Raw genomic sequence first — 144179 nt, 5'->3', positions numbered from 1 at the left:
CAGGTACCTCTGCAGGTCTGAGCTGTGTGGACATGCACTTTTGGGTATTTGGGTGGTGCTAGCCTGCTGGAGTTTCTTGCCTTCCTTTGTGTGCTGACCATCTTTGTGTGCCTGCCTTCAGGAAGATCCATATCCATGCCTTGTGAAACTGTCTCAGAAACAGAGAGTGAGAAGGAAGATATGTTGTAATTATGTTTCCTGAGACCCAGCCTATGACACCCCTAGTTGTTCCCACAAAAACGAAGTTTCCCATCTTGCCCACATAGCTGCTGCACTGACATGAAGGCTAGTGCATGCTCTTTTGTTCTGGAGGAGATTTTGCTTTTCTTCAGCGCAGACAGATTTGCAGCTGCCCCATGCAAGGGCTGATGTATGTGTGTGTGAGCCCTAATCCTTTGTGCTTTTCAAAGCATTGTGGGCAACTTTGAAGCTGTTCCTCTCCTCGGGCTCCACTTCAGGGTATGCAGGCTTCCTTTTATCTCAGTGTCTTTTGCTCACTGTGGCTATCCTTCCAGATCTCCATGTGGATCAGAAAGATGCTGAAATACAAGAGGATCTCCTATAGCTGTTCCTTACCTATTCCAGTTTCTCGCCTTACCATTGACTTGACTTTCTGACCTAGCTTCTCTGTGAGTGTTTTCTAGCATGACTGGCATTTTCTTACCCACATCACACAACCCAGCATGTCTGCAGCCCAGGGTGCTAGACGTGTCTTTCCTCCCTTTCTGTAGGCACTGAAGTATTTGGAGTTTGATTGACTCACCAAGGCAGTCCAGAGGACTAAAGTAGCAACTGACACTTGTTAGAACTTGGGCTAACATTTTTGCAATATGCAATATCCTAGAGCAGTGTGTTTTAGAAGCTCAAAGTATTTGTGAATATATTAGTTTTAAAGATAAAAATTAATAACATTTGTTTGCATTATGAATGTTGTGCTTAGGAAATAGAGTGCAAATAGTGCCAAGTCCTGCCACATGTTTAGATCACGGTTTTATTACATGAAAGTTCGTACATCTCTCTTGTCTTTTAAAGTGTCTGTCACCTGATGGAGATTTTGAAGAATGCTGGCTTTTTTGCATGTTAGATACCTGATAAAGACCCAACTCCCAGCCAAAAGAAACTGAGGTGTGTAGGATCAGTGTGAACATGAAGGCGTCCAAACTGGCAGTCATGGAGGATATCCTATCATTGCAATTATTTCCAAGTAATTTAGCATATCTCTAATTATAATATGAGGTCATCTTGCTGCAAAATAATGTCTAATTAGACACAATCCCTTTTCAGATACTCATAATAGATTCCAGAGAAAAACCTTTTGGCTCCTCTTATTGTGAGCTTTTAATTCTTAATTTATGATTTTTTGGTAATTAATTTTTTGAGCAAACAGGGCAAATCAATCTATTTGAGTTAATTAGCATTTCTTCCTTGGTTTCCTAGTCACCCTCTCTGTTACATCTTTTCTTCTTCCCCTTATTTGGATATTACTGTAATTTATTCACATTTGTTTGCAACTAGTGCATAATGATTTCAAGCCATAGGTGAGCAAGAGACAGCAGCACAAGAAAGGTTGCAGCTCTAGGAAGGAAGGAAGGTAAGAAGGAAGGTCTGCAGAAAGTTTGTGTTGGTCACCTTCATTTAGTTGCAAACACCAGACTGCATCAGGGCTGATAAGGGCAGCAGCTGAGTTAAGCAGAACTCCGGGGCTGAGGTGGGACAGGGTAGCAGAGCAGTGGAAGGAATCATTGCAACCAGAGAAAGGGAAGATGATAAGCACCCAGGCAGGAAAACTGATTGATCTGCATTTGCTAAAACCCATTTTAAGCTGAACATTGTTTCACCTTGATACTTTTAAGAAAGTCCCTATGAGAGCAGTTTTACAGAGAATGCCTGGACTACATTCACAGAAACCTATCTCACCTTTACTAGACCTTTACTAGTCAGTGTTTGTACAGCTATTTGCTTTTTTCAGTGTTTCTACACATCTATTCTTTTACCTAATGCAGATGAACTCTGTGGTCTGCAGCAGGCAGATTTCTGCTCTAATGCATGCTCACCCTTTCTCCCCTTGGACCCATGAATCTCTTGAACTGTGAAAAGTAAGATTGTCCAGTGGTTTAAGCTGTAGGCTGAGTGCCAGCAATTCCTGATGTTGTCTTCTCCTAGTTCCTTTTGTTGCTGATTTTAGGAGCTCTCTAGACAGACAGAGTTTAGTTTAGAAAGGAAACACTTTGTTCTGTGCAGGATGAAAGGTGGTGGTTTCCACAAATCAAGCACACCAAGGGGTAAAAGTTACATCTTTTATATATTAAAATTTACATGAACCTTCCTATCTAACACATATTCTCCGACTACTTAGTGCATATCTATTTGTGTGACACAATCTTATGCAATGCTTGAAACACAAAGTATTTTTCTTATTAAGCAACTTCTATTGTAGAAGTTGTCTGATGACATTAGTTACATTTACAAAAGATGAGAAAATGACATCAATACCTTTTATAGAAGTTATCTGACAACATCAGTTATATTTACAAAAGGTAAGAAGATTCAGCCTGGGGGCAGGTAATTCAGATTGAAGACATCTGTTTCCTAGCCTGTTCTGTATTTTTTGCATGTGTCAAGCAGTGGAAACTTTTGTCAGGACAATGGTGTCATAGTGTCATGGAAAAGTGACAAGAAAGCCATGTTTTTCATGTGGCCTGTGATATAAGACACTTCAGTTTTGCTTGGAATGGAAGGGCTCAAAAAACCAAAGACATCCTAAATTAGCAGGTGATTTTGTCCTCTTGTTTACCACCTGTTTTCCTGCAAAAGATGCATAACAATGCTTACATATCTCATTCCCTTGGCTATTGTAAAAATTATTTCATGTTGGTAATGCTCTTTGAAAATTGAAATTGATAGGTAACATAACCTTAATCAGAAATTGTTTTTCTTTTAAACAGGATCCTTATCTTTCCTATAACTTGCCTCTGCTGATCTCAGCTTTTAGTTCATGTATTTGGAATTGAATCCCATAGGAGAAGCTTAGATTCGGGGGCAGAATGACCATGAGAGAGGAGGAGAGTTTTGTAAGGTAGAAGATTGCTGCTTGGAGATGTAATCTACAATTTCAGTTGGAGGGCCACATCAAGGTGAAATAGTGCTTTGGCCTAATAGATGCAGTCATGTAATTTTCTGGTCAATTAAAAATCAGCCCAGAAAATGCATGAAGTCTGAGGGGAGATTAAATAGACTACAGAAATATCTCGGGGAGCAAAAGAATAGAGAAAAGCTGAGTTTGCTGTGTTGGGGTGGTTGGCGCAGTCCTAGTAAGAGGCAGTTCCCATCCTGGCAAGTTCTCTGTGCTGAGTGAATTGTGGTATTCAAGATTGCTTCTACATTAGTGAATAAAATAGCCAGGGAGCTACTCACTGGCCACAAGGTCAGCTGGAGTGTCACTGCTTTTGAACATAAATTCTTCTTCTCTCCCACCCTAACAAGGTCGCCCATCCAAACTGTATGTTGGGAACGGTCCCCGGTTATTGCTGGAAGTGTCCAGGCATTGTGTGAGGGAGAGCTGGTTGCCTGGAACAAGTCTGTGCCAAGGACAGCACTGAGTTGAGCAACGGGTGATGCTGTGCCAGTGCTTGGGCCCATGCCCTGGCCCTCTTTGGTTGCCTGGTGCAGTAGCCCATATGCCTCTGACTCTTGGCCGCATCCTACTGTTCCTTCAGCCCTTCCTGGAATTCTTGGCTTGGACTTTTGTTTTATTTGTTTGTCTCAGAACAACACTGCCAGGATCTGAGCTGGCTTCTGGAGCGGGTCAGATCACCCGGCCCATCACCGTCTGCTCAATGAGCAGAGGGAGCAGCGCAGGCCTCGGGCGCTGCGTGAGGCGCGGGGCTGACTGCTTGGCTGGGCGGTGTGGGAAGGGTAAAAGGGTCAGTGCCCTGCCTCCACACACACACACACACACACACTTGTGCTGGTACAGACCATTGTGGGGATGCATTCACAGGGCAATTCTCTGAGCTGTCACTTCCCACTCATAGCCAGGCTCTTTGGCTGTAAGAACTTTGAAGCAAGGAAGTGGGTCTCAGCTAATAAAATACCTTCTGTATGCAGAAGGCAATAGGAGTTTGGTAATGATATAGCATTGAAAATTAGGATGGAAAGTGATTGTGAATCCTAAGTAAATTACTCTAGAAAAACTAATTTTTTTTTTAATTTACAAAATGAGACAGTGTCACGTAGATCATTTGTAGGTTTCTATGTGTAGTTACGCATACAAGCATATTTATTTGACAAAATGCGGAGATGGGATGATGAGCTAAAATAAGAGGCTGACTCAGATGACTGGAATTTAATTTGTCAGCAAGCAAAAGTAGTAGGAATGAATAGAAGACATAAAATTACTTTATTAAATTTCCTGCATAGATCTTTTACAGAAGCAACAATATACAGCAAATCAAACCAACTCAAAATATTATAATAGTGTAAAATGGTAGTCACATTTAGCATATGGCAGAGAGAAATTTAAAAAACAAACAAAATTCATTGCTTTCTGGAAAAGTGCAGATTGTGTCAGTCATGTTTAAGCTCTCCCAGTTCTCATGAAGTATGAGGAGAAGTCTGAGTGTACAACCTTCTTCTCTTCCTTGAAAGAAAAGCTTTTCAGTACTGCAGATTATCAAGTCACACTTGTAAGTGAGGCACATACTTAACAGATCTCCAGAACTTGGCTGCCTTTTGTCATAGAAGCCAAAGGCAAGTTTTGCATTATCCCAAACCAGCCTTCAAATAATGACACTTGTTGTATGGCAGCTGTAAAAAAAGGAAGGAATTTTTTAGTCTTTCTAGCTACTCAGAAAAGTTCTCTTCAGAAACATTTTAAAAATTTTGACAAGTTCTTTTCAAGCTTTGGGGGACTTCTAAACCATTGTGAAATGCAGACTCCTTCTCTTCTATCTGTGACTAAATGAATCAGGATGCAATCCATATTGATAATAGCAACTGAGAGAGATTACCAGAAGTCTAGCAGAAATCTAGCAATTTTTAATTCCTTGTATTTTTTTAATGAGAGAATAAATTTAAGGGGACAAATAAGAGGCTGAGATATTTATTAAATCTAAACTGAATTGGAAAGTATATGATTTGTCTTACGGAGACAAGTAAAAGGCAAAAACCTGTCTAGAAGCTAGGAACAAGGGTTGGGCTATGGAAAATAGAAACCAGCATTCCTTGGCCAAGAAAGCAGATGTTAATCATGAAATTATTGTAGACTCAAGAAGCATTATTCCTATGCAAGTGTATGACCTCTAATTCACCTTAAAGATTCTTATCTGTTTTCCCTCCTAAAGTGTGCATATATATCTAGATTACTCCTACAGATTATTTTGCTTTCTTTCATGCTTCTAAACCTATGTTTTGTTATTGTAAGGAGGCTTTTCACTTGTGGTTGCAAGTTGCTGTGGATCCTGTCCCAAAGTAGACCTGTTGGCTGTATCCACACTGAAGTTCAGGCATTGTTTTCATCATGTGGGAGACTCCAACCCAAGCTGAGGATAGCCAATGGCAAGCTGCTGTTACTGGGGGCAGCTGCTTTGTCTCGCGGGGGTACTTGTGTGACATCCTTGCAGCACTGTCTGAAGCCTTTGTGCTGCACTCCGTGTGGGATGAAGAAGAAGAAGGTGGCATTAAGTTGTGAACTATACAGTGCCCAAGGTCCAAGGCTTAACAACCCCTCTCCCTGTCCGGCCTCACTTCTACATGAGAAGTGTCTCCAGTTCCTTTATACTTGAAATTTTCATTGCTTAATTTGTATTTGCTTTGGACATCACAAAACCAGCCTAAAGCCTTGTCTGTGCTTTTCTATGGTGATCTTTTGAGTCTATCCCTTAGTGTTGTCTCTACCCCTCTGAAGCCAAAGATTGAGAAGGAAGGAGGGTGCCAGGAATCTGGCTGCCTGTAACTCTTCTTGAAAATGTTGGTTGAGTGATCCTTTGTCTGATCTTGTAAGATATTAAAGCTGGTGGTCCAGTAAGTACAAAGGAAATCTCTGATGATCACAGAAGAAAGGTTAAGGCAGACAGAGTGAAATTCTAAGGGACTGTTTGGGCCAGATGATGAGAGTAGGTAGCAAGCCAGGGGTCTTTCTGAGACTCACCCTGCTTCTCTGGCCTGAAGAACATGTGACTAAGGAAAGGAGCTGGAGAGGCAAAAGGCACAAAGGTCCTTTTCATCCTTGTCTGCCTTTTTTTCCTTTTGGATATACCTTGAGGGGACGGGGTCTTCTTCTCAAGAACATGTCATACATTTAACTGTTGTTGTATGTTGCTTAGGATGAGCAAAGACAGGAATGGTTTCTTCTGTTCAGAATCTGAGAGAAGTCCTGTTTTAAGAACATCTTTTTTAATTAAAGTGATGGAAAAATAGTCCTTTGATACAAATGGCTTAGACGCTCGTGTTATAGTCACTTTCTTATGACAGTACTGTGTGTGGTACAGTTTGAGTTTCACAGGGTTGCCAACCATTTTCCTTGCTTTTTAATGTTTTTAAAGCAATTTCAAGTCTGCTTAATTCCAAAAATATTAATACAAATGACATTAAAAGATGTTTCTGGTGCTCCTATTTAGACAGTTCTTGGCAGAAGGCTGGGGAGTTCAGCTAGAGCTGCCCAGGCTTGCCAAAGCCAGCTAAACAGCAGGTCCCCCCTCCTCCTCCCTCCACTACCAAGAAGGGGAAAAAAGTCTGTTGGGCCCTAGATAAGCTTTGAAAATGCTAACAGAAAGAAGTGGAGAATGGTCTAGAAGCCAGATGTGGTGGGGAGAGAGAGGAAAGGATCTGGACAGTTATGAAATGGTAGAGGGGAAGGGATTTATCACAGGATAGGAGGAAGGACTGTAGAGGGTATTAAAAACAGGCAAGTGAACATTACTGGAAGTTGATGATATTACAAGGGAAATAGCTACTTGCTGCTGGCTGTGTAGGAGGCCTGTCAGACTTGGGGAAGTAAAAGCATAGTGCTTACATCAACATGATTTTTTCTTCTTTTTTTTTCTTTTTTCCTTGATGGCATCTGGTCCTGTGTTGCATTTGGGCATGATATTTAGTGACCTACCTATATGTGACACATTTGCTGTAGGCAGTGTTGGTTGCTGCAGCTGGCAGGGACAGGAAAGCTTGCAGAGGGGAATTCTGGAGCACAGAGAGCCAGTACTGTCCAAGCCCTGAACAGCTCCAAGCTGGGTACATCAGTGTCAGCACCAGAGGTGTCCTACTGGTGATTTAAGCTGTGTTTTTCAATGTTCCAGCTTGAACTTTAGCTTTTGGGAACCACTGTACTAAAAAGAAAATGTGTATTTGATTATGGGTGGAAAGGAGTGCTTGGGCCATCTTCAACTGTTTGAAAAAAAGAGAAGAATTTGGTTTGCCTGTTTTGTTCCACAGAAAAGTGGGGCACAGGAAAGGAAGGAATTCCTGCCCTCTCCAGCCCTGTAGCAGCAAGCTGGGGACAACCTCAAATTGCTGTGCCCATGCAAATGCCACTACCTTAGCCTGGGCTTGGCCACATTCAGTGTTGGCTAATGGCTAAGTTTTTCCTTTATAAAGAACCTTGTCTAAAAGGCCACAAGTCATTTCAAAAGTGAGGGAAGAGACCTAAGTTGTGACTTTCTGGTTCAGAGAAAGGGGGAGAACTGAGTGGATCTGGGCTGGGATGTAACTGGAATCTAGCAAAGGTGTACCTGGGATGAAGCCCAGCTATGGTTCCCTGATTCTCTGCTTCATCCTCAGTTTGGGCTGGATCAGCTCTTGCACACCAGGACAGGTGGACAGCTGCCAAGGGAGAGCAGCCAGAGTGAGGTGTGGGGCAAACAGTGCCCTTCTACTGCCTACCTGAAACCACAGGAGGCTATACTGACTGCATGAGCTGTGGGGATCAGCCCCATTCCTGGACAATCCCTAGAAAGGAGTGAGCCAGCCCTAGACCCTCAACACTGCAAGAGCTAACCAAGATGTACATTCAGTGTCTGCTGGAGCAGCCAGTTCTGTAGAGCTTTTACTGTAATGTCTCATCAAGGTGCAACCCATATTTGGGATTGCTCAGATCCTTTCTATCCTTTCTTTGGCACTTGTGTGTTCTTTTCCTGGTAGTAACACTCTGCTCTTTTCTTTAGATCCCAGCTGGCATTTGCTTCATGTGGACAAAGCACAGCAAGTTTTCCAAATCCATTTCAGAATATCAGATGCCCTTAAAGGTTTGAAAGGACTTATCAGTCAGCAACTTTGGAAGAGCATTTCAAACCCACTGCCAAATTAATGGGTCAGCTAAATAGTAAGTGGACCTTTTTTACTGCTGTGCGTCACAGACCCCCTTCTGTTTCACTGGGCTAGTGTTTTATTGCATGAAAAGGGATTGGACTGGATAAACCAGCATTCTTTTCTGAGGACCCAGCAGAGCACGATAATCACACAGCATTGTAGGCAACAGAGTGAATAGGAGCAATTGTATCCAATACCTGAGTTATTGGAACATGCCTGCCTGCTCATGTGAGCCAGGAGAGAAAGATTGTTTTTCCTTTCTGAAGAGGGAAAATTGGAGGGAAGCTGTGCCAGAACCTTTCCAGGTTTAGAGAAGTGGAGGAAACACCTGCTACGCCATCAGCATTCTTGTTAACAGCGACTGCATGAGTGACAGAATCTGTCCTTTCCGGGGATGATTCAGACTCAGAAGACTCTTGGTAGTGATGACACGAACGCCTGGTAGCTCCTGAAAGCAGAACTAATGAGCAGTGCCACTCACTTAGCGTATGGTTTGACAACAGATGCACATGTTGGTAATTAAGTATTTGGCTGCATTACATTATTTTATTTTTGGATTTCTCAAACACACTCCCATTGCAATCTCTAGACCCATTAGCATGATTTAAAAGCCCTAAACTTCTAACAAACAGAAAAATCAGCATAGGGAAACTATACCCCACTTTTCAGATGGACTCAGTAGTACATGGGCCTTCCTGTGCACCCCAAGCCTACGAAATACAAGCTCTGTATGGCAAAACTGTACTCAGAGAATAATCCCAGGGATTTCTTCCATGTTGAGCAGAGCGGTGTCTGTGGTTTCAGTCAGTACAGATCAAATCAGTACACAAGTCTTGCATCAGGATTTTATTCTGCTGTATCATCACATCCATCACTTGTGACCCAGCAAAGCCTTGGAATGGCTTTGAACTTCATGAACTTCATAAATACCTGAATGCAATTTACCTTGCAGTGCTTAGGGAGCAGACTCAAATACTTCATCTTAGAAGAGATCTTCTGGAATGTCTTATTATGTTCTTGCGTGCTAGCAGTTATTTATGTCTACGTGTTAATGCTGACCTCAGCTACAAGTTGCAAAAGATGTACATAATGGTGCTTGCTGGAGCATCTTGCTCCCAAATTCTACACCTTTGCTAACTCAGCCTAGATATTTATTAACACTCTCCCTTGGAGCCCAGGCAACATTGTGCTGTATGTCAGATATACTGGAGGAACAGTTACCCAAGAAATTATGGAAATTATGCTCTCATTCCACTCTACCCAGGTTTCTGTCATGGATTGTTAAGGAGGAATTAGGGTGCATCATAAGGGCGTGATGGAGAAGCATATGACAGCTAGGGAGGTCACCTGGTCCAGGAAAAATGCATGGCATTAGGGTTTTTCCTGCACATTATCTTACAGGATAATAATTTCCTTTTGTGTGAAAGTTAGGATCTGGGCCAACTACAGTGAACTTGAGCTTGTTTTGAGATTCTGAAAGCAGCAGAACTAGTGAGAAGACCTGCTCTTTATCCTGACATTAGCAATGGTGTACAGCAGAGGTCCAAGATCTACTGCAACATCCTTGTAAAACCACCTGTAAAGTTGCTAAATATTTTGAGTCTTGCCTAGAAATTCTCAACCTTGTTTTACAATTCAAGGAAATTCCAAGAATTTGTGACTACTGCCTTCCAAAAGCATGGCTGGTCAAAGACTGTGCCATCTTTTCATGAAGAGATAAAGTCTCTTTGGTTTCCTCTCTATCTTTGTAAGTCTGGTTCTAGAGTTAAAATTGCAAGATGCTTGTGCAAAGACACTATTTGACTGACTGAGAGGTGTCTCAGGTGTATCTTTCTGTGTTCCTATTCACAGAAAGTCTGCCTGTGTAACCAGAAAATGATTACAGCTTAGGCTGATGTAGATGTTAGCTACGCTTAATGAAAAAAAGAATTTCAGTCGGTGCTGATGCTGAGAAGGGCATTTAGAATTTTGAAGGAAAAAGACAGAAATGAGAGTACTAAGAAAGATGTGACCAGGCAGCTCCACCTACAAACCATAGCCCTCCAGGGCAGTCTCCGGTTTCTGCTGTCTACTAGCATACAAAACAGATTACATGCAACCTAGACTGCAGGCATGAGAGTATTGGAAATCTGTTGCAGGTGTTTGATGGTAAACAGTGTTTATAGCTGCCAGGATGGAAACATTAATGCGTGTGAGTGAGTGCAAGTGGAGGGCAGGCCTGAAACTTTCACCCCATTACCTTCACATTTCGGTTTTGCTTTGTGGAGTACCAACTCCCTGTGAGTTCAGACTGCTAGTGGAGCTACTATATGATTTTACTTGAGCATGTCCTGTGTTCAAATTTGAAATGCCAGAATCACCTGAGAAGTAGTGGGCTAATTTACGACAGGAACAAAAATATACAACGGAGACTGAATGGAAGAGGATGAGTTCTGACAGGCATGCCTTTACTTTTTCAAGCAAGTATTTTTGCTTGGGTGGGTGGTGCATTAGTTATATATACAACTCATGCTTTTAGCTACAGCAAAATGTGAGAAGACATAATAATAGCTCTTCATGCTAAAGCTTCCTCTTTTTTCTTTTTTTTTTTTTTTCTTATTTCTTTTTCAGTTCAGTTAGTTTGAGCGTTTAGATTACCCTCTTTCTGAGAACAGAGGGAAGTATTTTTAATACTTCTCAGTGTGAGAGGTGGCTGGGCTGCCCTTAATCTAAGATGAAAATAGCAGTACATTTACTAGGGATTTGGGCCAGAAGATTGGACTTCTCATGCAAGGCTCCTGATTACTGCCTTGCAGTGGTTCCCAGACAGTGAGGAGATAAAAAACAAAACAAAACAAATCTATCCAAAATAAAAAGCAAATTCACCTTTGAAGAATAGATGAGTGTGAAGGGCTAAGTATGCTTCACTAGTATTTCTTTTTCCATAGGGAAAACAAGTAGTAGTAGTAGTAGTATAACCAAAAGAGAAATGTGTTTACTAAATTTTTTCTCTACCCACAAATAGTTGACAATTGCTCACAATGAAACTGCAGCATGAGAAGGATTCATGAGACTGTTGGTGTCCTTCATCAGGGCTGTCTGCAGGCTGGGGTGGACAGTGAGGGGGCAAGAGGTGTTTACCACAGCCCCAACACACCCACTGCTGCTGTGTTTTGTGGGTGGAGTGAGTGCTAAGGGACGAGTTGAATGATCTTGTTCGAGTGATCTTGTGCAAGAAAGTTAAGTGACAAGCCTGTCTCCTTGGGGTAAAATTTTACCCTGTGCTTTGTCTTTTGGAAAATGCAGTTCTCATTTTCCACCTGTGCCACTCTGAAGTAAAAAACCACAAGAACATAAAATGGCTGGTCTGGCATTGTCTTTTGACAATGGTCAATCTGATGCTTAGAGAAAGGTATGCAGCAGGAATATTTCCTTGTATATAAGGTATAAAGCAAGAATATTTCCTTATCAGTTTCCTGCCTTCCTAAGCCAATGAAGTCTATGTCTAGTACCCAAATGGATATCTGTCTTGTTCATTTGTGTAACTGCATCTTGAAACCATGCACTATTTACAGTGTCCTTTGGCAACAAACTCCTACATTTCACTACCAGTTCTGTTGAGAAGAACCTTGCTCTGGTTCTGTCTCCTCATTCCTGTTTTGTGTCTCTCATTCTCAGTGACAATTTCTTATTCCCCTTCCTATGTCACTTTTTGTAAGAATCCTACCCCTTCAGTTTCTATATGAGGAAATGGGAACATCATTACCTCCATCATGTGTGCATCTTTGCATGTTCCATGGAGGCTGTGATATGGGGCTGGAGAAGGTCTTTGCAGCTGGGGTTTCTTCAGTATAGGCTTAAGAAGTATAGGCAGAGCCGCCATGTAGGCACTTTTCTTCCTGATCTCTGAGGGAAATGGTTGGCTGAGGTATGTTTGACCTCAGGGAGAAGTGAAGAAGTCATCGTCCTCCTTTGCTTAATACATGAAAAAGAGGTGTAGGAATGAGGGAGAACAGAGTGGGAACCACGCATCCTGCTCACTTCAGAAGACTCAATAGGTCTGTAAAGTCATCCTATTAATAAAAATGCACCTTTTATTAAAGTCTGGAAAGGTACAAGCACTTTAAAAACCTAAAACAATTTAACCCCAACACCGCATAAAAAAATCTTGAAATGGAATGAATTAGAACTGATGAGAGTTCCTGGGGTCTGCAGAGCTTCATGCATGCACAGAGTCCTACCTCCTCTGAGCTGCCCCTGGATCTTCCTGGGGGCTGAGCTTGTTGAGGAGTGGAGGGTGCAAGCAGGCATTTCCACACTGCACAGTCTGAGAGCATTTGAAAATCAGAATGCTCAACTTTAGTTTTTTTCTCCTTAAAGAAAAAAGGCAGATGCTTTAAAAAGCAGATGCTTATTCTTTAATTTGTAGCTGTTAATTCATTTATAAACTACATGTGCTTCATGAGTGATTATGCTAATGTACTTAAGACTATTTAAACCCTTGCACTGATTAGCCTAACCATTCATTGTACAAATAAGATGTTATCTTCAGAATGTGTCTAGCAAAATTCCATAATCACAAACATGTTACTTTATTGAATGCAACTATTGGCATTACTGAATTCAGCCACTTACTCTTTATTTTTTAGCATTCTATTCTGCATTATATTCATGTATTCCATACTGATATGGTAGGGCTAGGCTGGTGGAACATATTTAATGGCAATAGTAGGCAGTTAAATTTATATTTCATCCTGTCTCCAAGCAAGAGAATTTGTGGGGTCACACTCATCTCATGCATGCAGAGGAGCAAGTGGACTGTGACCCCTCTGAGGCAGGTGGGATGCACTGGCTCTGTGCCATGAATTAGCACACCATAGCCCTAGCCTCAGTTCCTGCTCTGAGGTCTGCCAGGTGCTCTGGGGCTGCAGGCAAATCACTTAGCCTAGTGAATCTGGTTTTCCCCATCTGAACAGGGTAATGATGCTCAGCTACCTTCCACACTCGCTGCTAAGTGCTCTCTGAGTCATAGGCGTTGTTATTAAAGGTATCTGGAGAGAAGATTTCTTTGGGCAGCTTTGTGCTGAAGCTGTCTGAGGCCACTTCTGGGCACATTCCCTTGGGGCTGCCATCGTGTCGATGTCATCACTTAGTGTCATTTCATCATTAAATGATCCAGGGAGTTTAAAGAGAGATTAGGGTCTGTGCTCCCTCTGTAGTGCTCTGAAAGCAGCAAGGTGCTTTGGGTGATCTGCCTGATACAGAAAACTTGTTGCCAGCTTGCTGAAGGTCTTCTGCCTTCAGAGTCCCAGGATGGGATTCTGCTGGGGTGAGTCAAGGCTCTGGCCTTTTGGTCTGGAGAAGGATTAAACCTCTTTTGCTTTCTTTGAGGTAAAATGACAGAGCTCTGTGACATTTTTGTTGGTATATCTTTTTAAAATCTGTCTTAAGATGAACTTAAATTATAAAGGTTTTTGGTTTTGTGTTGCTATATGACCCTGGATTGCTGTGAAGTCAGGAGGGAAAGTTTGTTTGGGAGGGGGTACAGGGCAGAGTGGCTTGTTCCTTGACTGGCCTGCCAGCATCCCAGCCACATTGGTTATAGGACCAGGGCCACACATCCCCCAGGCCCTGGAGAAAGCTGAGAAGGACTGGTGGTAATGATGATGGGCACTTCTAATCCCTTGTGCCCTGGTGTTGGTTTGGGCTGGTTCTTCCTCCGTGAGTTGAGCACTCTGAACAGCAGCCATTAGAAACAGCTAACTGAGCTCTGGGCTTTGTGTGAAATAACTGCAAAGGTCAGATAGTGAAAGTGGAAAAAAAAGTCTGAGATAAATATCTATTTATCTAACATTGTAAAACTACTTAAAAAATGTTCTGTGGATGGAGCACATGGAAAAAGCTGTGCTATTTTGCTAAAACGTGATGTTCAGAGGCTAGTTTGCTCAAAGGGGCAGCTGCTTATACACATGTAGCCCCATCAAGCAGAACCTCTGCACCCGCCCGTTGGGAATAGTGACACCTGTGCAAGCGGGTGCTGACTTTTGCATACACAGAAGCTGCTTTTAGGGTGGATGAGTGCAGGCACTCCTCCCTGAACATCTGCAGGTGCGGCTGCATGCAAAGAGACAAAGGGAAGTTGAAAGGAGGCAATCGTATGTGCCCTTCATGGCAAAAAGTCATGAGTCACACTTAAAAATACTGTGAGATTCTGTGTTTTCAGGCTTTTCTCTGCAACCATGAAGGCCAGAGTTTCAAGGGCAGGCCTCCAGGAAAGAGGACAAGGAGCCCAGTGAAATGCGGGAGCTGACAACCCTGAAACTTTGCCGGCAAGTGTCTGAAAACAGCTGCAGCTGAACTGCCCACAGCATAGATTCAGTGTCATGCTCTGTGTCACCATTGAAGTGGAAACCAAGAGACCCTCTGGCTGTCCTTGTAAGAACAGTGAGAGAGGCAAAAAGCTGCATAACTTGTGGCAATGCAACTCTCACAAGAATGGCAGCACCAATGCAGGGATGTTGCACAACACTACAGCGTCCTCCGTACAGGTGTGTGAGTGCAGCCTAAAAACAAGTGTGTGCATGTTCTGCTTTGGCAGATAAGGCATATCAAGGTCATGCAAGCTAGATGCAAAAGGGGTTAAATACCAGCTGCAAAATGGTTAAAAGTTGCATTCTTGCATTTATGTATTCACTGTCGTAAGAGAGTGCTTTTTTCTGAAGTGTAGAGATGCAGAGAAGGTATGTTGGTTCTTAGGACAGATTCTAGCCCTAACCAGTGAAACCAACTAAACCATTAGCACAAAACCATGCTGCTTTTCCTTTCATGCCATTAATTAGGAGAGTTAAAAATCTTCCCTATTTTCTTGTTAAAAAAATAGTACCAAGATTTGCACTTGTATGGATTTCTCAGAAATTTTTTATGGTCCTAAGAGCAGTATTGCAGGGAAATTTACAACCAAAAATTAGATAGAGGCATCAAAAAAAGAAAGATGAGTAAGAAGAGGACCTAGTCTATGATTTAATTGGAATCAATGGGAATTGTGCCATTTGCCTTTGGTGGCAGCAGAATCAAAGCTGAAACACCAGCTGTAGTTTATTTTAGATTGCTGCCTGTCTGAGATTAGATTTCAGATATCTCCATGGGGTTCTTTTTCTTTTAACTACCTACAATTTATGGCAGCAATACTTATTCTACATGTCTTCCTCTACCAGGGGATCAGCTGAGCCTGTAAGGTCTGTAGGTGAAACAAGTCCTTTCCCTTTTTTTTTTCTGGGGGATGAGTCTGCCACGTGTGAATCTAAAGAAGTGAGTATTTCACTGCAGGGAGATGTGCCTTGGGACAAGGCCTCCAAAGCTGGGTGACTGCAAAAGTGAGAGGTTCGAGCAAGTTATGCTACTCAGCACTTCTCAAGCAGATATATGGGAGGAGTGAAAGTTGCAGCAGGCTGATGGCTGAGCTCTAGGTGTAAGGAACTCGTGGGAAAGATGGAGTAGAAGAGCCTGATGTTGCCAAATATATCCATAACCTCTTGGGAAGTGCTGTACTGTTGTGAAAATAGAGCACAGGGAGAAATATCCTCGTGTAGGGAAGAAGGAAAAATTAAAGCCTGAAGTCAAAGAAAGACTTGCAGAAGACAACAGAGAAATGTTCTCCATCTAGAATAGATGTAACAATCTGTGTAATGCTAGCACTAGTATTTATGTAGCAGTGCTCTTTTGGCTGTTAAATGAGTATAGTTGTCTTTGGGTGATGAATGAAAGATAGTAGTCACTCACACCTTGAGAACAAACAAAATAGTTGCTGAGGTGTCAGATCTTCTGCAGCCCCTACTTGCTCTTTAATAGTGGTTAGTGGGCAGAGATCTCTGCAGGAGGTTTAGAGAATCAGATAGGAAGAAACTAGTGGTGAGGCCTTGAGACACCAGGTGACCTAAAAAATAGATAGCTTTGATGTTGTAGGAAGAAGGAAAATTTTAGAAAACAAAATCCTGGAAAAAACTCATGAATGTTGGCTGAGGGGAAATATCTAAGGGGCCAGGACAGAAAAGTAACTGCATTCTTAAGAGGTATATATGGCAGCTATGAGCTTTGTAACAACTAGTCAGAAATCACAAAAAAAAAAAAAAAAGAGGTGAAGTGCATCTTAGAGAAAATGTTGTGGTTTTCACAGCTTTAAAGTTCCCTGGATTGCTCCTGCTATGGAGCACTAAATGCCCAAATGTGAGTCATTTTGCCTTACAGATTCACTGAGGTAAGCGTCATGACTGTGTTTTCTCCCTATTCTTTTTTATCTGGTCAGAGATTAGACAGAGAAATATTAGACATGAAATAGGCACTCAACTCTGCTTCAGTCTTTTCAATGCCTAGGGACAAGCCATTGATCAAGCCTTCCTACTTCAAAGGAATAACAAAAATCCCCAAACTCTTCCACTTATAAACTGTCTCCCACCCATGTGTGTTACTGAAGGTGCCCAGAGCAGACTCTGTCTGACTTTATAACAGAAAGCAACTGATAGGCAGTTCTCTCTGCTAGAGCAAGAAGACCTAAGAGCAGATACAACCTCCTACAAGCAAGGACAAATGATAATTGAGATGTTTCTACCCCAGTAAACTGTACAACACATGCTCTGCTGTCCTTGGGTCTGATTCTGTATTTCTTGAATGTTCTAATGTACAAAAGATGTTTAGAGGAGTTTTGAGCATGTCAGGAATGTAGCTGGGGCTTGAAGTGTAAAGGTGTTAGCAAATTATTGCCTGAAGCACAAAGGCCACCTGGACTTGTGACTGCAAAGTTTCCAGTGGCAGTAACCAAATGAGGTTTTGCTGAGTTACTCTGAGTAGGAAAGATATTTTTGCTTCACTAAAGAAACTAGAATTTGTGGAGCTAAATATTAATGAGACACTTCAAAACTAAAACAAGAGTAACCTATCTCTGCCAACAGTTTAGAGTTGTATCATACTGGAGTTAAAAAACCAAACTTGAACGAAACTCCAAACAAGCCAAAACAAAACACATTGTGTGAATTTTCAATTCATTACCACTATTTGAGTGTTACAGGTGTTCTGTAGCTCTTTGAGCCACAAATAAATAGATGGAGTCCATCCCTAAATTATCTTTCCTAGAGTCTTGTTCCTCGTTTTGGTGTTGATTGTAATGTATTAAAAAATGCTTTGGGTGTACATGTACATTTAGATACTCTTACTAAAACAAGAGAGCAATCAGCAGAATAGGTGACCAAACTAGTTACATTATCTGTTGTTCAGCTCAAAAAATCAGTTTCTTTTTAACAGGTTTTCTCTGCATGTTTTCATGAAAGATAATTTTTGGAGGAAAGCTTTTGAGAAGGGAAAATTGTTCAGGAGCAAGACAGATCTCTACAAAGTGAATTTTACCTGTTTATTGTGGACCCAGAGCCTGAGAGTAGATTCTGACATATGTATGAGCCCAGAAGTAAACACAAAGGAGTATATTAATGTGGGTGGCATGATTGGCATGAAATGGAAATAGTACCTAACATTTATAAAGTGTTGCTACTCTGATTAAATTGAACAATTTTAATGTAATGGTTCAAACAGGCAATATCCTTTTTAAAGGTAGGAAATGAGGCTTATTAAGGCTTAATGACACACACAGGGTCACACCATGAGTTTGAGGGATAAGCGGTTGAACTAGAAGACCTGACTTCCTTTATAATGCTCTACATTAGATGACAATGCATAACAGAAAGAATGAATGGAAATAAAATAAGACAGATGGTGAATGAAAGGAAACATGCATAAGTGTTTGAAATAAATATATGCACTGGGCAAGAATGAAACTGGTAATTGAAACCTTTGCTCACTTTAAAACACAATTAAATGTATTTGCTTGCAGTGCATTTTGAGTAACAGGCTACTGAAAGAGATGATATGGCCTATGAGAGAAAGTGAATGCATTTACTGAGGGTGTTGCTAAAAGCTATATTTTTGCCTCCATTTTCAGGAAAGAATAAGGGAACAGATGGCAGAAATTTCCCAAGGGAGAAAAGAGAATTACTAGAGAAGATCAGGATCAGACCTGCACAGGTGATTATGAAATCGAAATGCCTGGAAACTCAATTTCTCAAGGTCGATATAACCCATGCCTAGGTAACCAGTTTCTCTGAATTCTGAGGCAATTGGGAAAACATGAGAAAACTGGGAGGTGCTGGAGGACTAGCAAGAGTGTGAAATGTCAGTGATGACCTAGAGAGAATCCAAGTAGATCAGAGTCTTGTCTGCTGGGTGGTTTCTATTTAATTTCTGTTTCTGCATCACACTCATAGCTGGAGTATCTGAGCACCTTCAGTAAAAACAGCCATAGTGTCTTTGCTCTCTCAGCTTCTCCTCCCAGGAGAGCCGGTGTTTCTTGGAGGGCTCGTTTTAGTAGAATCTTTGTGTTGTTATTAGTGTGTGTGCTGTAGAATATTTGTTGCAACAGGATGAACTGAGAGAGGTGTCTTGTGCCTGAAGTGGAAAATAGCAGGTTAGGGAGGAGACTGCATTTCTCAGTAGCAGTTGCTCCTGGACTAGGCCTAGTTAGGCTAGAATTGCTAGAGATTTAACAAAATAAGGACAGGAATTCCTCCTCCCTTGCATAGCTGTTGATGTTATGTCTAGCTGATTTGTGCCTGCTTTCTCTCCTCTTTGGTGATAAAAGACTGTTTTCAAACATGACCATCTGACTCCAGCTGCACAGACCAATGCAGTTGTGTTCCAGTCTCACTCTAACAACCAGATTTTGTGAGATGTCCTGTTCCTAGTGCCAAGGGAGCTAAATGCCCAAACATCTTTAAAATCTTGTGTTGACTTTATTCCATGTTTGTCCAGTGTATCGCTTTGCTTTTGCATCATTCAGGTAAATACTGTAGTATGAGAAGAGGAAATATCCACTTGGAGGAGGCTGGAAAACCTGAAGAGGAATACAGTGAGAGAGCTTAAACAGTGGGATTTGATTATCCACAGTCAGCATGATTGCCTGAGAAATACTGTCTCTACCAAAGAGATTTTTTTTTTTTTGTTTGTTTTGCCTTCTCAGAGGAAATGGACTTTTGGTGGATTGATATTGGGCTTAAATTAAATTTACAAATCTTATGGAGTAAGTGGATATTATAAATGTAACACAGGATGATCAAGCTTATTCAGTGCTGAGGAGCAGGTTTCTAGTTTTAGGGAGCCTCTTCCAGACCAGCATCCAGAGTGTTATGTTCAGAACAGCTCCTTTTCCTCTCATCTTAGTGGGTGTCTTAGAGACTTGCCAAGGAAGGCTTGAGCTCCAGGAGTTGCTCAGAAAGTGCTTAATTTCCCATCTTGTGGGTGATGACTCTAACGATTATATCAAATCCTTTTGTCTGGTCACTACTGAACCAATGCTGGGCTTGACAATCATCTTTCTGGATCCTGGTTGCACCGCTCTGGAAGAGTTAATGGCAAAGTAAGGACAATTTTGGGACAACTAAAAAAAAGAAAGATGATATTTTGAGCTGGAACTCACAAATTACTAGCACTGATCAATGAAGTGTGTTAGAGACACGAAGACATTCCTAGGTTTCATATAGCTTCACTTCTGTTTCTCATAAATAGTGATTTTCTTTAACAAAGAACATTTTTTCTGGCATTAAGCAACCACTTGGAATTTCTGCTGTCCCTTAGTCTTACATTGTTTCTAAGTCTAGCTTGTAAATATTTGAGGTATAATATACAGCATGTTACTCTCATTTAAGAGGTGCAAGTACTGATGCAGAAAGTCACTTGCCCTGCAAACATGCCTGCAATAAATACCTTATAGAGGGAAAGAATAGATGGAGAAGAGGTCATGCATGGCTGATGCTGACTGAAGCTAAGTGTGTGCCTGGTACAGTAAAGATATGGTTCAGTACTTATCTTCCTTGTGAAAATATTGCTGTTGTAATAGTACCAACATATCCATGTGTGTTACTTGTCTCTCATTCCAGCACCAGCTGGGCTGGTTTGTTCTACCCTGTCACATGTTTTAAGTCATCCACCTGTATTCTGCACAGGTGTCAGCCCTCGCTGTGATCACACTGCCGATGCTTCTGACCTGATCTGCGTGCATTTCGCTAATGTGCCTCACTAGACAGTGCTTCTGGAGGAAGCTTTGCCCAGAGGCACTCCCACCCTCATGGCTAGGCGGGGGAATGGGGCCCAGCTGTGAGCAGGGCGACAGGGAAGGCTCGCAAGCCTGGGAGTGGCCCTTGCAAGTTTTGCCTTGCACTTGAGAAGCTCCTTCCTGCCACCACATTGCTCACCACGCGTAGTGGTTTAGTGCCACCATTTGCACAGGCCTCCCCCTTCCCGGCAGCGTGGGGTGGTAAATTTGTGCTCACACAGCGTCTCAGTCCAGATGAGGGGTGCAGCTTGCTGGTAGGATGCAGGTGGTTGGAGTGGGAGTGTGCAGCGCTCGCAGTCGCGCTGGGTGACACTAACCAAGGCGGCTTCCTCCTCCCACGCAGCGGGCCCAGCGCGGCGCGCTCTTCCTGTTCTCGCCGCTGACAAGATGTGCCGCGGGCTCTCGGTCGGAGTGGGTGGGATGAGGTCACGTCCTCTGCACCGTGTCAGAATGGGAGTGATGAGCATCTCCCACCTCAGCACATGAGGAGTCAGCTTCCAGAGAGGTTGGTGGCACTGGCAGTTCCTGGTGTGCCGTCATACTGATCAAAGTTATATGTTGGCCTACACCAGCAGCAAATTTGTCGCTGGGGCTTTTATCCTTCAGTTGTTTAAGCCATACTCTTGTGAATAATCAGTGTGGAGTGGGTTATAAAGAAGAAAACAAATTCTATCTCAGTTCAATGTTCAGTATTCTGTGTGCTTTATCATCAGATGTATATAAAATGGTCAGCCTCTTTCCCATCCCATGGCAGGACTTCAGTTTGTTCTTGAGTAGATATGGTGTCTGGCTTAATGTGGGCTGAGGCTGGGTGAGTAGACCTGGTTACTGTATTTACTTGTGTGGTAATTGAGATTGATACACACTGAAATTTCAGCAAGAGACAAATTAAATATAATTCTACTGCAGTCCAAGATGCTTCTTTGTATGCTGCCCAGAACAGTGGTTCATCATTAGGACTCCTCAGACTACTGGTAATAAAAGTAATAAAGCTACAGTTGATAATTAGTGAGGGTATGTTGTTTGAATTGGGGTTCACAAGAAAAGGTCCTTGCCACAACACCACGTCTTGCCTACCCTTTCAAGGAAATTTTAAACATTTTTCTTTTTACTCTTTCTTTTTTTTTCCTCTTAAGTTTCTGTCCTTTTTATACCTGTATCATTGTGTATGATGAGCATCAAGTGTGTAACTCTTTCCAAGCTGCAGACTTGTACTATGGATAGAGTACCAGAAGGGATAATAAATAGAAACTGATTTTTTTTTTTTTTTTTTGGGAAGCAATTTACATGTTATGCTTCTGGATCCTAAAGAAAAGGAAGCGTACTTGATGTTAAAATTGGCTTCATGGCTCCAGTTTTCTCAGCTCTGCACCACCTGCCTCTAATCAAACTGTCCAATTACAGGAAACAATTGTTTTCTTGCTTTCTGTTAAGTGCAGGAATTAATTTGCTAAAGGACTTTTTACCAAATGTTGCTTTTAACAAAACCAATTTCATAATCTGTTTGGAAATAATGTGCTGTTGATGTCCAGTATGCATGTTGGGATTCAAACATATGGTCACCAGGATCCTCAGAAGATCATTTACAAAATTGTAATATTTATCCTAACTGATTGCAGGGTCTGGAAATCTCTATTGTATTGGGAGAAACTCAGTGGACATTAATAGTTTCACGATTGTTGTGGTAAGCTGAGAATGAAGCCCTGACCTATAATTATCACTTACACGAAGAGCACTGATAACACAGAAGGGAAATTGGTCTCCCTAGATATGCTTCCTTAATGTGAGACAATGACTTCAGGCTGTTTCTGAGCTGCAAATCTCCCAGGTGAAATCTTGCTGAAGTAGAATAGAGTAGAATAAAAACGAAAGTAAGAGGATCCAACTTTGGTTAACAATACTTTCCTTGCAAAACTCCATCTCAAACCGAACTATACCCTTAGCACGCTCAGTCAGCCCTGCACAATTACATGAGATCACACGGAGAAAGCAAATACACAACATCCACTCTCATTTTAGCTATGATGTTTACATGTCTTCACCTAACAGCTGTTTTTTATCTGCAAGGAAACAGACTGATAAGGAAAATATTAACAATATACTCTACAATTTAGGAGTTTACTAATTATACTATAAATATTTGATTGCCTCAAAAACTTCATATGAAACAAAAAAGACTAAATAAGAGTGTGAAGATCTTGAGGTCTGTATGAAAAATAATATAGTACACTGTAAAATTTCCTTGAGAAGCATAAGGCAATTATTGGAAACTACTGAACAGAGGAAACATGAGGAGCTACTATTCACTGTCTCATAACAAGAGAAGGTGAGGGTTATTCTATAACATTGACAGTCAACAAATGCAAAACAGATAAATGAGTGACTCATCAGCATTAACCAGTAAGCCTTCAGCATGTGGAATTAATTTCCATAGGAAATCTATATTAAACTGCAGCACAATTGGCAGCATTGCTACAGCCATGTTGAGAGGAGTGATGTACTAAAAACTATCTTTTGTTTCCAAAATGTGTTTAATATGTGTCTGCGTACTTACATACAACTTTGTAGCTATGCTGACTGGGTCAATAGACTGCTATATCCTCTGTTGGTTGAATCAATGAGAAGGTATCTGGTATACACCAGAAAAAGCTTTGGAAATCTGATACAATGCCCTACATGAGAATTTATTTTTGTCCTTAAAACTGTACTTGTCTGTGCCTTTATTTTCCTCTCCTGCATTTTCCAATTTTTTTGCCTTTTAAATCAGGATCAAGAAGAGAACAATGCTGGAGATTTTCATGTTGGCTGGCTTGTACTGTTTAGCAACTTTTTGTTTGTGTACTGAAGGAAGGGTTAAGGGATATATTACTTTATTCCTGTTATTTCCAAGATTGCTTTAGTTGCACTTTTCTGGTTGATCTTGCTGCATTTATGTGGATAGTGGAGAGGTATATAAGAAAAGAAAAAAAAATTGGTAACTGTAGAACAAATCTCCATTGATTTGAAAGGAGAATAAAAGAGAAGGGTAACTTAACACAAAGCAAATGTAGCTTGCAGTACAGTAAAAGCCAGACAAAATCTGAAATGCTGCATAAATAGAGAGATAGCATGTTTACCAATTGTTATTCCCATGACATAGGTGATTGTTTTGTTTTATTGTGCAACCTGTAATATATTACAGTGCTCATCAACATGGTAACATCCATTCTTCATATGATAGTTGCATATATATTCATTATGTTAGCCAAACAGGTTGAACAAATACAGTCTGACCAAGCTAGTAGCCTGGCTGACAAGCACTCAGGTCTTGTGGAAAATAGGTATGGAGAGATGCAATTCCCAGGACTCTTAACACTGCAGTTTGTGTCTTTATCTGTTTTTAAAAGGAGATACCAGATTTTGTCCTAAATCTTGGGTAATGCAGAGAAAAGGGTTTGAAGAAAACAGAAGGTTCAAGGAATTGCATTGTTGCCTAAATATTCTTTATATGCCCAAAAATGAATATAGATATATATGTTCTGTATGGTCCAGGTATGTAGGTCTGTATGGAGTTTTGATAGCCATAAGAAGCTGGAGTGGTGGACATGAAGGTATTGGGAAAGAGTAAAGTTAGTAGGTTGGAATGCAAGGATGTAGGGTATGGGCATAGAAGATATCCTCACAGAGACAGTGGAAATTCTGGGAATTACCAGGAAAAAAAAAAGTACAGTGATAATTCCATCATTATAATACCTTGTTATAAGTTAACCCTGTTTCTCCTGCTGAAACAGGGAAAAGCTGTCCTCAAATTTCCGTGTTTCCTTTCATATATTGCACTTCAATTGTTGTCCACTGTTGGTGTCTTGCTTGAAATGTGGTCATCCTGACAGGTGTGTGCGTGCACAAGTGTGCATGCACAGAGGGACACTGCCAGCCCAGCCCTGCCCTGGTGCCTTGATGATCTCTGTGTGTTTGAGTGCACAGTCAAGATCAGAAAACAAAAAAGAAATTGTATGCTTAAAGAAAGAAGGAGGGATGAAAGCAGAATTTTAAAGCACTGGAGATTCTGCAGGTCCCATGGTGACGCTGCCCACCTGGAAACATGTGCTGCAAATCCTGTGTGTCTGTTGGCCATCAGCCCTTCCCTTGTCATGGTGGGCAGTGGGCAATCTGCAAGCTGAGGCAGAGAACAGTGATAGCCTCAGACTGCTGTCAGGACTCCCTGAAGAGGAAGGAAAACTCTTCACATCAGAAAAAGCTTTTCTCTAGGATTTCTGCTATTTCCAGGTGTTTCAGGTCCTGGTCCCTAAACCCTCCTGTGTGCTGCACTGGAAGGATCTAACACAAGTCTACCTAGGCAGAAGGAATGTACATATTGTCATGATTTCACACCAGCTTACTCTGGGATTGTCCCTGGGCAATACATTTTTTTATTTTTTGATTGGAAGACAAAGGCACACATGAATCACCCAGATACCATCTTTGCTTCCTGCCCTTCACACCCTATCTTACTGTGTATTTCCCGCATTTGTCACTAACCATAATCATATTTTGGTGTGGGTCTTGCAACTCATTTAGCCCTATGCATTTTAAATATGCTTGTCTAACTCTCCATATAGGAAGAAAATTGTTAAAAAGGAAAGACTTTTAATATACATGTATCACATTATTTAGTTGTATAAGAATGTCCATCATCCTGCAAAAGTGGCCCGGAGTCCAGCAAGTCCAACAGCCAACAGGTGCCCCCAGATGGCTTCAGAAAAAGATGCAAGAAACATGACCTTTGAGGCAGTGCAGAGCATGGGCTGGGTTATCACTATGTTACCAAAGTTTGGCTGGTGATTTTAGTGGGTAATGGCCATGCTGCCAATTACACCACCTGGGAAGAGGCTGTTAAAGAAACCAGAGAGCCTCCTTTGGAACTAAAAGCGAGAACAATTGGCCAGCCATCCCTGTAGCAATTCCCTTGTGGGTCAGGATGTTATTTGGGTTTGTATTTAAATGTATTGGTTAAAAATGCAATGAACAAATTTAGCTTTTTTATTCTGGACACTGTGCAAGCAGTTTCTAGAAAGAGACAGAGCCTGCAAGATTACGATAGTGCTCACGTGGCTTTTTGAGTGGGCAGCTGAAACATTTTAAGTAACCAAAAATAATAGTAGGGGACATATGATAGCTTTTTGTTATGTTTTCTATTCCGTAGGACTGTCTTTAGATAGTTATTCATGCTGAAATTCATTACTTTCACGACTCAAATACATTTTATGACTATCTAACAGCTTGTCTGCATATTGGAACACAACCTTACAAATATCAGCACACAAGCATTTGCAAAATTAATTTAATTAGTATTCTATCAGCTCTGGAGCTTAACTGCTGTGAATAGGTGTTGCACAGGCAGTATAGTTTAATGGTTCCTGAAGTATTTTGACTCAGGACTCCATTACATACTTCTTCAGCTTGCATGCTTGTGGAAAGAGGGTCACAAAATCTTTCAAGCTGCCCAGCTGTTAAATGGTATGCTTATATTTAGGTAGCTTAGCTAAAATTGGTAGGATGCATTGAAGTATTTGGATGAAAGCTGCTCTACAGTGTAAGCATAAAGTATTATTATTAGAAACATTATTACATTATCAGCAGTGTGACTTACAATGAAAACTCAGGAACTTCTGCCTTTAGGAGATGTGGTTTTTTTCTTTAACAGAAGTATTCAAGAAATATAAAACAGACAAAATAAGGACATAAGTGTAAAACAAATAACAGCGATGTTAACTTTATTAAAAAGCTTCATTGTGGTATCAGGCAGGAAGTGAAACTGCTTTCAAACTGCAAATATTTCTCAATCATTTCATGCACCAGCAATCTTTGTAATAGGTTTTCTGTTGTTTTTTGCAAAATGTTCAGATGAGCAGATAAAAGTTCAGACTCAAGGGGAAAGGCAGTCATTTTTCTTGGATTTCACTAGCCATGTATTTCACTTTGTGATTGAAAGTGACCTTAGAGTCTGTCTCAAGGAGCAGATGTGCATGCTGAAGGTTTGAACCCTAACTATTTTTATGGGGTCATTCCTTTTTATAAACCAGCAGAGCTGTATGCTGGCAGCCCTCTAACCGGCTTTGGGTGTTGACTCACGCTTGGTGAGAGTTCAGTCAGAGGCAGCTGAAGGAGAAACGGCTCCCAGCTCCCCTCCCTCCCCACCTGTGCCTGCCATGGGCTGGTGGGATGTGATGGGGGCCTGCACCCTGGCCAGGGAGCTGAGGGCCTGCTGTCCTCTCCCCCTGTGGGCTCCTGCTGACTCCAGAGGTGATACTTGTTGTGCTAAAGCCTCCCTGGGATGGTGGCTTCCAAAAGAGGGACGGAGGCGACAGCTGCTGAATGCTTCATCCATCCCAGTTCAATCTGCCAGCGAATGTGCACCAACACTTTTAGGTTTTGTGCTACTTGGAGCTACTTTCCTGCCTCTGAGTATCATGTTATGTTGATCCCAGAGGGTCAAGTACAAAAGTATTGAGCACTTAGAGACACTAAATGCCCTTACTGGGTGAATTAATGGGCCTTGAGAGTACTTGGCAATGGGACTGCTCAAAAAAAAAAACTTCCATTAAACTCTTGCTTGACAGAAGAACAGTTTTTTCATTAAAAACAGAAAGCTAGAAAACTGAAACTTCAGCTATCATATTCATTTCTGCACCTGGGTCAGATGCAGAAGGTCGGATGCAGACTAAGTGCTAATTAGGTATCTCTTGACTCGGTAATTCTTGCTAAAAGTGCTGTGTGTGGGGCATCTAGAAGAGCAGCAGGTGTTGTGGTAGATTTTACTTGTCTAATCTTGTAGTTTCTAGACACCACGACCCCAGTTTTTGCATCTTTTCAACAAGTAGTGTTTTATTCTTTTACAAAAATAGAAATAAAAATGTAGGGAAAACACATGCAATTAAAAATTTCCAAGGTAATTTCACTTCACAATGTTCAAAAGTGATCTAGTTTGAACACTTTTTGTTTTATTTCAGTCAAATGTTTGTCTAAATTTTGAGAAATCGAAATCTTGGTAAACTGAGAGAAGATAAAGTGTTTTAGAAAATCTTTGCAGACTAGTTCTGAGGATGAAAATAACTAAATTTTTGTAAGAAAATATATGTTAGCCATGTCTACCAGGTCTAGATAATGGTCTGGGATTTGGGAGACCTGGGTTCAGTTCTTGGTTCATGGTATGGTTTTCAGCATACCACTTAGTTTTCCAGTGCCTCACTTCTGAATCTGTAGAGCAGGGGTGCTGTATTTACCTTGCAGAGGTGTTGCAGAAATGAGTACTTTGAAGAGTGTGATGTTACTGTGTTATAGGACAGTGAAAAGTTTGAAGCCTATACTTTTGTAGTTCCCTGGATTCCTATTCTTAACATTTTTCTTTGCCAAACGGGAAAATCACAATACTCTCCAAAATCATAGCAATCTGCTGTTCCTGCTCTGTTTGCTTGTTCCAAAGCCTGTAAAGTTTTATTAGAATCTTTGCAGTGACTTCATATACTTTGTGCTGGACTTTAATGACCTCAGGACCCATATGGACCAGTGCATTTATTGTTGTGTGCTGAACGTCCTCACATTTTAGAGGCTGATCTCAAGACTGCTGAGAGCTTGCCAAAGTCTTTCATTAGATACTAGTTGCTTATTTGATATTGACAGATTTCACAAGTGTGACATTAACAGGAATAGAAGCATAAGTACCCAGAAGAGGTTGCTGCATTTGCTCTGCTTGCTCCTCAAAACTTTTAGGTAGGTAATGATAGTAAAGCCTAATGATACTGTGCTGGAGTGCAAACAAGCTCCTCAGTATCACAGGCAATTCATAAAGACACAGAATTAAAACATCTAAAGGGAGGGGACAGAGCCTCTCCACGCCTTGCAGGGAATGGGTGGCTGCAGGATGTGGTCTGGATGTTCCAGGAGCCTTGATTCATTATCATTAGTGCACTGTTTGTACCGCACTTGTAAATGCTGTAGAAAGGTTTATAAACAAGTGTCAGATAACAGAATTACTTGATGAGATCTCTAGTCACACAAACTGCAAATAGATGGGCACTGATGATGATGATAAGCTGAATGATTTCTAACACAATTTAAAGGAGATGCAAGGGGATGGTGTGGTTTGCATCTGAATGAGTTCATCAGCTCCAAATGGTTCAGTTCTTAAAAATCTATGTATGGTGGAGCAGGCAGAGTGTTTTAAGATCATTCAGGTTAGAGGGGACTTAGCCTGATGTGAAACCTTTTACTCAAAATGGGGTCAGCTAAAAGCTCAGACCTGGTTGCTCTGGACTTTGGTCAGGTATTGAAATCCCCCAGGAATAAAGATTGCAGAACCACTCTGGACATCCTATTCCCCTGCTTGATTTCAAAGACTTCTATTGTGAAAAAATATTTCCCTCCAATCCCGTCTGAACCCTGCTTGCAACTTATGCTCGCTGCCCTCCCACTATGTACCACTGTGAAGAACATGCCTCCATCTCCTTGCTGATTATCCTCCTAAGCCCTGGGGGGCTGCTTTTTTCTAAAGCCATCTCTCCAAGCTGGACAAGCCCACCTCCCTCAGCCCCTGCACACTGGGCAAGTGCTTCAGTGCGGTTGGACTTCTGCTGAGCTCACTCTGGTTTATTGATAAGCTGCCTTGCAGTCATGCAGATTTGCAGGAAGACACTGAATTCCTTCAAAAGCAAAAACTTCCATTGGAAATGTCTGTTTCCCCTGTAGAAAGCTGTTCCCAGCTGAGATGTGGCCCCAGCAGTCAGCTGATGGGCTGCAGGGCTCCAGGCTCGCTGGCTCTGCAGCGCTGCAGCCACAGCTGGGGCTGATTGTCAGCTGGCATTGCCCAGGGTCTCTCTCTGTTCCAGCACTGCTGAGGTATTACTCTGCAGTTTCCAAAATGAGGTACTGTGTAATTTCAGGGAGGAGAATTTCCAAAAACACATTTTCTTCTCTGAATTGACTTCCCTGTTAGTTCCCCTTTTTCCTTCCCCCTCCAAGTAATTTTCTTCAGAATCGACTTTATGTAAGGCACAGGCTGAACCTACAGATCCTTTTTTTTTTCTAAATTCTCCAGAGGATTGTGGGAAATGGGCAGGAGACCCTGTCATTAGTAAGGTGTTTGTTTAACAGAACAAAACTATTTCCCTCTTTACTGTAGACTTCAGTTCTGAACAATTATTAACTTGTTGCCTTCCCTCTTCCTTCCTTCCTTTTCTCTTTATAGTTGGACCTGAGGTTTTGTTTCTCTCTTATCTGCTGCTTTCAACATGTTAAAAGTAAATTTTTGTGGGATTGCAGAGGCAGAAAGCAAAGGATGTTCAAGAAGGGGGGCTGAAGTAATGATAATATAATTAATTATTGTTTTTTATTAATAATTGCACCATTGCACCATTGCACCATATAATCCTAATTTTGCACATGCAGGAAAACTCAGGGTGTCTAGGCAAGCTTGAGAAGGCATTGTGCTGCTAGTCCTGATGCACCTTTTCAATGACTTCCTTTCCTCCTCTCAACCTCCCTTCTCCATCATCACTCACCAACATCCATGTGGACTTGGAGGTGATTGCCTGAGGTGGGTGACATCATCAAAAAAGCTATAGATTTCTGCCTGGCATGGTGTTGTATAAAGAAAATGAGGCAAAAGGGCCAGTAAATTGTATTCATCCACAGAAGGTGCCTCGCAGAGAGAGGCTGAGCTGTTGGGCTTCGGAGCCACAGGAGGCTGTAAATGTGAATGCCATGCTGGATTGAAAGGGGCCTAGAAAACGTTATGAACAGTTGTAACATTTGAAGTAATAATACAGGCTTAATTAAATCTCATATTTGAGCACATTGGGTAGTCTCTGTAGGGATCAGGAAGGATTTTCCCTTATCCACATACAGCATTTTTTAATTGGTAAGGTGCATTATGTGTGTCTTTCTCGAAATCCAAGGCAGTGATTAAATGCTTCTGCTAGGAGTGGGATGCTGGACATGAAAGGTTGGCCTGGTGTGGCATGGCAGATTTGGTCTTCCTTTGGCTTGTTGGTTGTTTTCCCTTGTGATTTTCATTTTGATTCTTGTAATATTTGACATTTTTCTAGCTTCCAAAATGAAGGTAATGGCAATGAGGTTCTTGGCTTCCACTAGGATACTAATTTTTCAATCTTTCTATCATTACAATAAAGTTTGGAAGCATGACCCAAACCTCTGAAATAGTAGAAACCCCAGGCCATCTTTTACTGCATTACATAATGCATGGGTTGCTAATACTGTCTTTGCATATTTCAATTCAGAGCAACTATGCAATCCATAAATTTGTCCTATAGAGAAAAAAAATTAATTGGGTAGAAAAACACTTCTGACCTTTGAAGTGCTTTGGGAGATGGATAAGAAGGTGTTTTTATGCTTGTGTGTTTGTCATCACTGCAGTAGTTGTGACTATAGAACTATTTCTACACAGACATCCAGTGTTTGTGTAGCTGGGAGCCTGGAAATTTCTAGTCTTCTGAGAGGGCTGAGAGGAGTATCTAAGCCAAAGCTAGATGTTCATCTGTGCCTGTCTAACTCCTGCCTGATATGTGACCCAGCTTCCTGGTGTCTCATGTAGCTGCAGAGGTCTCCCACATTCTTGAAGTCCTAATGTGATCATGCAAAGGGCAGAGACACCCGAAATGGGGGTGCAGGGCCAACGCGAGACACCGGACCTTGGCCAGGATGTGCCTGCAGATGTATTTTGTTATCCTGGTGGGAAATGCCAGGGGTAGCAGCTGAGAGCTTTTCTACCACTGAGCAAAAAATGCTTAACACAGGCACACCATGTGTTTCTGACTGCTGTGTGCAGATGAGCAACCTTGTAGCGTTCTGTAATGGAAGAGCATCCACCAGTTGTATCCATCTGCGGGCTGCTCATGGTACCATGGAAAGGTCATTGTACTGGGGCTGGAGAGTGTGGAAGAGGGTCAGAGAAAACTTGACCAGCCTGTTCTGTCTTGCTTGATTGAAGGAGGCACATTAAAAACAACCCAATTCCTATGCTATATTTCTATAGAGAGGCCAAGACTGCTTTAATTAAAAGACGTCTCTCTAAAATCCTGTATAAAGGATTTATAAACTATTAAAACTGCTATTAATTGTCCCTGATCATTGTTTACAGTGAAGGAGGAGTGAAATTATATATGGTACTGACCATTTCTTAAACAAGGAAGGGTCATACCTACCCTAAATTGTTTACAGTTATTGCCCAGAATATGTGTTGAGGGATGCAAGGAGTATGAAACTGATCCCCAGTGAGTTTAGTGTGGAAGTTTCTGATAATGTTTCAATAATACTCATGCAAGAATTTAGCTTTCTTCTCAATAATTAATGCTTGTGAGAAGTTTAATATGTATTTATTTGGTGTGTTGTGATACTGGCACATGAGCAGAATAATGAGTTATATATGCATGAAAGGGTTTTCACCTGCATGTTGACTTTAATTTCTTTTTATAAATGCTGAACAATAAGGTTTATTTTAATTAGAAGAAGAAGATGGGTTATTCCTCCAGAGTGATTTTGGTTAAAAATTTAATTTGTGTTGTGTTAATTTCTTCTTAACTGTTTGCAAGAAAATGACATAGTGAAACATGGCCCTGTGCAGAAATGAAAAGTAAATTACATCTGCAATATATGAAAAAATTCTTTGCAAAATTTCAGAACCCTGTCTGGTGAGCATATACATCTGTGTATTGGTCAAATTATATGCTTTTAAGTGAAAGTAAGTGAAGAAAAATTACTAATGACACCCAGAGCAAATGCAAAATGGTTTCAGTTTCTTGAACAGGGCACCAAGATGTGAATCATCATATTTTCAATGTCAGAAAAACCTGAGTGGTTTTTCCTCGGGGTAACAAAGGTACATGTCAACTGTCTGAATAAGAAATCTCAGTGAAGGCAACACACATTAGTTTTACCATGAGGTAAACTCCCTCAGGTCAACCCCAGGCAGGGTACAATACTCATCTTGGCAAGTCACTTCATGGTAAAACTTGTAGTGCCTCATTGTCACTGTTATTTTACCTCGACATGCATGTTGGCTACCCTGAGGTAAAAATGCTGCCTCTTTATCAGCAGGCAGCAGCCCGCAGTGTACGTGCAGGCCAACACTGTGCTCCTTGGCTGTCCCCAGGTGTGACAGCCAGCTTGTACTTTTGCCTTCTCCATCTCTTTTTGCCTCTCCAGCACTCGTCACAACTTAGAGGAAGTCCAGCACCTCTCGTGAATTTATTTCAACCCACTTCACCAAATCTGTCTCATAAAAACTTCTCAGGCTGTCAGGGGGACCTTGTTAACTAGTTCCAGAAAATTGTAATAATATTGACAGTCACCATGTGGTGTGTATTCTGCAGCCCTGAATATGGCACAGAGACCTCCCTGCACCATGTTTTTCCCCTGGGGGGTCTCTCCAGGCTCCTCTCCCATCTACTGCTTCTTCAAACATTCTGCTGGTTGCAGGTTTGCCTTCTTGTGCTCAGCGTATCCCCACTTCCATCTCTGCCAGAAAATAGGGGCCACCTTATCTCTCTCTCTGATCTCTCTCTCATTTGCTGAAGGTCCCCTATTTGTTCCTGTGCTAGGTGCTGGGAATATAATTTTTCTTCCCACCAATCTTATCTCCCAGGCAGAGCAAAAAGAAGTAAATTATTCAGTTGACCACATTTTAGCTGTAATGGGGTGAGAAGCAGATGGTTAATAGCCATTGTTATTTTTCTTTTCAGTATATAAACCATTGCAGGGGGAAATAAAGGTATTGGTTTGACTGGGGAGAGGCAAGGGATTGCATGCATCCTGCACTTTTCTCTTTGGGTGAGCGGGTTGTCATCAAAATCATATGGTCTGTGCTTTGATTTGTAGAACTTTTCCTGAACATTGGGCTTGCCTGGAGATGACATTGAAAAGTTCCCTTATTACAGGCAGACAGCTGAATGCCCTCAAGCTGAAAGTAAGACCTTGCTTGACTTAGAAAATGAATGTCATTTTTCTGGTATTGTTATTGAAGGTAGTGTTATACTCCTGTGTATCTGAACATGACAGCAGTTACAGCACGGGTAAGTGCTTATAATCAGCTGTGATAGTGTTTATTTTAGAAGTTGAGTGAATCACTAGAAACCTGCTTACTGAATGATTTTATTGGGGAAAATGATTGTCTTGCAGCTATGTAAACTCAGAAACAACCAGAAAATTATGTTGCACAAAGTTATCACAGCACCTTAGACAACCATTCTATGTTGTAGGTATAGAGGTCCTCTCAGCTCAGCAGGTTGTATGTGAGAGTGCTATTCCTTAATTACTCTTTTTAATTTCTGTCCTTTTAAATTTTCCTTCCTCTAGTGAGAAATTTTGTTTTCCCATCTCTTCTTCCCAACAACTTAAAATCTCTAGTATGCCAATACACCTCTGTGAACACTCTACATTCCTGTTCACTGAGTTATTCTTCAACATTGATCATTGTCTTCTCCTATCAGGAAGCTGTAGCAGAAAACGGCTGCAGTATTCATATGTGTTCGACTCCCTAGATTTGATTCTAAGCTCTGCTAAACCCACCCAAGGTCAAACTCTTGATTTATTTGAGAGTTCAGACTTCTTATCCCAGGTCCTGTGAGTGATCTGTTCATGTGGGTGGCCTGTGTGCTAAAAGGTTGGGCCTTGCATTTTTCTAGCCAAGTCACATGTGGGCCTCTGGAATCTCAGAAATTTTCCACTTGACAGAAGAAGGGGACTTCAGAAGCACTGCTATAAGTACTTAGAAAGATAGGCTAAGAAAAAATTTCAGTGTGCCGATACCCTACTCTCCTGCTCACTTTTGCAAAATGGTGGCATATTCTTCAAAACTGCAGTTGTGCAGTTGGCATAGTTGTGGGTATAGGCTGGTTTTGACCAGGGTTTGCTTGTCTGTCTGCAGAAGGGCTTAGAAAGCTGCAAGATCCAGCTTTAACTTGCATCAGTTACATCGGTATGTTTTGTCTTCATTGAATTTTAAATTGGCCCTCGTGTCATGATGAGAGCTTCCTGAGCTTCAGGATGCTGTGAAAAAATACAGTTCCTTAGAAAACAGTATGCTAAAGGTTCAGCAGATGTGTTGAAGAAGTATCTTTGGAGTTCCTGCATTTGAGGATGCAAGTCACTGGTTTTGACTAGGTACCGGCCTATATCGTTGGAGAGTGGTCTCAGCAGAGGGAAATTACCATTTACAGGTGAGAGAAGTAGCCCGTTTCCTTTGCCTTTAAGGAGAATATTTTCAATTTTTCCCAAGTATATGTGACAATTCTTTTGCACAAATGACTTATTGTGAAGTCTTCTGTAAGCAATATGGTGGGTCATTAATGGCCTGCAGAGGAGGCAGTAAGAGGCACAAGTATCTGCAGGTGAAAGCCAAGTAGATAAATATAAGGTACTTTGGAACCTGTTTCCTTATCTAACCTTTAAAGGTTGTCATTAACAGTTTCCTGCTTATCCTTCAGTTGAAATCTCTGCTCACCTTGAAGGAACCGATTGTTCGGTGAGAAGACTCATTAGGAGCTGTATCTTGCTCCATCTCAGCAATTGGGAATACAGCTCTGAGATTTTATTCCCAGTTCAGGATTGGAAGGCTGCTTTAAAGCAAAACAGTGTTGCTAAAGTTTTTTTTCTTTGGTTATCGGAATTTACTTGCTTTAAAGATAAATATTGTGTAGTTCTAATCTTTTTTTTGTTGTATGTATCTTTTTTGGGGCCATTTTGAGACTAAAACCAAGAGGTATCTCAGGGGGTTTATGGTTAGCTCATGCTATGCAGAATTGCACACAGTAGGAAATCTGGGGATTTCTCTCTCTTGCTTCAATGACTCCAGCAGCTTGCCCAGCAATCCTATAGTGACACGTTGTAAGGGTCATGGTTTTGGTGCAAAGCCAACACTAGTGTTAGCAAGCAGAATTCCTTATTGCTCCTTTTTTTTTTTTTTTTTTTTTTCCTGTTGGCCCAACACAAGCAGCAAAAGTAACATGTCTGAACCTGTTTCCTTGTCTGTTCTGGTGGTTACCCACTTTCTTCTCCCCCGGTTCAGGGAAAGTGGAGAAAAAAGGTTTGCCTTTGCCCAGCAGCACTGCAGGTGTCTGTCCCTCTGAAAGAGTCCCAGCAGTGTGGGCGTGCTGGAAAGAAAAATCCCCAGTGACTTCACCCAGCTTGGCTTGTGGTGGTTACTCACAATGAGGTAACTTTTTTTTTTTCTAATTTTTTTCTTGTCTTTTCTTTTCCTTTCCTTTTTTTTTTTAAAGCTCTGCATGTTTAGTGCCACATCTGAGTTTTTGCATATGAGTGAAACTGCAGCTCTGGGACGATTCAGGGAGTTTTCTCTGCAGAGTAATTTTGGTGAGTAAACACAGATAAGAGGAAGCTGGGTTAATCCAATAACTCCTCCCTCAAGGGCAGGTGCAGCAATGTGGCTCAAGGTACAGAACAGAGGAAATGCCTTGTTGACACAGGTGATCAGGGCAAAGTGGCCAAAATTGATATAATGATATGAGTTTGCAATGCAAAGCCCTGCTTTCTCAAGGCTGCTATTTGCAGCCCTCCATATCACATCTCTGGTCTTTCACCTCTGTTTGGTCAGGCATCCTGTTGTGGGTGACTTCCTGGCTCCTCTTCATGATCTCTCAGTAGCTGCATTGCTACAGTGTAGCTTGGACTGTGTAGTGTTAACCTGAGAGGATTATTAAAATAAACTCTGAGTCATATTTGAGCTGTACGTGGGATAAGATGGTTATCAAGGTTTATTTTTTCTTATAATTAGGTCTCTTAAATATTGCCTCATTAGATATCTTCAGTGACTGTTGGAAAAGTCCTCAGGGAACTAGGGGTTGTTTGTTTTCAAGGGAAATTCACATGATAAATACAGAAACTTGCAACTCTGTTTAGGTTTTTTTATTAATGACAACTAATAAATTTTTCTTTAATCCTAGGTTCTTGTCCTGATTTCTCTCCAGCCTTTCCACTGCTATTACAGCTCTGGTATCCTATAGCAAGTAAGAACATAACATTACAACTGTTCACACGTGGGAGATGGAGGAACTGCATTAAGAGCCCATCAGATAGGAAAGTAAGAGGCTGCTTAGGTTTGTATGGAGCCACTTCCAAGTTTGGCAAACTGGGCTGTAGAGCCTTGGCCCAGGCTGAACTCGGCACTGCTAGGTTTGTAATGGCTCTAAGCAATTCTTTTCTACCTTGTCTTTAAACGTTTATCACCCAGGGGTTCAGGCATAGCCTACTTTGTTTCTGTGGCATTCCTCTCCTCTCTCCATGCTTAAGGGGCAGCCTGGGAAACTGCAGCATATGCTTTCCCCTGCTCTGCAGTACCCTGAGCTTTCATGTTGCCAGTCCCTTGCCCTCCTTTGCTCACATGTCTGTCAGGTGGCTCACATCCATCTCTCAGTGCCTCTATCTGATAAGACTGGTGCTGTTTAGATACATTTTGGGAAGTGTCAGAAAATATCCAAAGAGACATAGTTCTTTTTTCAGTCATCTTTTCTTCTAATCTTAGTTGGGAAATCTTGATCTTCAAATTCTGCTTCTCCAGCAGTCACTACCATTTTTGCCTCCTCCTATCTCTCCCTTCACTTCCCCTTCAAAAACAGGAATAACTGGCTTAGTGCTCCTACTTAAAACTTGAGGTCCAATGGGCATGTGAAACACCACACATGAAGTAGGAACTGCTCTGAGAAAAAAAAAGGATGTTGCTGGCCCTTTGAGGCAGACCTCTGCCTTTCTGCTTTCCTCTGTTGAATTATCTCTAACTGCCACAAGTTTTAGGTAAGGTGGTTATATAGAACTAACTGCATAATATGATCTCTCCAATGATAGCTTTTACAGTCAAAGGTTGCAAGGTTTTTTTCTGTTTTTGTTAATTTTCTTTTCATTTATATTCTCCAGTTCTTTTTCATTTGCTAATACTGGGATATCAAGAGGTATTTTTAGAAAAACTGGTGAATCTGGAATGCTCGCAAATTTTAGTAGAAATGCCTCTTTATTTTTGTGCAGTGCTGTGTCAAAGGTGCATACATTATTTGATCCTTGTCAGTATTATCCTCAATTCAAGATTTCAGCCAGGTAGTCAGGGATGAGGAGATAATAACATGTAGTAGAAATGATCACTCTTGTATCAGGAGCAATGAGTTGTGGGCAGAGACCATGAGGCTGGGACTTGTTTCTCTGCCTGTTTTGAAGGATTGATCTGTGATTAATCTGCAAACAGGAAGAAAAAGGGGGTAATTAACAACAAACATAAAATTTGGAATGAATAATCTGATGAGTCAGAGGCATAGATTAACTGTATTTTACATTTAGGGACTATTTGGAAAGGTTAAAGCTAGGAGGAGTTCTGGAATAGGCTGCATCAGCAAACTGGTACATTATTTACTCTGGCAAGGTTTTCAGCAGTAGGGAAGGCTATTCCAGGAGGTGTTAGTCTGGGCATGGTCAGCACTGGCTCAGAGTTTGTGTAAAATGCAGATTCAGGAGATTACTGGGCACAGAAGCAGACTTTAGGAGTTGTAAGGCGCCTCGGAACATCAGCCTGGTAGACTACTGGATCTGCTGAGACATTCTGTTCTCCTCTCTGGAAAAGAGGAATTGGCTCATGCTGTGGAATGACTAACAAATTGTCCCTGAGGACTGGCCAGTTAGGTAGGAAAATGTTATTTACCTTAAAAAAAACACAACATTTTTACGCATATTCAAGATTCTAATAATAAACCACCAGTGGAGCTCTACCCTTTGCTCATAACTGTGGTTATTGCTTCTCCACAGTATGACTGAGTGCTAGCATTTGTCATTTCACCCAAACTACTCATACACTAAAACTAACAATCTGGCCATCACATCTCTCCTGGGAGGTTTGGACGTGAATCATGGAAGAGGGTTTGAGTCTGTGCCACAAGTCATGGGAATTGTGGAAGGAAATTATTATATGCTAGATTTGTTTTATAGTAAACCACATACTGTCCTAGAATTAGATCCCTATTTTATATTTTCAAGAGTTAATTCAAAGAATCCTAACTCAGGTTAAATTCCTCTTGTACTTGGAAAGTTTGTCCCAAATATAATTTAGGTTTTTGTTTTGCTTCTTGTTTACAACTTTTTTTCATTTCTTATAAATTTGCTCTTTTGATTCAGGCTTGTTTTTTCACATGAAAAAACCTGCCTTGATTCCTTGAGTCACTACTTTTCTTTTTTTTTACTTATTTCTCTTCTCTTTTAGATAGCTAAAAATATTTGCCAGAACAGCCTCACTTCAATTCAATTCCATACATTTTTTTTTTCTCCTGCAGAATCTCACAGATGAGGCAAGGGTTATGAATGTCTTTCTGGAGGTGGCACATACCTGGGTTAGACCCCATGTAAAGCTGGGTCTTAGTAAATGCTGCCCCCGGAGTTGAGTTCATTCAGTACAACACACACAATAAGCCAGATGAAGGGCCAGTGAACTCAGCTAAAGCAGATCCATTTGCTATCTGGTTGTCCACTCTGAGTAACTCAGTAATGGAAAAGAAGACTGATAAACCCAGTGCACAGACTGTATTAATTTCCCTGGCATGCCTTAAAAAACAATCAGACACTTCTACCCCTAAAATATCTAACCCCCTAAAAAAACCCCAACCACAACCCCCAAACACTGTGGGAAGGAAAGCAAAACTTCTGAAGAGATACTGGGTTCCTTCTGCCAGAAGTGTGCAGGTCAGGTCTTCTGCAGGAAACTAAAATAATTTGTGGGAAGCACTCTTAAACCAACCTTACAGAATCCACATGACATTTTATTATTTTGTAGAACTTGCTTTTATATATGAAAAATAATTAAAAGGAGAATACAATTAAATGCAAATTAACTAAGGCTAGATAGATTTACCATAGGCAGTGATGATATCTGGAGCTTAACAAAAACCAACCTGTCACGCACATCCAAATGGTATTTTGAGATATGTACTGAACTTAAAAGAACTACTATTTCATTTGAAAAGAATAAAATATACTATTTCAGCGCTTATTCCTTTCCTAGGCACAGCTGAAGGGTGAAAACCAAGCTTTTCCATACAGATGTATGAGACAGAATTCATACTCCACCAAATGAGACCTTTATGCTTCCACCTGCATATTATGGCTCTAATAAACACGTTATCAGCTCATGAAAATGATGGCAAACAGGTGACGGGAGGATTTGATAAGTCAGCAGCAAAGATTAAAAGATTTTTCTCAGGGAAAAGGTACGAGAGATTCCTTTATTTAAAACAATTGCAGCATGTGAATTGACTGCACTTAAATCATTACTGGCAATTAGCATGTGTCAGAAAGGTTGCAGCTGGCTCCAATTACAGGTAGAACTTTTAGAAGCTGAACTTAATTGCATGTGTGTTAGTGAGAGGCTGAGCAAATGCATACTAGGGTAAAGGTGCTCCTAGAAAGGAGGGCAAGATCTTATGAACTGGGACATGATTATTGTAACTAGGCCTAGTTCCAGCCTCCTGGGAAACAGATCTTCTAGGGGGAAATTGATGGGAACACAGCAGTTCACCTTGCTGAGCTTCTTTGGGTGGTGGGCAGAGCTTAAAAACTGTATATAACAGGCAGTACTTCTTTGTCCCACTGTGGTAGGTTTGCCCAGTTTAAACTCTTGGCAGTCAGATTCAACTTAGGCTGTATAATCAATGCACTCAGCTCAAAGTCAGCAGCCTGCTCCCTCAAAGGCACTGCAGCTGTAGGCAGGAAGTGATTTGCAGACTGCCTGGGTATTCTGATGGGGCACTCCTTCTTGTATAATTGTCATATCTGAAAAACTTTTTCCTTCTATGATGGCAGTATGTTGGACTCTGTGGTATAAAGGCTCTTGGATTTACAGCTGTGTGCTTGGGATGTTTCTGCTGTAGAAACAATTATCAGGATCTCTCTTAGTTGTATTACAGGGTATGGCCATGTGCCTTCTCCCTGGTCATGGACCAAGGGGACCTTTTTGTCATTCTACTTCCCTCTCTGGTTGTGTATGTATTTCTTGTCACGTGACAAAATAGTGATGTTTTGAATGGAAGACTAGTTTGTGCCTCATCATATGTTAGGAGTTGGGATTACAGCATGTTGACTGCTTTTCATACTTCCACAGAAGCAATGTCATCCACCTTGCCAGAGAAATTTATCTTTAGGTCTCAAAGTTCCAATGATTGAGATCTCCTGATGAACCATATTGCTTTGCCCAGGTCCTGTGCTCTGTTACAGGAACCTTAAAGAATATAAGTATTAATATACCCATTTAGGGGTTTAGTATTGCATGTAAACCTAATGTGTGTCCTTGTGTCAAGATGATGCCCTCAGGTGGAGCCCAGGCTTACTGCTGGCTTCTGGAGGGGCTTATGTGCATTTAGTGGAAGAAGGGAGAGCATGGAAAGCCTTCTATCTTTTTGTCTCTTTCCTTCTGTCTCTTGTATGTCTGCTGGAGGAGAGAGGCTTCAACTTTGTCATCTGTGCCAGTGAGTTTTACCTTCTGTTTTCCAATAAAAAGGTGCATCCAGACTACTACACTTTTGAAGGATTTTGTTGAACAATTTCAAAAGGTTGTTACTAGTTCATCTGAATTCATTAATGAACTGTGGTGTGACTGCGTTTGTGTCTCCCTGTTCATTAGCCAGCACATGGTGCCCGTGTGGGCAGGAGCCGTTCTGCACTGTGCCTGTGCTTGGGCCGATGCACGGGCGCAGGCACCCTATCAGTTCCTAGTGTAGCTCATAAACCCATGGCTGATCAGCAGGACAGCCACCATGAAACTCATTAGAGCTGCTATTTTGGGCAAGTGGGGTGATGTTTCACATATCATGTGCTAATGTGCAACGGCTGCCATGCTTGTAAAACTAAACTGGAACTTTGTTGGAGAAGCACTAAGCATTCCAGCAGTGCACACAGACCAAGTTTCGAGTAATTCCTCCAAAGTCTTCCCTGTGAACGATTTTCTACTAACATCCAAGTTCCACAAATGTTGCTATAATGTTGATAATATGTTTTAAATCCCCAGCTCTTTCTCTGGGATTTTGAGATGAAAATAGTAATCGAGTAGCAACTGGGAACTAGGGAAAGAGAATCTGGGATTCCCCTATGTTATTGTAGTTTTCTTTGTATCAGCATCAACAAAGGTGCTTGCTGTGTAGTAAGCTAAGGCTGTTCTCTGGAGATAATGTCAGTTTGGTGTGTGAGGCCTTTGCAAGCAAATACTGCTGTCTCCATGTAATTTGTTCAAAAGCAGTACACCCATTTTTGGTATGAGTATTTAGTGCCTCTACAAGAAATAATTTGTCATAGGTTTTGTAGTTAATGATCTGTTCTGCCACATTTGTTAGAGTTCACAGGGTGCCCACAGTGCTGTGGGGCCTGTGGATGCAGCTCCTAAGCACCACTGTGCTGCAAATTTGTAATTTTCACAATGCAAGGGCCCATCCAGCATCAATTCAGCTGGGCTGTGGTTTTTGTTGCTGTCAGTTCCTGAGCACAGAATTGCCAACACAGGAGATGACCTTCCAAAAGAAACTTTGAATATGTTAAAACAATGCATGGTACATCCCATTCCACTTTGTCTCAGTGTCTCAAGACAAAGGCCTGTTTGTGAGTGAGGGGGATGTCATTGTGTTCAGGGCTGTGCAGCTTGGTGGGAGATTTGGAGGTGAGCTGTTTTAGCTGTTATTGATGCTAAACCTGATATTTCATTTTGTTTAATTGTGCTCAGAGAGATGAACTCGTCAGCATTACCAGGCCCAGACAGGAGCTGTAGAATATGGGAAAAGTAAGGAATTATGCTTGTTGGCACTGCGTCCTTTCTCACAGACTCTTTGGAGACCACCAGAGGCTCAGGGCAGGGCTGTCTGAGATATTGCAGGGCCATATGGCTGTTCTGTTGTCACCTCCCTTTGAGTGCCCGGCTGGCATTGTCTTAGGCCTGTGAGCTGCCTTGAACCTCTTTGGTAGATTGAGTGTCGCAAGCTCCGTGCAGTCCCTGTGGCTCTTGACACACACCAGAGACAGCTCCTTTTATTTTTTAAAATGAAAGCAGAGATGCTCATCTAGTAAAGTAATTGCTGGGAGGATTTTGCCTTCTAAGAAACAAAGTATTTCTGTTCTTAATGCAAATTTAAACAAATGCAATACTGGTCTTAGTGGAAACTGCCATGGGGTATACAAGAAAGTTCATGTCATGAGAAAACCAGGCTGCTAATGGGCTGTCCTGGATCTTGCTGGTCACATCTTCTCTTTGAGAACTCCAGGATCTGCACAAATGTCTTTCAGTTATGCTTCCACAGCTGAATACTCTGCTTATTTTGTGGGAACAACCTTCATGTTAGGCAAGTCACTGTGAAAAATAGATGCTGCAAATAGATTCCTCTCCCTTAGTGGATTTACTTCATGTGAGAAGGTTCTTGGGGAATGAAGTTTTGGGGAAGTAAATCCAGTCTCACAGATGGGATATATTCTTTCATATTTTGTTCTCTCACTGTTCAAGTGTTAGAACTTAGGAGCTGAACAAGAGAAATACTACATTAGAGTACTTAATAAGGAAAGTCTCTGTCTTTCTTTAGTGTTGAATTTTTCTTCAGTGTTTTCTTTGTCTCTAGTCATTGTAGTCATATCACTTACCAGCATTGCCTGTATAGATGTCTTAGGGATTTTGGTGAGACCTGGGGCTTGGGAGGAGGGATTTTGTGGTCCTGTTAGCTGCTCTGACTGTGTCCTAGGGCATAGCATTTTGGCTTTCAGGACTCCTGTATAGTATGCCATTAAACAGCTGTAGGAGTAACTACAAAGAGAGGTGTAGTGACATATGAGAAAAGCAAATATATAAAATCACCTCTAAGTTCTATGATTAAAAGCACTCTCTAACTGTAAATTATTATTATTATTGTTTTCAGGTATAATCCATTTATGGCTCTGGACAGTATAAACCAACAAGAGAGCTTTGCTCTTCCCTTCAACAATCCTAGTTCTGTGAAGTTACTCTCAGTTTCAGAGACTCAAATTTCCTTACATGGCTCTTCTTCCTCTCTCTCACCTACTCCCAGCTGAGACTGTCTCAATATGACTATTTCTAACAGTTTTCATTACATTCATGGCTATAGCTTGTGGATAGGGAAAAAAAGGCTTTAGGACATGGTGTCATTGAACTGCAATTCTGTGAGAAATGAGAGCTCTGGTGACAAGGCCTGAGGACCCTGGTGCTCTGGGAACAGCACTGGCTATTGCAGAACTTGGAGTGAAAATGGGAAGTCAGCAATACTTGAGGTCACCTTATTACTTTTTTTTTGTCTCCTCTGAAGATAGCAGCTATTGAATTGATTCTTACTTGAAAAGAACCCTCCTTGTGTTTCCATTTTACTTTTAATAACCTGCCCTCTTGTCTCCCACAATGCCTTAAGCTGTGCTAGCATGGAGATCATAAATGGCCCAGGTAGCATTTTGAAAGTCATGGGATATGTCTTTCTTCCTTAAAAATCTGCCTAGTGAAAAAGCACTTCCTTATTTTTACAGGTTTGTTGTTCCCCTGCGTGGGAGGCAGTCTCTATTTTGTTTCCTCCACTGCCATTCTCATCCCCCCATATTTCCTTCACAATGTCTTCTCTGTGTTTGGGCATCAATAGCTGGGCTTCACCCTCCTCAGGGCTCCGACTGGTGGGGATTTGCCTTAACAGCCATTCCTTTTGTAGCAGGGCTTTTTCTAAGGCCTCTCACTCCCTTGGGAAAAGCTGTCAGCCCACACAGCTTGTCATGAACAAGGCAATATTTGAAGGTTTTACTTAATTCACTTGCACATTTTTTCACAGATTTGTATTTTTTCAGACTCTGTTATGTTGTTTTAATTGAGTCTTGCCACCAAAACAAATGAACATTGTGTCACCACATCTCCAGTTCCTTTATACAGCTGTGGCTAAGAGAATTTGGAGACGGTGCTACCTGCAGAAATGTTGAAGCCAATGCTTTGTGTAATCGTGATGAATTACACTCAAACTACTCCATTCATAAATCTGGTCACACCAGAACAAGAACTGTGGAAAGTGTGTAACATTAATGTATACTCATTACATTCCTCCTTTCACAGCCTCCAAGGCTGTCAGGCTGGCCACGGGCTGGGGAACTTGAAGTAATGAGGAGTCAGATTTGGACATTTTACCAGAAAGCATTGCAGTTCTTCATTGGAAGGGGGATGCCCTTTATGAACCCGTGCTTCTGTGATGTACAATAGCTGCTAAAGAGTAATGAGTTCTGTGTTTGTTTTTTTTTTTTATTGGTGGCCAAGAAACTTGTCTCATTTTGCAAGTTTATTGAACAAGGCAGGAGTTAAAAAACCCCAACACCTTGAAAACTCAGTTTTAAATTTATAGCGCAGCTTTCTACTCTCTTTGAAACCAAAGATAAATTTCCTACTGATTTTATCAGGAGCAATATAAAGGCCTGAAAAGATAAGTAATGTTTTTTCTCCCTCGTGTGAAAACATGTCATTGGGTTCCTCCCTGGATAGTTTTGGCTATATCATTACAAACGTACACCAAGGACTTAATGTGGCCTCGCAATGAATAACACTTTGTTTATTCAGTTTGCAAACCTCAGAATGAAGGCCCTACTGGCCCTGAAATGGGAAGGAGGAATACAGAGCAGGCAGCCATGCAAGGTAGGATGACTCCTTCCGTGAATAGAGGGTGTCCGGAGCAGGAAGTCAGTACCCAGAGAGATAATTTTGAGTTGCAGTGCCTCATGTTTGCCCTTACATCTGTCACATGGCTTGTCCTAAGAGTTGCTGAGTGACAATTCCCCTAAAAATCCTTTTCTCTGTTGCAGAGGAGCTAGTGTGGATTCAGTCATCTACCTTAACTCCCAGATCTGAAACTTCTGCTGAGGAGCTTCGTTGGTTTGGGTGGAAGATGTCATGTTACATCAAGTGTTTTTCAGAGAAGTGTGGCACTTTAACATCCAGCTCAAAAGGAGAGAATTTCCTTTCCAGGCAGAATGAGCAGGCAGGTCTTTTGTTGATCCCCAAGTCTGTGGTTTATTTAGCTGGGTTCTTTGCGTGCTGAATACTCTAGCTGGTGATAGGGCTACCAGGCTCCACTGCCAGCAGCATACTGTGGCACTATGTCTTATATCTGACTTCCTACAGCTGCAAATGCTGACAGCACTAATATTTCACAATGCCTGGGACACAACCACTGGGATGAAGGAGAGAGTCTTATAACTGAATGCATGCAGTGAGAAAGGCTAAGGAAGAGTGGCTTTCTGCAGAAGGGAAAGCTGGTTCTAGGAGAACTACCCCTTGCTTTTAAGTTACAAAGTCCACTCCCATTGCTGAGTCCATTCTTGGTCTCTTATGCCCTAGTGTGTTCCTTTCCTGACTGATTTTTTTACTTTTTATCTTCCACTTGGATGTGATTGGCAGAGCAATTAATATCTCTGTTACCTTCAGACTGAATTCCTGAAAAGGAGGATGAGGATGGAGGCAAGTTTGAGACTTTGCTTGTGCAAAGAGCCATGTGTTAGTTATCATTCTTGATTTACTGCAGCTGAGCCTTCAAGGTCAGATCCTGCTCATGAAAGCTCCTGTTGAATCCCTTTTGTCCTGTGGTTCATACAGCTGTATTGGCATGCAGTTACCTTCCTGCCTCTGACTTCAGTCATGGCTAGCTGGGCAGCCTGCTCTCATTATGTTAATTGTAGACTCCAGGCCTTGCTGTGCTGGAGATTGTTCTGCTGAGGTTTGGTTTCAAGAAGCAAAGAACATGGTTGTACACAAAGAGAGAAGATTTTTAATCCTGTATAAATGTAAATAATATTTTCATTTATAAATAACATGGAAAATTCTAGTACATTGATAAGCTTCAGCTTTTAATACTGTTTTGTTCCTTGGCTTTTAAGTTTTGTCTCCAGTCATGAATAGGTATTTTCACTGCTGAGACACTTGGGCTGCTTTCTGTTATGAGGTCTCTCTGAGTGATTCACTTCTTTGGTCTCCTAAGAAGTTGGTTTGCTCAAGGTGGTGTAGCTGTTGTTATCCTTGAGAATAACACACAGGTCATGGATGATATAGATAACAAAACAGACACTGTTTAAAGAAGCCTCAGTTCTGAGAGCTGATGTTGTTAATAATCCTTGATCTCTGCTGGCTGCTTATAAACTTGACAGTCTGCTTCAAGGGTAGACTGCTGGTATTTTCAGTCTTAACTAACAGGCAGCCGTGCTGTGGGATACATACTAAGATATCACTAGGATCAGAATTATTAAACTGTATTATAATCTTGACTGGGATCACATCTGAGATTTCATAGTCAACACAGGACTCAGATTGTAGCTATTGAAGCTGTAGTTGTCAGTCGCACAAAAAACTAAGAATTTGAAATTGGCATCAAAGTTGGTGACATGACTGTCTCTAATGATAGATATGTCAGAGATTTACAGATATTTTTTATTTTTTTAAAGGTGGGCCTAGATAGAAAGACTTTTTCTGAGTTTTTATTGTTCCTTGTGGTAATTGTATTAAACTCAGTTCTACAAGGTAAATTGGCATTGGACAACACAGGCAGATGAGAAACATAAGCAGAACAAAGCAAATACCCATCATATTACAAGACCATATGGGCAGATTAAGCCCTACCTAAATGTGGGGTCTGCACCCTTGCTGAAGTTCTGCCACAGCCCAACCAGTCCACAGTGATGATACTTAGTGCTGGAAAGTAAAAAATCCTCTTTAGTGCACTTTGGTGAAAGTGCATCTGTAGGACAGACTGTATTTATTATGTGCATGTTGGAAAAATGAGTAAAGAAAGGAAAAGGGGTATAAACATAGAAAAATGTGTACATTTATTTTCAACACAGCATGATACATGTAGCACTTTCAGTGGACTGCATGACTCTGGGCTCAGTTCAAATCCTGAAATTCCAAGACAGGAGAGTTTCTTTTGAACTCTCTAAGAGAGAGAGAGAGAGAGAGACTGAATTTTGTGTGCATTTGAAGTTGATTTCAGATGTGATCCTTGCAATAAAAGCACTTGATGGATGTCTGATCTGTGATGTGCCCAAGGGTATCTCTTTCTGTGGCATAGGTTGATAATGGGTCTAGCCAGCACAAACAATGCTTGTTATTCCTAAATCAGAACACATATGCAAGGATGGGAATGAAACTTTTCTGTAGGGAAGTCAAACACAGTCTTAGGCTTTTCCCATAGGCATGAGCAAATCTCTTGACACCTCTCCCTGTCTAATTTTAGTGATAGAGATGTTGCTTTTTCAGGAATTTATAATTGCGGTTGGTGTCTTACTCTGAACTTGCATGGCTTGTTTAAACAACATTGCAGTTCTGAAGTTCTTTTGCAACATCTTTGGAGGACACTAAAGCAATATAAAACAAACTAGGCCTGACCCCAGGGAAGTTAAGACATGGGTTCAAAGAGTCTTATTTGCTCATTTTTTCTACAACCCAAGGACAGCAATTGTATTTTGCACCTGGAGAACTAGTTTCTCCAAGGCAAAATTTTCCCCCAAATTTTGCTTTCTGTCTTGTATGGCTTTCCATGGCTCTGAAAGGACCTACAGGGTTTTTCCACAATTCTTCTCTAAAAAGATGCCTTTGTTTTTCCTGTCACTGTCATAAATGTGTCCCTGTGGGTCCTGGGATAAAGACAATGATTGTACTTCTGAGTGTGGAACATCTAAATACTTCCCTTACACCACACTAGGTAAAAAATAACATGATGTTAATTGCCTGTTGCTGTAATATCATCGTGGAAAAACTGGTGTATTTCTGAAATTTTCTGAAGTGTATTGCAGAAAGTCAGTACAGGTTTAAGCCTGTGGTCTGCCCGGACTGTTAGTGTGCCCTTGAGCAGGTTATTTGGTCTCAGGGTAATTAAATTTCTTATAACTGACAGAAGAACACTTCCCTATTTTTTTTTTTTTAATGCTGGGGTAGGAACTGCATTAAAGACTGTAAAATCCATGTAGACTGCAATAATCTCACCATATAAGCCATTAAGGTAGATGTTAAAATATCTGAATACACAATCTGGCCAGAAGAGCCTGGGTTCTCCATGAGATATTGCAGCCATGCTGTGCTGTCTGTGCCAGAATGCTGTACTGCCTTGTGTGTCACTGTTAATCAGCATTTCCCTTCTTGAAAGGATTTGTTGGAGAGCACCATTTTACTCCATCTCAGACAATGCAGGCTGACTGAAGTAGCTGGGAGTGCTCATTGCAGACAGTAAGCTTTGAGGTGATGATAATGCCTCGGAAGGGACCCCCTAGCCAGAGGATCCTGCTGGTGCTTGGGTGTTAACTGAAGATGGTCAGGGCTTCTGTGGTGTCCTAGATCAACACACTTCATTGTAGTTCTCTGCATACACTATCTTGCATCAGATCTGTCTCATTAAATCAATGGAATTATTTAAATAAATTATTTTTATTAATTTATTATATGAAAAAATTTAGAGCAAATTCCTTTGATGTCTGATATCCTAATCACATCCGTAGGGCATTAGCAAGCACAAGGCACATCTGAGTGTCTCTAATTCCCTAGTGGTGTGATTATATCTCATAATATTCACAACCCCCTGGAGCTTCTTTACTGGTATAAATAAATCAATTATTTAAGTCAAATACTTTGATCATTAGAAGCTGCCAGTGAGTGCTTGAATGCCTGAGCTGTGCAATTCACCAGGAATGATCTTGCTTCTCAAAATGCTGAGCAGCCGAGCTGAGTGCTACCAGCACTTCATTTCAATCTGCTTTATAAATTAGATTAGAAGTCAGTTTCCAATACTTCATCCTGGATAGCAAGGAAGGGAGAACTTTACAGGGGTGGAATTAAGAGATATTGCTGCCAACAGATCCTTTTATCATTTAACACTGCTGTCATAGGTTAAATGTGAGCTACTGTTCATATTAACTAATAGCTATTATGCTGAAAACTGACACAGGGATTCCAGCTAATGCACCATGAACCTGGTTCACACACACTGCATCATATTAACTATTATTTGCACATATGGATGGAAAGGAGTTTTGAGTCACTTGGGATATATGGCAAATTAGCATTTTATATCATATTAATGAAGTGCTAATTGCTCCTTGCAACCTTTTTTTGTGCAAATTGAATGGGTCCTATTTGCATTGTCATCTAACTGCTGTATTACCTTGCAGCACTTTCATTAGAATGAGGTAGCATAGAGTTCATCAAGGAAAAATATTAGTAATTGTGAGATAATTAGTTATGATACCGATATTGTTTAGAGTAGACTGGAAATACTGCAGTTAACTTTGATTTAGCTTGGGAATATTTTTATTAATAGGTTTTATAAAATATCTTTCATTTTACCTATATTAAACTGGCATCTTTACGAACAGAGGTTCCTGCTTCAATATTTTATTTTTCAGTTCCTGTTTGTCAAGGTGCTTCATATCTTCTAATGAAACATGAAACATACCAAAAAATAATAAATAAGGGAGGAGTTTATTGCTGGTTATTTGTCTCTAAAATTAATTCCAAGTCTGGAGCTCTTTAAAATTGCAAAATAAGTGAATATCTAAAGATATTGAATTTACAGGTGTCTGTGAGTCTGATCAAACAGCAGTCCAGTCTCTAAAACAATTTAAGAAATATTGAGGATGTTACAATCATAATAATTTACAGAATCTTGTTAACTATCACAGATATAATTCTCCATAAGTGTAAAATACAGTAAAAGTATAGTATGTGATATTTTCAGCAGGTACGGGTATTTTGGAGATGAGAGACAGTGGAAAAGGTGAGGTAAAATTGAAAGGTAATTTCATGCTAACTTGGGGATGTTTCCATGATTGGGGAGGAAGCATGATTAATTTCTGAAGCCTCTGTGGGAAATGCACCCAGACAAAATGACATAAATCTCCATTAGAGGATTTAAATGCCTTTGCCAAGAAAAAGTGAGCTGAACTTTAGGTACATAGCCATTTGCCAGTCAATTCATCCAGATTTAGGGCCTGCACCTTTTCTTTTTCAATGAAGTCTTGGATGTGGACAGACTGCTAGCTACAGCCGAAGGCGGTGTGACAGCTTTATTGCTGTTGCAAGGGCAATGTGTTGTCTTTGATTGAGAAATACGCTGTGGACTTCCAGAAAGGTATGTGCAAAGAAATGCTTCAAGATATTTGTAGTATTAAAACAAAGGTTGTTATTAATACTGATTGGCTAATACTTTCATTCTCTCTCTTTTGGCAGTGTATGTTATGCATTTGTGTAAATTTAGACTTTTGTGTTTATCAAAAAGAGAATCTCATCTTAAGAGACAACTGAATGAAGAAACTGTGCATAGTACAGTCTGTCAGAGTATATTTGCAAGAGTCTGCAAAGGGACTTAGGGACTTAGGACTCACACCTCAAACAGACATACTGAGCACAGAAATAATTGCACAGGACCTTGTCCCAGGCAGACATGAAGCAATGCAGCAAGGAAAGACCTTCTTGCTGATCTAGGCTTAAGACTTTTTCCAAACAAGCATAAACAGCTCAGCAGATTTTTCAGACCTAAAATGTGCATAGAGAAATTTGCAAATTTGTTTTTGCAAGCTTAAAAATAAAAAGTCTTCCTGGCTTACCTGATGTAAAAAATGTGGATCTGGATTTCAGTTGTATTCTGCCTACTTGAGGACCAAACCAGAAATACTTGATTATGGTACTACTTGCATCCAATTTGTACTCAACCAAAGGAACTGTATAAGTGAACAGAACAAAACTGTCTTCATGACTTTGCAAAATGCTTTCCAACCTGTCTACACAAGCTGACTTGTTGCAGTCTCTATGGTGAAAAATATTTTCTCTCTTTTTTTTTCCCCTTAAAAATACTTTGTAGCTCTTGCTATGACATTCTGTAATACTTCAGTTGATAGTTTTGAGAACAAAAATATTATTTTATTGGTAAAGTCTGAGTGCATCAGCAAAGCCTTACCTGACAGCACTGCACAAGCTTGCTGCATTGTGTGCGTCAGAGTTTGAGTTTTAATGGGTTGGTGAGTTATCACAACAAATGTGAACCCTGTGGGGAATTGTTTACTGTGTGTAAGAAGATGAGGAGATCCTGGGTGTGGGCAGGAGAAAAGGGCAGTGTGGCAACCTCAGGAATTTTATGGGTTGATGTTAAACAAACATGTTGCAGTAATATAGGAGGTTATCAGGAGCCTCAGGAGATCCAAGAGCAAAGCTCTGGTAGAGAGAGAGAGGAATCAGATGTACAAACATTCTTCCCTGCTGACAGGTAGGACTGCACTGGTATATTCCTCTGCTCGTCCAAGTGAGTCTGGAAGAGGAGCTGAGCAGAAAAGGGAACTTTTGGTAAATGAGGAAGGCTGCTTCTTGCTTCACAGGCTATTTCCTGTTACACATTCATCTCTTTTCTAGGCATAGCTGACAGGAGTCCTTGCTGAGCTCCTACATCTGACACTGGGCTATGCAGCTGTTAAACTCTACTTAGAGTGTAAGCCTAACTTAAGCTCATGGCTACCAAAAGGCAGTAATGTTTGACACTGTGTTTGGTGACCTGTGAGGAATGAATTCAACTTCACTACGATTCCCTGCAGTTACTTTGCCTGGTTAGAAAATCACTCCCAATTTCCTCAGTTAGCACATATATATATATATATATATATATATGCTCTACCCTGTGCTTTTGGAAGCAAAGCACTCTGATCATGAAGCAAAGCCAGCAAGTATGTGCCAAGGAGGGGGGACTTCAGGTCAGGCTTGGAGACACCTTGTTGCAATGGCATGGAAGAGACTTAATTTCTGTTGCTGAGATTTGTATCTCTTATTTGTCTTATAAAGTAAAAAGAAAAAGAACACTTCCTTCTATGGGTTGATGAGTGAGAAGCTTTTCAGACACCTAAAATGAGTAATGTGAAAAATTAATAGTTTGGAGTCCAAAGCAAAGTTTGTGTGACCTCGGAAAGGGAGGGAAAGAGAGAGAGTCTTCAAGGGAATGACAAGAATCTAAAAATATTGATTTCAGTTTGCCATGGGAGGGAGCAGGAGAAACAAGCCATTGGAACAAGTTCCTGAAGCTTCCCACTAGCTGGAATGTTGAACAGCAGAGTGAAAACAAACATTTCTGTAAGGTTTGCCTTCTCAGAAAGATTAAGTCCAGTCCCTCTTGTCTTGCACTCTGTTACTGGCAACCTCTGGTCCTGTTTGAAACACCAAAGAAGGCAGAACTTTCAGTGCTGGTGGTTTGTGGAAAAAAAGAAAAGAGCTATGGAGGATGTTTTACTTTGGGCCAGGGATTTAAGGGTGCAGCAGGGTCTAGCCCATGCACTTAGGGAGGGCTGTGCTCAGCCTCTGGGACTGGAGGAAGACAAGGGTACAGTCATGATCCATGTTCATCAGAGCTCTTCTAGGAGTGCCTGCATCAGGTAGCGCTCTGCCTTTCCCCAGATTCAGAGTCCTCAGCTCAGATTTCATGAGGCCACATGATTTGATTCTGCGTTTTGTGTATTTCAGACTGATTGCTGTCTCAGGAATGCTGCTCCTGGGCCAGCAGGCCCCAAAACCCTGCCTTGGATGGCCCACCTTTCCCTTGGGAGGGAAGAGCACAGTATGCACGTGTGTCTCCAACTGGCCAGACAAGAAGGAAGCTTGGATTTTTGATGTGACTTTTTCCTCTTTAGTACAAGTCCAAGAAAAATCACAGTCTCTGTTGCTTTGTATCTTTGAGAAGAATGCAATAACTAAAGTAAGATGATGAATTGAAATTTGGAAGTGGAAATGGCTTAAAATCAAAATATCTGAAGGTGGCTGGACTATTAACATGAGATGAACTTTCTTGTGACCTATATGCATGTAAAGATTGACACCTAGACAGGATCAAAGGAGCTTATGAAAGGCTACAGTACATGAGAGGAAATTGAAAATGTGTAGGTTGTCGATCTCAAGAGTGGCTTTTATTAGTTATTGTACATAATAAGTATTGTGTCAGAAATGAAAGGGATTAACTCTCACCCAAGGTACTGCACCTGAGCAAATATTGTCTTGCCTGGGTGAAATTTGTGCCAACACAAAGAAGACTTGATATGAGGCTATGTACTGCTTAAGTCTCACTTAAGTCTTCAAAATGAGGATTATGCTGGATTTTAGTGGTACAAAAATACAAGGACAAATTTCAGCCCTTATATTGCTACAGTGGATATCCCTGGGGCTTCTGGAGTAATGTAGAGTCTCACCAGGAGACATCAAAGCCTTTGGAAAGTGCTTTATCTGCAGACTGACCACTTTCCAGATTTGGGAGGTCTTCATGTCACTGAACTGAAGCTCTGAAAGGCTGTTAGAGAGAAACGAAATGGATAAGTGAGTTTTAATGCCCAAATGTTTTATTCTCTGCTGTGTTTTTCTATGGCTCAAATGCTTTGGTCTGTGTGGGCAAGCAGAAGAATATTTTGCTGAGGTCAGTAGGTTTTTCTGTGAAACACTGTAAATTTTGTAACAGCAGTTGACAGTTTGTTGTTGGAAGTATGAATAGAAAACTCAAAGTTTCAGAATAAAAGTAACAAATATTTTCAGGCCAGAAGAATAAAATTCCATATCTGGAGAGCTAAGGAAATATTTTTCATGCTGAATCCTTCTGTCTAGATCTGCTTCTGGCAGATGTTACTCACCTTTCAAGCACACTCTTGCACCTGGGCCCAGTTTGCACACCTCTTGCTAAATATTTTCCAGTTTGTGGAAGAGTGGTGAAATGGTTTCACAAGAACGCAGACCATCGACTTGACATCCGTTCCCATATTTAATTGCCTGTCTTTAGTGATAAGGCATGCCTATGTAAGCTGAACTGTAACCACCAGAGGGGAAAGGAGTAGGATATAAACTTGTACATACACTATTTTTAGAAAAATAATTCCTATTTTTTTTTTTTTTTTAAATGAGATTCCCGTATTTATAATGTCTGTCCTTTATCCTGCCACAACATAAGCGCCTTTTTTTTCCATATATGTTCCAAGACATGGAGATCACTAAGGGGATGTGAGAGACTTTGGGACACTGTCATATGAAACTGTTCCTGCACTGACAATGGAATATTTTTGAGGGGCTTGTGTCACCTCCACTACTCCCATTGCAGCTTACACATAATGAGAATTCTTCTCTTCCCTACCAAACTGATCCCTAGCCCTTGCTGTATGGCTGTCTTACTAGAGTTGCTGATTAGCCTGAAGGATCATTTTATGCAGTTTTGGGGTTTCCCCACATCTTTTTTTTCTTAAATTCTTTGCAACCCAAATATATTCTGATCTGATTATTAGATTCCTTTATTCTGTTTCTCTATTAATTTGATCTTACACATATAATTGTAAGCACTGGTTTTTTATCTTGCATCGGTGTAGTGGTTGTGTTCTGAGCTGAAGGTGATTAGTGATCTGAGGAATGCAGGCCAATGCTGGTTTAGGTAAAATGATCACACATGAATAGATCTGTTCTGCATGCTAGGAGCCGTATAACGCTTCTCTGACCTTTGAGGAAGCCATAGGGTGGTGATGGGCTCCTCCGTCCTTCATCTAATACTTGCCCAGTAAAAAAGCAGATCATTGTCCTTACAGGATCCCTGTGAGGCTGGCAATACTGCTGTCACCATTCTGCAGATGAGGAAATTTTTGGCAGAAGAGAATCAAATGACATAACCAGCATCCCTCTAACATACACTAGATAGTGATCTATAGAAGCACGAGTTCTGTGTTGTCTTTTTACCTTCTTCCCAAGTTTGGCAGAAGTCTTTGTATTCTTCTTGATTTCTGTCCTAGTCAGAATTGTTCTGCCATCTGCTCCAAATTAATTTCTGTGACTTTCCTTGATGTCCCAAATAAAAATATTGGATTGCATTTGTGTCGTGTTTACAATCTATATGGAGGAGTGGAGAAATTTCAGAGGAGTCAGATCATGGATGTTCAAGCTTGCATCTGCATTGTTCTGTCACTGGGAGTAAGCACAGAGCAAGCAAGAACTTTTCTGTGCTAGGTTAATTTCTATGGAGCCTTTCCTTTCAATGGTCAACAAAAAAAATTTGGAAAGCAGGATGATTCTACCTTGGTATGTTTTTGATACATTAAGGCAAAAGTAAGGAAATATCAATTTCTTTATTATTGGGGGGAAAATGCATTTAGATTTTTTGTTTGACCCACCCACTTGATCCCGCATTGAAGAGAAAGAGAAGGAGAGACAGAGGAATCAAAAGTATTTCTGTCTTAATAATTTCTAGATAAACATCACCAGTGAGCTTATTAGTATGGCATTTTCAGTGGAAATACAGTATTTCAGCTGGACAAAATGCAAGAATGCTTTATCTCATGGAATTTCCCACTCAGGAATGGAACAATCCTTCATACTGCCACAGCTGCCTCAGCTCCTAATATGGATTTAGCAAGTAGCTCAAAAATACCCATCAGAACCCAAAGACGCAGTTGTTATGGTGGTTTTTCAAAACCTTAAACGTGTATACCAAAAATGATAGAAAAAAAATTGCTGTAAAAATTGTTTGTTGCAAAACAGGAGGGATCCTGCATTTTCCCAGAGTTACTAGCCATTTGTTTTGATTTCTGCCGTAGCAGGTTCTGCCTTGAATACACTACAAAATTTGATTCTGTTGTATTTTATGCGCACTGAGCCCAAGCAAAAGCCTTCAGTCATAATGTCAGTGCCATTTTACTCTTAGAGATTGTAGCTTTCAGCTTGATACTTTCTTTTAATGACACTACTCTTGTTCATCCTTGTTTTGATGTTCTTTTGATGTAAAGTGTGTTTTCAGAATGAATGGGTTTGCTCCTTGTTTATAATTCAAATTGCTGAAGCCTATTTTCACTGGAGTTTTAATTATATACAGCATTTAATTCCAGAGTTCATTTTCTTTGAGAAGAATCCTCAGAAAGCTTTTAAATACCAGGGTACCACTTTTTGTTCAGGAAGTCTCTGAGTCACAAAGGGCTGCAGAAGACTGTGCTGGGGAGGTATCACTATGTGCTTACCTTGATACCACACTGTTTCCTGAGTTTGTGTAATTGGTTAGTGCTGCAGGCGTGATAGATATGTGCTTTCACCTGGTACAGCTCCTTTAAATCCCTATACACACAAAATGTGTGTATGTCTTCATTCCTCGTGTCTTTTCTGGATCTCATTTTCTGTATTTCTTATTATATAACTGGAAATCACTTACAAAAGGGTAAACATTTAGGGTAATATCCTAGCAGAAGTCCCAGACTGTGTCTGTACTGGTACATTGGGCAGGGCCAGGAGGAGTGGCATTGGTGACCTGAGGAGTTTGGGTGTTAGCACACTCCAGGGCATGGTTCTGCCCGTGCCAGCCAGCACTCTGTGCAGCTGGACCCGGAGATGGGTCAGGGCAGCAGTGAGAGCCAGGGACTCTTCCAAGCAGGCAGATATGGATGAGAGCTCCTCTTTGGGGACTGAGCAGAAGGACAGAGTTTAGCCATATGGACATGGGCTGTGCCATAAAACTTGTGCTCAGGGGCAGGGAATTGGCCCTGAACTGCTGTATTTTCTATTCCAAGGCAGGCCTGTTGATTTCTGTGCTGCAGTGCCAGGCCCTGAGACAGAATGCATTTACAGCTCTCTGTATACAGGACGTAATTTTAATGCTTGGCTCCTGCTGCAAAAAATGTCACAGCAAACTTCAAGAGGATTGTTTATGTCCCCAGAACCTTAAGCTGGAATAATGACTCTAATTTATTTATGCACATTTTGACAGCTTGTTATGTTTTATTCCATAAAGCTAAATGTGGTCTCAGCACCTTGGAGTTATTGCTACCAAGTAATGATGCCAGGGAGAGATAGGGATTTTTGTCTCTGAGCTAGGAAAAACTTTTCTATTCTGTAAGGATTTAAAACTACTGTCCTTGTGTCTGTCTGTGCTTGAGAATGTACAGTGAAACTGAGGGGTGATGTGTCCTAGCTGCATAACTGAGTGGGAATAGATCAACTCTACATCAACACTGAATGCTTGAATAACCCAGAAACCAGTGACCTTCGCGTGGGAGCTGTCACACTCAGCAAGAGATGGGGAGCTCTGTCTTAGAGTAGAGACCTGTAAATGCTTGCTTGCTCTGTAATGTGACTCAGTTTGTTTTAGATCTGCTGAATGATACAGATTGGGTACCCCCTTAAGAGAAATTCAAGCTCTTTCTCTATGGAGATCTGAAAGACAGACCCCCTTCTAGTCTGAAAGGGTTGTATCATTTCTGAGTGTGTTTTATGTACCCATAATATTTTCAGTGTCTATTATAATGCTTTAAGTTTGATAATCTACTGACAGTCAATCAAGGTGTTCATAGGAGCATTGAATAGTTTTGTAAATGAGTAGAATATGATATGAGTCTGTAGAAGGCTGCTTTGATGAGGAGTTTAAATGAAAACAAAACAAAAAATCCAGTAAAACCAGAACACTGGTCACTGGATTCTGTATGATTTTGAGTTTCTTTTCCTGCTGCCTGCAGCGATATCTATGCTAATAAAGAAAACCGTGAGGAAGCATCCACAAGCACCACATTGCCTACAATTAAGTGTTGGAAGAGTCCCTGGCAGGCTTTAGACCTGGACCAACTAGACTTCTCAAATAATTTATAGACACCATTCAGGGATGAGCTCCAACCCAGGACCCATTCTGAACAGGTTCCTGACCATCTTGTCTTGGAGGTAAAGAGGGTTAAATATGAATTTTCTATGAATAGGAAATGTTGCAGACAGTAGCTGTAATCCCAAGGAACTGTCCCTGGCTTTTTCAATTTTCTAGTGCAGGTACAACTAATGCAAGCTTACTTCTATAGCATATACATTGGGAAGCTGTGCTGAAATAGGGAAGGGGAGAAAGAGTATGTTTAACCTAATCCAAGATATATGGGGATGACAGAAATCACACTAACACAGACTCTTAATTCCTTCCTGAATATCTTCTATGGGCTTTTAACAGTAGTAGCACAAGAAAAATAACATTCATGATGGGCCAGTGTGGATCCCTGGGGCCTCAGAAGGGACTGCTGAGAGACAAAGCTGTAAATATGTCTGTGATGGACTGAAAAGGAAAAGGTACCACTCTAGGGGTGAACTCAAAGCCTAAGTGTTGGCTCATGTTCACTAACCTGGGTGACAGGGCAGACTGATCATTGCCTTTGGGCTTTAGTCTATGTTTTATTGCATTATTTTTTTAGTAATTTTTCTGAATGGACTACTCCAACTGCACAGTTTCCAGGGCCAAGTTCATTTATTATCCACACGGAGAACATGAATACTTACTGCTTCAGAAACAATAGCAGGATGTTACTCTGCTGCTGATACAGAGTCACTGATGAGAATGATCCTATTATCATTCAGTTACTAACTCCTTTAATCAAAGCTTTAACTAGGTTTATAATCCAAGAGAAAAAGCTGTGGCCACACTGGGATTCAGATGCAAAGTCATTCACCATTAAATTCTAGTGGTAGAAATTTTGTTTTCTCACTCTATCCCTGAGGGAATGATGGAAGTCAATCGGACAGCTGACCATCTCTGCAGTCCAAGGAAGGAGAACTGCCTGAACATGGAGAATGAGCTAAATTCCCATCCTTTTTGGGTTGGCATTTCATATCAGGTTTGAATCTCGTATTGTGTACGTCTCTCAGGGATGGTGATTTTATCAGTAAGCGAGTTTCTTGCATATAGTTATGTGATCACTGTGACACTTCCCAGGTCTCTAAAGTAATTTCCTGAAAAAATAATATGAAAATCACAAGTGTTAGTCAGTGATTTTTAAGTAATCAAATTCAGCTGAAAAGATATATATACAGGAACTTGGGCCAAATCTTGGCTATAACCTTATGTCTGAGCTATGTAGAATATGGCATACTCCATTATCCTTGTTGTGAGAAGGTAGAAATGGGTTCCATTTCCTGAAATTGTTGCCATTCCTGTTGTTAGCAGAGGCAGAACTTGGAGATCATTGAAGAAATGAGCCATTGAGAATCTGATGTAAGTTAAATTCTGCCATCAGTGATGTCTGCTGTTGTCATTCAAAGGCATTTTTCACTGTGATATTTTAGCCTTGGCTTCTAATCCTGACCTAAAGTACCTGGGTGTTTATTTAGAAGTGTCTGGTCCTGACACATAGTGAAGTCCTGACACAGCCTATGTCTTGCTCTGGATCCTTGTTTCATCTTGTAAAATACACATAGTTAATCTCTGTCTTGTCCTCTTTTCAGACAGAAGACAGTGGCAACAAGGAGTAGTTGATGGAGTTCCTGACAGCAGATGTTTCTTTTAATTTGACTGCTATAGGGGTCTTCGATATACTAGCATGATTTTTTTTTTTCTTGTCTGTGAATTCATATGAAAATGAATTATGGAGCTGGATTGCATTACGAAGTTGTTGTGCTTTAAATTAATTCTCTCTACAGTCAAATGGGACCTTTGGATGTTTGGAAAGTCCAACCACCAAATGCTTTCCTGTTTTGTATACTATGAATGGGAGTTCTCATCTTCATTCCTGCTCCAGAGATATTGACCCGCAGGATGAGGAGGTGGTTAGTTTTCTGTCACATAAGGAAATACATTGTGGCAAACTTGAAAGCTCATCTTCTTTTCTAACTTTTCCAATAATTTTACAGCTAGACAGGTAAAAATAGGCTGCTTTCTAGATACTCCTAGTCTCCAAATTGTGTTCATGGGTATTCTGAGCTACAGCTCACAATAACTCTTAGCATTTTGCAGTGTATGGGCAAATGGAAGTAGGAGATTTTGACTTTTTATGACTTTTATAAGGAGTTGGCACAAGGTTATATAGTTTAATTTGGACTATATTTTGCTAGCTTTTGCACATATGGAATAGCATCTTTCTCTGCAATAATCATACCTATATAATTCTGTCAGAATCTGTCCTACCAGCTGGAGTGAGCTATTTCACACTGTATCTGATATTGTTTCCTTTTTATCTGTTGAGGCAGAGAGCTTTGCTGTATATCCTGATATCCCATGGCTCCCCTTTTGGGGCTCTGTTCACACATCTTGATTCCATCTGTACTCTTGAAGAGTCCTGCTAGGTGGAACATGTATCTGTCAAACACATGTCCATTCTGGACAGCAGCCCTTTACGGGTCACGCCTTGAAACATCGCTAATTTGATTTCAAAGGGAGCTATTACAAAATGCCTTTTGTGTTGTTAGCCCTCAGGAGAAGGACCTCAGTTGGACACAGTGAAACACTGCAACTGCTTTAGCTGTGGTGTTCCTTGTTGGAACAGATCTAAAAATCAGTCAAGTCTTTGTTTTGGAGCGCTGCACCTCTTCAGAAGTCCCCTGATGTGAGGGGATGGCTGAATGTGTGCTAAAAGGTCCAGGGGACAGAATCTTAGTGATCCACAGCGTCCATCAGATGCTGTTGACCAACCTCAGGAAATGAGTGGAAATCTGACTCTTGTTTGACTACCTTGAGTCCTGAGAATGGCGCAGTGGGTGCAGAGGGTTGACGTACACATCTGTGAGCTCCCTGGCAGTGCTTTGAAGATCTGTGTTGCAGCCTGTGGCTTTTTATGATGCAGTCATGTGCATTTTTAAGACTTAGAATTAGACACCTTTGTGCGTGAAGTTAAGCATGACTGTGACTCATTCAGCTGTCACTCTTACAGACTTGGTGTGAGAACCATATGGAAGGGAAGAAGTATCCCAGGCCCAAGATACAAGTTTATGGATTGCAAGACAGGAGGCCAAACACCAAAACAGCATCTAACAAAAGTGAGTACTTGGTAAAAATTTTCACTTCTAGTTGGTCAAATTTCCAACATAAATTAAACCATTTTCTCAAAGTAGTGGCTTTTCCCATTGGTAAGCTGTGAATCTTTCCCCACAGTTAATTCACTATTTCAGTTAGTTACAGTTAGTGCTCATTGGCTGCACAATCTCTGAGCACATTAGAGCCATAGTAGTAGTCTATCTGGCATTTGTAAACAGGCAACACTTGGGACTTCGTAATACTCTAACTCAGTGCACTAGTGTGCCAAAATAAAGGTCATTTCAATTCCATATTAAGTCACGCAGTTTTGAAGTGACATGTATTTAATGATTTTTCTCCAGTAAATGAATGATAGCAAGTATTAAACTAATATGCTTTGATGATATGCCCACAAAAAAAGGCAAAATCTTTTCAAAAACATTAAACTGATATTTTACCAGAAAAAAAACTCCACAACCCATAACAAAGACTCAGACTCCTACCCAAAGCTTCTGCAATAAAGAAAATCAGACTTCTTGGGCCTTTCCAGATGACAGTTTGCACAAGTTTCACTGTAATTTTTTTATGCATGTCCATCACTGCAGAGTGAGGCTAATCTTTTGACAGAGGTAGAAGAGCATGAAGGTTGCAATTTGAGCTTGTCACAGAAGCTGTATCACAAAGCTCATAACAGCACCACTAAAGGAGCGGTGGAAAACTGGTCCTTATGTGTATGAAGCCTGTAATTGTGCATAGACATGTTTAAAGTCTTTTCATTTAGCAAAGCCTTCTTGTGTTCCAACTCTGCATAGTGTTCCAGGTAGTTTCTCTCTGCCATCTTTCTAGCAGGCTATGGGCTCAAATAGGCACAAACTGCAGCACAGGAGGTGCTGTCAGAAGATCAGGAAGCACTTTTTCATGGTGAGTGTGGTCACTCACAGATTGCCCAGGAAGGCTATGAAGTCTCCATCCTTGAGGTATTCAAAAGCCAGCTTGACATGGTCCTGGGCAACTTGCTCCAGGTAGCCCTTCTTGAGCAATGTGGGTGGGTGAGATGACCCCCAGAGGTCCCTTCCAATGCCAACCATTCTACGACTGATTCTGTGTCTGCTTGATCTGGGCTGCTGACATCTAGTTATTCAAAGGCCTAAAGGCATTGAACAAAATCTGTTGGCCAGACTTGGTTTTGGGAATGTTGCTTTTGGTGTTAGCAGTTGGTCGTGTGTCACTTTTAAGAAACTTACAGTTCCTTCAGCACAGAATGGGCGAGAGAACTGTTTTGATTCTTGGTGGTGTAGCTCTTGAGTGTGCAGGAGGACAGCTTTTACTGGGGCTTCCTCTCCTAGGAGGATGTGTGAAGATTCCAGGAAACAGGATGAACACTAGTGAATGGCTGGTAGTGTGAGCACTGGGGATGTACCCCTCACAGCAGTTTGTAACAAAGCCTTTATCAGCTGGTGCTTGCAGAAGTTGATTCTTAATACTCTATGTTGTGTTTAGTAGTCCGAGGATGAACTGTCTCTTGAGCTGGTAATACACCTAGGTGTGTCTTCTGTTTGGTCACTACTCCCATTGAAATAAAACTGATGATAAACTGTAGACCAAGAAGTCAATACTGATTGCAAAATAGATTACCTGTCCCCTTCAACCTCCTGTCTGACCTCACTGAGCAATAGGAATAGGAAGACATCAGGAAAATTTGTTATTAGGCTGCAATCCTAGAATGAGACAGCTAAATTAATTCCAATTAATTTCCTTTGGTGACACATTTTTCTGAATGGCACTTAAAGTAGTCCAACTACAAAAAGTCTGCAATGTTGCATACAGATGATAAACTTTCCTATGTCATTCAACTGATCAATTGCTTTTTTGGGTGAGTGGTTATATGGCATTGTTTAATAGAGGACAGCTAAGTCCATATAAATAATCATTCAAAAAACAGAAAGAGATTGTGTACTTGCTGCTTTAAGTCCACTGGGACAATGATGAAACTTAATAATACAACCATTCCTTACCACTCTTAATTGTTCTTACAACATGTCCTAAAATGTTTTACTATCAATAATCATGACAAATATAATATGATATTCCTGTTTTTCCAGTGCATGGGCATGAACACTTGCATGAGCTTCAATGATGATCATATTTGGCTTAAAAATTATTTTAATAAATTTTGAATTGTTTCTAGTCATATCAGATTCAATGCCAAAGGATAAATAAAATGGTTTCAGGAATACTTTTGATGCTGTGCTTAATGCATTCATAGTAATAGGAAACCAAAGTTGTTATCTTTTGAATGCTCGTGTCATGGAACTGAGAAATATCTTAAGATAACAAAATACTATGTCTTTGTTACTTTTTGACTGATACAATCCAAAAAAGTTGGTAGAAGCCCTCTTTTGAGCAGAGATAGCAGGATAGCACTGCCAGTTTTCCTTTCCACGATTTCTGTATAGGTGCACACACATCATATCACTGATTTTAATTGTCTCTGTTGTCTGTCAGGGTAAGTTAAGCTTCAGGTCCCGTTTTCCATTCCAGATGCTGTCACGGTGCCTCTGTGCTGGGAACTGTGGCTGCTCAGCCCCCGGCGCTGGCGCCAGGGCTGAGAGGCGAGGAGCAGGGCAAGGGCCAGGGTTGTCAGAGCACTGGGCTGAGAGGCGAGGAGCAGGGCAAGGGCCAGGGGTGTCAGAGCCATGGGCTGAGAGGCGAGGAGCAGGGCAAGGGCCGGTGCCAGGAGTGTCAGAGCACCGGGCTGAGAGACGAGGAGCAGGGCAAGGGCCGGTGCCAGGAGTGTCAGAGCCATGGGCTGAGAGGCGAGGAGCAGGGCAAGGTCCTGCGCCAGGAGTGTCAGAGCACTGGGCTGAGAGGCGAGGAGCAGGGCAAGGGCCGGTAGCAGGGGAGTCAGAGCACCGGGCTGAGAGGCGAGGAGCAGGGCAAGGGCCAGGGGTGTCAGAGCCATGGGCTGAGAGGTGAGGAGCAGGGCAAGGGCCGGTGCCGGGGGTGTCAGAACCATGGGCTGAGAGGCGAGGAGCAGGGCAAGGGCCGGTGCCAGGAGTGTCAGAGCACCGGGCTGAGAGGCGAGGAGCAGGGCAAGGGCCGATGCCGGGGGTGTCAGAACCATGGGCTGAGAGGCGAGGAGCAGGGCAAGGGCCGGTGCCAGGGGAGTCAGAGCCATGGGCTGAGAGGCGAGGAGCAGGGCAAGGGCCGGTGCCGGGGGTGTCAGAGCACCGGGCTGAGAGGCGAGGAGCAGGGCAAGGGCCGGTGCCAGGGGTGTTAGAGCCATGGGCTGAGAGGCGAGGAGCAGGGCAAGGGCCGGTACCGGGGGTGTCAGAGCCAGCGCCCGCCTGGCCCTGCGGGCTCGGGGAGCGCCCCCGAGATGCTGCTGCGCTGCGGGACCAGCACAGGTTGGACTGCCGGGCAATGCTGAAGGGCTGCCTGTGCTGCCAGAGTTTTGGGTTAGGAAGTACTTAGTGGCGGCTTCAATGGCTCGTGGGTGGTGGGATTTTGAGATTAATGGCGGGACGGCGAGTGTATTGATTTCAAGGCCGGTCCAGGCCATAATTCAGTGGTTACTTGAGATAGTAATGGTTGTTCCTATGAGTAAGCTAATGATGAAGATTAGTTTTGCCTGGGGGTTCATTAGCAGGGGAAGGATTTGAACCATCATTTTTGGGGTACGGGCCTGATAGCTTGTTTAGCTGACCCTACTAGAAAGTAATATAAAGGAAATATGGAGGGTTTTGATTCCTCTAGTGTGGCTTCTATTCCTGCTTTTCTGAGTACTAGGAAATGAGAGGGCTGGTATACCTCCATGTTCACTTTATCCTAGTGACCCTTAGTGTTCAGGCACATTTCTGGGAGGGCCTCAGGTAAAGGGGTAGGCCCGCGTGGCAAATTGGCATGCTAAGTACTAGTCATGGCTTGTGTTTCACAAGAGCACTGCATGCAGTCTTTGGGCCTTTCATGTCTCATGTTTTATCCCAAGACCCATCTCCTTCTGCAAATACTTTTAAAAGGTTCTAGTATGTAGGTGGATAGCATTCTGTTCCTAGTAGGAGAAAATTTTTTCAGACCTTGCTTGCAGATTTTTGGAAAGAGGGAGCACACTGTTACATAAACTTGGAGCATGAGAAATGTGAATATGGTTTATAAATGATACATTTGCTCGAATGACTGATCACAATCAAACAATTTTAATTGTTTTCTTTTCTATAGAGTAATCTTGCAGTCCTATAAGAAATAATAAGAACACCATGAAAACAGTCTCCAAACTGTATTGCTGAAGTTTAAGACTTTAATTAGAATATGTACATACAGTTACTGTCATAAAATCAAAGCTATTGCTTCCACAATAAACATAACTTTACAAAAAATGTAGAGATCCTATATCTATACTAATGGCTTAAAAGACTAATGGTGGGAAATGCTCTTAATTACTTGTCTGTAAAAATATGAATCACTGCCAAAAAACTTTCTGGCAAAAAAAATGTTTTGCCAAGTAAACTTTGGCAGAAGTTTACTTTTGACTTTTGCTGTTACGTAGAACTACTACTGAGTTGGCGCTTTATTTTAAAAATTAGTTTTTTGGAGGGGACTCCCCAGACTTTCTAGCTTGAAGTAAATCTCTGTTTCCCTCTGTGTGCATCCTCTCCTCCTTAGTGGTTCTTTTAAATTCCAAGATGCTATATGCTGGAATTATTATGCCCCTGGCAGAAATGTGTATCTCCCAGTGGAACTTTCATGACACCTACATGCTGGTAGGTTTTGAGAAAAGGCAGTGCACAATCTTTGTAGACTTGATCTACATGGCAGCAATTGTGACATTGGGATACATATCTAAGAAAATAATTCAGGTGGTATTGTAGTATTGGAGGTGTTTTTGTTATACAGATTCATTTTCAGTATGTTATAAGAGGAAGAGACTGTTTTTAGTACTCAAGGAGGGATGACAGATTGGAAGTTATGTTTGGGATGGGCTCTTGTTGCTACTGAAAATAACTGTGGAGTCTCCAGGGAGTCTATTCAACTCTGCCATATCTATGTTAAAAGGAAAACATGTCAATTGTACTGAAGAACTTGGATAACTTTCACAAAACCACTTCAGTGTGACTTAGTTTTTTATCAGTTTTAAGGAGTGTTGTACCTTTTTCAGACAGGATAAGGATATGAAAAGTAAATAAACCATTCCTGTATCCAGAATGAAGGAAAAAAACCCCCTGGATTAGGAGGAGCATGGAAAAATATACTGTAAATATAAGTCTTACTGCATGTAATATCTGCAGTGCTGGCTGTGGCAACCAGCTTTCCACTGTGCTGCTCTGTGGGCTGCAAAGTGGCTGTAAAAGTCTGCTCAGAGCGACCATGTTTCAGTCTTTGCATGGATATAAACACCCATTATGTGAGACAGCAAAGACTCAGACCCAGGTATGGATTATATACAACTACTCAGTAGACTCCCTTCTAGATGCAGGGAGTTTCTCTGCTCAGGGCAAAGGAACCTCAGCTCACTAAGTAGCAGCTCCACTTAATTGTTACATACTTCTCTTGGCCAAAATATTTTTCCCTGCCTCGGAAAGTGCACCTTTAAGAATAACCAATGAAAATGATTTTTACAATGCTTAATTTGCCCTTGACAGAAAAGCTCTCTATTGGAAGGCATTGTCACAAAATGGGAGCTGTGGTTTAGGCTTGGTCATGCTGCCCCTGACTTTTCCCTGCATGACTGCATTGTAGCCTGAATTGATCATGGCAAGCAAGCTGAAGCTGTTAGTTCATTTAATTGCCAGTTCTGTGTCTGTGCAGTAAGTTAGTCAATGATTCCTCTGAAATGACTGCTGCTACACCACACAGCAGCTCACGTGGCCAATGGATGTTTATTGATGGGGCTAATGGAGTCACTGAGCCAAGCTCACATCTAGCAATGTCACAGCTCTGCAGATATTGGCCATGATGGTGATTTGTGCTGCACAGTGTCCTGAAAGCCCAGGCAGTATCAGAATCCAATGTACTGGTTTGGATGATAATAGCTGCAAGGCTGAGGAGGGTACATGAAACTTGAAAGAGGACAGTAAACAGCAAAACCAATGGTGCTGATGGTGATGCAGGATGCACAGACTATCTTTAGAGTAATTTAGATACAGCATGACTGGGGATACCTTAAGGAGTGAATTTAGTAGTGATTTTCAGAATATTGAGCTTAACAATAACATTTTAATTAAAAAGAACTTTATGATGAACTTTGCCGGCCATTCTGAACCTAGCAAACATAGATGATGAATTTTTTACGAAACAGAAAAGGGGAGATTTAATTAATGTTAGAAAGACCAGCAGCAATCTTAGTTAGTCTAGGGAAAATTTATTTTGCCCTGAGTGCAGCAATGGACCTGTTACTCATCTGAAAACATCTTGTAGAAAACAGCTGTTAGGTCACTAGTTCACCTCATCCTGAAGATAGGATTTCTCTTAACCGTATTCTCTCTTGAGATGTGTTAATGTTATTTTGAAAGTTAATATTTATTTAACCCTATTTTCCCTCTTTTGCATCTCTAATGCTGGTGTTAATAATCTCTGCCTCTAGGATGTTTTGCAGCATTTGCAGACTCACCACTTCTGATCACTTACTACCTTGGCTATATCTGAAGTATTGATATAGAGATGAAAACCTGTGTGTTCCACTAGTAACCAGTCTCTGCCTCCTTTGCATCTAAAAAAAAATATCTTTTTTTAATGCCTTCTTTTTCTTCCAAGATTGCTCTCTCTTTGCAATCACTTTCCTTAAAAATGTCCTTGAGACTTATCTGGGGGACCCTAATGATCATCATCATCAAAAAACAAGAAAGCAGAAGTACCTGTAGCATCAGAGAATTATTCCTCACGTGTACAGTTGGATAAGATGGGATTAATGCAACATCTCAGAATAACTAATTTTTTCAGAGCAGAGTTATTTGATTGTTATTTACATTGATAATCATTCCATTATTCTAAGAATTTTTCTAGAAAACAGGATTCTGTATATAAACTGAGAATGTTGTATTTCTGGGGGGGAGGTTGGTGATGATACTTAGTGTTGTACAAACGAGCTGGGATAATGATAAGGAATTTGCAACCACCTAGTACTGTGTGAACCAGCCAGAGAAACGTGCCTGAGGGGTATTAGGGAGAAATTACACAGTTGCATTTTTTTTATGCTGAGATCAACTATGGGGCCTTGACCCAGAATTAGTTCTTTCTCAGAATGAAGAAGATTAAAAAAAAAACTGTGTTCCATTGGGCAGCACTGGAGCAGCACTTAGCTAATGAAGGTGCTGTAAGCCTGTGGAAATGTTGGGAGTTAGTCTTGTTTCCCTGCTGCTTTTTGCAAGGGAAAAAAGCTGAAGCAAGACCATTATAGGACCAGTGCTGTGCATTCATGCGAATGTAAAACTCAACTTCAAGAAGCTCTTAAGAAGGAAACTGTTTTTTTTAAATTTTTTTCTTTTAAAGTAATTTTTAAAGTAGTATTGGCAGAACTTAACGAATAGTCTAAAAATGCTACTTTATTAATGTACCTAGGGAACAATAGGTGTGTAATGGTACTTAAGCAGGATGTTACATCTGGCTCACCCAAATCAGTGTTATTTTGTAAGAATAAGGTTTGATAAAATGAATAAGTATTTCAGGATCAGATTGCACTCTGCATTGGAAATTTCTCACAGTTAATGGTTCCTCCAGCTAGTCATTCACTGCCAGGAAAGCCCTCTTTATTGATTATTATTTTATATTAATGGATCTATCAGATATTTATTTGGCAAGTTTCTTGGTTAAATTTTCTTTATTGATTTCTCCCAGGGATAAATGAGCTGCAGAAGTGGAAATAGGCGGTCCTCTTCTGCTAGATCTGGATATTTAAATGTATTTTCAAATATCAGCTCTATTACAGGAGCATTTGGAACAGATATTTGGATTCCAGTAACGCAGTGGATTTCAAGACTTTTTATTATATAAGGATTAACTCAGAAAACAGATGGATGGACTATGTCAAGAATCCTAGCATGTAGGGAATCATAGGAAGGCAAATTTCCAGCAAAATTCTAGATTTCTCTCTTCAGAAATGTCTGTGAAGAAGTCAAAACTCTGTGTGCAAATCAAACTGCACATTTTCAGCAACTGCAAATGGAAGTTTAGGAAACATAAGTTTAGTAATTTCCTTGAAATTGATTGAGCCATTATCTGAGAGGTGATTGGATGAATTTATCAGTGTTCTAGATATAGCTTTTCACATTATAAACAAAGCCAATAACTGAAAAATAGATACATTCACTGAAATGAATTTCATTCATTGGAGATGTTGGGGCAAATTTAATGCCTTTTTGCTTTCTGAAAAGATGGCAATACATTTTTCACTTTTGCTAATATTTAAATCATGCTTCAAAGTTAACTCAAATGGTTACTTTGATGGAGGAGCAGGTTTTATGCAAACCAAACCTTTTTTTTTTTTGCATAAACGTTTTTTATGGCAGGTTTTTGATAGCACCTTGTATAAAGACATTGCCTTTGAGAAGAAACACTGGAATTTGAGGATTGTTTGTTTGAAACAAATGTATATGGATATGTTATATGTCATGACTGTGCAGCCTTATATGCACCTGGATCAAATGGACTTACAATAATAATGGACCAAACCTGCAATAAAATTCTCTAATATTTCAGTGGACATGATTGCATATGAAGCTACTTCAGAATGAAGTTCATGACCCTGGACCTCTTTTCTGAATATATGTATGAAAATGCTTCATAAAAAAAAATCATAGTAGAGGGCTTCTTACAGTGTAGGGAATTACACCCACAAGGCTGCACAGTAAGATGTAATTTAACCTTATACATGTGTACCAGAATTTGCATGATTAATTTTTACTGCAGTTAAATCTGATGGTAAAACTAACCTGCGGATCAAACAATAATTGCAATGAAGGGGGAAGTTCATGCAGTGTTTTTGCTACCTTGTCCTGCAGTAAGATAAAATATCAAATGGACAATATTTGCAGAGTTACTGTCACTGCTTATTGGTCTATCATATTTTGGTTATAAGCCTAAGAAATTTAAACTCGAGGTAACAAATTTTGGCATTAAAAACTTATGTTTTTAATGTGTTTACATCTCAGTAATTGATCCAGAATAAAATATAATTTTGAACTGCTAGAGAATTAAAGCAGTTGTTCAGAATGTGTGAATTCACTAACTCCTGTTTTGGAAGCACTTGTCAGAATTACTGTTTTTTACACAATCAGTTGCCACATAAAGGCAAAACAGGTTCTAAAAATTAAGCTAGTTGTTACCTAGCAAGAATTGCTGCAACTTTATGCCCACATTATCTTTATGCCCACACTATGAACTTCAGTATCCTACTTTTCATACAAGTGTTTTATATGATTTTTCAGACAATGGGCACAATAATTCAAGGCTTGCTGCCTTCATTTGAAAGTTAATTTGGATGAAAGTAAGGTTTGTATTTAAAGCACAAAAGCTCTTCCTGCACAAGTGCATGTGTGGACAGTTCTAATTCAGGAATCAAAATGTCTTCTGGTTTCACTTAATCTACTTTTAATAGTGGTGTTTAGCTTAATCCTTCATTGAACTGGAACAGGTCTACATACCAGTCCAGCTCTAAATTATGTTGGAAAGAGAATAGCTTTTCTGAATAGCTACTATTAATGTTGGAAATATTTTTGCAATTATTTAAGTCTAAGTTGGATCTCAGCATGCATTGACATGTACTGCAGTCTTTCAAATCTCAAGTCTAAATTTTTCAACTCACCAAATAACAGGCTGCAATTTAAATGCTCAGAAGACTGGTCTCCAAAACAGAATTGAAGATGTATTGAGTATTTGTGACAGAAGTGTAACTTGGATTTGTGGCTTTTAGCAATCTCAAGCTACAATTGGTTCTCTGTCGGTTATGGGTATAGTAATAGCAGTATTTAACTGAAAAGGAGGCTGTGATGATAGTCATTAATTGAACAAATTGAACCACTGATTGTTTTGATACAGAGGAAATAAAAGCATGGGCACAAATCCCATCAATCTCGCTTACATGGCGCTATGACTTAGGAATAATTTCTTGTGTCAAAACTTAAGGTTGTCAGCTCAAAGGAGCAAGCCTTGTTATCCCCAAGTGTCTGAACTGTGCTTAACCAACTAGAACTGTTGTATGGTTAAGAGCTTTAAACATAAGGGCAAAATATTTTATAGGCATCTTTTTGGCATTTCAGTAGATTCTGAAAGTTAAAAAAAAAATCTTCGCACTTAGACTTTTGGGGAACTAAAATAATTATTTTTCTTCTTTTTTGTTTGTTTTTAAATTATCATTTATAGTCCTTATGTGGCTTATAGAAAAGTGATGTGCATACCTGGGTTACTCTGAAGGTCAAATACTCTGCATATTGAACATTTCAAGCTGCTGTCCTGCTTAAGTTCCAAATCATTAGCTTAGCAAATGGGAGCCTAAATATAAACAAAGTCAATAGGGAGAAAAAAACCCACTGCATAGTATGTCTACTGATAGAAAAAGCTACAGAATGCAAACATAAATTTTTAATTCAACATTCTTTAATTTAAAAAAAACAACAAGCCCACACCACCTCCACTCCCCTCCCCCCTGACAAGCTTGCAAAAACTAGGTCTGAATTCCCAGTGGGAATAATGAGCAACAGCAAGAGTGAATGCTGGAAGAGTAGAATGCAATTGTATTAGTCTCCATCACAATGGGAGGTAAACCCAAATCATTTATAAAACGTAAATGCTGGCAGAACACAGGGAGCTCAGAGCACCACACTGCAGGTGTGATTTATGAGGCTGGGGACTGGCTATAAATCAAACCCTTTTGTTTTAAATAGTACTGCTTCAACGCAGGAGATCATTTTACATGTAGAGGAAATGATGAAAAAAATGCAGTACATTGCATCCCAAGAATATTAGAGAATCAGCTTTACAATGTGACTATCAGGACCATGCTCAGACAATGGGTATCTGATACTCAGTTTAACGAATTCTCCCACTGCTGAACAGAGTGCCCTAATCTAGCAACTCAGGTTTGTTTCAAATGTATTAATCATGGGATCTATTTTGTGAGACCAGCTGTTAAAATCATTGCACTTAGGATCAGGAATACATTGGGTATTCTTGTTAACTAGCTAGAGGTGCCCTTTCATGCCACCAAAAGCCCTGCCTGTTTCTATGTTATTTGTATTTTTCTTTAATTCTAAAGGTTGATGGGCCTCATTATTTAGTGGCCCTGTCCTATGAAAATGGGTGAATAAAACAATTAATTCCTAAAGATTCAAATAGAGAGTAGGCATCCTGCAAAGTTCTGCTCAATTGCAGGAAAATGATGTCTGGCAAGGAGAAGTGCTTTTCTCCCTCTATTGGTTATATAATTATCAAATGGAAGAGATTTTAAAGGTAATGAGAAAAGTGATTTCTTCTGCTCTGTTTTCTGGATCTGCCAGAGTTTATCTTGACTGCATATTTTGCATTCATTTTACATGCATGCCACTAGAGCCTATGCTATATGCATAAAACCACACTTTATATATCGTGCAATGTGGGCCAGAGAAGCACTTTAAAAAGCTGAGAGAACGAAAGGCCTGCATAAAGGCAGGTACAGCAGTTATATTTGTTTTCAAAGAAGTTTATATGAGACTAAAGCTGCCTGTATTGCACTTGTGCCTATCCTGACCATTTGATGTTTTGGCCTCATCATGGAATTGTAGAATGGCCTGGGTTGGAAGGGACCTTAAAGATCATCCAGTTCCACCTGCCTGCCATGGGCAGGGGCACCTTTTATTAGACCAGGTTGCTCAGAGCCCCATCCAACCTGAGTTGAAATGCTTCCAGGAATGAGGCATCCACAACTTCCCTAGGCAACCTGTGACAGTCCCTCAACCACCCTCACAGCAAAGAATCCCTTCCTCAATCTAATCTAAACCTACTTTTTTATCAGTTTGAAGGCACTTCCTCTTGTTCTGTCACTCTGTGTCCTTATAAAAAGTTACTCTCCATCTTTTTTGTAGTCTCTATTCAGGTACTGTAATTTCACAATTAGGCCATCCCTTGTCTTTTCCAGGCTGAACAAACCCATTTTTTAAAGCCTTCCTTCACAGCAGAGTTGCTCTATCCCTCTAGTCATCTTGGTGGCCCTTCTCTGGACTCACTCCAACAGGTCCATGTCCTTCCTGTGCTGGGGAACCCAGGACTGGGTGCAGCCCTGCAGGTGGGTTCTGAGCAGAGCAGAGCAGAGGGGCAGAATCCCCTCCCTCCCCTGCTGCCCACACTGCTTTGGATGCAGCCCAGGACATGTTTGGCTCTCTGGGCTGCAAGGGCACATGGCTGGGTCATGTCCAGCCTCTCAGCCAGCAATACCCTCAAGTCCTTCTCAGCAGGGCTGCTCTGGATCTGCTCATCCCCAGCCTGGATCGATACTGGGGGTTGCCCTGACCCAGTTGCAGCACCTTGCAATTAGTGACATTAAACCTCATGAGATTCACTAATGATTTAGCCATGTGAATGTAAAAAGTTGCACTGATTAAGTAGAGTGCCTTTATGTAAGCAAGGAGTCAAGAAACATCCTGCATTGAAATGCTTTATTATTTTCTGAGGGTCCAAACTCCACACACTATGGAAACACATGTGCACAATTTCCAGGTTCTGATGTTGATAAAGGCAATATCAGCTATTGCTGGAGGCATTAATATCAATTGCTTGAAAGAGGAAAATAAAATTTCACTGAAATAATTGTTTTTTTTTCCTTACTTATTGTTATAAAATCACATCTAGTGGCACATTTGTGGGGCACTCTACAAATGTAAAAACATATCCCCTGCTCAGTAGACCTTGCAGTCTAAATTAGGCCAATGCATGAAAAAGATATATTGATGATGAACAGAGAAAAGAAACAAGTGACTAAAATTGGTTTTACCAATTTCTTTCCAGCTGATATTGGGTCAGACTTTTAAAGGTATTTGGCCTCTGTTTTCTGAAGATTAAAGTGCTTAAGTGTCTTTAAAAATGCAGTCATTTTACATGTAAAATCTAATGCTCCACAAAAAGCACATTATGTGGGAGTTGAGTGAAAATGGCATTGTGTTTTTTGAATCTTACATTGTCCTGGATACTAGAGTCAGTTTGGATACACAGCCTTGAAAGAGGCCTGCCCCAGTTATGTAGTCCTCTCAGGTTGCAATCCCATCTGTAATCTTTGTATCTTTGGTGGTAGTGGTGTGATTTTTTTTTTCCCTTTGCTTGTTTTTTGGTTGCTTTTTGGTTGGTGGGTGGTTTTTTTTGTTGTTTTTGTTTTGTTTTTGTGTGAGACAAACACTCTGTCTCTTTGTCTACTGTGCCCTGTGAGAGAAATAGTTCTGTGGGTCAAAAGTAGTGTTTTAAAACCCATTTGTGCAAACTTTTCTGCCTTTTAGACAAGTAGGTCACGCAAGGGACCTTGTTGCAACACTCAGGAAAATATATAATTAAAGCTGGTATAAAAACATTGAGTTTCTTTACCATTATAAAGGTTAAATACATGAAAAAGTGAAAGAACATTTATATAGCAGAAGTGATAATGAAGGGTTTAGATCTGCAGTCTCCATGAACAGGGGAGGTTGTGGCTTTTCCTATGTAGAATCATCAGGAATAGATAGTAATTACCAAGTTCAAAGCCTACTGTCTCCTCTAAAAAGCCAACTTGTATTTTTGGGGTTGTTTCAGAATGACATGATGTCTGATGGCTCTATTCCTTTTATAGGACTTCTTGATATGCGTTGAATTCTGACCAGCGATGGAAAGTAATTTTTGGGAACATATTAACAAAATGATGTGTAATAGGTCTAGCAAAGGTTGAATACAGATAATGGTGACTGGTGTAGTACCACAGAAAAAAGAAATCTGAAGTCTGCTCTCTGAGGGGAGGCCAAGGGAGGAGTGAGGTAATAAGAGGTTTCATTGCCCAGTTGGGGTTGACAGAAGGCAAATTGTGCTCAGAGGATGGGAGGCAGTGTATATTTTACATACATGTGGTAGGTGATAGGAGAGACTTGTCCAGCGATGTAGGAGTCTTTGTGATACATACAAAGGTCTCCTGCAAAGCTGATGAATACTTTTTCCTGTTGTGGAGCTTGACACATTGAATGCCTCCTACAAATCTTGAGTCCAGCTTTGATGTGTTTTACTTGCTATATAATCTTATTAAGCTGATGGGTATGGCACTGAGGTAAAATCAGAGGAGAGATTTTGTGTTCTGTAGCTGACAAAGGGAATGTTCTGGACATTTAGAATTTATTCTAATGTGGTTATAATTTCTGGTAGGTGTTGGCTTGCACAACCTATTTCAAAATATCTGCTGCAATGGCTGCAAGCACAGGCTGTTCCAGGGGAGCTTGCATAGATGCACCTGCTGTCTGTGGGCAGGGTGTGTAGTGTAAAGTGGGCGATTTGTGACCTTTGCTTCTTAAACCATACCCTTCCACATAGGAAGCTCAAGTAGGTCATGTACTGAAGGGAGCCAGGAAATGTACATGCATATGTGATGTGAATCTGATAGCCTGTCTAGTAACCAGGAGTGGCCACAGATGTGCATCCCAGTTTGGCAGATGTGTTTATACATTTTCTGAGATGTTGCACATCTAAAATGTATATCAGAGCTTACAATCTGACCTTAAAAAGTAGATGCCTTTAAAGATTGTATTCAAGTTCCTTGTGATACAAATTAGTTTTTCAACAATCAGCATTTGTGAATTGATTCAACAGAGCACTAAAGATGTACTTATGGCAATCACCATTCAGCAAAATTTTAAACTTCAAATACATGCAGTGGGAACACAGCTTAAAATTAAATATGGGTTTACGTGTGTTGCAAAACTGGGTTTCGACTTTGAGCCTCTGAATGGGAAAATTAGTCATGAAAGTTTGGTTCATAGTGTGGGATTTCTCCTTTCTTACTCAGGAGGGAAATGGCATAAGAGGTGCTGCTGAAAACCACGGCTACTGGTGAACAGTCAGCAGGATGTTTTAGCATCCCTTTTGAAATAAAAGCTAAACATGTGAGTAGGTATAAATTAAGCAGAAACAGGTTTATTTTTTACATTTGGGTATTAAAAGAATTTTTTTTTTTGAAGACTGACATTTCAGTTTCAAAATTAAATGAAAAATTTGTAATTCAGAAAGTGTGCTGTCATTTGCAGCCCTCAGGGTGCATATGCCTGCAGACAGACGCTCCTTTTTTAAAGGCATTTTCCCAACATCCTGGGTTTGTGAAACTATAAAATGTATGAACAAATAAAGGCACATGTGTTTTGATATGCTTCACTCTTTTTCTGATGTTACCCTGTAGGATGTAATAAAGACATGGAATCAGGCTAAAGAGATCAGAAGTATCAGAGATAAAGTCTTTCTTTTATTCCTTGTTAGAAATATCAGCACCTTGGAGGGTGCCCTGTTATTGGACCCTATTGCAAAATAGAAATGCCATCTTCAGCTCAGCTGCTAGTGGACTTCTGCAAAGTCTGCTCCAGAACGTTGTTTGCAGGCTGAGCACAGGACCTCATTTAGCTTCAATGTGCCATTGGTAGCAGCAGTATCTTGTTACCTCCCCTGACACCTGCAAACCAGAGTCATCACTGGCTCCTAGCCAGGAGCAAACTGGAGAACCTGGTCATCGTTACCTGTTCTCAAAAATGTGCACTGTGAAGAATCTCACAGAATTAGTAACTTGTTGAAGGAACTCAAATGCTCCATCCTGACATCTGCAGATGGCTCCTGAATTTTTAAGCATTTGTACACTTTTCTTTAACATTGATATGTAAGGTGTTCTCTTACAAAAGAAGTTCATTAGTTGAACAGTGCTCTTTTATAGCACTGTAGTAATTAGTGCTCCAGATAAGAGCACTTTCTGGCCTGTTGCCTATTTTCAGATTTGCCAGAGAACATCACTGTGTGGCAACAGGATGATTCTTTCTTATTCTGTCTTTAATGTACCTCTGATAAATTATTATCATAGTCCCGTGATTTATAGTAGGCTGTCTGATGGGGACTGTGAGAAGCATGGAAAATCCCACTGGACAGCACCTTTCAAGTCTTCTAAGTTGCTGGAAGTAAAGTTTCAGAGTAGGAGTCTGAGTTTTTTCATAATTATGTATATGCATTTTTAGTTTAATAGGTATTTAATATTTAATAGGAAGAGTATAAGGGAAGGTAAGCAAGCTATTGCTTCAAAGGGAAGTGTTTAGAAAAAGTTTGAGAACACCTGTTCTAATTATTGTGTATGACATTTTAATTTCTAATTAAACTCTGAGCTAGAGAATATCTTCCACATATCTGTTCTGCTGTCACCCTCATAGTATGGGAAAGAGCATGCATTGCTATTTTTACATTATTTTTTAAAAAAAGTCCTTGTAAAATTTAATTTCTCTGTCTTTAGTTCCAACCCTGGTAAGAATTTATGTTTTAAACCTCATAAAATAGAGGAACTTGCTATTAATTCCTCAGTCATATTCCATGTTAGTAATACTGATCCTTATGTATTGTGTAATTGGAGATTGATCCAGTTTGGTTCTAAGTATGAGAAGAAGCAGAAGTCACTCTGATATCCAGAGGCTGCTCCACAACTTTGCAGACTCTGTATATAGTCACAGTTTCTATCTGTGCAAAGTTTGGAATAAATGTATTGAAGTCGGCAAAGCTGTTTTAGTTTAACATAATTTAATAATATACTGTCCTCAAACTTCATCATCCTAGCACTCATTAGGCATTCTGGTTTTGTTCACACTAGGACCCTTCATAAAGAAATTTATTTCCCTCTGTTCCCTCTCCCAATTTATTGCAGGAGAACTCCATGTTCATTTGCCCACTGCACAGTGTTTTGTGGGGTGAGAAAGAAACAAGCCAAAAGAAATCAGCAGAAGAAGTAGTTATCATGTTGGATGAGGCTCTGCTCACATTTATTTTTGGTATAAATGCAGAACAGCTCCACTTCTCCAAGAGAAATTTATTTGCATTTGGTGGGTGAGACTAAATCCAGATTAATACTCCGAGCCCCAAAATTCACCCTTTCTACCCCTATTAGCTGCTCTGAGTTACAAAAGAGACTGTTTAAGATGATGCAGCATATATTTTATGATTTCCATTATTTCTGCAGTTCCTCCTCCTCCTTCATTGCTAGTTGTGTTCCCCAAGTTGGGCAGCCAAATAAAGTGACCTCCATGGCTGTTAAAATTGCATTATAAATAGGCTGGGAAGAAATATTGTTGGAACAAAGCAATTGGCACAGTCCCTTTTCCTCCCCCTGGTGTCGAACTGTTGATGACCATAACACAATTGGTCTCTGTTATCTGGAGAGTGTGACCATGCCGTTGTTTCTCTGGCCGGGTCCCTTGCAGGGCTGCACAAAGCACAAGCATTTCAGTCAGAATGCCGCCATCAGCGTGCTGGACATTGTAGAATGACAATGACAGAAAATGAGAGCCATCTCCTCATGCATTGCTCCATGCTGTGAACAAAATGGCATTCTTGGTGCAGCCGAATTGAAAACTTCTGTACACTTGGCTCAGTTATGAATTTGCAGTGAGGAGTGTGTTAGCTGGTAAATCTGTAAGCTGTGAATTGTGTTGAGACTTAACATGACAGTAGATTGAGTGATCCAGTAGTAGTTTTGTTTTTCTTCTGTGTCACTCATTGTCTTCCTGTTTAGCTGTCCCACATGAAATATTCCCAGCTCCATGTTCAGGACCTTATTGATGTTGCCTACACTGCCAGGTCACCTTCCTGTACTAGTTCAGCAGATTCATTTCTGTTGCCTGCCTACACCTTTATGCTTTGTCCCATATATTTTCTATCCCTGGTACAATTTTTCCCCAGAAGACTCTCCTGCTCTTGTGTGTCAGTAATTCTTTGCTCATCTACCATACCTTTTGTGCCTTCCTCATCTATATCATTAGAACTTTGAGTAATGAAATTGTTTATTTTGGCTTGTCATGGGTGCTATATATTTATACATGTTGGGTGGGCTAAGATCAATACTATTCTTGTAGTATTGTGCTTTTGAAAGCTGTGTACAGGATCCTTGTAGACCATAATAAAAAAAACTCTGAATATATCTTAATATCAATGATGTGAGTACAGGGCCTGAGACCAGTACTTTGTGGCATGATCTGCAGCTAGATTAATTACAGCAGTCCTTTGCAGCTAAACATGTAGATATTGTAGATAAAGAGTTTATGCATTTTGTGTGATTCTGGGACAAGTATCTGTTTGGAAATTTGGAATAACGGTTTTGATTAAATTAGTGTTGCAGAGACTTTCCCTTTGGAATGATTTGTCAGTGGCTTAGAATGAATCAAGTAAGAATTTTATACAAATACCATACTGTTATTTAAAATATGTCACAGCATTGGTAGGGCACCTCTGAGCTGGTGCTAAAGTCAGCTTTCAGACTTATGGTGAATTCCCAAGCTCCATTTTGACTGGGTGGTTTGAAACATGGTCTCTTCTTTTGGCTTCCCTGGCTGTTTTCCAATAAACAGTCTGGCAGACTGTTATGCTTTCACAGCTGTATTAGCCCCTTTGGTCTCCCCAACAAGCTCCTGACTAGTGTCAGCTCATCTTTGCTGAGAATGTTGGCCCTACTGGAAAAGTTAGTTTACAATTTTTTCTTTGGGCATGTGACAGCTGATAGCAAACAGACAAACACTCTTTGCACTCTTTGCACACCAGTCACTTATTTCCTGAAATAGCACAAGAAATAACACATGCACTCATGTACATGTAAGGATATATGGGTGTACATGCATGTTTGTGAACACAAAAATGTGTATTTATGCACAAAACGGTGTATATGTATATTTCTGAAATGAAGAATATATGTGATCCTTGCTTTTTCTTTCCTCTGTTTTCCCTCTGCTTTCAGGAGCTGTCTATGTCCAAGCCTTCCTGTGGTGCACAGCTCTTCATGGGCTTGGTTTCATTTGGTCCCCACTTCCTTAGTTGGCTCACTGCCCTCTCCATCTCCTCTTGATTTCTTTCTTACTCAACTTGCCCTTCCCAGCTTCTTAATCTGTGAGATTTTATCAAGGCAAAGTATGTGCGTCTGTAGGACTGTATCAATGCTTCATTTCATTCTTCTGCCTGTAGGAAAATTCCCAGGCTCTAGCTCTGGCAGCCAGTACAGACATTCTGCCTTTCCCTAGATTTGAGTCTTCTCAGTGGCCTGCCCTTGTGCCCAGACAATAACCCTTACAAGAGACTTTTTCAATGATAGATTTTTTTGGCCCCACTTCCCTGCTTATTAATACAAACTGTAATGAACCAAGGTATGGTGAAGACAGATAGACATAAAAATACAAGTGATGCCTACATTGAAGCCAGGCTTTTGTACAGTGTGTGGACATGTCCTGAATAACTCCTTAGAGACAGATATGAAGCTTTTGGAAAAAAGACTAACCTAGGGGAACTGAAAGGCCCAAACTAAGTTAACAACTCAGAAAAAAACCTCTGAGTTTTGAGTATTGAGCTCTCAAATTACTAAAAACCCCAAAGTCTTAAACAATACAGCAGAGGGATAGTTTTCATTTTCATGCAGTAAACAGCAGTTTCAGGAGTCACTTGGTTTCAAATGAGCTGTATTTGACAGAATAACTCAAATTGAAACCAGAGTGGACTGTTTGTGAATGCACTTGGGCTGAAACTGAAGAAAAGCTTTCCATGAATTGCTCTAAGTGGAAACTACTATGTGAACCTAGATGAGTGCCCTACTTCCCAGCTGGGGCACCTGTCTACTTATTCCCTGTGGACTAGCAGGAGAGTGGATGACCCTGAGTAAAGGGCTCTGCCTCAGATGAAACACTGTGAAGGAACTATCCTTCAAACACAAACCACTTTTTGCTCCTCTCCCCTGTGGGTTGGAAGACAGGGGAAATATAAACCATTCTGAGATGAGCTCTTTCTTTCCTCTGCAAGGTGTTCTTGTCCCCATCCTGCTGATGCTATTGGGTTGTGCAGCCTATGTGGGCAGCAAATTTCCATACAAGCCACTGGCTAGACCTCACTTAGCAGACCTCACTTATATTTTCTCTCCCTAATTTTCTGGCAAGTACCTTCTCAAGGATATTTTAGTCTCATTTACTTCTTTCACATCTTCATTTTTTTAGAAAAAGTAGAAAGGTTACAAAGTGCGTCCCACACCAGCTGATTTCTTGCAATCTGTAGCCATTCCCCAAAGCACAGCCACTCTTGGATTAAAAAGTGGGGGTAGTTTAACAATGCACAGAATCCTCACACCATTTTTATTGCCACGTTGCTAAGGAAAATTGTATCTTGTACTGTAAGTCTATGGCATAGCAAAGGATCTTTTTTTCTAAATTTATGACAAATTTTGATTTTTACATCATTTTTCAAACTTGTAGAGTTACTAGATAGCTAGATATAGTTTTTATGTTTTCCATTGTTGGATTGTATTTCTTTCTGATTGGGAATTTAGCTATTTGTTTCATGGAAGTTTGGGAACTTCCAGACCTCCAAGTGATTTCACTGTTATTTTTCATCAGAACAGACTCCAATATATGTCAGTTGTTCTGATTTGTGCTGGTTGTTGAACACCAGCATCAGTGCTGACTGAATGAAATGGAAAAAACCTCAAAGACTGATGACTTTGAGTGCTGTGATATGTGACTGCTTTATTGCTTCCTCTCTTGCCCCATCAAATCCCATGAAATGTACCTGAAATAAGATATCCAGCCTGTTGTTGATCAGGCTTCACCCCAGGTTCTATTGGAGAAATTGTTTGAAATTTGTATGTGTTTCCTCGCTACTGTCAGCAAAGTCACAAAAGGAAAATCTGGGACAAAAGAAAAAAAGGTCAAAACCCAGTAGTTTCTGCACAACTGGACTCCAGTCACTTCACCATCTTTGTGACTCTGCTGGATGTGCACCAGTATGTCTGTTTCTCTTGAACCTGGGGGCCCAGGACTAGACTCAGCACGTCAGATATTTTTCACCAGTGCTGAGCAGAGAAAGATCATCTTTCTTGACCTGCTGGCAAAACTCTTTCTGATGCAGCCCAAGACATTGTTCACCTTCCTTGAGGCAAGGGTGCATTGCTGGTGTGTGTTCAGCTTTGTGTCCTCAGCAAGATGTTTTCCTGCCAATCTACTTTCAGCTGGTCAGCCCCCAGCATATCTTTGCACATGAGGTTGCTCTTCCTCAGCTGAAGAACTTGGCATTTCCCTTTGTTTGAACTTAATGATTTTCTTGTTGGCCCATTTCTCAAGCCTATTGAGGTCCCTCTGGATGGCAGCACAAATATCTGATTCATCAACCACTCCCAGTGGTTGCAAACTTGCTGTGGGTGCACCGTCACCCCATCATCCAGGTCCTTAGTGAAGAAATTAAGCAGTACAGATCCAGGTATCAAAGCCATAATATTCCACTAACAACTGGTCTCCAGCTGGACTTTGTGCTGTTGGTCAGGGCCCTTTGATGCCAACAGTTCTGCCAGTTCTCAGTCCACCTCACTGTCCATTTAATCTAGTCTGTGTTTGATCACTTTATCTATGAGGCTGTTACAGGAGATAGCATTAAAAGCTGGGCTAAAATCATTATGGTCAAGACTTTCAGGTCTGATTCTGCCAGGTGAGACCTTTTTTTCCTGCATTATACCATTGTTGAGGTCATCTGTCCTGGAGAAGTCACTAAGCCTATTTCTCTGCCATGTTTTATGAAGCTGGGCCTGAAGTTATATAGAAAGAAGGAAGGAATGATCTTGCATAGAAAGTATTTTAATACTGCTAAGTATGATCAGTTTACATAATAAGATTCAAAAGCAAGAGTTAGGCATGGGCCATTCATATTAAATATTTTAAATATAAAAATAAAATAAAATTGTTTATAGAATCAGGGTGGTTTGTTAAAGCTTTTGAAATTTAGTGAAGTTAGTATCCACAAATATTAAACATGTAGAGTTTACTTTTAAGAGGAAAGGCTCTGCAGTGGGCATTTAGCTAGATTTGTACACCTACACACTGCAGATGGTTTAGTTTTATAAGAGATGAAACTGCATTTGGTGGAACTGATTAAATATAAAAACACCACCATCTGCCATTTATTCTAATATAAAATGGTTTGGGCAGATGCTGACATCTTTTGAGATGATTGATTCATCTCTGACAAGTGAAGATTCTCAGAGGGTTCCAGCTGCCCACTGCTCACACAATACCCACTTACGAGAGCAGGCGCCAATCACCACGCTGGTGGTTTGGATGTAGCAGGTGAACGAAGGGCACTCTAATAGCCAGCAGCCTGGAATTCCTAACTACAGCAGTGGAGGGTTTTTTTCCTTCCTTTTCACTCTCCCCCTACACTTCTGGTGCACATTAAACTGGAGGATATTTATGCACACAATATACTGTATTGGAGCACAGCGATAACTGGAAGAGTGTCAATTTCTGGCACAAATAGCTCTCTTTCTTTTTTTTTTAGAGTGGAAAGCCATCAGATACGCTCCACATATGCTATTCATTTTAAAATTATTTTTGCTAAGTGTCCATCAGGATTACATTTAAACTTCCTGGAATATTATTTATTGAGTATGTCACCAAATGCTTTGTAATAACTTAAATAACAGATGTCTATCTTGTTTTATTTGATAACATTGTCACATTCTCTACTGGGATATTTCCTTAGGGTAGTTTGCTGTAGTATCATCTTTTTTATAGGTTTTGCTCAAACTTTTAGAACATACACAAAGAGTTATGGAAGAATTCTTAAAAAAAATTCTCAGGACTAGACTGTGACATTCATACCCACACTGAATAGCTGCTTGCACCAGCAGCAAGTCCTACTGCTGACAGACTATTTCTTATGAAATAAGGTCCTGACCCCAAGCTAGATTTGTGATAACTGTAGTGGACTTTTGGTCCATCTCCAAGTGGGAGAAAGTGCAGCATAATTAGATTGTCATGCAATAAAAAGCAGATCCAGTCAGTCCTAATACTGCAAGTATGTGAACTGCAGGACTTCTTCAGAATAGATTAAAATAGGATGCTCTTTTTGTGCATGTTGAAGTGTAATCTCTGACTGTGTCCTCCACTCAGAAGTATCATGTTGAACATCTTCTTCACTATAAAATATTAGTTAAAAAAGGAAAGGGGTCTGTTTATATGAAATGACATGAAAATGTGACAATTTAGTGTTGTGCTGGCACAGGAACAAATGGCACATATATAAAAATTTGGTCAGAGGGATACTGAGTGATTGTACACTCCTTTGAATGTATCTGGAGTAATTCCAATGAAGTCTGGAATAAGCCTATTATACAGGGAAGTAGTTGGTGGTACAATATGGGTAAAAAACCACTCTGTGGGGCATTTTTTAACTATTGAGAGAAGCTAAAAGCTACATAAAAAGTATAAATTCTTATTATTGGTACACAATCTCTTCTGCTCAGCTGTTATTGAGGGTAAGACTACCGAGACTGTCATTCATTGTTTAAAAAGGTAAGGGTAAAGTTAAGTTAGGCAGATTCTCATCTGGTGTAAGCTGGGGTTTGAAGTCAGTGAAGATAGTCTTATTTTTTATTGGTAATACACCTGAGGATTCAGAATTATATTTTACAGTTCTTTTTATATTAACACCTCTTTTACTTATGATGTTTCCTTCATTCAGATATTCCCATTTACCTCACCCTCTTTTTCTCCAGGTGCTTTTTCTGTAGGAAGAGGCAATACAACATTTTGCCTCAGAAGAATCTTATTGGCCCTTCCTGGATACTGGGTTGTAGGAAGAACTGATGAATGCTCCCTGCTGTGAGAGGACGACTCTCGCATCAAAGAGAGTGACCATGGTATTTCATCTAATGATCTGGGAAGCTGGGTGCTTGGAATTGCCTCTGCAGTTGGGTTTACTGCTGGGAAAGAGCAATGTTTATGTTAAACTAAAAAAGCAACACCTTAATTTGAATGTTCCAAAGGTTTGTTTTTAAACAATGAAAGAGAATCTGGAAAAGAAGTGTGTTTTGGAAGTCAAAATGAAAATTAGAAGCCTAAGGAATAATGAATATAGAATTACTCAATATATGGAATGTATATTTGACTTCAGGGAAAGGAAATTTTTCCCCCCAGTTTAGCTCCTATTTCTTCTGATATAGAAACATTATACAAACCTAAAGTGTCTAATTCAAGAAGCAGGCACCAGAACCTTTATAATGCAAATGATCTGACTGTTCTATAGTGTCTTTCTTCCAAACGGGTCCCAAAGTGCTATACAAATTACATGTGGCCACATGAATTAGTTCCCACACCACTGAATTGCAGGCAGCTCTGGGGAGCAGAACATCTTCCTACTGTTACACAGAGGCATTACTCAATATTTTGTAGTGACAAGCAGAAAATACAAAGGAGGCAAAATAACAAAATAGCAAAAGATGAAGCAGATATTGAAATTAAAATTCAAAGAGGACTGAGGAAAAGGATAAAATCAGCTCCATGTTTTTCTTTGACTGCTTCAGAGCTGGTGATGCTAATATTGTTATTGATAGTTATAGCTGACTTTCACAATATCTGTCAAGATCCTGGTTCCCAGGACTTGGCCAAGGGTATCTGGGCACAGCTTCTCGTTTCTGGCTCATAGACTGTTTCTCTCTGCAGCCCTGTGTGTCTGAGGTTCCCCAAAGAGGCCTCCTAGTATAAGGGTGCTGGGCTACCCTGGCCAGATGTGATTATTTCAGAGAATGCTCTTGCTTTTCCTGAAACAAGGGGTGACTTTGGCTCCTTGTGCCACCTATTCCACTCCCAACCACCCCAGTGTCAAGCAACAGGGTTGACTCATGGAGCTGGAGCCTGGCTCAAATTTCCCTGCTGCCATTAGCAGGGGCCATCTCCTGGCTGCCGCTGCTCCAACCAGAGTCTCTCCAGAGGAAGAGGCACCAAAAAAGAAAAAAAAAAAGGATGGAGAGAGAAAAAGAAGTGAGTTTGCCATAAAAACAGTTCAGTAAAAATCAACAATACTCCAGAATCCTTAATTTTTTTGATTTCTTTAAGCAAAATGATTTGGATTTTTTGTAAAAGTTTAGAAAAGGATACCTTTTCTTTTCCTTAGGCTATTAGCATTGAAAGGGAAACATGAAAAATCCCTTGATCTGTCTGATTTTTTATTATTTGAAAATTTTGTTTGACAGTGCTAAAATTTGCCATCATCTGAATTTTGAAATGAGGTTTTCTGTTAATAACACTGAAGTATTGTCATTACAACTGCTGTTTCTCACCTGAATTCTGTTAAATGTTGTGTTGAAAAGGGGTTAGTGTTTTTTTTTTCCTTTTTTAGTGGATAGCTTGCAATTCACTCTTGTAAGACATTATGTTGGGCTAATCATTTCCAGAGTCTGCCTGAATGCAGTGATGGTGACAGTGCTGTTCCTCTGTGCACAATAGTTCCTTCATTTGTGGGAGGCATGCTTGGTAATTAAAAAAGTCTGTAAACAAAAGCTGAGGTGTAGCTTCTCAGCAGAGTGATGTGGAGTGACATTGCAGTAGATGATTAGTCTTGGGAGCAAAATCAATGAAAGCAGCAGTTAGTCAGATGTCTTCTGACATAATTTTTCCTGTGTGCAGGTGAAGTATTTTGCAGTAGTCTTAGGAGCTGTTGCTATTTTCTGCTGGCTCTAAAGTCAAAATTTGCAAAAATAACTGAAGGATTTAAGCGTGCTCCTGTGGGTGAAACAGTTATATGGGATTTACACAGGTGGGAAAAATAGAACGGGACAAAAATCTCATAATTTTCTCACCACAAACTCTCACTGAAACTTCCTAGGTTTCTTTTGTTCCTGAGGACTCCTTCCTTCCCTCACATGCTGCTTATCTGGGTGAAGAATCGTGGCTGGAATTTATAAATGCTTCTCTGTTGTGCAAAGGAGCTTTGATAGCATGAAATGAATAACAGGTAACGTAATAAGAAAAAGTATCTGGCGACAGCTTTGGAAATGTAAATTCTTTTATCAGTCCCCTTGCTAATTGGAATTTCTGTTTGTTGTTTCACATTTAGTGGATTTCATTATAGTTTCCTTGGTAATTAGATATTTTAACTATAAATGAAAAATACCAGACCAAAAAAACCCAAAGCAAAACAACAAAACCCAGCCCCAAACTATCAACAAAAAAACCTTCATTAAGATGCAGTCAAAGTTGTATATAGATATGACTTTAATTAAAATATTGTTAGAATGTACTGTTAAGGAAAACAAAGGAAACAAATGAGCCATAAAAAATTGAAATGTGGAAAAAAAGGACCCTATCCTGTCCTTCCCAGTCACTGCAAAGGCACTTGCCATCTGCACTGTGCTTGGGAGGAATCCACACATGAGTGAGAGCTTGAACTGGGGGCCAGGTCCAGGAGGTAATTGCTTCTCTTGCTCAGTGTCCTGGTGGTGCCTCTTTTGGTCTGTCTCACTCCAGTCTGTATCAGCTCGAGCAGCAGCCAGCTCCGAGACTGATGGGGGCTACCCTGCCTTGTTTGGATACAATAGAGAAGGTGTCAGAAGAGGATTTTTGCATAATTTATTATACGTCCATGTGGAAAAGTCTTCCCAAAAATAATGTTACTCAGGCAGGTGGAGAAAGGACTTTGTAGACCTGAGGAGTTTTTTTAAGTGGAAGGTCTTGTGATTTTTTTCATGCTTTAGGGATTTTTAAAAATATGCGTGATAGTAAAAGTACGATGGAAGGTTTTTTTTAAAAAAAATCTGTGTTCCTCTTTATAATTTCTTATGTGAAAAATGAGTATGATCCATTGTACTCCTGTGCCCACAGCACAGAGGTATTCACAGACCTGCCCCTTACACTTTTATTGATACTGCAGAGCTAAGTGCTATTGAAAATGTGTTTTGGAAGGCAAATGAGCCTTTCTGCATTTGCAGCTTCACTTTTAGAGGTCGGCTCAGATGTGGAGGAAGGAAAACTATTTCACAAAATGTTCATTCTTTCTGAGGCTGATTTCTGTCTTATTAGTCCAAGGAAAGGAAATCCAAAGAGAAAGTATCATAGACAGATTTGGGTCCAAACTTTTCACCAAGGTTGACCTCTTCTCTGTAAGCGAGGCCTGCCAGACAGAGGCAGTAGTGTCTGAAAGATTCTGAGGTCTAGATGCCAGTATGTGAAAGCAGTTTCTCTTTAGACAGGTGGAAAAAACCCATCATTCCATAATCCCTCATTTGCTTATTTGTCCAGTGGGAACTCCCTCATTTATTAAGCTTTCAAACCAAGCTCTTTTTTTTTTTTTTTTTTTTTTTGAGATTAGATTGCTTTGTACTGAAAATATTAGATAAATATGAAATATACCAAAATCCAAGTGAATCAAAAAGAATGACATTTTGCTCCAGCTGAAGGTCAGCAAGAACACTGCGTGCATTGCCATGCTCCTAGAATTGCCTTCTTAATTTCTAGTGTCTCTCTGCAACTCAACCTCCTCCCTTTTTTATCACCCTTTCTATTAGTTTAGTAATATGCTGTCATCCTGATTTTTCTTAATTTCGCTTGTGATATTACTTCTCCTTTTCCTCCTCCTATGGGAACAGATTTCTTCTGCCATATGCCCATTTAAACCTGATTGTAGTGCCTGAACATCTTGTGTGCTTAGCCACAGCATCCCTTGGGGTTCAATTGAGGCAGAGTATGTGTGTGACCTTTAAAGCCATGTCAATGTGAGACTCTCTCAGCACATGGGTCTTTAAAGCCTGGATGTCTTTGCTTTATACTAACAAATTTGACCAGCATGCCTTTTTATGAGGATATCATCATTTTGGGCAAATTCCAGGTTCCATATTTTAAATCAGCATGTGGAACATTTTAAAAATCTCAATTTCCCAAAGGTCAAGTTCCAGTAGATTAAAAATGAAAAAAATCAAAGCAGTTGTTATTTTGCTTATTTATTCCAGCAAATTTGTATTAACAACTACTTGTACATGACTAATTGGCAATTTGTAAAGTGGACTGTTCTCAGTAGCAAAGTTTTAAGTAAATCAATGCTGTCACTGTTTCCTTATTATGACAATTCTTAAAAAGTGTGACAAGGTTGTTATAGGAAACAGTGAAAAGTCCCTACATTTCTGGGGATAATAGATTTTGTATTAGTAGCCTAAGTAGTCTTTATTTTCACACTTTCTTTTTGCATATACCAGAAATAGGACTGTGCTGGATAAACAGTAAGCTGCCCTAATAGTCCTGCCATAATAATGCTTTACTGTGCTGAAGTCTCATAAAATCTCTTTGGCTCAATGAAAGCTGTTTCACAAACATCCTTAGCTTGGATCTTATGTCATGCCACAGCATCGTTGCTGAGCTTTGCCTTCCCAGAGAGTCTCTGACGCTTCAGCACATAAATTGTCCAAATTTCAGTGCATTGCTAATGTAGAAGTTCTTAAATATAAAAACTCAGGTGTGTCAGCAATACATATAAACCAAATTATTATAGCACTTGCCTTATGGGGCAACAATATGTGGGGTCTTAGGTATTTTATTATGCAGCTTACTGGAGAGACTGACAGAAAACAATGATTGATTTTTTCTCTGAAGTAGGAAAAAATGTTAAATTTCAATTAAAATTGACAGTATATTTTAGTAACATAAGCAGAGCATACATTGTACATGTATTGAAATTAACCCTACATTACATAACTACATAACACAGGAAATTTAGTACTAAAATGAAACATTTTAGGCTATGAAAATACATAATTATGACATCCATCCAAAGGATATTAACTTTTTGCTCAATAGTGCTATATATAATGCAATTGGATTTTGACTATTAAGCATTTTAATTCACCAATTAAAGTTAGGCATTTCAATATTCATCTTCCAGCTTAGCTTGGTTAGTTTCTTTACAAAATATAGGTAATGACCATTTATGTTACTTTCTAATCCTTCATTAAATGAGAATTCCTTATCTAAAAGCTCTTAGCTTTGAAATATTTCTAAATATAGAATTGGTCCCAAATCTAAGTTTTGTAGAGTTGAATGTTTTCTGCTGAAAATGTAGTAAAGGAGGAATGAATAGCATTTAAACAGAAGACAAAACCAGCAGCTGGAATTGGCAAATATTGTAAGCTGATTTTAGTCCTTTCCTTGTTTTAGCTCAATAGTGAGGATCTGGGAAGAGTAGTAGCCTTTGTGGTGCAGATTACCAACAAAATTAAATGCTAGAGGACTTGTCACTAATGTTCCTAAATCAGCAATCTTTTCAATGCTAATCACTTTCTGAATGTGATTATAGCATATTTCTGTCTGAAGAACTCTATTGATTTTCCTCTTTGGAAGCAATTTTTTTGGGGGGCTCTCAAGCAGAGGAGCTTGACCAGCGAGTGAATCTTTTGGGAGGGGTAGGCTTTGTAGATTCATAATGTGTGACAGCCAAGCTCATGTGTGGACTGTTTGCCCTATTGAGCTACTGTTAAACTCAGAATTCCTGGAAACATCATCAAGTTGCAATAAAAGTACAACCTTTCCCTGCAAACACTATTATTTATTTTAGTTTCGTACAAAAATCTTTGAGCTGCATTTGTTTTTGTATGCATATTCATTCATATTTCTTACTGCCTTGAAAAACAAGACATATGTCTTATTGCCTTGAAAAAAAAGGGCATCAAAGTTTGCGCTTTCACAGAGAACAACTAATGGGAAAGACAAACACCTCTTACTTTGAGAGAATACCCAGACACAAACTCACCAGAGTACAATTGCAGGTGATGTACAGGTGTGTGTGGAGGTGAGGAGTGGGTGCTTCATATTTTTAGTGCATCAGGGTTGCCACAGAGAGGACCCCAGAGTGAGTGGCTCTTTTCCTTCTCCTTGTTGGCAGAACTCGGGGGGATTCTGGGGCAAATGAAAAGTGCTTGTGAGTGGGCAAGGATCCCACCCTGCATTCAAGTGATAACACAGCTGAGTGACTGCATCTGCATCACAGGGGAGAATGCTTATGTTGTTGATACTGGCTCACAGATACACTTTGAGTTTACTTGCTGTCTATATGATGAACTACAGTCAAGATTTTTTTCTTCAGTGATAATATATTTTTATTTGATAGTAAATCAAAAGTATCCTGCCTTTTAATTAATATTATATTCTCCTACACATAATTTTCTGGTGTAAAGAAATGTTATCTACAAGGTCAAGGGCCAGAGAGAAAGATAGTATCTTGTAGCTTGAATTAATCTAAAAAAAAAAGAAAATAGATTTTTAGAGAAGAGAACAGTATGAGTCTGGCCTGAACTGGATCAGGCCCAATATCCTTCTAAGGAAGAAATAAAGGGCTTGAACCTTCTCCCACTGAGAGCAATTACAAACCTGCAGTTTACTATAATAGCTATGTGTGATAGGGCCATAATAAATTTAAGGTCTGAGATAATCAAGAAAGACTATGTAATCTTCTGCTAACACTTCTGAAAGATGCTCTAGAAAATGCTAGGCAGGGAGAGCCCTATACTACCTTGTTACCAGAATAAATAAGTTTAAGCCATTTGCTTGTTGCACTTGGCTACAACTGGTCCTATGAGCCTGGTTTTAATTTGACAGTGATTTAGACTGAAAAAGTTTTGAAAATAAAATTTATGGAATGACAACTGTGAATGCTGTAATGAGAGTGGGGAGTATGAGGGGAGTGGGAAGAAGTTTCGCAAAGATACCTGTTGGATTTTCTGTATAGTGCATATGAAGGTTCAAAGGCCATTTTAGACAAAGGTTCCCAGGTTGGTGTCCCCTTTTTGACAGAGGATGACAGGAGATGCTGGTGGATGGTACAGGAGCAGGGCACTCCCACAGTGTGCAGTCCCAGCCTCCAGGAATGCACAGCTGGGGCATTTCACAGCAGCAATGTGCTCTTCAAGGAAAGGCTATTGTTATCCATTTAAATGCCTTCCTAAATCTCACCTGATTCAGAGCATTGCTTATTCAAAGGCATTCATCAGGCATTTGCAAAATGTAAGATTCAGTGAATTTGAGTGAGCTAAGTTGATTTATAACTTCAACTTCAATAAGATAGAAATATTGGTTCTAATCCAAAGCACCACTGCAGCCATTACATATCTTTCTGCTGCCTTAGGTAGAATTTGGCTCACAACCCCTGTGCCCCCTATTAGTATAAATTTAAGTAATTGTGACAATTACATTTGTTTTTCCTTTTCCTATACTAAAAAACTTGTGAAGGTGTTGTTGTAGCCTCATCTCTTTGGCTGATTGTCCCTTGTTATATCTTAGCTAAAATTTAGATTTTAGATTTCAGAAAAGAAACACCCATATTTTTTTTTGTCCTCTGTTTTGAATTCTTTAAAATATTAGTAGGACTAGATTGTAGGATATTGTCAGTATATAGTATGAGAGCAAAAAATATACATAGCTTTTCTGCTGTGGAAAACCTGTTAAGTACAATATAACTATACATGGCAGAGTTATCTACTAACAATAGGAGAGTCCTTTGAAAAGAAAACCTAGTAGTTATTTTAGCAGAGGCTATATTTTCTGCTAAAGAAAATATGTTCAGAAGACAAGTGTTCAAATGCCATAAGACTCTTAAATTTGAGTGAGAGGGTTGCATAAATTCTTATGAATTATTTTGATAATATTTTTGAAAAAAAACTTATAAATTATTTTATGGTCTTTGTTTTTCCCTTTTACATTTTGCAGCTTCTGTATTTCAATTGGTATAATTTTTGAACATGAAAATACATGTTGGATTCAGAGAATTTTAAAGAATATTAAATATTAAAGCATGAATAGCTGATGGATAAGGAAAAAAGTTTCGGCTTATGCTAGAGAAAGACGTTGATGTCCTAAGTTAACACTGAGCTAACATGCTTTAAATTTCAAAGGTGAAACACATGAGGTTGTATGTGGAAATGCTGCTGTGGATGCAAGTAGTATAAACAGGTTTTAACCTATCATGTTTCATACAGGCAAGTTCTATAAACACCTGGCTAACAGCTACACACTGATCCTGCTCTCCTAATAACAATTAGATTTTGCTTTGAAAGGGAAATGAAGCACATGAAGCCATGCATTATATGTCATGAGTATATGTATCGATTTGCATGCACATCAGTTTTTGAATGGTCATTTCTCATTAAATGTTCTGAAAAGATTTAGTTGATTCACATACTTAGCCTATGCATTTGTATGAATCAGGATTTTATCTGCAGACTGAGAGTCTCCATTGCTAAAGGAAAATACTGACAGCTAAATGTCTAAACCTGTTTCTGGTTAAATGTTATCCTTGGTTGTGTTCAGGAGCACAGACTTTGCAGCCAATATTTTTTTCTACAATTTTCCTAGTTTGTGCATCATGCTTTCCTTATCCTTCCCCAGACACAGCAAAAATAGGCTCAGTTTTATAAACACAGTAGTCAGCAATTCCTAGAAATGTGAATATTTGTTTTAGAAAGGAAAATATTGGGAGTGAATTATTAAAATTTCAGAAGTTTCTTATTTTCTATTAATAACTGGAAAATTGAGGTTTTTCCATTGTCCATGGTGTTATAACTGAGCACAGCTAGATTGTTATTTCTTTGGCGTATTGCTTTGGACCTTTGGGGTATGATATAAGGCACAGAGCATTCAGAGCACTGCAGCAGCTTTCTGCTTACTGAATAACCAGGGGAAATAGCTGTAGGATGGAGTCAAGGGGAATGATGGTCAGTAATTCTGACTGCACAGTTTTTCAATGGTAAATGTCAGATTGCTGTAACCCCAGGATGCCTTAGCTGTGATGAGTTTTTGGTCACCTACCCCAGCCTGTACACCAGACTTACCAACAGCTCAGTGCTTAGAGGTGGGCAAGAAATGTAATTCTATGAAATGACCCCTGAGCCTTTTTGTCATGGGCCTCTCACTTCCCTGAAAGGAAATTTTTCTTTAGGAATCAGGGAGAAAAATAGGGACTTTATATAATATATATATAATATATAATTTATATAATGAAGGACTCCACAGTAGGTGGAAGATGATGATTGGAATTCCCTTTTCAGTTAATATATTATTGCTTTCACAAAATGAAGTTATTCCAACAAGGGAGATGGATAGTGCTTATCCCAGAACAACACTGTGCTAGCAATTCAGACATTCAAAGGATGGCAGAAGATTAAGATTTAATATCCAGCCTGTATCTGACTTCTAGATGCCTCAAATACAATTGTACCCGTGGTGAGCTGCCTTTTTCTTTTGTTTTGTATGAAAAAATATTCAAAGTATATCAGTGGTGCTCAGAGATACAGAGCCTGTGTTGCTTTGTGCCTGGTTTTTGGTGTCAGCCCTGTGAGGCACAGGTGTCTGTACAAAACAGCTGCTCTTCTAGATGCCCAGATGGCCAGACCTTGTTTCCTTGATTTCCCCAGACATAACAATAAGAAGAGAACTGCCAATAGTACAATTAAACAAAGAAATACTTGCCCTGCCACCCTTGTATCTCATATTATCTCCTGCATTACTGGGTAGTTTGCTCTGTGGTACCCTTGGAGGTGTGTGATCCCCTGGCCACTGCAGGGGTGGCCAGCACCACCCCTGCTGCAGGATCACCTTGTGGCAAATGTGGACAGAGAGCTTGGCCATCTCTGTCTCTTGAGGCTGTTGCCTGTCTGAGACCTGAAATAGGGCAGATTTGGACTGCCCATCATCCTCTTCAGTGGAGATAAGCTGTCTGCTTCCCACAGCAGGTTTTCTTAGCCTTAGGTCAGGCACCTGACCTCCCTATGTACTGTTTGGAAGATGCTGAAGCCCCAAACCTCCCTTTACAGAGATCAGGACCTAAAGACGGCCTCTTTCCACTTAGCATCCTCTGTCAGCCTGAATGTTGCCTTTGGTAAATCGGGGTATGTAACTCTGAACAGCTTTCCAGGTGCTTGTTTTATCTTGGGAAAACGGGCCTATTCTAATTTTTAGGAACCAGCTATGAGGAAAGATGGTGACGGGTGCTGATAGAACCCTGTAAAGACAAACAAAGCACAGGTGGTGGGACCTTCTGCTTCTGTCTCCCTCCATGCACTGCTCAACTCTCGCAGAGTCTGCTTGCACTGGCTTCAGCCCTGCATCCACATGAGTGAGCAGTGGGGTACTCCTCATCTCTCTGACATGCTGAGTGTGTTTTTTGAGGACCCCACTGTTCCATGTAGGACTGTTTTGTTTGTCAGGCTCCAATAGTGCAGGCCCGTATAGTACCTGCACTATTGGTGCAAAGCTGGGCTGTGCTTGGCTTGCCTTTTGCTGAGAGGAGGGTGTTTTTAAGTACCACCTTCATTCATGGGAAGGTTTGGGGTTTTCTTTCTTCTGTACATTTGCCATGTTAGCTGTAAATGACAGCATTGAGTAGTGAAAGCCTCTAAATGACAGAGCAGCCAAATCAAGCTCTCATGCTAGAGCTACTGTCAGTTTGTCTCCATTTGCAGAATGGGGACAGTTTGGAATTCTTAGTACTAATATCACAGGAGCATCAGTTGCTGTCCTCAATAAAAGAACTGTTGAAAAGACCCTTGAAAAGATTTCTCTGCACTACTTTTAACAAATCTGGTTAGTGGAGGCAGAGTTCACCCCTGTGTGTTTTCCCAAATTGCAGCACACCAAGTTGTGATCTGTTGGCAGAGTCTGTCTGTGAACTCTGTGCCTGTCCAGCAACCGCTGAGAGCAGTGAACATGAACACTACTGAAGCAGTCCTGGTTTATTGCTGCTGGGGGACTGTAGCTTTGTACCCTGTGGGTAGTGTGGGTAAAGTAATTCCACAAGGAAAGAATCACAACTGGATCCCAGCTTTTGTATTCGGGGGATAGGGGGATGTTTGCATTTCATTAGCGTTAAGTTTGCTATTTCCAAGGATTGGGAAGAAACATCTCTTCCCTCTTCTCTAGAATATAGAGTGATGTTTACTTTCTCATTTTGAAATTTTCGCATCTTGTGTAACAGCTGTGCTAGGGCAGGACTCGCTCTCTGCTGAACTGCTGCTTTTTTCCTTTGGCCTTTGTTAAAATTTCTGATAAATAACAGACTGTCTACAGCTGTTCAAATGATGTTGCTTTTTCTAAGTGTCACTTCGGTGCTCATTCCCACCAATGTAGGCTTTGCTTTAGAAGGTAAATAAGGGAGAAATAAGGCTTGCTGTTGAATAAAATTGAGCATGTGGGCAGTGGGAAAAGAATCTGAAATGTGAATTGCCCAAGCCTACAGAAGCCATCCACCTCCAGCTGTGATGGAGACACTGTAACATCTTGGCAACATTGCTGTGTGCAATTTTCTTTAAATAACTAGTGGGTTTTTTGTTTGCTGCAGTTGGTGCAATTTCTTCACATTTTCTCATTTGAAGGTAATCTGCTTCTAAGAAGTGATTAGTGTGATTTGTGCATGGAAGGCTTCACTGGGCTTTGAATTTTTGCAGTGGCATTAGCTATGCCAGTGCTACTGGGCTCACCACTGTAATAAATAAAGAGAAGATACTATGTGTGGCTTAATTGTACACTAATCTATTGTTGTAAAGATAACTTGTATCATTTATATTAATCCATGATTTAATTTATCTGGAAGCTTGCTCTAAGAACTTTATAAAACCACAGTTCTTGAATAAAAGGATCTTATGAACAAGGATTTTGATTTTTACATGCCGTATTTCTCCTTTACACAACAGTTGTTCTGTTCATATTTTCTTCTTAATCCTTATGTACAGATCTCTCTAAGAAGTGAAGGGCAGTATTTGACCTGGATTTGAAAATCATAACAATTGTGAAGAAAAAATATGAGTGCAAAGTTTTATCTGTGTTTGAGATTAGAAATTGAATTTCTATAGTAATATTTAGATGAGGTAAATATTCAGATGAGTTTGATTTATTTCTGGTTGCAAATTTCTTATAAAGACAAAAATATATAATTTATAATTCCGAAGAGAGAGGAAAGGGAATGAACTAGAGTAACTCAACTCTGTCCTTTCCACAGCTGAGGACACAAAGCAATAATTGTTGCTTAGCTAAATTATCACACAAAAGAACAGCAAGTCATTCATTTCCACATGAAAAAGCATAAAAATAGGGTTTCTGTAAGACTGATTGGAAGGTTTAATATGAGAATGTCAGTATGAAGGTTTTCTTTTAAAGGTGTTAGGTCTGCTTGGGCTGGAATTGGTCTTGCTTTTGCTCAAGCATAGCTAGAGTAAACCTGCAGCAGTTGAATAAATGGAGAGCCAGTGCCATTGTTTAAACAATTTTTTGACAAATATGACCAGAACCTCAGTCGAGAACCTCAGCTCCTCTAGTTTTTGAAAACCTTTCTCGGGGTGTTTATCCTTGTAACAATTATATAAGCCAAATATATAAGCCAAATGTGTTGGTTCCAGTATAGTACCAGCACTTACTGAGAGACAGTAGATCCAATGGTCCTGTAATTTGCTCAGTGACTCTTTAAATACAGGATCCTGGCTTACAGCAGAGCTGCAAGAGAAACAGATATAATTCAGTTGTTAGACATCAAATTCTGGTACTTCTGGAAAGAAGCTGGGTTTGTCAGTTATGGGGAGTTCTCCAAAAGGAATTTGAGAATTTTGTGATCATGTGTTTCAGGTTTGCTTAACATTTTGAGGCAAGTGTAAATCACTTCTAAGTAAGCTGTGACGAATGAAATGTTCCTAATTACAAGCTGCTAGCCAATCTTTACACTATTTTTGCCTTAGTACTGCTTAAATTTCTACAGCATATTTTATAGACAAGAAAGTGTGACTAAGTACCTGCAACATCAGTAGACTCATGTAGGAATAACAGCGAGAAGAAGCAAAACTAACTCCTCTGGTTGAATATGTTAAATATTTCTTGGATTAGAGGTGAGAAATGGGGAATCTCAGCCCAAATCTGGGTGATCAGCCACTTCAGACATTTTCCACCAGCTTGGCAGAGAGGCTAGGGACTTAATAGAGGTAGAGTGTGAACTACACTGGTTTCCTGAGATGGCTCCATTTCTTGAGGTTTATGGGCAAAAATTGTGACTAATGAGAAATGCGTGTCCTGCTGGAGCACAGCTGCTGGGCTTACTGGATGAGTGAAGACCTGCAGGCCATTTTTCAGTTGCAAGTATTTTAATGGTGTCAAACACTGGATTTTAAATCAGCTTTTCACAAAGCAGCAAAAAACGCACATGCAAATTGCTGATCTTGGTTGATCTTGGGACCCATTTTCCCGTGACAGCTGGGGCCATCTTAGAAGAAAGCAAAAATAACAATGCGATAAAAGCGTTTCTCTAGACCTTTGTAGTTGGTGAGGGAGGATGTTCAGTTTGCCCCAGATAGTGGCCATAATGTACAAACAGCAGGGCTCGTGTGTGCTATTTTCTGATGTGTGGTTCAGGAGGCTGACCACCAGCTGCTGCTCATGGGGTGGGACAGCCACACTCGGAGCGTTGGGCAGATACACATCTAGGCTCCGCCACTGGGAGCCAAATATGTGTGGCTGCAGCCACACATATCTCTGCTTCTGCTCTTGCTCATCTCTGACAGTTGTACTGAGGCCCTACATCTGCAACGAACAAGATTTTTGGTTCAATATTTAAATGTCTTTGAAATGGGGCTATCATGTGAAAGAGGACCTAGAGTTCTTCACTGTTCATGCAAAAGGGTACTTGGAGAATTGGAAGATTTTCTATGTTTACAGGGTCACTTACTTTATTATAGATACATTATATTTGTATCCTACAGTCACTTTATTAGCTGACACATCAACGCTGTTCAGTCTGAATAACTTGTAGTTTGTTTTGAAAGCAGAAATGAAGCCAGGAATACCAGCAGTGGTAGGAATCAGACAGGGCTTTGCTGTGTCAAAGCTGGTGTTGTTTGGCATTTCACCTTGAACTGGCTGGTGACAATTTTAAATGTGGAGATATTAGTCAGCATCACAATTATGGTATTCTGCATTTTCACTGCCATATTTTTTTCATGAAAGGTGGCTTTTCTGTACCTACAACTGGAAAGCATTCATTCCTTATGTGTACCATTTGGCTACAAATATTGTATCTGGAGACTGTGTCTTTAACAAATAATTACCTTTTCATAATAGGTACAATAGATAGAGAAGGTCTGCTTGGGCAGGCAGTCCTTTGCTTCTACACAGAGGTAATCTACCTTTTTGCAACTGAATCATAATATTTGTGTGTTCAAGTGAAATGCCCAATGCAGGATTTGTAAATCCAGAATTAGAATTCAAGGGTTCCTGATTATCGTTCTTTTTTCACTTGAATTGTTTTTCACACCATTTCCTAAAAATCTTTCTAAAAAAAAAAAAAGGAAACAAAACCCAACCACCTCCCCAACCTTTTACTGCACTGATATTTGTGGAAGAAAAGCTGCAAAAACACTTTATGCAGAGCATATGAAAGGGAAATGGTTTTAATTTTTAACCATAATATTTTACTTTCCTGAAATTTGTATTCTCTCTTGGCGGTTCTGTAGAAGGAAAGAGAATCTGTAACCCCTATGCTAGCATTATTTGGAATATCTTCTACATTTTCTATAATTACAAATGTCTTTGATACACTGAGGAAAGAATTTATTGGAACAACATGTTCAGTTAAATTATGAATATTTTGGCTTGTGCCGTATCCCAATTCTGTTTTATTTGCCTATTTTTTTCATGCACATAACATTCCTATTAACTTCCTATGTCATTATATTCTCTGCTTCCCACAGTAGAATAGGCTTTCCTTACTTCTTTTGATTACAGCAGTGAGCAAAACGTGCTAAAAATGTACGTGTGTGCGTGTGCCTGTGTGGCGTCCGGTGTTTACACTTGTAGTGGACATTTCACTCCCAGCCTTTTCCATCCTGGATGCTTTATGTGGTCAGCTGTGGCTCTGCAAACCTGGCCAGCGCCCTGTGGGAAGGCATGAATAGCCCTTGTTGTGCAGCACACCTGTGTTCTGTGCACAGCTGTTTGGTTCACAACAGGGTTGCTGTTAGCAGTTATGAAACGTTTTCACACCACCCACCCACTATCCACTGGCTTATAACATTTGCTGGCACTTCTGTCCGGCTTGAACTTGTTTTTTGTTTTGGTTTTTTTTTTTTTTTTTTAATTTAAAGGACACCAGGATACTTTATGCATAGGAATAACAAGCCAAATTGGCAAGGCACCTTATTAAAAATATTCCCTCTCTCCTATGTCAAAGATTGCTCTTTTTTTTGCCTGTGGTAAATCTCCAAATATAAGAAAAAAATGTTGCTATTTATTTTGCTATTTTTATATAGTTTGCTATTTTAATTTTTTTTCCTAGTTATCAGACAGTTTTGTGCTGGCCCAAATTTAAAGAAGCTGGAACATTGCTTTTTTTTTTAAATATTACTTGAGATTCAGAGTCACCTATTTTGTTGTATATTTTTTCTCTATGTTACAATAGGAGATTAAGACAGTGAGCAATAAAATTCTGCCAATGTAGTGCTTTTTAAACCCCCAGAACTGATTGGACAATTTAACTCTTCTGAGAGGAAGAAGGCTAAAAGGCTCACTTTCCTGGTACTCAAATCTTCAAAATGGAAAACCGAACTACAAGAAGAAAACTAAATACAAAATGAGGTGGCTAAGTGAAGCAGGTGCTCCGTATGGAGGGGAAGAAAGACAAATTAATGTACAAACTGCTTCACTTCTATAGGAGAATGCTATTTAAATACGTAGACTGGGAAGACAGCTGAACTCTTCTGTGCAGTTTTATCAGCTGTGTTTTGTATCTCTCCATGACACAGTATGTGGCTCTTTTCTGAAAGCAGGACAATGTGTTTTGACAGCCCTTGGCAGTGAGAGCAACAGTGAGAAAAGCAAACCAAAGTAATTCAAATTAACACGAGTTGGCTGTTGCGAAGCTGGTCTATCCAAATTATTTCCCATTAATAGAGAACCTCAGATATTTTAAGATGCAACATAGCCAACTGGGTTAGAAGCACTGTGCTAATGCTACCCACCATGCTGCCGCCTTTGGAGAACTCAGTTTTCCTTTGGTAAGGAAATCTATTGGGGCATTTAGCCCTAGTCCTGTTTGACAAGGTAAATAGGTCTTATATTGAGCTTTATGTAGGTCTGCTGGGAAAGCAGCATCAAGCAGAGAGGCAAATCTCAGTTAAAATTGATTTGGGTAACCTTGACCATTTTTGTCAGGGATGGTTTGCATGGGAATTTGTTGTTTTCATAGATTGCACGTGTTTTTGTTTATTTTGCCATAACTGCTGATGGTTTTTATTTTTTAAACACTTTTATGCTGATCAGAAGGCAAAATATTGAGAATTTCCTATACCTTATTTGTTTTCTAAACACTTTCTAATTCAAAAGAGGTAAAAGACTTAGAATCAAAGATTTTCTGCTCAAGCTAGAGCAATTTCCATGAGGTTCAGTCCGGCTGTCTTTATTCAAATTGATTGGTTTGAGGAATTCAAAGTGGTCTAGAAAAGAAAACCTTTTAAAGGGCATCAAAGCTGAAAAATCTGGCTTTTGTCATTCATGTCCATTTTTGGCCTTGCAGGACAATAATTTCCTTTCGTATTCCTTTGCTGATGGTAAGAACATGTTATTTTTTGAGATGTAAAAATATGTGACCCACCTCTCTGTTTTGTGTGCCACAAAGTTACTTTCCTGCACATTCTGACTTCCTAAGAGTACTCCTTTTACTTAAGATCCTTTCATTTTGCTTCTCTTCTGAAGAGGCACTCGCCTTCCCCCACCTTGTCACCAAATAAACCTTAATTTAGAAAATTCAAAGTATCTGTTGTTTTCTTCTTATTCCCACACCTGCCCACATTCTACTTCTCATATCCAGTGCCTTCTCACTCTCTTTTCCAGCTGGAAGACCTCCTCCTCCCATTGTAGTAAAATGCCCTTATGAGTTATGAGGAGGAAATTAACCTTCCACCAGTACTTCAGACCCTCATGATCCATAATAGATTTTATCTGTTCTGTGCCCTGTGAAGAAGAAATTGTTGCAGATGCAAGAAATTAAGTGATTTGTCCAAGGTCATCAAGAAAGTTAATGGATAAATTAAGAGCAAATCTCGTGGATCCTAATTTGGGCTGTGGAAGCTGTAATAGCAATGGTGAGGAGGGTGGAAAGTCCAGGCAGATGATTTGCACTTCTTACTTACGGCCAAATATGACACAAATAGAGGCAAACCCCATTCCCAATGAGGAGAGGCGGGAGAGTGGGACATAATTCAAGCTATTTAGATTCTGCTATTTAGCATTTGCCGATCACTAATGTGATATTTGCAAAGTATAATATTTTCTAACAGCTGTAAGAACAAGAGAGCCTAAAATTTCTCCCTATACATAATATCCATGAAATTGCATTGAATATTGTAATGATGTGTTATGCTGCCATTAGCTCCCCGTGAATACCTAATTTGGAAGGTTAATGAAATTGACAAATGTGTGTACTGTATGTGCATTGTCAGTACTAGTTAATGGCAACTCTCACATTTTTATTTGGAAAATTATATAAAACTGAAAGCGACAATTACTGTAACTTCATCTTTTTTGGAATCTAGCAGAGTGTGCAGTTTATTTAAATAGGGTTGTATGTGTTTTAAATTTGTATACCATCATATGAAGTCCTTTGCTCATCATGTGATTATATACTTAATTTTTGCATGAATGAATGCGTGTATTGTGGTCTTTTACAGCACATTGGGCCAATTTTTTTCCTTTTTTTATTTTGTATGTATTCCACACTAAAATACCATAAGTCCTTGTCTTCCTGTTGGCTCAACAGTGCTTGATTACAAAACTCATGCCAGTTAATTCAAAGAGACATCACACATTCAAAATGAATTTCCCCAGGCGAGGGAAGTATGCTAGAGCACAAAGAAAGAGTATGCTCTTGTATTTTCTGAACATGGTCACTTGCAGCTGCTGCTCCTTCCATATATGAATTTGATGAGATCCTTGAAGTTTGGCCCCTAATTATTTCTGTGGCTTTAGAGAGTGCTTCTTCAGGTCAAGGTCACATTTTTAGGTGTATAGAGTCCAATTTGATTTCTTATTTTGGTTTAAAGCTGTTCAATTACACAGTTTCACATGGTGAATGATCCCTTATGGTCCTGGAGATTTCAGTTTCATCTCCTGGGAAGTGAGAAGACACATTCTGGTAATCCTCTGTGATGCACCACAGAGTGGATAATGTTGCCACATCCGAGCCTTGCAGGCTAGAAAAGAGTGTATGGATGGAGTGATAGCTGCACAACCCACTTCCCCTGTTACTTAATTTTTGGGCATCTCTTCAACTCCTTGTGGAGCTTCTTCTGGAGAAGCAGGTGTCGCAGAGGAGGGTGGCTGCCCTGAGGAGACCATATGTGTCACTTCCAAGAACAAAGCAGTCTTTTAAACTCAGCACTATATTGAGCCTGTGAGTCATGAATCTTCAGATCAATAACCAAAATGTTTTTAAATGTGGGGGCAGCCCTAAACAGAGTGACTCAGCGCTGCAGTTGCACATTCAGGGTGCCTGGTGCAGGTTCTCTGGTTTCAGATAACTGGTCATGGAGCAGGGCTAGGTGATGTGTAAGGGCTGAGGTGCTGATGTGGCCCAGCTGAGCAGGGTTTGCTTTTCAGTGCTCACTACACCTGCTCGAGGTTAGCTTCAGGCAGAAGCTGTGCTCTCAGGCTGTCTGAGGGTCAGCAGCCCCTCTGACTTTCTGGCATTTTTTATAAGGTGACTTGGAGTTGCTGAGGCTTAAGACATTCTTAGGCTTAGATTCTACTGTGGCTTCCCCCCCCCCCCTTTTATTTTTCATGTTGTATTAATAAATGTATGTCAGATCTGCTGGAAGAATACATCTATTCAGATCCTCCGTTGCAGATGCTGCAGATTCCTGTAGCCTAAAACGCCGAAGAACTATTAAATGCTTGTCCTTCTCACACTTAACAAGGACTCTTTCTGCTTTTGCTCCAGGCAGGCCTGGTAGCCATGTCACATCAGGCCCTTGGTAATATTCAGGGAGAGGCTGGAGTGCATTAATCATCCCACAGACCTCTACCCCAAAAGCACAGATCATGCTTTAATGTTAGCATCAGCTGTGATTGTCTATCTATATGCTGATTTGAAGTAAGAAATTTGGAGCCTGGAAAAGCTTCACACTGAGATTTGTCTTGATAAGTGGGAGTGTTTTGCTCCTCTGTGGATTAATGATTTACTGATAGCTCAGTAAAGGATAAGAGATATTTGCACCTGGCCCATTGAAGGGAGATTTGCATTTGAAAATGTTAGGCCAGTAAATAATCCAGGGAAATGACATTGAAGCCAACACCTGAATGAAGGAAGGGAGATGAATTTGAATGAACCTTTGTACAAAACTCCAAGATGGATTACAAAGTTATAAGTTAGCCTTCTTCCTTGGCTGCAAGTTCCCTTCTGTGAATATATTTACTTGTGATGGAGGGTGTACACCAGCTCTGAGACAATGTCCCTGTGGGTCAGATGTAGTTTAGATCTTGTTTGGCAGTTAGATACAAGGTGAGACAAGAAGGAAAGAGATGATGATGGGCCTCTTGGACTTGATTTTAGAGAAAGTTTTCTTTCCTTTTTGCTAGCCATATGTTAAAAATCTCTACAACTCTGTTGCTTATTTTGGATTTTATAAATAAGTATTTTTCCTTGTATTTGACTTGGCTTATGCAGAGGATGATTTCTAATGTTGGCTAGCATAAAAGCCCTATTCTGAAAACTGGTATATAGGCAAAGTGTAGTAACATCAAAGTCCTCATATCTCCCATATCAACAGAAATTGATATCTGGGACAGAAAGGCAGCTGTTAAAGTAGGAAAATTATACTAATGTAAAATATTTTGTTGATCAGCACAAGGCAGGTGGTCTTGTGCACACACAGGTGACAAAAAGTACGTTGAACTTCAAGTTTTATGTTCCTTTCCAGGGTTTTGGGGGGAGCCCAGAAAAAGCAGTTGACATGCTCTAGCTTTCCTTGAAGAGCTCTGGCTCTTGTATATAGAAAGATATTTGTCAGTTCCTGCAAGCCAGAGCATATTTGATAGGCATATGCATTCTTCTGTTCTTCTCTGACCAATGTGCTTCTGTACTTTGTGTGTGCTAGAGGGAGATAGGTAAAATTTCTGCTGATGGATCAGATTCCCTTCAAGGTCAAGAACTAAAGTTAAGTACTCTTAACTCATGAAATTGAAGGAACTCAGAGAAAGGAAGTAATAATGTTTCAAATTAAATGATTTTTCCTCAAGAAATATAATAGGGCCACCAATTTTTTTCCCAACTTTTTGACATTTCAAGCAGAAGTGAAAAAAAATGAATGGTGAGTAACACTGAGAGATGATGATGCAAGGACACCATAGGGGATGGGCCCAGAAGTGGCAGGGGTCTCCCTAGGCTGGGAATGAAGGAGTTTTACCATCCAGGACTTGTTCCATCACCTCCAGCAATGATTCCTTCTAAGAAGCCTATTCCTTCCCACCCAGAGGTAACAGGTGTGGGGCCCTGACTCCTCAAAGAACACTGACTTTGTCAACAGCTAAGATACTGCCAAGAGAAAGAAAATCTCTCTAGAAGAATGGTCACTTTCATTAAACAGAAAAAAATTCTGCTGGAAATTTGGCTACAAGCAGAGAGTGTCTACACATGGAAGTAGGAAAAAATGAAAGTGAGTAGCATAGGAGAAAATTCTCTTAATATCTGTGGAACATAACAGAGGTCACATCTATCAAACAACTCTAATTAATTATTGATTCATTATGATGTATTTCAACATTCAGTGAAAAAAAACCTCTCACTGACCTCAAAAGATGCCAAGCTGAACTCAGTGAAGGATTAAATAATCCCCATGTCATTTAGCCAGTAACATTTTGAGAACTAAGGTTTAATTTGCTTTCTAACAAAAACCACCAGGTATAACACACAGAGTCATTTATTTTCTAGTAAGACCCACCAGATCTAACACAAAGAGAACCATGTTATAACTCTCCTTTCTTCAGCTTGAGACACACCATTAGTGAATGTGTAAATGTGTGATACTTGAGGTGTAAGAAATGATACTGCACTAGAAAGGGCAAAAATTAGAGTTCACAGCTCTGGGAAGGGCAATTATTCTGTTGCTTCTTGAATGTATTTTTTTTCATCATATTTTCCTAAAATGACTGTGCTATTAATTAAAAGAAAGAGACAGGATGCCATTTCTGTAACTGTGGTTAGCACAAGCCATAGCTCTGCCCATGCAGCTGTGTCCCAAGCTAGAAGGAAACAATACTTTGGCACTCAAGAGCAAAGAGTCTTGATTAAAAAACTCATGGTTTAACCTCTGGTTTGCTAACCTTAGGTTTTAAATGTAAGGGGGAAATATCTTACCATTATAGTTTTATTGAATCAAGTGGATGCAGTCAACAGAGCAATGTTTTTTATGTGATTTTGTGTTGTGGTACCTTCTAATTGGGAAGTAAAAACTGAAATATTGCTTCTATCTGAGGTTGGGGCCAGAAATCCTACTAAATCAAATCTATCCAGATTTCTCTGCTAATCTTATGCTTTTGCATCTGATGAACTACAACTCAGGATAGTTAGCTTTGTTCAGACACTGACAGTATGGAACTTTTCGTGGCTTTCATGGTTCTTCTGATCTTTTATCTATTCTTTGATTAAATGTATGTTACTCATAACACCCAGCTTTAAAATGTCCCTGTATTTCTTCCATTAGTAGGTTTGTCATAGTTGAGCTGGAATTTCTGCCAGGTGGAAGTACCCTATCCATTGTCTACTCTAAAATGGTTTATACTGTGTGGAATTAACTTTCCATTATCACAATCCAGGGTTAGCAGTGTCTTTCACAATCTCCTGTTCTTCCTTGTTACCCTGATATAAAATCATCTTTCTGGATCATACACGAGGAATTCAGGTGTCACAGAAGTCAGAACAGAGTTGCCAAAGAGACAGAGGAGACTGACAGCACTCCCTGTTGGGGCTCAAGTCCTTGCCTTAGTGCTGTGTGCCACAACAAGCTCCTCTCTGAGCTGGTGTCCAGTGTGTAAAAGCTGGAAATAGATAACTGTGCTTATCCCAGTCTCTTTCTTTCTTATGTGGGCTCTGTGGGTTTAGCTCACTATGCTAGCTGAACCTTGCTGAACTAATCTGTTATTGTTTTCAGGACAATGATTGCTGTCTGAGCAGGCTGGCCTCGTAGGGACAGGTTTCAAGTGGCTGCTGTGTGGGATACTGGCAGGGCCTGAAGGAGATGCTCAGCACCCAGCATTACAGGATTCTGCTTTCTTCTTGACTTTGGTGAGTCTGCCTGGGTGAATGAGGCATACCTGTGGGAGTTGTAAAGTATGTTGCTAAATTTATTTTTGGTGTTTCTTTAAAAAAATCTTCTGTGTCTGTTGCCAAACATAAGACGTTTGTTTTCAGACTCTAACTTCTCAGGTAAAGCTGTCATGTTTATTCTGACTCACTACATCAACACATAAACATGAGGTCTTTGTTTACATTTATTGCTCTTTGTGTATCTTTATATAGCCTGGAAAAATTTTTCAAGGCTTTATTAATTTCCAATGTATGAAAGAATGAGGGAAAAAAAGTGTCACTATATAACCTAATCTGAGAAGTTGTGTTTGAGCTATGTGTTGGCTGTGACACAGTTAAACCTGAGGCAGGTTTGGGTTTGCATTTTCTGGTGTAACTAACAGCCTAGCTTTGACCATCACTTGACATTAAAAATAATTTTCCACTTTTCAACACGAAAGCTGTGAGTAATCCCTGAAATGAGTGTTGCCTGTGTAGTGCATTTGAGGAATGGTTTGGGGCAGGTTAGCTTGCATTCACAGGTTCTATAATCTATCATCCACTTTGCAGTGCTTTAATGTACTAACATTTTCACAGGCTGCCGACAGTGGCTCTCTGCTCAGATTAACCACAAGCTCATTCTGCTTCACCACGATTTGACCTCTCTGATGAGCAGCACGTTAATGTGTTTGCAGACTGTGTATGTATATTTGGCTATAGATGTGTCAAGACATGCACAGCACAGAAATTGTTTTTATTTTTAAATGTGTTTGGTTTTGACTGTGATCTGGCTGGTCATTTATTACTGGTAAATGATTTTTGTGGTGTCAGATAGTCACTTGTGGAGTGTTAAATATTGGCCTGCTGTTTTCAAAAAACCAAAGATTATTTATGGAGGGTGTTACAGAATCAGGTCAGAAAAGACTTTGCCAGGTCATCTAGTCCTGCTGTGTTGCCTTAAGGTGGGTAGTCTGAACCACTTAGTCCTCCCAATGTCTGCTCCAGCTCCCTCCTGGTATCTTGTCCTGCTCCCTGCTGTCTGACTGTGGGTGCTCAGCATGCTGTGACTCACATCTTATTGGAATGGACCTCTGTTTATTTCACAAAGGTCAGCTGCAGGCTTGTGGAAACCAGATGAACTCTCCTGCTCCATCTCATTGACATAGAGAGAGGCAGAGCAGGCAGCTGAAGGTCAGCACTGAGCTAGAACAGCTGAAGCTCTCTGCCATGGCATCTGCATTCACATCCTTGGCCTGGGGTTGTAATGGCTGAGTTTGGGCACCTGCTTGTCATCTGCACCAGGTCCTTCACACTGACCTCAGCAGAGGCTGTTCTGAACTGAGGAGCAAGCTGATCCTGCCATCCATTAAATTAGTACCTGCAAGCAGCCCCTATGACTGGATAAATGACCAGATGTTTGAGGGAGACTGTAGCATGCCACAGGAATGTGTGTTCTCACCCAAGGCACCAGCCACTCAGGGTCTTTGCCATGCACTGCAAGGCTGGCACCTCCAGAGGAGGATGAGATCTCTCCCCAGATCAGTGCTGGTGAGGGATGTGGTCACTTCCAAATGCTCTTGCAGTTCTCTCCTTCCTTATTAACCTCTCCACACTGAAACATGCTGGGCTGTTGTTGGCAGCACTTTCTCCCAGTGATGGGCAGGAGGAAAACCTGGATGTCCATCTTGCCAGCCTGTCGCAGAGTGCCAGGTGGGCTGCATTCTGTTGCTGTGCTCTGTGGTGCCCAGGTCTGTGGGGAGGTTGGGCTGAGGCTAAGGCCAGGCCTAAAGATACACCCCTTACATAATACCTTCTTATCCAGCCTGGTTTTTAATTTTCATTGCTGTAGTTTCAAAGGAGTTTGTCCAAGTGCTCAAAGAGCACTCCCAGGAGCTCCTTCAGGGGTTTCAGATGGTTTATTTTTGAAGAGCACTTTCTCACTAGCTTAGACATGAGACATGCAAAGGTAATGTGCTCCTCTTCCTTTCTGTCTGTTTTTTCCCCAGCATGTAGAAACTTGTTATCAGTTTCACTGTGCAGATGAAAAACTATATCTTGAGCAACCTCTATAAATGTCACAGAGATAGTTTTTTTCAAGTGTTTACTGAGAACATATTGTGTTTAAGTGTCTCTATCATAAATACCTTTTTGTTAATCTTTCACCCTCACTAAATCTATTACAAGCTTTAATCAACCTTTCTAAGCAGTAATAAAATGTTATCAGCAGTTAGCAAAGATTATAAGTGACAGACTCTAATGTTTTTTAATGACTGTCATTATTTAAAAGGTTTTTTGTTTTTTGAACAAGTTTTACAGAAAAATAATTAGATCCATCGCATACATTTGAAGAGAGGGGAGTGTAACTCCTTGGATAGTTTACTCTCAAGAAGTGTAATTTGTAAATAATTACTTAAAAAGAAATAAACCAAGAAGCTAGAGCTGAATTGAAATTCAAGATCTATTTAGGCAAATGCAGGCAGAAGAGAGCGTGCTTTATGCTTAAAAGGCAAGATATTCCCCAGATGAATACACACAGTTCAAATTTTTCACCTACAGGTCAATGAGACCTGAAGTCTGAATTTCCAAGTCTACAGCACCTTCTTTATCATCTTGCTACATTGTTGCACACATAGGCTTTGTGAAACTATTACCTTGTATTATGCAAATTATTTTTCCTTTTTAGAAACAGTCAATACTGTTTTACTTACATGACATGTTTCTACAACTGGAGAAGTGAAAGGTTTGAAATAAATGAAGGTGAGAATTTCTTGGTCTCTCTAAAGTTTAAACATTTTGGGTGGGTTTCTGTAAATTTGTTTTATTTTGTTTTGTTTGATTAGGTTTGGTTTGTAAGGGAATATCATCCAAACACTATATTCTGGATGAATTTCAGTATTGATGTACTCAAACATGATATATTTCCATGAATTCTCAATGCTGTGACTATATTTTAGTTCTTACTGTCCTGATCCAGGTTGTTGCTGAATCTGGAGAAGATGCAGCCCTAGGTTTAGCACAAGATAAATTTGGTATGTGCTCCACACGTGGTGTTCAGGCAGCTGTCCTACACCTCCTGTCTCATCTACCTATGCCCTGTGATGCAGCAGCTTCCTGCCTCCAGGTTCTGCTGTGTCCCTGAAGCCACAGAAGTTTTTACTGCACCGCTGGTACAGCCCTTGGGCCTTAAGAGGACCAGAGCCAGGATCTATTCTTGGGCAGCAGTCCAATGACATCTTCTTCTCCCCTTTTTGTTTTCCCTCCTGTTGTATGACCCCCAGACATGTGCCAGTAGAGAAAGGCCACCTATGAAGCAGCACAGCAAATACTCATAGTGAATATATCTACAGTACTCTCAGATACTTGCTTGTGCCACAAAACTGAAATCCTCACCAGCACCAGGCAGGGAATGCTTTGTAGTTTAATGTTGTTTCATGCCCAGTGAATGCTCACTGCTGACCTGCTTTCAGAGGGTGTAAAAAACATCTGTGCAGGTGTTGAGGTCTTATGGAAGTGTTCCCAGAAGCAAGCACGCATGCACACACAACCACACTCCTTCAATCCTTAGGCTAAGTGATCAGTTTAAGCACAAGTGTGGGCCAAATCAGATTAGTGTAACTGAGCTGGACCTTAGCTTTGCAGTTGCAGACCTCATCCTCAGTCTGCTTTTAAGCCTCAAAACTGAAGCTCATTGCCCAAGTACACCCTTTTCCCTCATATCCATTTTCCTATTGCTCAGCATGTGGATCAGCTATGCACTCAAAATGCACTTGCAAATGATTATTAATTTCTGTGTATTTTTTGAAAAGCTTGGTTTATTTCTTGTGGTGGGTTTCTGTTGGCCAGTGTAGATGTTGACTCTTTATTCCTGTCATCACCTCTTAGACATTTCTAGAATGTTATGCTGACTGCCATTTTTTTTGTCTCTAGTGATCTCTGTTTCTGCATATCCCAGAAACTTTCTTGTTTAACTCTGTTAAAAAAAGAATGAAATGTTTAAAAAAATTACACTGATTTTTAGCTCCTTAGTAAACACTACATGGTGAACTTTTTCTAAGCAAACTAGGCATTTTTAGCAATTAATTTCTTTTTTCAAACTCTCCATTACTCTGGAGAAGGATGTGCATCCTAAAAATTTTATAAAGTAAGCAGAAAACCCAACTCGAAAGGACTGACAGTGTTTAAAGTTAGCATTTGCAGTATATCTGCAAGAAGCAGCAGCAATGTTTAAATGGGAAATGCCAGACTATAAATTCTTTTTCAGCTAGATTATATGCAGTACAAGTGTTGACTTTCAATTTATACCTTTGATATGATTCATTGAATGTTCTGATTCTTACTTTATTTGTCCTGTCTTCAGCAAAATGGATTGAATATTGGGTTATCCAACCATGATGCGTTGTCTCTGTGCCTCAGATGTTATATTGGTGAAATCTTAGCGTCTGGCACTATCTAAGAGGAGTATAAAAATTTGATTTGGTCTGCAGCCAGTTTTCCTCCCACTCTGGAACAATGATGGAACATCTGGAGAACGCTGTATTCATTAACCCAAATCCTGAACACTTCACATAATACCTGATCCTGTAAGAATCTGCTTAGTTTTCCAGCCTGTGCAATTTGTGCTGGATGCAGCTAGAGCATATTTAGTCAAAGGACTTTGTCTCTTACGTTTTTGAGCTTTTATGTGACATTATGTTTTGTCATAATTGATGATAACAAGATTCCCATTTGTTTTCTGATTTTAAATGCCTGTTATATGCATGGTGGCTCACTCTATTCTCTCTCCTCCAGAAATTTCTCTTTATTTGTCATTTGTATTTTCAGCTGGAGACCTTGGGGTTTTATTTTACCCACGGTCTCAGCTGAAGCCATATGCCAAGAGGCCTCTTAACTTTCGTGAGGATGGATCTTGGAATATCAGACTGGCACAGTGTGCCACCTTTATTGTTTTTCCTGCTTTCATAATCTCCCCTTCTCACAGTGACAGATGCACACCAGTATTGTGACTGTCAGAATAGCCATTTTCCTCCTGGGGTTTGATGCTGTGCTCTGGCCAGCTGCTGTGGGGTATACAAAAGGGATGCAGTTGGTACATCCCAAGGTTTGAATATCCCCTGTGATTTTACATTCTGTGCTTGCCTAAGAAAGGGATTGTGTTGATGTCTTCTCATGACCTCAGATCCTCTGCATGGATTCAACTTTTGATGAGACTAAATAAAGGTAAACTCCTTAACTGCTTTTTTAAAATGACTGTCCTAATGCAAAACATGGGAGCTTATCTGTCTGTTATAGGAAAGGAGGAAGGAAGCAGTGGTTAGAGAACACTGGAACTTTTTTCTCTCTTTATAGTATAGGTATGATCTGTGCTTGACCTTGTGCAAGTCACACAGGCTGAAATCCAGAAAACACTTATGCACCTAAATCCCACTGTGGGTTTTAGCCACTTGGATAGGAGAAAGGCCCAAATTTAAAAAAAACCTAAGGTTTTCAGAGCACCTAATCTGCAAAATGCACTTGGAGGCTCGTAGTTTTCTTCAGCAGGCTGTCATGAGAACAGATGTACCACGTTTGTAACATGTAAGCCACTCATCTCTATTAAGGCCAAATGCTGAATCAAAAGGACATAAAAGTCTATGTTATCCCACTGCCCACCTTTTCTTCTGGTGTTTTTAAAAAGTATCATTTGCTAGTAGGATTTGGCAGAAATGGAAGAGGATTTGAGACCAAACCTGAAAATTCTATCTCTGCATTTCATTGATACAGCCTCCAAAGATTTATATAAAACAACTCAGATTGGCCATTCTTCAAGGCCTTGACATCATTATTGCTGATAGAGTTAAGGCCATTAGCTGGGTGCCATAAAATACTTAGTATCTCACATCTTCAAAGCAATGTACAAATATTAACTAATTAATCTTCAAAATAGCCTTACCTCCACACCCCACAGTCAACCCTGATTAAAAAGTGAATATTCCTCCTGCACATATAATCAAGGCTCAGAGCTTTATGCTCTAAGAGTGTAATTGACTCGTTCCTTGTTTGTGATTTTGAAAAACAATTCAGAGTAGTTCAAAGGATGCAGAGCCAGAGGGAAGGTCAGTAGCAGTGTTCAGGTATGGAGTGGGAAGTGCTTCCTCTCCAGACATCATCAATATTTCTGGACTTTAGCTTTCTTTTCAGTTTGATATGAGAGAGAAAATATTTATGGTACAAAATGCTGTGCCTAGCAAGCCTGAACTATAGTGACAAGAATGGTACTTTACCATACATTTTAGGTACCTAAAATTTCAGCTTGCCATTGCTCAGTGTTTTTATTGGTGTGCAGAAGTGCAGCACAAGTCAGTTCACTTGCTTCACTTCTTTCCTGAGCGTGGACCCATCACTGGACCCGTCCAGTTACAAAGTGTAATATTGAAATTGATGGATAGTGCAAAATTAGGGGAAATTTCTGTACTTTAGAAAGGTATTATTGATTCATCTCAGATGAGGTTGTGTCTCTTAAATCTGACTCTAAGAACAGATATATTGGAGATGCTTCATCACAATTGATTTGTCTTGTGCCAGTGTGACAGTGACATTTAAAATAAAACCACTTTGTGACCACTTATTGAAAATTGTTCTCATCAGACCTGGATGCTGCTGCATGAGTGAGACTCTTCAAAGAGTTTTTACTACTTTTAAATGTTTTGGTAGAATAGGGGTATACAAAATCCCATTGTGATAGCCATGTATTTACATCTGAAGCATCTCAATAAATAAATACTAATAAATATCAAAAATAGCCTCAAGCTGTGCCAGTGGAGGTTCAGGTTGGATGTCAAGAGGACTTTTTTCACTGAAAGGATGGTTTAACATTGAGGGTTGTCCAGGGAGTTGGTGGAATCATCGTCCCTGGAAATGATAAAGAAATGACTGCACTTGGTACTGTGGTTTAGTTGGATTGGTGGTGTTAGGACAAAGGTTGGGCTTGCTTGATGGGCTTGGAGGTCTTTTCCAACCTTAATGATTCCATGATTCTGTGTGGGAATAAGAATGTCCAGACTGCAGCCAGCCTCAGGCTTACAGATTCTGCATGTGGCAGAAGGCGGGTCAGTGGCCCTGTGGGTCAGTGCAGGGAAGGGGGGGATTCAGGATCTATAATCCACTTACAAATCTGTGGGATCAGTCAGCTCTAGGATCACGATGCTGCAAAAATTTGCTACCCTTGTGCTTATCCTTGATTTTAGAGCCTGGGTACTCTGTGTGCTGAATATTAGACCTTTTTTTTTACTGCAGATTCATGTTGATATCTTGTCTGGCTGAGATCTGAGACTTAAAAGATGCCTTTTTTTTTTGTTTGCTTGAGAGCACAGTCCTCCTGAATTGAGGAGAAGGTTACTCTGTTCACTCTGTTGCAGCATCTGGTTAGTTCTTTTCTACTTCATGCTTTAAGGATAAACATTTCAGGTGCTGAAGTCTGTTGCTGCTGGGGATCAGAGATTATTGTTGTACATGAATTTTAAAAAAAGTCTCAAGTCAGGCAGTTGAAAATTGTGTAGCTGAGTTGGTGGGCGTGGATAACTGCATCAAGAGATGAAATGTAACTTTTGTATGCAGCAAGTTTAGGCAACAGCATAGTTGCATTGTGACCATGGTGTTTGGTCTTTGGGGGCTTGGCTTGGGACTGTGAATTACCATTGCAGTGCCTTTATCAGCAAAATGCTGTGTACTTGCCAGCCCAATAGTGTTCTGATTGTCTAGACAAATAAAGCACCATGTATATCTTCTTGAAAAAACAGAGTTTTAAAGATCACAAAGCAGTTCTAGTAATGAATAATATTTATAGAAAACCCAGCAAATTGGAACACTTGATAAGGTAATAAAATACGCTGCATGAAATTCAAGTGTGGTTGGTTAAAAGAGTTAAAAATAATGGATTCTTGCTATGCTCAAATTGAGTTTAGTTTCCAAGATATGCCTGGTCCTGCTTTTGAATATTAAAAATTCAACATTTGTCCCATAACCACTTCAGCTCAGTTCAGCACACCTGGGTGCATGCCACAGTGGGATTAACTCTGATTTAATCACTAAGGAAAATGGTCTTTTCAGGTCAGGACTGAGGTCATGATTAGACTGTAGATAGAAAATTATTCCTCCTCTCTCTGAATCATGCTTATTTACAGTATCAGGTGGTGTTCACTCATGTCTCCTGATTTCATCATTGAAATGCTAATACTCATTCATCAGTGTCACTGATACTCCATGTGTGTGTGGGAGCATGTTTTATATTCTCCAATAGGCATTGCAATATAATTTTCAAAGGTAGACCTTTGTTAATACATTAGGTAGCTCTATATATTTAATAAGGTCAATGGCTTCAGTGGACATTAAGTTTCCATCCATTGTAATAATATTGAGTCTTTGTATTTAGCTTGTCTTTAGTGAAGCCAGAAGGTGCATATGTAATGGTCTAAGCAACTGTAAAGCATAAATAAAACATAAATTCTTATGTTTGTGTTGAAATGTTAAATGTTCACATGTCATAAACATCCATGTACCAAGGATGCTCCAACAGTATGAGTGAACTGCTTGTCTACTCTGCTTCTGGTTTACATCTTCCCATAGCCTTTTCAGCAAGTAATTGATTAAAATATATATATTTGACAAGGACAGCATTCTTATTAGAAATTAGCTAAATATTTTAAGATAAAATATTGGAAACAAGTTGAAAAGCAGCAGAAGGTAATAGCTGTAAAATCTTTTAATCCTTGCTGTCACCTTGCTATCACTTTCCTGGATCTGTTTTGGTATAGAAATATCCAGAGGCTCTGTCTCTCACAGCTCCTCTACTCCTGCAGACAATTACATCAAAAATAGATGTCATTTCACTCAGCTCTTTGGATGTCTCCTAGTATCAGCTTGGTGATTCTCACCTTAGGATTTAACATCCTCTGCAATGCTAGAGACAAGCTGGATGTGATATGGAGACAGGTTATAGTGTGTTTCTTCCACTGGCCTACTCATCTGCATACAGAATATAACTGATTTTCACTGGCATTTCAGGATTTTGAGACATGGTGCACTCATCAAATTATATTTGATTCCAATCTGACATGTGAGGTTAATCACTACCACCTACCTTTGTAGAGGGATGTCTCAAAAAGTGTGTAGTTCCAGGCAAAGTGGAAGCTGGATGTATTGTGGAACCTGGATGAAGATAATATCAAAATTTATTAAAACTGTGGCTGGAAATAGTAAGAATGCAAGAAAACCAGGGCTTCAGCAACAATGTCCATGAAAATGGAAGATAAATTGGTGGAGAACTTAGTAGACCATAGATGAGTGCACTGTGACTGCTCAAAGTCTAAGCTCATTTTCGAGACATACTTAGCAATCCTCAGAGAGACATAAGCACTGCTGGGGCATGATTGGTGTCACCCTGAGGCTGACATCTGATTTCAGATTAGTGTAGCCTCTGTTCCTCTCTAATGACTGGAGTCTAGCCTGCTGCATCAGGCACAAACACTTTATAAACAATCAGAAATAGGTGAGGTGATTTGTGCTCTGATCATGCTGGAGACACAGCACATGATTTTCACCTATTCCACTGCGAAGGGAGGGTCTGAAAGAACTGTTTTGTGCTGGTAAATAAAAAAGGAGAGAAACCCTCGACAAAAGGCCAGGTGGGTTTTCACAGTATCTGGAACACAGCAACATGAACTTCCCAACAAACAGTGCAGTTTATTTTCTTTTTATTGACATCAAAGAAATTTTGCTGCTGCATCTGGTGAGGGAGGGTACAGAGCTGGGACCAGAATTTCCATTTTGGAGCCCTTATTAACCTCCTTTTGGAACAGGTGAAGAGCAGCATGCAGGTGTTGCTGGAGAAATAAATCCAACATTAAATATTGCACATGTATCTTTGCATTAGTCCTGCTCACATATACTTGAGGGACAGTGTGTGTGTTGAACTCTGTGCTTTTTCTTAGGCAAAAACCAGTAACTTGGGCACTCATGTCTACCTCAGGCCCCATGAACACCTAATAGAAAACATAATCCAGTTTTGTCATCCAAATCAGAACGAGCATTTTTTTAAAACTGGCAGAAAAAAATGTTCTTGGTTTGTGAGTGTACAGTTGTTTGAGAGGTATTTGATAACAGGAGACTTATTTTTCTTCCTTCCCCAGCCTTTAGTTTCTGTAATGGATTTTCTGCTCACATGTATCTTGGGCTCATCTGAGCCAGGGTCAGCAGTAAGCACTTAGAGCAGCACGGCTGCAGTGCCTCTGAAAGCCTTCCTGCGGCTCTTTCCTGACATCACAACAATGCAATGCACTGACTCAGGAACTGCTGGTGTTTCAAAGGTGCTCAGTGCTTTAATTTTCATTGCCTGTGATCATTTGCTAAAAAAAAAATCCAAACCATTCTCTTTTGCAATTGGAAAACCTTTTTCAAGTGCAGCCATGTGTTCCTGGGGTGCTTGGATGAGTAGCTAGCCCTCTCTTTGTTTGTAGACACGTGTTTAGCTGGAATGAATCTCCTTCCACATTTAACACCATCACAGCTTAAGTAGTATTCCAGAGTAAGGCTCTGTAATCAGACAGCACAGTTTGCTTTGTGCCTAAGAATGGGGAAGAGTACCTGTGCTCTACTGGAATATCTCCTCAATATTGTCAAGGGTAATCTCTTTAAAAATATCATTACTGTACAAGGCAAAAATCAGTCATCAAATTTAATTGTCAAAGAATTTTTATATCTGACTAGCATGCAGATCCAGACTGTGTTAAATACAATCTTCTGTACACAATAGACAGGTAGGGTGTGTAATGGTTTGCTACAATGTATTTTTCACATTGAGTTAGGTAAAATTAAAAACTATAGTAGGTTAAGCAGACTCTTGCTCTGAGAAATGTAAACTATTTTATTCGTATGTGAAGCTGTAGCCAGCTGATGTATTGTAAAATTGTACTTTCCTTTTTCTGTCTTTAGTACAACCACTGCATGGCAAGTGCTTGCATGCTGCAGAAATGAGGACCATTTAAATATTTAGCTGTCTTACACCTTGATGTTTCTCTGCCTGGGACTCTTATACCTGAAGGCATATGTTCCCAGAGATCTTTTTTGCCCTGCAGTTTGTACCTTCCTGTGCACATAGTTACTGACTAGAGAAACATATAGTGGTTCAGCTGCTTGACTTTAAACTTCTGATCCATCCAACAGAACCTGCAGACACAGCAAAATCAAATGTGGGTCTTAGGGTTACTGAATGTTAGTTTATTTTCACGTTTGTTTAGGCCAGATATGCACTGGAGAGGATAACCACAGGTGTAAAGCTCACAGGAGGGTAAAGATACCATGCTCCCAGGTGTTGTGTACAACTAGCACTTTTGCAAACATATTGAGAATGGTTTGTTATGTCTGGGGACCATTTGGATACTGCAGAGGAGTCTCTCTGGCATGCATGCTGCTTGGAGATGGCCCAGGATCCCAGCCCAAGGTGTGCTGTAAACAGGTACATGTGGGACATGTGAACAGCCCAAAGCTGTGGCTCTGTGCACTGAAAGCTACCTGCAATCTTTGCCTTTTTAAAGCCTGGAACTTTTCATAGTTGTTTGGAAGGAAGAAGGAGAGCTAATGTTACATTTGTAAGAAACAGTAAGATCTGCCATGCAGCCTGGCAAAAATTTTAACCTGACGTGCTTTTTTCATGGAGAGTCACCAAAGATGGAGAGGGAGGGCTCAAACGTCAAGAACTGCTATTTACCACAGGGGAAAAAAAAATCCATAAGTGAAACATACATCTCAATGTGAAGCTTTTCATAAAAGGATTGATATATGGTGTGATATAAAAGAAGAAATAAAGGGTTAAACTTCTCCTAAAAAATGTGGAGATTTTTTTAATGCTGTGGCACTTGCAACTTGATTTTCCTCTGTAAAAGTCAAGGTTTGATTATAGTTCCTGCATTATTATTTATAGTTTAACAGTTATACATGCCACGTCCTTGGCTGTGGCATTGCAGTTTGCACCATCTATGTCTGCTTCCTAAATTTATTGATCTCATTAGAAGATAAAAATGACAAAGATAGCTCATAATACTTCTGAGAAATGTAAAACCATTAGCAGGTCATTGTCAAAGTTATAACATGTCCTTTTAAGCTGCTTAGCAAACTGGTGGCAGCCTATGATACAGGGATTAACCTGTGCCAGGAGTGACTGAGAGGATCGCAGTGGATGGTTAATATTCAGCTTGCCTACAAAGCTTTGAAACTGCCTCACAAAATGATACAACAAAGAGATAAACAGAAATATATTAAAAACAAAGGGAACAGAAGTTTTCTTTTCCTGTCCTTTATCCTGGTCTCTGACATTTAAGAAGCAGAATGGGTGTTAGAGCTTCTGAATGAAATTAAGAGTTACTTTTTAAAATTGGTTATATTCCCACTGGGCAAAGGAGCCTCTTAGGCTTTTCTCTGAGTGCAGGCTGACCTTGGCCAAGACCCCAAGCCAGCTTTTTCCTCAGGTGGGACCTTGAACTCTCCTAGAGCCGTGTTTAAGTGCACAGACACACAATACACCACTGTATTTTGAAGCCAGCATTTGTTGCCCCAGACATTCCATGCTGCCCAGGATGCCCACCAGAGCAATGGACATAACAAGACTTGCTACTTTTCTGCAGAGGATCTATACACCTGCATTGTTTTTATTGTTGTTTACATTTCTTCCCTTAGAGAAATGGCTGCAAGTGCTGACTGATTGCTCTGTTACTTACAGAACTGTCTGGATTTACAGAGAAATAATTTAAACTGGCACAACACATACTGCTGTGTAACATTTAGGCTGGAAGGCTGAGTTTTCTGCATTGGTTCTCTGGGATGGAGCAGGATAGGTGGTTAAGGAGAGGAAGATGTCAGCAGAAAGACTGATACCTAATGGGTCTTTTCAGCATCTCACCTGACCCTTCAGTCGCAGTGGAGGGCACGGCATTAGCATGACTCAGTTACTGCCAAATGCCTGTGGGGGTGATGGAGCATGCACAGGTGGGCTCTGACAAGAGGAGTAGGAAGAAGACAGAAAGAATAAAAACCCAAACCCCCATTCATTGTTGTTGAGCATCATGTGACCTGATTTATACCAATGCATTGTTCTCTTTTAGGAGCAATTTATATGCACATTCCAGTAACAAGTAAACAAGCATTAGGGCAATGATGAATTAGCCTAGAGCAACAGTTTACAGATTACACAGCGGAGAATAAGGATAATAACAGTATTAATCATCTCAGTTATTCATTCTATTTTTAACCTATTAATGGCTATTTGTTGATTTTATCTATCAGGCAGTCAGAACTATCAGGAAGGGGACTCTTGATTACCTGTACACAGATCTGTCTCAACAAAACTTGTTTCTGTTTTCTTTTTCTATGTTCATAGCAGTAATTTCAATTTGGTGCAACAGTACACTTTTGGCTGGACCACACATCTATAAATTAGGTGTGATAGTGTTCTATTGTCTAAATCACCAAGGTGGTTTTGGGTTAACTGGTGAGTTTCAAATACTCAGAATACTCCATAATCATGTTGTATAAATATTAATGTATATATGTGTTCTCACCCATTAATTGTCACAGGACAATTGGAGTCTGGTCTGCTAATTTTTGACTATAATAGAAATCCACTTGATTTAGTAAAATAATCTGTAAAGTTTAAAGAGATATTTTCTCAGTCACAGATCTTGTAAATGCTGTCATGGGATGCAGTCAATAAAGAATGAAAAAAAGCTAGTATCTTTAATAAAATTGTTGAGGAAAGCTGAATCAATTTCCTAGACCTTTCTGAGCTTAAAAAAATTGTTTAGTTCTAGTTCAGACTGGAAAAAAAAATCCCATAAATATAAATTCTCCTGCTGAAGACTAAGTTCTAGTGGCTCTGGCTCTGAAAGTTTTTGCTTTTTCTTCCTTCCAGCCACTGGGTCAAGAGAATTCTTCAATTTCCATCATAAGAGCAGCCTCCCAGCTTGACTTCTCTGGAGCCATGCAAAAAACTGATGGCCCCTGATTTTAATACTATCCCATCATTGGTGCTCCAGAGTTATGGGTGTTTCCCATGGGTTTCATCCCAGAATCCTGTAATCCTTTTGCTGAATATCCTTACTTATGAAGGATTAAGGCAAACTTGAAAGGTTGCAGAAAAGAAGAGCAAGAACAATTGAAAGTCTGAAATCCTGCCTGACATTGAGAGATAAAAGAGGATCAGTGTACTTAGATTATCTGAAAGAAGGTTAAGAGATGGCTTGATCATGGTCTCAAAGTCCCAAGCAGAGAAACAGTTTTCCAATATATGGGCAATCTCTAATTTAGCAGACAAAAGCCACAGCAAGGTCCTGTGATTGAATGCTTAATCTGGACAACTTCACACAAGATGTAGCACTTTTGAGATTATAGCAGCTTTTTTTTTTTTTCCTCAGGTATTGTTTGATTCTTAGTAATTTTAAGATTTCAAAACACATTTTTTCTAAAAGCTGTCTGACTTTGACCAGAAATTGTAGGGTCTGTGCAGAAGTCATTGGGTGAAATACGATGGGTATGTGTTGGGCCCAAGGGCAATCTATAGTCATGATTTCAGAGTTTATTAATTCTTTATTAATGAATGTTCCCTACTACTACATAAAATAGCTTCATGTAACATACTATCATTTGCAGTTTTCTAACCTTAGTGTCATTATTCAGAAGCTATCACAGCTGTTTTTGTACCTCTGTGTGCTTAGCCCAAAGAAGAGGAAAGCTAGTTAATACAAAAAGATATTTTTAGCATTTCTGAAAGCTTCTTATGCCAATCCCTGAAAAGAAACAAGAAAATTCTCCAAAAATGCAAATGCTCTGTCTAGAAGCAAGAGTATCATTTTAACTATCTCATCATTATGTGTCACTCCCTATGTATAGTAAGTGCTGTGTGACAGCTGTTTCTGAGAGACAATCGGGGACTTTTCCAATAACTAGGTAATTATATTTCATAATATATATATATTTGTGAGGCATAGGGCTTTATGTGTTTGAAGCACTTAGGAGTCATTAGCTAATGCTCACAGCACCTCTATTGAATAGGTAAGACTATTGTAAGGGCAGATGGTCCTCAAGGCCACATAAAACACTGCAGCCCAAGAAAGAAATAGAGATTAGTACCTTCCCATTTCCAAATTGCACGTTCAAGTCTCCAAACATTGTATTAGATATATAACTACAGGAACAGTGCTTTTAACAGTATGTTCTAACCCTCCATCTCTTGATTTTATTGACCTCCTAAACTAATACATGGAGTAATGCTATGACACTCTACCTAATTTGTCAAGATCAGCAACATTAGCCTCTACAGTTCTTACAAGGTCTTGACCTTACTTACTGAGCTAGTCCTACTGAAATTAAATTGCTGCATGAAAAGTACATTTCATTTAAAATTACTGTGAAGGGGAAGTGGTACTACTTCTTTCAAAGTTTACCTTTATTTAACAGATCAATGGCATTATGGTTTGGCAGTAAAGTCCACGCAGCAGCAGGGACTAAGTGCTTGCTCTGCCAAGTCCAGTCCTTGCTGTTAAAAGAATGCTTTATGAAAGGGTCCACTTAAGAAACTAATAACAGGACAGCATAAATAAAATTTATGAAAGAACTCCCAGACTATTTAGAGTCCATTCTGTCTATTTTTATGTGCAGAAGGAAAGAATATCTGTATGCCACAGATGAATAGCCTTTCACAAGGGATTTCTTGGGCCCAGTACCTGCCCATAGCTTTTCTCTCCTTGACCTTGCATGTCTAACAAAAGCATCTTGGAAGCACATGTAGCTGCTGTGATAGCAATGCAGACTCCAACCAGTTCAGTCTTATTCACAAATAAATCTCATGCATGACGGATTTGGAGGAGGAGCTGATTCCTATCTCATCCAGAAGCTTTCCAGTAACATGTTGTGTGTTCTTATTATGCTTTTCATGGATTTGGGAAAGTGATTGGCAAGGCAAATGTAAAAGACATGGTTAGGTTAGAAATTTGTGGAAGGAAACTATATGTTCAAAGCCTGACCTCTTGTCAGGATTCATTTTGTCCTGAGTTTTGGGCTCCATCAGGCATGGTGGACTTCCTTGCTCCTAGGGATTGTCACTGTACCTTGATGATTAGTCAAAATAACTTCTGAGTAATGGACAAACGGGAAAACAGAAGGATTTCACCTCATAGCCTATCACAAATATATATTGCTATATTTCAGAGTTGGATGGCCAGATGCAAAATCTCACACCAGGACTTTTAATTTTGACCACTTCCGATCAAGACTAATAAAAAAAAAAAACAACCTAGGAAAATGCAAATTCTACTGAACTGCTAATATGTATGTTTTGAATTGCAAAAGGAAAAACCTTACCTCCAAAAAGACCAAGTTTCCTTTTTTTTTTTTTCTGGCAAAAAACCATGCAAATTTCAGAGGGACAAAATATCTGACTCAAAAGAGAGTCTTGTGAAGTCAGCAATATAAAAAAGAAAAGTTTCTTGAAAAAACCAAACAACCAACAAACACAAATTCTGTGTTTAACTATAAAATTAAGTGCAAGGTACAGAGAAGGCAGAAATCACAGATCTGTTACTTTCATTTTTTTAAACTTGCCTCATTCCAGAGAAGTTCTGGTCACCTTGCCACCTAGGCTTATCTCAAAGACTTAGACATGAAGAGAAGTAGAACCCCAATTTTTGCAGAGTATGATGGTTGCATGTGGAAGGATCAAGGACCTATGCAGGCAATGATATACAGAGCAAAAGCAGATCATTAGCCTTGTAATTGAAAAGAAAAATGGAATAATGATATTGTAAAATGCAAGACAACTTTGTAAGATGCACACATTCTCTGCATTTACAAATGCTTATTTAAATGCCATCTATATTATGGTATCATTTTATGGCTTGCCAATGCAGCTTACTGATCATATAAATGCCTTCAAAGGAATCTGATCATTTGCAAAAATCAATAATTACCAATATTCTGCAATTGAAAAGGGCTGGATAATAACCATTCCCTAGTACTTCCTGTAGAAGGGAAACAGAACATTTAGAATTTCTAAAAATGTACATCTAAATTATTTGTTAAACTGCTTGGTAGCATTAGAAGCCCATATATTAGATTTCTTCTAATTTATTATTATTCAGCTCAAGAAAAATTAATAATAATAAAATATTTAAACAGCACAAGAATTGAAAATAGCAGGAGATGATTGAGTTTTTCTACAAGTATCTGGCAGCTATTTTTGAAGGGCAAGTTAGGGTCTGAATATTGAAAATCCATCATTGAACTTTGTGGCTGTGGTGCACACTGAGAAACAATATCTTAGTACCTAGCCAGAGTGCCCTGCTCAGAGACATGAGAATAAGGCAAATCATATACAACTGCTATTAGTCACCACAGTGGCACCATTTACAAGTTTAAGCACTTTGGGTATGGGGAATTTTTTTTCAGAATATTGTATTTCCAGAAGAAGTAGATGTTTTTGTAAAAAAATGACAGTATTCCAATACAAAAACCTTTCCAGAGCTATTAATAAGGAGTTTAATGAAGGGTTCTCAGCTAAAAGACATTATTTTTAACTTTATGACGTAGCTGCTTGATCAAAGATCCTTAGTTCTGTAGTGTGGAGTGTTTTTGGAAGAACTTTTATTTCATGGACCTTATAACACAGGTACCACTAGAAGCTCCAATAATGAAACTTGCAGCACTGTATCATAACAGACTGATTTTTCATATTTATTTAATCCTATTCTTCTGCATCTCTGCTTCTTCATAAGGACTAATTAAAAGCATAAGAGTAACCAGTCAGCTTTTCCAACAGAAAATCATCAGTGAAGTCCCTCAAAGATATAAGCAAGAGACAGTCAGTAGAAGAGCTGGCAAAAGAAATATTGAAATAACAAAGTTTTCAAATAATATAATGGTATTAGAAAAAAAATACATGCTGGAAAGAATTGCAGAGGAGTATGGTGATACTGACTGACTGACAAAATGTCAGGTACAATTCAGTAGTTAGAACTGTAAAGAGATGCTAACATTATATAGTCAGTAGTGGTTTTTGAACTGGCTCTTACCACTCAGAAGGAATATCTGAGGTCTCCAAAACCATCAGCACAGATCCCAACAGTGATGAAGTCAGGAGAGGTTGTCAAGTGTGTGGGACAGCTTCTTCAGAGGGAGATAAAATAGGCTGTGGGTGTTTGATATGAAAGGAGCAAGTGAAGGGAATGCCTGAGATCACAGTGCAGGGAGGTGAACACAGAATTATTGTTTAACCCTTTTGGTAACACTGGACCTAGAAAGCACCATAGGTAAACCACTGGATAGCAGGTTTGAAACAAATATCAGGTGTGTAGTTGAGCTGTGCAGGTCATTATTTCATGAATGCAAAAGAAGTTTAGACATTCATAGAAAGCTGTTAAACATGTTCGTGGAATAAAAATCCACTGAACTATTAAAATACCTTCTTATCAGAGAGTGCCTAACAACACATCATGAAGGGATGAGTGAGTCAATCAAGAAACTCTGAGTATATATTTGCCCTGTTCTTTTGCCCTTCCTTAGCTCCGTTGCTGGAAATGAGATAAAAGGCTGGAAAAGCTCTTGGTCTCAAGCAGAAAAACTGTTCTCATGTTGAAGGGTACTTTCTGTTGTTCTGCTTTGTAATCTGTATGATATGCAAAGCCCACTTGTGAATGTGTGTGGTAGCTGATGGCAGTTGCTGTGACCACAGTGGGGAGATGCTCAGAGCAGGGCCACTTCTTCCCAGTCACAGCTTCCTCATTGTGCCCCTTGCTGCTAATGAACCTGAGAAGAGAGAGGGGAGTTCAGACTGTCTGTTTCTTACTTGATTCCAGAAAATTTATACCAAGAAATAGTAAAATTATTTTTGTGAAATGGGGAGGTCAATATTTTGTGGTTTGGCTATATTTTTTTCGCCCTGTCCTGATTTAATTTAACCAGGCAGTCCAATTTCAGTAATCCTCATGACTTGTTAGCTCCTTATTTTCTGTTGATGTTTATTCATATTCTCCTGCTTGTAAAATTCACCAGTTCCCTCTCCTTAATGTGTTGATACCAATGTTCAGGGATGATATAAAAAAATCTGGAGGGAAACACGGTCATTTACTCCTTCTTGTCTTGTTTGTTTGCTTCAGAATTACTTGCATTGACACAAATAGACTTTCCTTGTGCACAGCAAGAGATAAGGTTGGGGTTTTCTGCTTTATTTGTTCTGTACCACACATATTTCCCCCACCCACTCCCTCACTTGCTTTTGTACATGCTCACACACAGATGTACTTGCATACTACAAGGTTTCAGAGAATTTCACTCAGTTTAGGAGAATGTGACCAATGTCTGGGATGAAAAGTTTATATTTTCAGCATCACAAGTCATTTCCACTAATCTTACCATCACAGGTGGGTGTTTCTGGGAAGGGTGCTAAAGCACCTAACACTCAGCACTTAAGACACTGAAATACAATTAGTGAAAGCAGTGCTGTGAAAACATGGGGTGTGCCATGTTGTGACAAACTATTTACTGCCTGCAAGGTTTAGCTCCATGTTCAAAAGTAGAGAAGTGATTTAGCTAATAGTGATGCAATTGTCTGTGTTTATCTGCCTATTTCTTCCTGGAAAATGTTGGTATGGCTCATAGCTCTGCCTCATTGCTGTATCTTTGACTACTATTTCTCATATGGGAAGCTGCACACAGATAATTTGGGTGATTTTATGAATAAAGGGATTTTTCTGAGCTTGCTGCATTTTGCTCATGCATTCTCCCAAAGCCGTGTGTCTCTGCTGATAGATGAGTGCATCTGCAAGTTTCAAGATGTGTGGTTTCTGTGGGTGGAGTGGGATGAGTGTGGTGGGTTGAAAGAGGAGAAGAAGAAACGGTCTCCAGCATCAATAAAGTTTCTGGTGCCTCATGAATATCTGTTCTCTTGCAGGTTCTGCTTTTTAAACACTGACCTCAGGAGAAGCTCTGCAGCATGAGAAGGTTATTATGGGATTGGACACCTTGAGTCCCTTGGGGTAAATTGCTACAGTGTCTCAGTTAAGTCCTTGTGTTCTGGTGAAAACAGTGGAGCTTGTTCTCAGTGGTGTAGTATCTGAGCCATCGAGTTTAATGAATCGTTACAAATAGTTTAATCTGCACTTGCAGGTGCTATTAAAATGGACTGTTTGGTGGGTTTTGTATTTTTTTCTCCAAGAGAATTTTCTTACCTTGGAAGAACAGTCTTTCTCAGGCACAATGGTTTAAATATGGAATAGTGGGATAGGTTTTGCTCATTAGAAAGCCTGATGCTGAATTCAATATTCCCTTCTGCTAAACTTACCTCCTCCAGGATTTCAGACTCTAAGTTGCAGAGGATAAAACATAAGGCCCTGGTTAATTGCAAATAAATAGTGCCAGAAAAACATACAGATGGTACCTGAAGTTCATTTCTGAAGACTATCCAGTAAACTATATATAATTTACATGAAAAGTATGTAGAATAAGGAGGAGAATAATTTTTTTTGTGTTTTCTTACATTTGTAAAACAACAAAACAGCAAAAAAAGAAATAATAAATGAATACCCTCTGTCAGTGAAACTTCTTGTCTGGGAAAAGAGCAACCTGTATTTCTGTTTATTTACCTTAATCAAATTAATTAATTTAACAAGTTTGAAAAATTCAGCATTCTGCAGGATACAGGTATAAATATCTGGCAAGTAGAGTGTATATATTAAACTACATCTACTAGGCTAGTAAATATTTTGCTGCATTAGTTTGCTCATTCCCAAGCAATCAGTTGTGAACTCCAGTGTTGTAACGGGTCCACAGGGAACATTTGTGCTTTGGTTGGCACTTAGATTAAATTCATCAAATTATTTTTTTCCTGTTCAAGGCTGACATTTCAGAATTTTTTTTAAAAAGGTTGTGTGCCAACTGCCAAAGTCAATTAATTAAATGGTAAATCTGAAATTTGTAGGGGAAAACTATCATTCCCTTTTGCTGTGTGACCTTGGAAATGTGAACATTTAATCCACAAAACACATGGTTTACCAGAGGGTCCTGATCTGCTTGCACTGAAAGTAAAAAGCAAAGCTTACTGCTATGTTTTGGGAGATTAGGGATTACCTCAAGGATGGCCTTTTACCCTGCATTTTTCTTCTGATTTTGATACTTGGTAGTAATGACAATATCCTTTGAAGTCCTGTTATGCTTGAGAGCTTAAAGTATTCAGCACTTAGTAGGAGGAAGCAGTGCAAATTTGTGGACTCATTTTCCATATATTTGAGAGACTGCAGATGAGGGTAGGATGTACAGTCCCAGAATTTGCTGGCCAAAGAGCTCCATCTTAGATCTGTAAAGGAAATCTTAGAGGCAAAATTCAACAGACTTGAGCAGATGGTGATCATATTCCTACATAGCAGAAGTTTTACAAATCTCTTCCCAAAACCCACACCTTCCAAGGAGTGTATCTACCCTCACATTGTCAGCAAAGGCAGTCTGATTTCAAAGACTGGATTGGATCTTGCTCTTCTGGCTCCTACACGGTATATCTCTTTTTTGTACATCTCAGTGGACTTCTCATCTCTTATTTGAAGCATTGTCATCTCAAGGTGCTTGAAAATGAGTGCAATGCACTGACTGTTCCTCAGGTGTTAATTCTCTGTCATTAGTTTATATTGACTTGTGTTTGTTTATTTGTTCCCTGCCTGAAAACTGGTGCAGATGAGAACCTTGTATTTGGGGCCCTGTATATGCATGGACTAGAAACACAGCCCAAAACCAATGTAAAAGACAGTAAAAACAGTGAATAGGACAGATAAGTTTAAGCAGACCAGATACATGACCTAGTACTCCTCTTCCTTTACCATTTGAAATTCTTTCATTCTGTGTTTTGCTATGATTCAGGATTTTTTTTTTCAACCTTCTCACTCCCCATTTTTTAATAAAATTACATGTTATTTCTTTAGGAAGATAAAAGATGCCTAAATAGATTTGCTTCCTGCACATTTAGAAATTTGTTAAGATTTGGTCCTTTATTTGACAGCTTGGCATGAGGGGGCTACAGTTTAAGGAAAGACACTGATTAGCCCTCAGTAATAGGGAAAATGGTGGAAACTGCTAGTGCCAAGGGTGTTTCTTAAATACTGGCCTTGTGGGTGTATAGGCACTATGCATATTAAGATACAGGAATATCATCTAAGATATAGCTAATTCTTAGGATTCATAATCTTGTGCCTTCTCCTACCCCTTTGCTTTATATAGTGAATATATACCAGTTATTTCTGTCAAAGCATGAAGTGAAGTTCTTGGAATTGTCCTGCCTGTCCAGATACAGGCCATTTTGCAGAAAGGAAATCTGATGTTTTCCTATGGAAAATGTTCCTCCTTGTGAAAGAGGCTTACAGAGATGGTGGCCCAGAGGGACCAAGTCACCTATGTATGAGCAGAAGTGGGAGTTCTTCAACTCTGCTTATCTGAAATACGATTACCGTATTTAATCTTGGGGATATTTGATGTAAAACATAAGCAAGAATGCCTTCAGGAAGAAGATAAATTAAGGATGCCAAGCTGTGGATAATGCTTGGAGTCAAAGCTATTTTTGATTCCTGGGTTCTTTATACTGTAAAATTGAAGCATTTCTATCTATGTCTAGAAGGAGAATCACTGCAATGACTAGGGAAACTTTAGTCTTAATACTTGAAGAACTTCAGATGGTGCAAAGGCTAAGCATTAGATGAGGGAAAATTTAGAATATTGAATTAAATACTATCTGAGGTATCTAAGTGTTGGATTTGGTCTAAAACTCAGCTAGTGTGTGTCTAAATTTCCTTGCTGGAGGATGGATTTGTTGATCTTTATCTCAGAACAATGTTATGCAGTGAAATGTGTCAAGTGATCACTTATTACAGTAATAACTGTACCGTGTGTGGACTTACAGAGATAGAACTGTGTTTTAAATGTCTTGTTACATTTGGCAGAGGACCAATCTGGGAATGCTTCTAGATGATCACTAGATTACCAAATTTTCCTTAACCAATGGTGGTTATCTATATAGTTTCTGTGCAAAATGCTTGTATCTCCCTGTGATATGTGGATCCAGTTTTACAGGAGATAATGAAACATGAAAGAACAAAACACGGTAGTTTTTTCCCCCCTAATGTCGTATCTCAGCATTGTCTCCATCAGTAGCCTTGTCCGCAGGAAGTGTAAAGTTTCCTGCTATGATTGTTTGACTGCTGCCAATTATCAGATCTGCTTTTGGCAGCTTTCCCTCCCAACCTGCTGATTAGCTAATGTGTGGTTACTAATACAATATAGGAAACTGGTGTAAATGAAGGAGCAAAAGATTTATTAATTTCATGTGCTAATTACTGTTTGTAATATAATTATCAATACTGCAAAAAGAAATCCTGGCTTAAGAAATAGCCCCGTTTCTATGTCTTGTGAAATGAGGCACAAGAATTTTGTGCAGTAAACAGGTATATTTTCCCCTTGATGCATGCACATAATTTTCATTAGATTCATAGGTTTCAAAGGCAGAAGAGAGATCATTAGAGCTTGGAGTCTAACTACCTGTAAAACACAGGCTAGAGGATTTCATCCAGGTACCCTTTGCCCGAGTTAATAGAAAACAGGAGCCAGATCCTGGATTGGATGCACAGCAGTTTTACTCCACTAAGCTGGAATAATGGTGATTTATACCAGCTGAGAAATTGGCAGTAGACTTAAATGACAATGGATTCTTTTTTGCATAAACCTAAATGAAAATGGTCACTTATATTTTAATAGCTGTGTTGAAACAGCCTTGCTGGGAGTCAGTTTTTGAAAAGTATTTTAAGCTTTAGAAGAAAATGAGGGCTTTTCCAAACCTTTATGGGATGATTGTGTTCCCTGTTGCAATTTAAACTTGTCCCTTCACTGAAGAAAAGACATAAATTTAGCAGGAAAAAAATTTTCTCTTTAAATTGAAACATGTGCCAAGAGTCTTATTTGTAATTAAATAATTCACTAGGATTTTAGTGGGGGAAAGGAACAACAAAATAATATAATAAAAAACTGAATATTCTCAGAGCCAAGAGAAACTTGAACTCAAATGTTTAAAGATTAAAAGTCTCAAGAGCTAAAAAGTAGTCTCTGATTTCTTTTATTAGGGTGTATATTTGGCAAAACAAGATGTCTCATTACTCTTCTGTAGCCATTTGTATGTGTGTGTGGATGAGGCTATTATATTTATAGCAGATACAGTCTTATCATTTAGGTACAGACAGAATCCTACCTGCTCAGAGCTACAGGGTTTAAGAATGCACTCAGACAATATTGACATAGACAATGCCATAACGTCCTGTAATCTGCACAGAAACTGAGACTTTGTGCACACCAAAGATGAATAAAAGAACTTCCTTCCTGCTCCCCTAAAATGAGAGTGTTTAAAGGAAAATACAAGTGTGGGGAGAATATCCTCAGATTCCCAATAAATTTCTGTCAGTTCTGTCTCAGGAGGAGGTGGTGGAGGCTTTTGTGTTTGGTGATACAGAAATCTGTGGCTATCACATCAACGTGTAGAATATGTAGAAAGAGAACTTATTTGAGCACCTACTTATGTGGATGGTAAGCAGAGAGAATCTTGTCTCATAATATTCCTATTCTCATTTATAATAAATCAGCTGCTGGTTTGGCTGATGAACAGTTTGAGGTGCTTTATATTTGATGAAAAAAACCTAAACAGAATACACATTTTAAACATTTCCCATATTTTTTTCCCTTAGTGTTTTTCTCCTTCAGAGATGGACATATGTTTCAACATGTCACAGTACATTTTCATGGCCCCGTCACATAGAGAATAAACCTGATAATTTACTTCACAGGTAAACATCAGAAGACATGGTCTGAGCCAAATCATTCCCAGCTTTCTCTCTCTCTTTCCTTTAACCAGAATTAGAACACCCAATCTTTCCTTGAAAAGCAGGGTTTCTTTTTGTCCCTTATCCAGAAGGATTTAAGCATTCCCCATCCTTGAGGATCCTCAGGTAACTCCATAGTACCACTAAGTATTTGAAAACATCAGACTTGCCTACAAAGTTTGTAGCAACATCACACCCTTCAGCCTGTTGCAGACATCTGTCTCATGAGGAACATGAAGCTGCTGAACTGACCTTCCATAATGTCTAGGCCCAAAGTTAATTCAGCACTCCGTAAGAAAACTGAGAAAAAACCTCCCACAAACTGATTGTCTGTTTTATGCAGCCAGGCAAGGGCAAACATCTATCAATGCTATCTTGAATACTCTCCCTTTATGAACATCAGACTGTTAGCTCATGTTAGATACTTCTGTAAAAGGGATGCTCAGGGGTGAAACACTTGGAGCAGTGGCTTGTGAAGGAGAACAGCCCTTTGCAGCACTGTACAAAGAGGTGATGTACTGCAGCATGTAGAAGCCACTGCTCCTTCTCATCCTGCCTCATCATTTCTGCCCAAGGGTGTGTGTAGAGTGTGCCAGCATATTTGCACTGTGATCCAAGGAGAGACAATGAGTTCCGTGCAGAAGCCAGGCCAGAAAGGCTCTGATTGAGGTCTGGACTGCATATTGTGTAATTGCATGTTACTTGTTATGACCCTGTGTTTATTGCTTGGTTCAGTCCTACAGCTCTCAGACCACTATACTGACTTCCAGGAAACTTAAAAAATATTGTTTCCCCAAAACTAAAGTTAGGCTGTTGTCATAGAAAAAATTGCTGTCGTTTATGGTCTTGTCAAATTAAGTTCAACTTCAGTAAACATGACATGAAATCTGTACCGGACAGCCTCACCAGTGAATAAAAAGGCTTATTCTGCCCAGCCATATATAAATATCAGTAATATAAAATTCTGACAATTGTGAGAGAATTGCATTCACAGAAACTTTGCACTTTCAGCCTGATGAAAGGTGATAAAACATCAGTCTGTATATAGTTCCATTTTGTCATTTGCTTGTGGAGTACTTCCTTCTCACACTAAAATTAAAATTTAAAAGACTTTCACTTTTGAGGAAAAGAGCATCATTGAAGAGAAATTCTCCCTGGCAAATTAATAGATAAGGTCTGCCATGCTAACTCAAAAAAGCAAGCAAGAGGTAAAAATTGAATCTCTTTATCACACTTGAGTCATTTCTCTAAACTGGGGAAGTAATATGGGATGGAATATATAGGACATTCTCTTACAGAAAGTGCTTTCAAACTTTAAAAGATCCATAACTAATATTGGGAATGGTTATAAATGACAGCCTTCTCTTTTTGATTATGTCGCATTTATTACATTTTACCAGGACTTCATGGAGACTCTCAAGGAATTAATGTTATATTTATGATAAAGATATGGAGCTGCTTCTAAATAGCATTTTCATCATATTAACTGTTGCCTAGATAACAGGCATATCTCCTCGAGCACCTCTATTCTGGTTTAGCAGTACAGCTTGCAAATTAATACAGTCATTATAAGACAGCAAAGCTATATCACTTACCATTTCATTATTGTTCAAGTCAAAATCCATATTTTTTCAGTTTTCCCTAGGGTTACAAACTGGATAGGGAAATGTTATCATCTTGCAGAATAATCTCTCAAGACACACTCTCTTTGGTGTTAAGAGGAGCCGTTAATCATATTACAATAATTTTCATATTAATAGGTCCCGTGTAAAGACAGAGTTAATGCTCTCCTTCTACAGTCAATCCTCCAACATAGTTTTTTTTATATACATATATGTGTGTATATATATATATCTATATATTTAAATCTGCTTGGAACTAGATTAGCACAAAAGATATCACGTCCTACTCAGTGTATGAATCAGGGTCAAATCAACAGCAAACCCTTAAATTTTTAATCAAAATGGCAATCTGTCATCCCTAAGAGAGTTAAATAACGTTTAAGTGAATAACATGAATATGTTTTAGTGGAAAATGCATGGGAGAACTTACTGCAGCACACAGAAAACATTCCATGGAATATCTAGAAGATACTTCAGTCCTTATGTGAGATGCTGTGGTGCTAGCATGCATATCCACTCCAAATTTAAAATCATCTTTAAACCTGAATTCTGTTTTCTGAGGAACCAGTACGCCCTTTATTTTTGTGATCTCAGATACTGTAATTTTCTGAAAGCTTCTCATATAATGTTGCACATTTAATAATGTAATGTTACTTAAACTCATGGCATTTTCTGATATTTTTCCTTTTTTCCAATCTGCTGACCTCAGTAATGTTGTCTGCTCAGAAGAAGTTAAGTGTGAATTTAAGAAGCTGTCCAAGGGGTCAGGTGTTTGCCTAATTTTGAGCAGCCTGAATGTGAAACAAAGGTGGGTCAGGTCTGCAGGGACTTGGGGGTGACCCAGCTCTACTCCTGCTCTGCCCCTGTGCTGCCCCGGCTCGCTGGGAAGCCTCTCTGTGTGGGAGCCTGAGCACTGAGCTGGAGTAGTGGATAATGAGCCCCATGGAGAGCAGAATGGAGACTGGAGCACGAGGCTGACTTAATGTGGCAGTCTGGCTCCTGAAGCTGGTCAGCTTAGCCCAGGATGGAGCCCGCTGCCTCCTCCTCGGTGGTGTGGGAAGATGCTCCCTTGGTAAACCTTCACTTGCTGTCAGCATCCGCTCTCCTTTTGCTAAGCCCTTTTACTGTAATGATGCCATCTCTCTCAATGTCCTTTATTATTCTCCTCTCTGTCATTCCCAGGGGGTCTGATTAAAATCAGTGGAAAGCTCTCTTGGATTTTACTGGCTTTCGTACTCTCGCTCTGCTCCTTAATTTGCCTTTTTTCCACTGTTTTTAACTGCTTTCTGTTTAGGCTCACTTCTGCTGTGTTCTAAACACCCCTCATCTTTCCCCACTTTTGTGTTTTTGTACTTTTATTCCTATTCCTGACCTGCTCGACAACTGTTAAATTACATAGGCAGTGAGTAAAATGCAGATTAAAGAAGTGCTCTCAGCTTTGAGCTAAAATGTGTTGACAGGTCTCACAAGAGGCCTAGAGGAGACATGGGAGAGCGGCATCATTTTGGGAGAAGAAAAGCTAGAAAAATGACTCTCATCAGATCTGAGGCCTCACCATGATTCTGTGGCAGCACTCCTGGCTGCCTTAATGAGGTCATGAATCCACTAGCAGTGTGTGGAAACAGTTTTAATTGGTGATAATTTTAACACTTGTTTAACAAAATTTAAGGCAGCTGGAATGGGGTTTTATCTGCGCTATACTGGTGTAAATCAAAAGTAATGTTATTCAAACTTATGTTCTTCTAGAATAGCAGCACTTTAACAGAAATCAGATTCTAAAGCACTCCTGAATTTCAGATATTATACTGTATTTCCATTTATAACCTGACATAATTCCCACACAGCATATGGTATTAATCTGGTGTAAACACCATGTTATGATGATACTCAAACACATACAGCTGACATGAAAATGTCTTCAAGTACAATATTTCCAAAAGCAATTATGTCTATATGGTTGGTAGTTAGTTAGCTTGTGTGAAGTTTTATTTCTTATTCATACATATATGAAGGTTCACAGGATGAAGCAGGTATAAAAAAGGAGATATTTTCACTGTTTTCAAAAAAGTGGGAAAAAAAATCAGTAGTCTACTTATGTTGGCCTCTTGGGTTTTTGTAAGGAAATGTCACCTTCATGAGTACAGAGGATTTTTACAATGTTGGAATTTCCTTTTGTTTGCATTAGAGGGTAGATATATAGAAAAATGCAAGGAATACAATGACACAAATTGAAACTGATGATATTTTTGTTAGACAAAATGGACTCCAAAATAAGTATTTAGGGAAATTTTGCAATTTTCAGAGAATGTAATATTCTTGATGTGTGAGTGCCTCAGACATAATCTCTTTTGGTAACGAAACATTTTTCAATGCCCCCCTCTGATGAGAGGGGAGGGAGACCATCACTTCTTGTCCAGGCAGATGCATCTGTGAAATCCTTAAAAAAATTGCCTAAGATAGGAGTTGAGTCAATCATATTGTTGAAAGGAGATAAAGAAAAGCATGTCTTCTGGAAAGTAAATGCTCATGGATGGTAATATTTTTGTTTGAACGCTTGCCAGTAGGGCCAGATTTACAGGTAGTGTAATTTTTCTAGTGCCATCTCACCCTTTTGAGATTAAATTATTTATTAGGATGAAGTGTAGCTTTTTCACAGATTGTTTCTAGCTCCAGCTGGTACCTAGAATTCCAAAATTTTTAGCCTTTCCTAACCCCTTTTTTACTTCCTGAGGATCCTTTATTAAATATATTCCTAAGACAAAGAAAATAAGGCAACCTCAGTATCACATTCTCGTAACAGAAAGGAACTGCAAGAAACTGCTTAACAACCAGCTCTGCGCTCGTTAGCTTTAGTATAAATCTGCAATGACTTTATTTTTATTACTTCATACTGGCACTACAGTGAATAACAGTAGGTTAGACTGTTGATGGCATTGTAAAATGAGCATTTCCATCTCATGCCTATTATCCAAAACAATATCTTAGGTTTAAAAGAGAGAGCTAAAAAATTTGCAACGGGACAACAATAAATCTGGAATAACTCCACTGAAAATTTACACCCGTGTGACCAGGAATTGAATTTAGCCCAGTTTGCTGAATTCCTTTTAATGGTTTCTGCACGTTCAAGCATCCACCAGAGATTAGATGGAGGCAGCAGACGCGCCGCTATCTGCGATGCAGGCAGGACAGCCGGGGTGAAAGGGTAACGCATTATCACACTGCGCCACCTGGCCCATCCAACACAATTTGAGCAACCATAATTGTATTGATTACTTCTTGTGCTCATGACTAATGACCTCTAGCTGCAACCTTGCATTTTCTAAATCTTTTATATTCTGATTTAATAATAAGATTTGATTAAAAATTGCCATTAGCCAATGCCAATGATTAGTCAGCAAGACTCAATGCCGCCAAGTTCCAATGAGTTTCATTATTCTGGAATTAAACAGCACAGAGAACTTCTCTGGGTTAATAATACAATGATTCTGTCTCAATCAGGAATGAAAGAAAACAGCTCTAATATACAAATGCAGCAAAATGTGTGACTATTACTAATAGCCACATTTTACAGAGAAGTATTTGAAGAATTAAAGGGACTTTGTCACAGATGGTGGGGACAGTTTGCTTCTGCTTTTTATATTTGATTGGAAAGCCAGTGTCAGATGGTGTGTGAGGGGGCATTTTCCTAAGGAAAGACATTTCCTTTGGTGTAACAAGAATGTGGGGCTTATTCAATTTCTCCATGAGAATCCCTGCCACAACAAAACAAGGCAAAGCATATGTTGGCAAAAATGGACTGTGATGGCTTTAGAAAATGATAAGAGGTTTGTCTAGATTATTTACCTGCTGAGAATATATTTTACTATGTTTTTGTTTCATTTAAAAAAAAAAGGCATTATTTAAAAAGATATATTGTCACATTTTTTCACAGAAAATAAAAAAAATCTGCCGTCTTCTTTCAAGAAGGTAAAATATTTAAACACATACTAATTTTTAGACATGTAGCTAAATCCTGCTGAAGAGAGTTAGGCTAAGGAGAGACTTAAGTATATATCTAAAAGCTCTGCTGGATCTGAATTGGCTTTGGTGTCTCTGTATTTGGGGTGTGCCAGAGGAGATGCTCTGTGGGGCGAACATCTGCTATGGGATGTGATGTTCCCTCAGATCCCATTGAAGCTGATTGAGGACTGGGCGACGCTGAAGTCAATGAGAGATGAGAGCACTCAGCACCTTTCAGGTTCAGGTCTCTAAATAATAAAAGACTCTTGAGACACAGTAAAAGCATTTCCTGCCTGTCGCACAGGAGCAGGAAAGCTGTCCTGTCTCACTTTCATCCTCCAGAAAACATGTCATGTCCCAAACGTGAATCCCATAAGATTTTTAAAGTATTTGAATAAAGAAATACCTTTTGAAAATACTGCTCACATAAAATGTTGTATTGGGTTTGCATGCCAAGGTTTTGGTAGAGGGGGAGGCTACAGAGGTGGCTTCTGTGAGAAGCTGCCAGAAACTTCCCCATGTCTGGCAGAGCCAGTGATGGCTGTCTCCAAGACAGACCCACTGCTGGCCAAGGTTGAGCCATCAGTGATGGTGGTAGAGTCTCATGGATGACATTGACAAGAAGCGGGAGAAAACCCCACCAAACTGGGATGCAACAGCTGCTGGAGGGAGGAGTGAGAATATGTGAGAGGAACAACACAACATACCCCAAGGTCAGTGCAGAAGGAGGTGCCAGAGCTGAGTGAGCCCCTCCAGGGCTGTGCCTCTGCAGCCCATGGAGGTTCAGGTTGGAGCACAGATCCAACCTGCAGCCGATGGAGAAGAAGGGAATGCCTGAAGGAGGGTGTGACCCCATGGGAAACCTGCACTGGAGCAGACTCCTGCCAGGATCTGTGTCCCTGTGAAGAGAGGAGTCCATGTTGGAGCAGGTTTGCTGGCAAGAGTTGGGACCCTGTGGGGTACAGTCTGGAGCAGCCTGTTCCTGCAGGAGTGCACCCTGTGAAAGGGACCCATGCTGGCTGGAGCAGTTTGTAAAGAACTGTAGTCCATGGGAAAGACTCACATTGGTGAAGTTTGTGGGGACTCTCTCCTGTGGGCTGGACCTCATGCTGGAGCAGTGGAAGAGTGTGAGGAGTCTGCCTGCTGAGGAGGAAGGGGCAGAAAGGACACCATGGGATGAAAAGATCACAGCCCCATCCCCCCTCTCCCTACTTCTGCTGGGATGGAGGAGGCAGAGAATTCAGGAGAAAAGCTGATCCTTGGAAAAAGAGAGGGTTGGGGAAAAGGTGTTATAAGATATGGGTTGGGGGAAAGGTGTTATAAGATATGGGTTTATTTCTCCATGGTTTGATTTGTAATAAATTAAACCAATTTCCCCAAGTGCAGTCTGTTTTGCCAGTGATGGTCACTGGTGATTGATCTCTCCCTGCACTTATCTTGACCCATGGGCCTTTCATTACACTTTCTCTCCTTTGCCCAGCTGAGGAGAGGAGTGATAAACCAGCTTTGGTGGGCACCTGGTGCCCAGCCAAGGTCAACCCACCACAAATCTTTTGTCATCTTCAGGAACATAATTTTAAAATATTCTTTAATAAAGTTTGTTATTGGCAACTGTTGTTTTCCCGGCTTATTATAAGTGCCTTTAAAATGTTTCCATTAATTAAGGCTGCTTTTATGGACTACATCCATTTAGTAAAATTGCAGAAAGAAGTGCTGCCGACACATCTGCCATTGACTTCTGTTTGCCTGAGCATTTTATACCCTTGTGAATAGCACAGTGGGGAGAGAAAGCCTGTGAAGAAGAATGATAGAAAGTGGTGAATTCTGTCCAGCAAAACATGGAGGTCAGGAGAGACAGCTGATTACATACTCATGTTTTCCAGAATTTCATGAAGAGAGTGGAAAGTTATTTAAACTCTGGTTACAACAGAATAGCGCTCTTAAAATGTACTCTCTTAAAATATACATGAAATACTCAGAAAATAAAAATGCATAAAATGTCAGTTTGAATGTATGAGATTGTGTTTTGTGGGATCAGGCAGGAAGGAGGTTGATCTGATCATCTCTGTATTAACTTACCGAGGTTTTTATACACCCTCAGCTGACAGCATTACTAGCCAGATTATAATTATAATTACCTTGGCTTCATCTCAGTGTTTATCTGCCATGACACCCACCCAGCCACCTGCCTGCTATTAATTCATTCAACACTAACTTCATCTTTTTTTCCTTTTATCTTGTTTTTTCCTGTTATCCTTACTTTAAAAAATGTGTCCGATATTAGAAACAAACTAACACAATATTTGTTTGTCCATGACATCACTTATTCCTTTGTTTAAAAAAAGAGAAAAAAACAATCCAGAATTCTTCAGATTATAAAAATAACCTGTTTGTATTTTATAGTGAAAACTGGAAAGATCTGGCTTTTGACTCAAAAACTCAGAACAGCTGATAATCTTCTTTAAATTGAATCTTTTTTTTCATCCATAATACTGCCAGATATTCAAATAAGAGGAAATTCATGACAAAGGGCAATAAGCACGATACACAGTTGGCTTGTAGGATTCCACTGTGGGTGCAGTTCTGTATGAGTGTTGGATATTTGTTGCTGTTGCTCCTGAGGTGTAGAAGTTTTTTATTTGTTGGGACAGAAAATTGAATGTCCAACTCTCCTGTAAAATGATGCTTTAAAAAAAAAGAGAAAAACAGTAAAGCTTGAAAGAACAGCCATGTCCGCAGTGCTTAAAGCCTTGGAAAGATTTAACACTACATTCTGCTATGCTGTTTATGGGACAGAGAGCATTTCTCCTCAGTACACCAGGAACTGTGAACTGGTGGTGTTGTGTGGATGTTCTTTTGGATGTTTGGTGAGGGGTAGATTGAAGACACACTGTAATATGTCAGAGGAAGCTAATTATAATAATGGCTTGGGGGTCAGGTAAATGCTTCACTATTTATCTGACCCAACCACTGTTTATTATACTCCTTCTGTCAACACATTTTTACAGAGTGAAAATTAGCAACTAATTAATTTAATTTCAGGAGGTAATGCCACTGTAAAGAAAAAAAGCAAAGTTTATATTGAATAGCGATGTTTCTAGAAGAGACCATTGAAAACATTGAAGTGAAGGGTCTTTAAAAGCAGCTTTGAACTGAATAATGTAAAGGTCTGATTCTGTGATCATTCATCAAGCATCAGTTCATCAAACTGTGCTTAAGTATCTGGTCAAGTCTTGTTCAAATCAAAAGCACCTGTTTAAATGCTTTCTGCACTGAGGTCTTAGACCTTGCTCAAGCAACATTTCTGACTTTGCTGAGCCTGCTTCTCTGGGGAAATGTGTCAGGGTGAAGGCCTAATTGCTTATATTCCTCTCTCATCTGTTGATGCCCCTTTTTTCCAGTGGCATTTCTGCTCTCTGTCAGTTAAAAGTTTGGCAATGTCAGAATCTAAGACACTACTCAGACCTCTCTGCAGGTTTTTGCGGCACAGTTCAAGCAAGCAAGTGAAGGAAGGGAATTTTCTGAGAGTGTATAATATTGCTTATTATATTTTTAGCTTTCCACATTAGGCAAGCTGCTCTTTAACATTGGTTCCTGATGTCTTTCAACCAACACATTCTTCCCTTAGCATAACCCACAAAGACACAGTAACACCTTGAGTATATGGAGACAAGAATTCTTTGCATTTTACAGTCATTTTAATGTGAAAACTTCAAGTGCTTTTGGACCCACTGGAGCTGGAGATTTTCCCATCTTTCCTTCTTTCTATCTTTTTTTTCTCATATTGCCTTTCCCATCTTTCCTCTCCTCTATCCTTGTATTCTTAGATGAGGTCAGTATTGGAGAAGCTTAGGCACACTTTGCCCAGGTTCTGGATGATTTCTTTGCTTTCACTCCAAGCTGTGTGGGACAATGAAATCTCCTCTTCCCCTGAAGGCCATAGGAGAGCCCCAGTGTGTCTCAGCTGGATCCCCATTCTTAGTGAGTGAAGGTCCAGGGCTCCAAAGAACACTGCAGGCTGCAGCTGCTGAGCAGTTTTCCACAATTGAAGTAGCCAGCCCCAGGAGATGCAAAAAAATCTGTGGCAGAGCTTAGAAAACAACCCAGATGTCTTAGCTGTTCTTCCTAGACATTAAAAAGCCTTCACTCTCTCAATGTGCAATCAATGATTGCTGTGATTTTTATATTACCTTTTAAAATTCTGGGCCACCACATGCAGGAATAGATCCTTTTAGACTTACTTTTTCTAATGATAAATTCAGGAAATATTTTAATAGTTGTAATTATCAGAACACAGCTATCAGTCTAAAATTTTATTCAGCCCTGTGCTGATTTGGCACTGTGGCTGGCCTGGCTCTGTCTTCAAAGTCATCTTTTGTGTCAGATAGCAACTGCTACAAGGGAAGTATGTGCAGCTACAGCTTTCACCAAGGCATTGACAGCTCTGAGGCTGGGGACCAAGAGGGCAATGCATAGGTCTTATGATCTTCCTCATCTCGTTGAAAAAGGTCACAGAAGTCATCAGATTGACTGCAGAACATTCCCTCTGAGCAATGCACCTTTTGTAATGCAGAGATGCTGCTATTTTTGAAGCCGTGGTCCATGTGGAACGCAAATCTTTCTTTAGCATGTATATCAATGCATCACAAATGCCCTCAGGGGACAGGGAGAGGCTTCCTGTTCAGTACAGTATTTCAACAAAATGTTCTAAATTAGAGTAACATAAAATAGGCAAGAAAATCCATTGCTTGATTTTGTTCCTTCTTTCCAAAAGTAAGTCAAGGAGGAGGCATAGAGATCTTTGACTGTGGTCAGCGAATGCACTTTTTTCTTATAAAGAGATAATAATAAGAAAAAGATTGATATAATGGAAACCTTTGGATTCTTTCTACATTACAAAGATCGTCAGATAAAAATGGGTTGGGGAAGATGGTGCTATAGGGACAGCCATTGACCATGTGTTTTAGAGGAGGGCCTTGGATGTGTCCCATGTCCTCTGCTTTTACTCCATGAGCCTTGAATAAAATCTGTATTGTAAAAAAATCACTCTGTGGAAAGTATGAAGGATTTGATGAAATATATAATACCCTTGTTCAAGAAGTTTCTGCAAAAGGGTCACCTACCTAACAGACAAATATTCTATTATATACTTTATAGGGATAGAAAATGGCCCTTCATTTCACAAATGGGTGGGAGTAACAAGTGGAAAAGATGCTTAAAATGTGCAGTCAGATGTGTCAAGAGTATTTTCTTCTGCATTGTCAGAAAACAGTGAAATATTGGTTTTTGAATCACAAATATTTTCCTGTTGACCTGTGCCCTTTGGAAACACTTGATGAATAGATCAACCCTCATCCTCCATGGCTGTTTGCTGTGTCTCACTGTAGGTTTGCTAGCAAATGTCCCTGTCACAATCAGGGTTTTTATCTTCAGATGCTGGCCCTGACCCCTGTCTGATGCACAAATCCCAGTCCTGCTAATCACCTGCACTGCACCTGAAGGAGAGGAGTGAGCTTCCTGGAGGCCTGATCCTGCAAGGACATCACATCACAATCAAGAGTGACGATCAAAAATGACTGTTTAGTTCAGTCTCTTCATCACTGAATGAACACCATGAAGACTCAATAAGGCTGAGCTTTGTTACTAGGCTTGTTTGATCATCAATATGTGAATACTCAGAGGTGTGAATAAACCCAATATGGGAGGAAAAAACCTCACCAAACAAATTATATTTAATGCCTAAAACATGCTTGCTGGTTTTTAGATACAACATTATGAACTTTCTTAACAGGATTTAAAATCCATTTAACATTTGATGCCTATTTACATAGAAATCAGAAGAAAAGCCCTCAAACTTTTTCTGATTTCTGTGACTCTTCTACAGGCTCTAAATTTTATTTATCAGTCAATGTTTCATTATTAATATAATTTTTGCTGCTACTTTTTTGTATTGTGAGCTTCTGGAAAGCATGGAATTTTTTTGTCATGGTGTTGGAAGACATATGAGATGCACAGTTGAGTATGAACCTTCAGGCCTGACTAGAATGAAAAGAAATAATAGTAAATGATTTTTAGCCATTGTTTTACGCTGTGGGAAAATGTGCAGGAAAAAAAATTCATGCTAAACTGACGTGTTAAGGCACTGGAAATTGACCCAGACAAAGTTCTCAAAATC

General features: G+C 40.0%; 2 long non-coding RNA genes across 2 annotated transcripts; both read left to right on the top strand.

The window, feature by feature from the left end:
• The first annotated feature begins 36435 nt into the window (after positions 1–36435).
• On the top strand, positions 36436–85037 carry LOC134416664 (uncharacterized). The gene is made up of 3 exons (XR_010027316.1): positions 36436–36524; positions 61103–61208; positions 84902–85037. It is a non-coding gene; the product is annotated as an uncharacterized LOC134416664 (long non-coding RNA).
• Positions 85038–87014: 1977 nt separating this feature from the next.
• Positions 87015–127667, top strand: LOC134416663 (uncharacterized). The gene is made up of 3 exons (XR_010027315.1): positions 87015–87138; positions 107333–107466; positions 127433–127667. It is a non-coding gene; the product is annotated as an uncharacterized LOC134416663 (long non-coding RNA).
• The last annotated feature ends 16512 nt before the right edge of the window (positions 127668–144179 follow it).

Source organism: Melospiza melodia, chromosome 3, assembly GCF_035770615.1.
Source record: "Melospiza melodia melodia isolate bMelMel2 chromosome 3, bMelMel2.pri, whole genome shotgun sequence".
NCBI lineage: Eukaryota > Metazoa > Chordata > Aves > Passeriformes > Passerellidae > Melospiza > Melospiza melodia.
Note: the sequence above shows the minus strand (reverse complement) of the source record. Positions and strands in the feature narration are given on the sequence as shown.